Source organism: Talpa europaea (genome assembly GCF_964194135.1).
Source record: "Talpa europaea genome assembly, chromosome: 12".
NCBI classification, from domain to species: Eukaryota; Metazoa; Chordata; class Mammalia; order Eulipotyphla; family Talpidae; genus Talpa; species Talpa europaea.
This window is the reverse complement of record NC_140079.1, coordinates 81,029,501-81,153,939: the sequence shown is the minus strand read 5'-3', so window position 1 is coordinate 81,153,939 and position 124,439 is coordinate 81,029,501. Positions and strand designations below refer to the sequence as shown.

The window sequence follows — 124,439 nt, the reverse complement described above, 5'->3', positions numbered from 1 at the left end:
TGGAATTTTCCTAGTTGGCTCACGTCATCAGACATAGGTCACCTTGTCCAGTTTCTTGCTCACTAATAAAATCTGGATGAGCTAAGAATCATGTACATGACAAACTTTCATGTCCTTTATGCTATTATCCCAGACTCAAAAGAGTGGGTTCTTTGTCCTCTAGGGAGAGAATTCACCAGAGACTACTAGGGGTAACTGAACCAAGTGAGGCTTTATTAGAGAGACTTATGCATGGGGAAGCCAGTACAGGAAAGGGGAATTTGGCCTGGCTCCTTGAAAGGAGTTAGGATGAGAAATTTAAAGTGCAAGTCCATGAGGTGGGAAGGAGGAGAGAAGCATCGCAGCTTGCTCTGGGTTGGGCTATGAGCAAGCATGTGCAGAAGGGTTACATTCCAGCTGTGCATAGTGTTCTTAGCCTTATCAAGCATTTGCATCTCCATGATTCTTTCAGAATTAGGGAATTAGGGAAGTGACTAAGCTCCACCATTTACCTTCTTCTACATAGATGACCTCAATGTATCTTTACATTTTTAATGTCAGTAACTCACTGTTCCTACCTATACAAACTAAATTCAGACTTGTGTTTGTTGGAACAGTCCTCACAGAATAAAATCTGTTTTTTTTTTTTTTATTTCACAGAATAAAATCTGTTGGATCACTTCCTGGGTTCAAATCCCCACTCTTAATTTTTGAATAAACTCACTTAACTTTGCTTGCCCCAATTTATTTAAGTCAACATTCTTCATCTCTGACCCTCATCCTCACTCTCAGGAGAGAACCACAACGGTTTCTGCTCTGCAGAATAAAAGAAAACCCTATTTGTATGTAGTTGAATTTATCAATATTTTTGTTAATGGCTTTGGTTTTTATGTTATATGTAGGAAGCTTATCTCCAATCCGTGGTTATAAAATACTCTCACATGCTTTCTTTAAGCATTAGGGCTATATTTTCCCTCATTTAAATCTTTGATCTCTGTGGAATTTATTTTGGTGCAAATTATAAGAAGAGAGATAACATTTTTTCTCAGATGATTATTCAATTGTTCCATCACTGTGTATCAGATTACTCATCTTTCCATATTGATTAAAAATACTACCTTTTAACCTATTAAATTCTGATATATATTTGGGGCTGCTTTCATCCTGCCTATATTTGGGGTTTTCTCTTTTTCCATTGGTTTACCTATTGCATGTTGTATGTTTATCTACATGCCAGTATTGTATCATTTTAACTATTGAAGTTTAATAATCATAGGTGTTAATGCTCATAGTGTTTACTCTGTGTCAGGATCTATTAAGTCATCATGAAAACTCCTGGGTAAGTGTTACTCCCATTTTACTGATGAGAAAATTGAAGCCCAGAGTAATAATATTATTGTACTAACTAACCTAAGTAGGTTGTGAAGCCAAAAGGAACCACTGTTTTCTGCAAAATGTGGTCTTTGACCTCTCATGTTCCTCAATCCAATCACAGTCTTCCAGGTTTCCCCTCTGAAACTCAAGAGCTAGGAACTGGAAATATTCAAATTTATGGAGAGGGATTGGTGTACAGCAGTATTTCTCAAGCTTGATGAGGCACAATTATCGCTTGAGGAGACTTAGAAATGGAGATTCACAAGCCTAGACCTCAAGTCCAGCAGAATCTGTGTTTTTGTAAGGTAATAGAAATACTGAGTACCTGGTCACAGATGGCAACAAAGTTGTTAGCACTGAACAGGGGCTTGAACCCTTGGGTCATAAAAGTCTGATGCTTTACTGACTGCACACCCAGTCTCTATAGGATCTATGTTCTTAAGGGGACACCTGTGGTTGTTCGGATTCTGGTGAGTGTGAGAAATACCCAGTTGGGAAGGCTGGGGAGAGGGTGAGGAATCTGGACCACTTACCTTTGCTTTTCTTCCACCAGAGGTAGACAATCAGTCCCAAAATTGCAATTTTGAGCACAGAACCCACCAGTGCCACTTTAAATACAGCTTCTGAATGCAGGGACCCAGACGCACTGAGGTCAACTGTGGTAGTTGTGTTGTTGGCTGAGAAGACAAAAAAGAAGCAAATTCTCTCCTGAAGGAGTGCAGATTTCTGGGTAAAACACATACTTTTCTCTAGTTTGGGATTATTGGGAATAAGGGAAATCTCTGACACTCTTACAGAGGGAGGGAAAGAATAGGTAAGACACTGAAGACTTAGAATCCACATCACTCAGTTTAAATCCCAACTCTACAACTGGTGAATGGCGTGTCTTTGAATACCATTTCATCACCTACAAACAGAGGTAACTAAATCACAGAATTACAAATAATTTTTATTGTGGTAAAATATATAAGACGTAAAATTTACCGTTTTAACTACACTTAAGTGTACAGTTCAAGTGGCATTAAGTATATTAACATTGTTGTAGAACCATCACCACTTCCATCTCCAGAACTTTCTCATCTTCCCAAACAGAAATTCTGTCCCTATTCAACAATAAATCCCCTTCCCCCATGACCAGTCTACTTTCTGTCTGTGAATTTGACTACCGTAAATACCTCATGTTTAAGGAGAATCATGTTTTTTTACAGGATTGTTGCAATAAGTGAGAAACATTTGCAAAGCACCTAGTGTATGCTGGAATGTGGGGTTTTTTAAAAAAGATTTATTTATTCATGCATACAAGAACCAGGGTACAGGTCAGATGTGCACAAGGGTGAGAGGATTCACCAGAGACAGAGTGGGGAACAGAACAGGCAGACTGACTGAAATAGACTGCTGAGGGGAGCAGCGGGTGTGACAGGAGAGGTCTGTCGCGCCTGGAATGTGGTTTTTTTTTTTTTAATGTTTGTTTGGTTTTTTTTAAAGATTTATTTATTTATACAAGCACTGGGTACAGTCAGAAGAGCGGGAGGGTGAGAAAGAATTCATCAGAGCCAGAGCGGGGAGCAGAGCAGGCAGAAGGACCGAAGCACACTGCTGAGGGGAGCAGCGGGCGGCAGAAGAGGTCTGCGTGCCATGTGGGACCCTCCTCTGGTGGCCGGGGAGCAGCCGGGGATCGAACCGGCACTGCAGAGGCTGCAGGCAGCTTTGCAACCCAGCGCTCAACTGCTGCACCACTAGGGAGGCCCCTGGAATGTGTTTTTAAGGCTAAATTAATATACATTGATCTTTAGATTCTATTAATTGCATCTTCTTTAAATGTATCATTAAAATTTTGACCAAAATATTCAGTCAAAGAAAAGAAAGATCCAATTGCAGTAAGATCTTTAGGTTGGTATGAACCAAATTTACTGTCTACTTTTATGAGAAATTAATAATAAAAGTAAAAAATACTATCCTTGAAAGACAATTTAAAATATTTTTTAAAGATTTATTTACTTATGCATACAAGAGCTGGAGTGTAGGCCAGAGTGGGTAGGGTGTGTGTGTGGGAGGTTAGGATTCATCAGAGACAGAGTGAGGAGCAGGATGGGTGAGCTACTGAAATACACTATTGAGGGGAGCAGTGGGGGAGACAGGAGAGGTCTGATGTGCCATGTGGGTCAGCTCCCTGCTGGGGAGGGAACTCATGGTGCAGTGGCTTGTGATAGCTTGATAGCACTGAGACTATTTTTTAACAAGATTTATCTATTTATGCATACAAGAAGTGGGGTATAGGCCAGAGGTACGTGAGGGTGAGAGGATTCACCAGAGACAGAGTAGGGAACAGAACAGGTAGATTGACTGAAAACACTGCTGAGGGTTGCAGTGGACAAGACAGGAGAGGTCTGCTACACCGTGTAGGTATCTCCCATGGCTGGGGATCGAACTGGTGTTGCAGAGGCTGCGGATAGCTTCATAGTGCCGTGCTTAACCCCCTGTGAACCAGGGAGGCCCTTTATGAGTGATATTCACTGCAAATAGTCCTTTAGTGTGATGTTTGCATGGTGGCACATCACTGGACTGAAAACATTTCTTATATGGCTTTTCTATGTTCCATGTGTTTTTTAAATAATGAGCATCACTATCCAGTTAATTTCTTTAATTGAAAATATTAATTAATTCGTGACAAAACTCACAGTAAATGTATCTGAAATGGAGAAATGAGAAAAGCAAGGAAGAATTAAGGAAGGAGGAAGAGGGATTTAAGGACAGTGAAAATCTCCCCCAAAAGGCCATCTTAGGAAATTTGGAAGACTGTAGGGAATATTAATACAAGGCTGTCTTGCTTAATTCAGGTGTGAGCCACATTCTTTGCTCTGAACCCAGGATGATGGTCAAGATAAGGCAGTGGGGCCTCCCTGGTGGTGCAAGGGGTTGAGCACCACACTATGAAGCAATCCGCAGCCTCTGCAGCACGAGTTTGATCCCCGGCCAGCCAGGGAGAAACCCACATGGCATGGCAGACCTCTCCTGACTCTCCCGCTTCTCCCCTCAGCAGTGTATTTCAGTCAGTCTGCCTGTTCTGTTCCCCACTCTGTCTCTGGTGGATCCTCTCACCCCCCACATCTCTGACCTGTACCCCAGCTCTTGTATGCATAAGTAAATAAATACTTTAAAAAAACAAAAAGATAGGGCAGTGGTTTACCCAGGGGAGGCAGGGAGAGTGTCCCTCCTGGCCCCAGAGCAGAAATTCACCACCGCCATTGTTCAGAGCCACCAGCTCAAGTGATTATAAAGAGACAGACTTAGTTTTCTAAATGATTGTCTGCAGACATTGTACCTCCTTTACCGCCTGCACCACGGTGAGAAAGATAAACCAGGTTCAAGTTCTGACTTCCTACGGAGTCACATGGGAAGATCTATAAACGCAACACATCCCATCATCAGGTTAAAAACAAGTCAGCAGCATGGGCCTCCCTGGTGGCACAGCAGGTTGAACGCAGCACTGTGAAGCTGTCCGCAGCCTTCACAGTGCAGGTTCAATTCCTGGCTGGCCAGGGAGATTCCCACATGGCGTGGCAGACCTCTCCTGTCACGCCCGCTGCTCCCCTCAGCAGTGCATTCCAGTCATCTGCCTGTTCTGCTCCCCACTCTGTTGCTGGTGAATCCTCTCACTCTCCTGTACCCCAGCTCTTGTATAAAAATAAATAAATCTTAAAAAAAAAAAAACAAACAGGTCAGCAGCCTCGGCGGTGGGTGCCCAATCTGCAGGGCAGCTGGAACTCACCCATGGTGATGTTGAGTCTGGTCCCGCGGATGGACTGCCAGATACTCTTGCCATGGTTCCGTGTGTTCAACTGGACCCTGCAGAAGTACGTAGATTGATCCTCACTCCGCAGGTTCAAGATCTGGAGGGAGCCATTACTACAACCCTCTGCCCAGTGTAGGACCAGCCGGTTCTTGAAATCCTCATGGATGAAAAGTGGGGTTGTGTTATAGATGAACGCTCCGTGGAATTCTTTCCATCTCCAGAAAATCCTCACATCGGGAACCTTGGCCAGCTCCCAGGGGTGATGGAAGGAGAAGGGGATGTGAATGGAGCCACCCTCAGGGGCTGAGAGGTGCTCAGGTTGCTGGACCCAAAGGCTTTGCATTGAGTTGGAACCTGCTGAGCTACCTAGAGGAGGGAGGGGGAGAGACTTTGAAGCCCCCAGCAGAGACAAAAACAATAACCCCAGTGAGGTACCCTCCCCCATGGCAGTGCTGTGACATGTGGTAGGAGTGGCCCTCTGGCTGGGGGTCCCTCTCCAGGCTGGAGGCAGAGGGAAGTGAGGGGTGGCTGGGCCAGGCACCATGGTCCTGCCCTCTGCCACTGGAGATGGGCAGCAGACTCCTTGTCCAGTCTCCCACCAGAGCCCCTTCAGGATCTGTCCCATGGCCCTGGGGTCGGGGAGGGGGCAGAGCCAGGAAGCCTGACCACTCACCAGCCTGCAGGGGTGCTGGCAGCAGCAGAAGCAGGGGCAGCAGCAGGGGCAGGCCCATGCCTTGCTCTGCTCCCAGGGGATGAGAAAACACTCAGCGCTGCCCAGGCCTCTGGCATCAGAGGGTGAGGCTAAGGCTCCTTTGAGAACAGTGGGAGCAGAAGCTCCACCAGACTCACCCTGAAAATCACCAGCACTTTCCTGTTAATCTGGCTTCTTCTTTTCCTATATTGCAAAAGGGCTTCCTTTGTGGTCAGTGTAGAGAGAGCTTCATGTAGGCCCAGCCCCACCCCTACACTGAGAGCTGAAGTTCTGACCTTGACCAGCTAGGCCCTCTCCCCTACCTCCCTGCCTCTGCCAGGCCTCTGGGCATCACATTCAGCCCCCTGGACCTAGTGAGATGCCCAGGAAGCTGAGAGTTGTGAGGCATGATTTCTACTAGGAGATGTCTTGGCATGTGTCCCCTGATTTTGTCATCCTCCCTTCCCCCAACTGGAATGAGAGGGTTGGGAATCAACTGCAATCACAGAGGGGCCTTCTGGGAGGAGAAGGGCCTGAGGTTGTGTGATTCAAAGCTGGGCAGAGCCTAAATGCCACCCTTTTGCCCAGTGGCTTGCGAGGGGCCAGGGGACAGAAGCATTGTGATCAGGAGTAGAGCAGAGAGAGGTGATGACCTAAAGACAGATTTCCAGAACAACCGCCTTAGACTTTTCTCAAGTTCTCCCGAGCTTCCATTCTCCCTTCCTTATTGTCTAGGCCCACCGCTGCTCCAGTCCCTTGCCCTTCAATGGCACCTCACCCTGCTCCAGCTTTTCCCCCAAGATCAGGAGTAAGACAGACTTCAGTCTCTCTACCTCTGGCCATTGTGCTGGAGATTCTAGTCCATGCCGTGAGGCAAGACAAAGAAATGAAAGCGTTCTAACTGTATTTTTCTCGGTTTCTGTGTTCTTGGTTCTCTGGCATCAAGAGAACATCAGGAGAGATGGCCAGCCAATTCTTAGAGTCAGCTAGCTGGCTCTCCTGGGAGGTTGCCTTTCACATGTAAACTAATCAATCCCAAGTCTGCACCACCACTCCTTTACTAACAGGACTGTCAATATTCCACAGCCCTAAGTGAACCAGGGCCTGGTACCAGTCAACCAGGGGCAGCACCTGTAGCCCAGAGCCCACTAAATTATTCAAGCCAGTCAATTTTAAATGGTTTCTCCTGTTTTGCCTTATCTTGACGAAAATAAAAGTTGTAGCATATGTTATCACCCTTGTGTCTTGTGTTTCACCAAACCTGACTAAAACAAATCCAGGGCATATTTTGAAATAGTTCTTCCCTCTATTTTATGCAAACTTACTGAGAAGTTTGCATAAAGGGGAAGGGGTCAATATTGTCCTCATTCCCTGGGCTTACACCCAGAGAGAAGACTAAAAACCTCCTTGAGGGAGAGACTGAAAAATCCCACCAGAATTGGCTCCAGATAACAATTTTTTTTTAAAGATTTATTTATTTATTTATACAAGCACTGGGTACAGTCGGAAGCACAGGAGGGTGAGAGAATTCACCAGAGCCAGAGAAGGGAACAGAACAGGTAGACTGATGAAACACACTGATGAGGGGAGCAGCGGGCACGCAGGAGAGGTCTGCGCGCCATGTGGGACCCTTGCTGGCAGCTCGGGATCGAACCGGCGCTGCAGAGGCTGCAGGCAGCCTCGCAGCCCAGCTCTCAACCGCTGCGCCATCAGGGGAGGACCTCCACATAACAATTTGAGTTAATTTCAGTGAAAAGTTTGAGTAGTTTAGTCCAGGACTCATGGGAAGGAGCTCTGGAATGACTTCCGGTGTGGCTGGATGAGCTGGTGTTTCATCCTGGGTTGTGCTTTGGGTTTTCATTGTTCTTGTTCCCTCCTATCCCTTCCAAGTGAACTTCCCTTCAAAGAACCTTTAACTCTTTCTCAGCAGAATTGAGAGGAAAGGGAAATCACCACCACATATAGGCCAAGGTGAAGAGCAGAGCAGGTCTGTAGAGATAGTGTAGTGGAGGAAGTGTCCTTTTCAAGTCTTAGGACTAGAAAGTTGTTGCTTGGGCTACAGTAGAAAGATCAGGCTTTGGGGGGAAAATAGACAAAATGACTCAGCCAAAGCTGTTTACATCTCCTTTGTGGTCTAGTTCTTGTGGGTACAAAAAAAGACATGTTACAAAACCTCCAACCAATTACAAGTTCATATCCCCAGCCACCTCCATTATCTCATTCTCACACACTAAGTCAATATTTCCCCTGCCCTAAGATGATCCCAGGCCCAGGTACCAGATAAGGACAGCCCTTGTGCCCCAAAGTCTGCTGGAGTTATTCAAATTAACCAGTCCTAAACTGCTTACCATGCCTTGCTTTCTTCACTGCAACTTCAGCACAGACTATCTTTCCCCTTGAGACTGCTCCTGTCTCCTGATCAGATCTGGTGCTTCCCCCTGTGTCCCTGCAGTTCTCTCGTGAACTGCAATAAATTCTTTATCACTGGCATTAGCTTCTGCAAACTTTGTATATCAAGATCTGTGCACAAATCACTTGCAACCACAAATGAAGAAACAGAACTTTTGTATCCCCCACCTCCATCTCATGAGCCTTCATGGGCCCAGATCAATCACCTAAACTGGTAAATTAACTATGCACACATCCCTTTTAACCTACATCCAGATCAAGCTATAGAGCATCTCCATCCTCTCAGACTGTTCTGGACTGTTCCTTTGTCCTCTTTCCCTTTCAATGCCCACCTGCCTGAGGTTATTACCTTCCTGACTTGTATTGGCATGTATTAATTTTGTCTGTTCTTTTTTTTAAAAAAAAGATTTATTTATTAATTTATACATACAAGAGCTGAGGTGTAGACCAGAGGTGCGGGAAGCTGAGAGGATTCACCAGAGACAGAGTAGAACAGAAAATAGAATAGGAAGTAGAACAGGAAGATCTCCTGAAAATACACTGCTGAGAGGAGTAGCAGGAGAGACAGGAGAGGTCTGCCACACCATGTAGGTCAGCTCCCTGACCAAGGATTGAACTGGTGCCACAGATAGCTTCATAGTGCTGAGACTTAACCCCTTGTGCCACCAGGGAAGCCCTAATTTTGTCTGTTCTTGAACTTCATATAAATGGAACCATGCAAATTGCACTCTTTTGTCCCAATTTAATGGGAGAATCATTGTACTTCCTCTTAGAAAAATTCTTCCCAGAAGTGTCCCTCCTTTGCACGGTAAGACCGCTAAACCTGAGAGCTTAGAATTACAGAGATGGGAAGCCAACATTTTACAGATGGATCATTTATTTAGGTGCCATCATGAATGGTGTCACTACCACTTCTATCCCTTAGTTTTCAGGACCCCTGTTTTCCTCCATAGGATTCATTTTGTCTCAGTAGACACACAGACACCCCCAAATTAAATGTTCATTAATTTTATAGATTTTTGTTTTCTAAGATTCATTTTCTCTACTTTATCTTTTTAAAAACAAGTTTAGTGAGGTATAATTAATATGCCATAAATACTATTTTAAGTTGCAGTTCAGTTTCTGTAAAGTTACAGAATCATGGAAGCACTGTTATCATCCAATTTTAAGACATTTCCATGGCCCCAAGAAGGTTAGTCCCTTGTACCCACTTGTAGTCGCTCATTTTATTTTAGTTAATTTCTTCTTTTTGTATTCCTTAGGTTTCATTTTGTTGTTCCGTATCTACCTATGTATTTCATGCTTAATTATGTTCATTCTTATTTATTAAAATAAGTATTTTAGGCTATGATAATCCCTTCAATCTCTACTTCATACATGCAGCACAGCTGGTACATGTACTATGTCCCATTTGGCAAGCCATGTAATTTTGTCTTTGAATTTCTCTTGGAGCCAAAACTCAGTTTTAAAATGTCTGTGACAATTGTAATTTTTCTAGTTTGTAATTAATTCCTAATTTTATTGTATTATAATCAGAGGATGTTGTTTGTATTTTTTCTTTTTATTGGCTGAATTGTGGTCTAATGAATGCATTTTATGATCACTCGGTAGGCATTTGCAAAGAGAGTTATTTTGTCTCAGTATAATTTCTCTGAAAAGAAGCATGTATTCCTTTTTACAACTGGGAGAAATATGTTATTTTACAAGTTAGTCCATGAAAGCCTGTACATAGTTGGGTTCTCCATGGGGGAGAGAGAGGGGTCTGATCGTCTGAAACAGAACCCCTCTGTTATAACTTCCAAGGCTTGTTGAGCCTCTACATGGAGACGCCAGCACGTAAAATGACAATCATCACATGCATGGACGTTATAGAAGTGTCCCTGCCCTCATGCCCTAGCACCGCTTTTTCAGTGGGAACTCAGTCTCTCAAGATGTCCTGCACCACTCCCAGGCTTCTGTCCCGTCACCACCCACATCCCAATTCTTGCTGGTTGACCTGTGCACTCGAGAGAGGTAAGAAAAGGGTCAACTGAGAGAAAGCATTTCCAGGCCTGAGCATCACACCAGTTTCTCCACCCACAGGACCCCAGGACCCGCAGGGGCGCTCAGCGGGGCAGAGGAAGGAGAGCAGGAAGTTCACCTGTTGCTGACAATGAGTCTCCCTGGGTGGATGTTGTTGGGCAGGGCCAGACTGGAGGTCATTTCCCAGGCGTCCACAAAGGCCACTCGGAGGTCAGCAAAGGCAGCTCGGAGGAGGCGGTTCAGCTGCAGGGTGAACCAGTCACTGCCGTACACAGACTTGTAGCCGGTGTTGGCCAGCTTGATGACCACGAGCGTGAGGGGCTCCCGGGCCAGCAGGGCGGCCACGGCCGCCCGGATCCCGGCCAGTCGTCGCGCAAAGATGGACGGAGGGAAGGTGGTGAAGTGGGCGCCCAGGCCCAGCACCACCACGGTGTGGGGACCCCCGGCCAGGCCCCCCAGCTCCCGGACCACGGAGTGCAGGGAGGCCACGGGCTTGCGGAGGCAGCGCAGGGGCCAGCCGTGCGCGCGCCAGTGCAGCACTATGTTGCGCGTGGGCTCCACGGCCATCAGGGGCCCTGTCTGATAGGTGACGTGCAGGTCCACTGGCTTCAGGGCTGGGGGGGAGGACGAGAGAGGAGGCTTAGGGGTCAGTGCAGGACTGTACTTCCTCCTTTAAAAAATACAGAAGATCGGGCCTCCCCGGTGGCGCAGCGGTTGAGCACTGGGTTGCGAAGCTGCCTGCGGCCTCTGCAGCGCCGGTTCGATTCCCGGCTGCTCCCCGGCCACCGGAGGAGGGTCCCACATGGCGCGCAGACCTCTCTTGCCGCCCGCTGCTCCCCTCAGCAGTGTACTTCGGTCCTTCTGCCTGCTCTGCTCCCTGCTCTGGCTCTGGTGAATTCTCTCACCCTCCTGGGCTTCTGACTGTACCCAGTGCTTGTATAAACAAACAAACAAACAAAAAAAAAACCCACAAATAAATAAATAAACATGCCTCTATTTAAATAAAATAAAATAAAAATACAGAAGATCTAACATCACTTTTCTCTAAGGACAGGAGTATCCCGTGACCCAATCACCTGATTTTGCTTTCCCTCACCTATGTTATTACCAGCGACCTCCTGCTGGCCAAATATGAAGGTCTATTTTGTTTACAGCCTTTCTGGGCCCTGTAGTATTTTGTCTTTTTGATTCACCTTTGGAAATCTGCTTTCTGAGGAGTGTGTCCTCTCTCTCTTTTAGGAGTTGGCGCCTTAACTCCGACGGAGGTTCCCAAAAACCACACGAAGCCAGAGATGCAAAAGCAAAAAGGCTTTATTGCTAGCTTAATCTAGGGCCCAACTCTGCCTGGGGTACTGACACAGCAGTCTCACCAGGTTGAGAGAGGGACCCCCTCCCAGAGCAACCAGCTGTTTTTGTACTTTGCTGACAGGATGCGGGGAATTTTCACACCTGGGGCAGGGTCCACCCTGACTGGATAGCTCTCATGGTGCCAGCTAGGTTTCGTTTACCCTTGTTTTGTGGTTTCTGCCCCCAAACAAAACTAGGGCACAACTGTGCCCTTCAAAAATGTGTATTCCTTAAAATGGCTGCTGTCTTGCCATGCCTAGTTCTTTAATATCTTACATCTCTAGTCTCCTTTCTGGCAGAGCGCTCCAACTATGATTCACCCATTGGCTCCCAACCTGGATGAAAACTCACCCCAAGTGAGAGCTTCCGGGTGATTCAGTTTATGTCCTGGCACCCCTATGGACCAGTGGCACCTGAAATCCAGTCTTGCTCGGTGTGCGCTAGTAGAAAACTAATGCACTTGCAGGAAAAGGCCCTTCCTTCCTTTGCAGAGTGCCCAGTTGCCTGCTGTGCTGTGTGCTGCAGGGCCATGTGGGTGCAGAGAGCGTCTGTTTCTATTTCATGGAAAGGCATCAGAGCAGCTAACAGAGCTCTAATTTTCCTGACCTTCTGTCATGAGTTTCTACCCATCTTAAGAAACAACCCTTGCTCAGGAAACTCACCAGGTCACCTTCCCATGAGCATAATTGCCCGCATGGGACTCTGAGAGGTCACATGAGGTTGCCTAAATAGAGAATGAGCTGGAATAGTGAATGAGCGCCTCCTTTTCCCAGTCCCACTGCACGCAGACTAACTCTCCTGAGACATTCAGGGCTTTGATTTCTCAAGTAGGAGGGTAGACAACATCCCACAGACCTCAAGGTCTGCAGGTGGCAGAAGCTAGTGTGTCTGATAATTTCTGTAAACAAATGGCAGCCACACAGAGGCAGTTTGTGCAAAGGCACAAAGCACTTCTCTCATAGCTAGGTAAGAAGGGGGAGTTGTGGGCTGGGGTGCTCCCCTCCATGAGAGCACAGAGCTACCCACTAAGTCCCACACACCTCTCCATGGGGTGCTGATGTTCATTTCCTTCCACATCCTTGGCTCTCCTGCTGCCCCTTTCCACACTAAAGCATATTCCTTAATCCATGTACCAGATGTTGTGGGCTCTGTATGCAAGATGGAGACTCAGGTGGGATTCACCCTGCATGATGTGCTCACCTCTTTTAACTTTTCACCTTGGACGAATAAATATCAAAACTGTCTGAAACTCTGACATCACAGTCCAAACTCATGTCTTCAAGTGCCTCATCCCTGGAAACCCCTTCTTCACCCCTTTAGCCCTGTATCAAGTGGTATAAAATAAAAATCTATCATCTTCTCCCACTCCTGTCCCTTGCTCCTGTATCCAGCCAGGCCCCCCAGTGACTTCCATTTTGAGTTCATTTCCTGGTTCCCACAGTTACAAAATTGTCAGTTTCCCCAATCTAATAGTTTCTTTATTTTTTTTAAAGATTTATTTTTTATTTATACAATAGCTAGGGTACAGGCCAGAGGTACGGAATGTGAGAGGATTCACCAGAGACAGAGTGGGGAGCAGAACAGGCAGACTGACCGAAGGCACTGCTGGTGGAGAAGGAGCGGCTGGAGCAGATCAGTGAGTGCCACACATCTTGGTGGTAGAAGCCAGAGGGCTTTGGGGCCAGGAGCCCAGGGCGACAAGGGTGTTGAGGGGATAGAACTGTAAGCAATTGTTTATAAGAGAAACAATCAGTGGGTACAGAAGAGGCTAAGACTGTGGGCAGGGAATAAGTGCTCCTTGTCTGCATTGTCACTTACCCAGATTCCTGTTGCTCTTCTTGGCCACCCAGATTGGAGCAATACCCTGAGGGAGGATCTTGTCTGTCACATTCCTCAAAAGAAACCATTCACAAGATAGGAGCCCATGCAGTGGGTGAGATAGAAAGGAATCCTGGGCAGAAGAGAAATGGGGATTTTTAGAAGAAAAGAAGTTCTCCAAGTCAAGAGCTTCCGTCTGAGGTCAGACCCCCTAAGACACCAGGCTGGAAGCTGGAGTTCAGGGATCCAAGTTCTTCAAAAAAATTTTTTTTTGACTTGTGGATTTCATCAGCGCAAAAAGCAGAATTGTTTTTAAGATGTACCTAGGATTTTGGTATAATTGAGGTATGGTAAGGCCAACAGATCAGATGACTGCTGTTGGAATGACAGCATGGAACTCACAGTTGCAAAGAGGTAGGGGCCTGGCACAGGGGCCAGAAGGGGGACCCTGGGCTTGGTCAGGAGACACAGAGAACCAGGGAAAAGTGTGGGAGGGAGACCTTTTTGTGACTTTTGCAGGAAGGCATGGAGGGCTCAGCAGCAGCAAACACCCGAGACGAGGTGAGAGCTGCATAGCCAGCTATGTGCCGCCCTGCCCTAAGCACTTTCCATACATATACTTATTTGTTTCTCACCACAAGTTATGAGGGAGGTACTTGACAACTGAGAAAAAGGAGGTGCAGAGAGGTTGCCAAAGATCACAGAAATCAAAGGTAACAAATAGTACCAGGTGGAGTGGGGATTTGAACGCAGGCAGTCTCACTCCTGAGACTGCTGAACTGTACCCCCCCACAGCATCGTGGGGTGGCTCCTGGTTGAACCTTAGATGTATTTCCAATCAACCAATGCAAGAAGGATATAAGGGTCTCCTTTTCTGACCAAAGGTAGCATAAAAATTGGTCTGGGAAGACCAGAGTTTCCTGATGCTAAATTCTGAAGTAGGACAGTGGGAACTCCTCCTCAGATAAAGAGCTGCTTAGAAACTCTGGGGAGCTGACATGTGGGTGGCGAGTCCAACTGTGGCATATGCTTGGCTCAGGTCTTCAGGCCGGTCTGCTCCCTCCTGTGCCCCTTGTGGATGGACCTGGAAGCAATTCTGCTAAGCGGAATAAAAAAAAAATAATCCATATTACTGAGACTTATAAAATGTTATAGGGCCTCCCCAGTGGCGCAGCGGTTGAGCGCTGGGTTGCGAGGCTGCCCGCAGCCTCTGCAGCACCGGTTCGATCCCCGGCTACTCCCCGGCCACTGGGCGAGGGTCCCACATGGCGCGCAGACCTCTCCTGCCGCCCACTGCTCCCCTCAGCAGTGTACCTCGGTCCTTCTGCCTGCTCTGCTCCCCGCACTGGCTCTGGTGAATTCTCTCACCCTCCCGTGCTTCTGACTGTACCCAGTGCTTGTATAAATAAATAAATCTTTAAAAAAAAGTTATAAACCAAATTTACTTTTAAAAAGTTAAAATCAAAAGATAAATAAAAATTAAAAAGTGATAATATTTGTGCTGTTTGGGTCCCCTTTGGCAGGACCCTCTTTGACAGGACCCTAGAGCAGCAGCCACTTCAACTGCCAGCCCTTAAGCCTAAGTGCCTCTCCCCCTCCCCATGGTTCCTTCTCACCTCCTTAGAGTGGATGTCACTTCACCTATACTCTGCCCCCTACTCAGTTGCCTTCTGGGAACCTGTTTTTTGCCTCCACCCACTACTTCCTTCCTACTGGAGACCAGATGCCCACATCTTAAACAGTGCCTCCCTCGCCCTTGGGGTATCTCCTGCCTCAGCCCAGCCCTGATCTCAGGGACAGGGCGGGGGGCTCACCTGAGCCAGTCTGTTCTCACTGTCTCTGCTGCCTCAACCTATCCTCTGTCCACTGCGGGAAGACTTGCTCCCCGGAGACGATGGGCAATTCTTGGTCTTTATTTTGCTTGGTTTCTGGACTGCAGTTTCTGCTCCCTCTCACTCACTGGGTTGTATCTATTCTCTAATTGTCACATCTCTTTGCAGGGGCCTCAAAAGAGTGGACGCCTATGTTTTGCCAGAGGTCCTGAGTTCACCTTCAGGCTCCAACTGAAGTGTCACCTGCCATGACCATCACAGGCCAGATGGGGCGCCCTTTCTCTGTGTCCTTGAAGCACTGAGTGCAGACTGCAGTTAAATACATATCACACGCCTACCTGTTTAAAAAAATCACATGCCTCTTCACTGAAAATTTGTAGAGGGCAGGGATGCCAATTTATGCGTCATTAGTCAGCATTAGTAGGAGAACTGGCAGCTTGAGGTACTCAGGAAACGTATTTAATGAACTAAGAGATGAATGAGTCATTCAGGGGTCAGGATTCAGAGGTTGGGGTAGACATCCCAGATGATGCTGGGCCTCTTACCTTGCCAGCAGGGCCTCATCCTGCTGTGTGGTCACATTCCAGAAACATCCACTTGAACGTCTGACCAGGGAGTTGCAGGGCAGGGTGGGGAGTCGAGCACAGAACCAGAGCTCACCTGAATCTTCATCTCTGTAATGACGGGTGGACGCTTCCTCCCCAGTTAACATGGGAGTCACATTGCAAGTCACAATTTCTTCATATCCTGAGGGTCTCCTGAAATAGCCCATAAAATCAACTGTGGCCCATTGGTCTCTCCAGATCCCCTGCAGAACCGCAACTGCCTCGCTGGAGTGGATCAGCCGCACTTGCACCTGGGCCTTCCCAGCCCTGAGCAGGGGGGAAGGACAGCAGGTAGGTGCCATTCTCCAGATCCCGAACGTTCCCAGCAACCCCTGCCTTCAAGTCTGGACCCAGAAGCTGTGTCCGAAACAGATGCCCGCTGTGGGTCTTGGGTCGGCCCCGGTGGTCTCTGGCCACCAGGATGGCCTCCAGGGAGTCTCCCAGGGCATAGCTGGCCTGGGCAGGACCCTTCAGGTGGTAGGTGGAGGTCAGGGGGCTGGTGGGGGCCAAAAGGTCTCTCCGGTCTCTAGGGTTTGGAGGCCAGTACAGAGGATCAGCCACATCCGAGAGCTTCTGGGAGAGAGAACTGGAGGACTTGTAGTCAGGGCGGGGCTCTGGGAGAGGAGTGACAGCATCAGGCCAGAAAACCCTGATGTACAAGATCTGTGGGCAGAGAAAGAAGAACCTATCAGTGGTTTGTGTCTTTTCATCTTTCTCAAGGGAAGGGATTTTCAATTTACCATAGTCCTCCTGGGCCTGGTGGGTCTCGGGCAGGAATCCTCCCTGCCCTGTCTCATGCTGCTTCTGACACAGCTGCTGTCTGGCCACCACCACGCACAACTGCATACTCCATCTCTGGTTTAAAACCATAAGCCTGTGAGAGTTGCTAAATCCCACAGAGCATAAATAGTATCTCCGACTCCTGGTCCCACTGGTTTCCAAGCCACTACCTTCTGACTGTATTCCTGCTGCCGCCACCAGAGGGACCCTCCTGAGTTCCTCTGAGCCAGTCCACTCCCAGTCTCTGGCTCTCCACACCCTACAAGTGAAGGAGGAAGTTTGAGAAACAATGGGTTGGAACTAGGAGGGGTCCCCTTAAGCCCAGGTGTCCTGAATTCATTTATCAGCATGATCAAGAAACAACTGATTAGAAGCGGGAATTCACCCCCCACCCTCACCCCCCAGCCCTAGGTCCATTTATCAGTCTGAGTGGAGAATAATTGTGGACCAGGAAGGTGCTCCCCAACTCAATTAAAAATGAAATATTTAGAATACCAACATAATAGCATAATAGTAATGAACTACAGCTGGTTCCAGAAGGGAGGTCAGGTAACTTTTGTTAGGGGGAAAAGGGTGTCCTAAAGCTAATTCCATACAGGCTTTGTGGACTCCACCCCCACCCCAGGCCAAAGCCAAAGACACTGGGAACTCTAAATCCCATCACCACCAAAGGGAAGGTAGCTGGGACCTGAGGGTGGGGTTAAGCAGCCAGGTGGATATAAAAGGCAGACACGTGAGCTTTGGGGGGGGTCCCCCATTTTGGCTCTCCACCAGCTAACAGCGTCTGGCCAGCTCTGAGAGTGACTTTGGGTTTCCGGGTCGTCGGATCGGGTAGGACGCATTAAAGACTTTATTTCCCTATTTTCTCCCTGAGTTGTACATTTTCCTTATTTCCTTTTCCCTTGTAAATAAACCTTTTATTAACCTTTTGTGTGTGCCTGTAGTGGAGTATTCATAAGTCCCTTTTAAGCGTGCGGGTGAGGACCCACAGCCAGGAGCCCGTTCAATATCGGGGCTGCTCTATATCACTTTGGAGTCAGTGGACCTTGGTAACGCAGCCAATCACCGAGAGAGATACAATGTGGTGACACCCAATGGCCGAACCCCCTCTCTTTGCCCACTATACCCATATAAACACCTACTTTTTGCCCCCTCAGAGGCTACCCATTCGGGACCCCTCTCTGCTTAGAGAGTTTTCCTGTCCTTCCTCTTGCCTATCAATAAATCTCTTGCTTTTCTGTCACTTTGATCTCGGCATTGAATTATTTCCTTGCCAAAGACAAGGACCGAGAAAGAGCCAGTCTGGGGTCCTTGGACTCTGGACTTGCTCTCTAAACCCCAATTCACAAGTCCTCTCTCTGGACACCAAAACCTATCCTCCTATTTCCTTTCTCCCCAGTTTCTACCATCTCTGTCTTGAATTTAGGAAGATTTCCTTTACACAAGAAGAAGGAGCTAGAGGCCCACTTCAGGGAGCAGTCCATGGGACTGGACACATGGGGTCCAGGAGTTTCTTTCCATAAGAGGCAAAAGAGGCAAACAGGAAAGAGATGCAAAAGAGAATGATAAGGAAGAGGCTGCATAACTGCAGGTAGAAGGGGGTGTTGAGGAGGAAGTGAACCGGGACTCCAAATATCTTTAACGTCCCACAAAAGATCCAAGTCTTGCCTTAACACTAACCTTAGCAGTCTTATCTCATGGGAAACATATCCTTAAGGTTTAAAATCATGGCACAAATGCCCAGCAATTCCCCCCAAAGAAATTGATCCAGTTTAGTGACTCCTCAGGATTTGACGTTCTCTAGCATTTGTCTATCCTGCATCTGACTTGCTCTTGGATCACACCTTGGAGACTCCCTCACTCAACCTTTCCTCATGACACACATTAGGTGCGGGACACACTCTCCCAGCCATGCATGAGGAGAACACCAGTCCAGGGCAGGGTGGCCTAAGGGGTTATGACTCCAGTCGTATCAGCAAATGCCACCTCGGGCTCCTGAGCAGGATCGTGCTCCTAAGACTGATGCCCTATTCTGAACTAGCGCTTCTGATGCAATTCCTCGCTCCTGTTTCAGATGGAGAACTAGAATTAAGAAAGGATGCTTAAGGAAATATTGCCAGTCTCACCAGACTAGTCACAACAATGCCACAAACCTATTCTAGGTTAAATGGTGAAGAGTTTGAACTAATGGCAGGGAAAAAGGAGCTATAAAGGCAACTCAATTTGAAGAGATTTGTTATTTAGCTTAATGTAAATGATTCGTCTTTTGCAAAGACATCTATTTATGTCTTTGACTTGAAAATAGATTGTTGTAATATTTCCTGTTGCCCTCCCTCACCCGCAGTCTAGCAGACAAGGGAGCAAAGCCACCTTCATAGACTTAAAATGTGAATGGAAACCAGCCTGCGGCTTAAGCAGGAATTTGCTGCCCGAAGGTCAAGCCAGTCCTTTCACACCCACTGATGGCCATGGAGCCAGGTAATTAACAATGGGTACCTAGCCTTTGTATCTCCGCAGTGCCCACTTTAGAAAGGAAGAAGTTGGGCCTCCCCGGTGGCGCAGCGGTTGAGCGCTGGGTTGCGAAGCTGCCCATGGCCTCTGCAGCGCCGGTTCAATCCCCGGCTGCTCCCCAGCCACAGGGGGAGGGTCCCACATGGCGCGCAGACCTCTCCTGCTGCCCACTACTCCCCTCAGCAGTGTACTTCGGTCCTTCTGCCTGCTCTGCTCCCCGCTCTGGCTCTGGTGAATTCTCTCACCCTCCCGCGCTTCTGACTGTACCCAGTGCATGTATAAACAAAACAAACAAACAAATAAATAAATAAAAACATGCAAAAAAAAATTAAAAAAAAAATAGAAAGGAAGAAGTTAAATCCTGCATTGCGTTTCTTTAACATCAGCCTACTTTTAGCTTGGGTCAACTGAGGGCTAGAGCCCCTCCTAGTAAACTATATAAACTAAATTCAAACTTGTCTTTAATGGAACTGTAACAGGGTGGTCCCCAGGAAAGGGGGAGGTTCCAGGTTTCCTGCCCCACCCAAATGGAGGATGGAGCTGAGCAGGGAGAGAAGAAGCTGCAGAGGAGACTGGGGAAGGAAGGAAGCAGGATGGAGCCAGAAGGAGACCTGCAGGAGGCACATGGAGCCGAGAGACACATGAAGAAACTGCGCTTGCCTTTTGGTCGTGGACTGGGTGACACAGATGTGGGCGAGGAGAAAAATCTGTCAGGCTGTTTCCTAGGTTCAAGTTTTCACTTTGGGTTATCTAATAAACTCTTTAACTATCTTAAGATTTATTTTTGGTTAACAAAGTTTTCATTTGCTTTTTCCCCTATTTATTTTTGGGGAAACATCTTATTGAAGGATTCAACTTTTTCTCAACGGAACCGAGGAGAAAAGGAGACTTCTACATATGGAAGGGGGAGTAAGGGGCCCTTAGAGACAAGTGGCCCCCATTTTAAGAACTTGAAGGAGCAGGTGAGTTGGAACAGAAATAGAACAGAGAGATAAGCACAGACAACTTAGGCTTCCATCTTGCCTTCAGTCTTGGGGCAATGTTTGGATTCCCTTGCAGCTACCCTGACCAGATATAATGTGCTCACAATGTACGCTGAGGACTTGTCTCACCACATCAGTTTCTGGATTAGAAAAAGGGAAATGGAATGGCGAAATGAAGAGCTTCCCTCAGCCTCCCTCTCCTAGATGAAAGTGACTGGTTCGAGCTCAGTGGTGCATATGTTAGGGGGAAAGGATGTTAACACACACACAAAAGTGGAGATAGGAATACTTAACACAGATTGCAATGGCTGCTCCCAGAACCACAGTCTTGTGCCCTTTGAACTGTCTGATGAGCAGGTCTGTGGAGGCCTGGAGTTGTTTACTAGACATCTGGTATGTGATCAAGACTCTGGGTAGATGAAAGAGTAAAATTAGAGTGATAGCATGAACACAGTGAACCAAGAGTTTTCTAACATTTCCTTCTCTCCTCCCCCCGACCCCTCCAGTAGCACCAATTTGGACAATTACCAGTGATGAGAGGAATTTTGTAGATGTTTGGGCATCCAGTGAAGAAGTTCCAGCACACCCTTGGAGCAATTATGGTTCATCAGTCCTATTCATGTTCACAAAAAGACAAAACTTGTCTGAGAATATTTATAACAGCTTTATTCATAATATTTCCAAGTTGAAAAAAAGACAAATATCTACCAATGGAAGATGGTATGGTCATTGAAAGGTTCGGAGCGGTAAAGAAAAGGAGAGCCAGGCTAAATTTCTCAAAGGAAGGGAAAATTTATTGTGCCTTGGGCGGACCTCACAGACCCCAGACCTCACGGACCCAAGATGGGGGTCTGTGAGGCCGCGCCCATTGTGGAGAGAGACGTCCCCTTCATAGGATGAGGAGAGGTTAGGCAGGAAAACTGGGTTGGGTGGCAGGGATGGGGGGTGGGGGGAACAGGTTTAGGCGGAACAAAGTTGTTTTTCATGGAGCTGAGTTAGTTTTTTTCTCCTGTTTATGACTTCTGTTTCAGTTTGATGGTATCAGTGGTCCTGGTGTCAGGGTAATCTTGTATTTCTATGTGGGCTTCCTCATTCCTGGCCCCCGCATCAACCTTTCAGTCATACGATTGAAACAGTTAGGCCATAACAAGGAAACAACTATCTTAAATCCAACAACACGAATGAATTTCAAAACATCAGGTTGTAGGAAGAAAACTAAACACAAAAGTCACATATTAGATGATTCTATGAATAAGAATTTCTAGAAGGAACAAACTAACTTACGGTGATAGTAGTCAGAATAGCACTTGGCTCTGGAGGGAGGGTTTGATTGGAAGGGAGCATAGGGAAAGGGTTTAAAAAATGTTAAGGTGTTCCAAAAATGTCCTTTAACTTGAATTGGGTTATGGTTATATGGGTATAGACATTTGTCCAAATTAATTATACACCTAAGAGCTTTGCACTTGGCTATATGTGATATCTCAATAAAAAAGGAAAAATAAAGACTAGAGAAAAGAAAAATATGCATATTCTTATAATTTATAACTAAGTTCTAGAAAATATCAACATGGTAGTGGTGCATGGGGTAAGAAAAAGGGATATGAAAATATACTAAAGTACTTGCATTGTTCAGGGTAAATATAAAAGAGAGCCTCAAATCCTTCTTCAGGCACAGATATATGTCCCTGCTTCCTTGCAGGGTATTTCAACAAATCTGCCTTGTCAGTTCTCCAAAACAAACACACACACACACACACACACACACACACACGCGCGCGCGCTAAGAAAGTGTTTCAAAGTCTTCCTTGAACTTTCTGCACTAAGAGGAGGAAAGAGGTTCAAACTGGGAGTTGAGAGGGTCCCAAATGCCATGACTGGAGGAGGAAACTGGTGAAAGGCTGAAGAGGAAGAGGAACTTTGAGATCCAGAGTTTACATAGGAAAGTGTTATTTCTATTCCATTTCCAAAATCTATCCACATTTTCTGATTAGATAAGAAAGATCATTTACAAAAACTCCAAAAACACATTAGTGTTTCAGCCAGAGTCCAACAGGAGGACAGAAATCACACATGTTAACAGAGGGAATTTAACATAAAGAATGGCTAACTGGATTTAAAAAAAAAAAAAAGCTGTTTCTAGAACCTGAAAAGACAGAATAAGAACACAAAATGTCAAGTAGGTGTTGGGAGCCAGGAGCTTGCACTCCTGGGGCAGCGGCCCTGAGGCATGCCACCCCCGCCCAGTGACCTGAGGTGGCCTCGGTCACTCCCTCAGGAGGCATAGAGAGAGGATGTCTCCCCACTGTGACCTTCAAGCTGGAACATTGAACATAATCTGGCCACAGGCGTGGAGTTTCCTGACATTGTTACAATGGCTGGCAACTCCTAATACCAAGAAGCTGTTACCAACCCATCAGCCTTACCCTGCCCTCCCCTGAGCTAGAGAGTGTATAAATAAATGTCCTGCACCAGAACTGGGTGGGGTCATGTCCGCTCTGCCACAGCACTCCCCCACCCCCACCCCACAGCCCCCTCCCTCCTAGCTTTCACTAACATGTCTGATTCCTGTCTTTCCTTAATCTCCTACCGTCCTCCCTCAGATTCTGCTTGACTAGGCAGGTCCCTGGTATATGGCATGCAGGTAGCAAGTGCAGGAAGCAGCTACCAACCTGGCCTGAGGGAGCCAGTGGGAGCAAGTGAAGATGTTATCGTCCTGGGCAGCACTAATGTTCTACACGAGTGTGTCTTTCCACGATGTCAATCTAACTGCAGTTTCTGCAACTAACAAACAAATGGGAGGTGACACATGACCAATGAAAACTCACCAGCCTGACCATCAGAGTGAGCTGGGGATTTCACACAAGGAGCTCTATCCGTGAACAGTCACACTTAACGCCACTGCAAGGCTAACATTCTCAGACACTGTCAAAATTAACTGTTAATGAACAAAAGTCCAGGCAGATGAGAGTGCTGGTCCAGTCGGGACTGCGGTATTTTCAGGAGTTTGTTATGTTGCGACTGTGGGCTTCACCCCTGCAGCAGTCAACAAAGTAATGTCTTCCTCTGTCTCACCAGATAAGCTTTCCATTTTCTTTCTTTTTCCTTCTAGGTTTAGCAAACCCTGTCTTTTTTTTTTTTAAGATTTATTTATTTATGCATATAAGAACTGGGGTGTAGGTCAGAGGTGGGGGGGGGATGTAAGACAGGATTCACCAGAGACAGAGTGGAGCAGAACAGGCAGACTGACTGAAATACACTGCTGAGGGGAGCAGCGGGTGAGACAGGAGAGGCCTGTCGTTCCATGTAGGTCAGCTCCCTGAAGGGGTATCAAACTAGTACCAAAATGGCTGCCGGCAGCTTCTTAGTGCTGAGACTTAACTCCTTGCACCACCAGGGAGGCCCTGACTTTTCACATTCCAAGGGCAAAGAGCCTCACTATAAAGGCAACATCAGAATCTCTGACCACCAGATCCTGGCGAAGGCAAGCTGGCATCAATCAGAATACAAGACGGACATGCTGACCCTTGCCCACGTCCCCTCTGCTCCCTTGTTACTCTGGATAAACACCCCTGCCCTCTACCATAGAGCAGGACAGTGGCCTTTCTAACACGAGACTGCTTCCCGCCTCAATTTGTTAACAAGTTAAATTACTTTCCTCTTCCTCAAACTCTGTTTCCTTTTATTGGCCAAGGGATCCCAGACAGACCGGCATGCCGGTATCTAGGGAGCGGTCAGAGCAGCAGACTGCTTCCCGGCCTGCCCCTGGATTGAGGGACAGCGCCTCAAGGAATGGATTTGTGTAGAGATGTGTTGGGGTTTGAATGGTGTCCAGCTGCCAATTTGATACTTTTTTTAAAGAAGCTTTCTGGGTCAATGTTTCTGGTTGTTCTGATGAGGTTCTAATAGTCCATTTGGGTGCTGACTTACTGCCCCTAAGTGGGTTTATACTTTGACATTGGTGACTCCATTTTATAACTGACCTAAGTTACTTTGATCATAGCTTATTAAATAGTATTAACTATTTGAACAATAAAATGTTTTTATCAGATAGAATGATGAAAAGTTACAAACTTAGAGGAAGGATCCTGTGAAAATAAAATTCAGAAGTCTGGGGAGGGACTTAGGTGCTTTTGCAAGTACTGGTAAAACCTCAAACTGAATTCAGCTTCTGTTCTTGGAAAGAATGTAAGCGAAACATTGCCTGTGTTCAGTCTTGCTAAGACCCATCTATCTGGCTGCACCACTCCACCCTTAGTTCTCAGCAGTCCCCATTCAGGGAGTTGAGGTCGGGGGGAATCCAGAAAACTCCACCTTTTACCATTGAGTTAGCTATGGGCATCACCCATAGTTGGTTATGAACATTTCTAATTGATAGGCCTATTATCAATAGGCTAAGATTGACACAAAGCACTTAGAGTCACAAGAAAAGCACTCTATTTTCAAGAATATTTCACTCAGCTGCACAGGCATGGAGTTCAAGTCCAGTCTTTCTCTAGAAAGACATACACAGGGCCCTCTCCCCAGCACAATGCTTTGTCTCTGGACATCAGTAGAAAAGGCTTTCCGGTGAGTAGGAAGAGGAAGTTATTACTCTTTGGGGGTTAGGACCGTACTGTTCAATCCACTGGCTTGGAAGTTGCATCTCAATGTTCCTTTTACAGGAACAGATGCTACCAGTGTGCAGAAGGCTGCGGAATCTTGGAAGAACAGGACACAAACAGGAAATCCCGTAAGAAGCAGACAGGGACAGCAAGTCTATCTCTTTCAGCCAACTAAAGATTTCCTTGAGATTTATATCATCCCTGGACATCCCTGTTTCTCAGCTTAGAGTGCCCTAGAATGGTCTATGCTTGTCTAATCCACAATCCTCTTTGAGAACTCAGCTCAGGTATAGCCCTTCATGGAATTCATCCCCAACTCCCAAAGACTGCCTTTCTGGTATAGTCACAAAGCTCACCTCTATTATAGTACTTACCATATGAAACTGTAATTACCACTTACCAGGGGCAGCTTAATCACAGTTTTTACTTTCAAGAAACAGAAGCTAATTCTGGTTGATTAAAGGGAAAGAGGTATTAATAAAAGGATTCCAAACAATTGCTAAGAGATGGGAGAAGCAGGCCTGAATGATGTTTCCTGAAACTACACCCTTATACCATGCTCAAAAATGCCTGATGAGATGCCTCCCGCCCCACCACCACCTGGCTGAGCAGTAGGATAAGTTCCTGCTATTACTTACACCAAGATAACATTTCTGTGCCAACAGCTTGGCTTTACAAGCCCCACCACTACTGAAAGCGAGGTGTCTCTGACACCACCCTCACCAGCAAAATGGATTCTTTCTGGACCTCTTTTTTCAAGTTACTCATGTCTGAATTGAAGGGTGTGATATTATGGAGGTCAGAAGAATAGAGGGTTTCAGAAGGAGTGGTCCATGCTGTCAAATGATGATGGGAAAAAAAATCCAAAGATAAGGATTGAAAATTGTTCATTGGAGGGCCTCCCTGGTGGCACAGCGGGTTGAGCGCAGAGCTGTAAAGCTGTCCACAGCCTCTGACGCGTGGGCTTGATTCCTGGCCGGCCAGGGATATACCCACATGGCACGGCAGACCTCTCCTGTCTCGCCCACTGCTCCCCTCAGCAGTGCTTTTGGTCCATCTGCCTGTTCTGTTCCCTGCTCTGTCTCTGGTGAATCCTCTCACCCCCACACCTCTGACCTGTATCCCAGCTCTTGTATAAATAAGTAAATCTTTTAAAAAAAATCATTCATTGAATTTACCTTCAAGAGGGTCCTCAGTTACCTTCCTGAGAACAGTTTTGGTTGATTGAGGGGAAGTACGTTGAGAGGTGAAAAGGAGGAAAAGAAACTGAGGAGGCAGCTTTTAATAATAGTAATATTATAGCTTAAAGTGGTTCTCACTGGCCAAATCTGGGGTAGCTTGAGAATAAAAATAAATGATGATAATTGATTGCAGACAATAGAATGATGAGGCCATACTGATATAAGTAAATGAAACATCAAACTAAGAAACAAACAAATGGGGAGTGGGGAGGAGCTCTGCCAACTCATAAATACCTGTAGAAGGAATGGTGGATTGAGAAGAATCACTTTTGCAGTTGCCAAAGTCATAATGATTTGAGGTAAAACATACCAATGTATGCTAAATGAAGCTTAGCCTATAGATGAAAGATGAGGAACATGGTGTTTACATACCCTCAAATATCTCCCCTTACTAATTGCAAAGGAAAAACAGTAACCTCACCATGAAAAAGTCTAGTGGACACCCCTTTAGCTAAGTTATTAAATGAAAATCACCAACATTGGGACTAACTAGCATTGTGTGCTATCTGATAAGATGAACTGATAAAACACTATACTACTCCTTCAGTGTTGATGCCAAAAAATGCATAACCTGAAATTAATCATTAGGGATCGCAGACAAACCCAAATTACAGACATTCTACAAATGGCTTATACACATCAAAAATTTCAGAGTCAGGAGGAAAAAAGAAAGGCTGAGGATAAATGGAAACTAGAGACATGTGACAAGTAAAAGCAATGCATGACCTTCATTTGGATCCTTAACCAGAAAAAATAATATCTATACAGGATGTTATAAGGATAATTTCTTTATTTTTTTAAACGTTGGTTTTATTTATTTATTTATTTATTTATTTATTTATTTATTTATTTATTTATTTATTTATTTATTTATATAAGCACTGGGTACAGTCAGAAGTGTGGGAGAGTGAGAGAATTCACCAGAGCCAGAGCAGGGAGCAGAACGGGTAGACAGACAAAATACACTGCTAAAGGGAGCAGCGGGTGGCAGGAGAGGTCTGTGCGCCATGTGGGACCCTCGCCCGGTGGCCGGGGATCAAACCGGCGCTGCAGAGGCTGCGGGCAGCTTCGCAACCCAGGGCTCAACCGCTGCACCACCAGGGAGGCCCCTATATGGACAATTTCTTAAATTTTAATGTGGATGGTAGGCAAGGTTTACCAATATTAAATTTCCTGATTTTGAAAATTATACTCTGGCTACATAAGAGAATACTTTTGTCCTTAAGAAATTCATACCAGGGCCTCCCCGGTGGCGCAGCGGTTGAGCGCTGGGTTGCGAAACTGCGCGCGGCCTCTGCGGCGCCGGTTCGATCCCCGGCTGCTCCCCGGCCACCAGAGGAGGGTCCCACATGGCGTGCAGACCTCTCCTGCCGCCCGCTGCTCCCCTCAGCAGTGTACTTCGGTCCTTCTGCCTGCTCTGCTCCCCGCTCTGGCTCTGGTGAATTCTCTCACCCTCCCGCGCTTCTTACTGTACCCAGTGCATGTATAAACAAAACAAACAAACAAACCAGCAAACAAATAAATAAAGCATGCCTCTATAAAAAAAAAAAAAAAAAAAAAAAAAAAAAAAAGAAATTCATACCAAAGTGTTATGGGGAAAAGACACATGGCATATGCAGCTTCTTCTCAAATAATTCATAAGAAAAGAAAATGCTAAAAAAAAGTGAAAGTTCTGGGTGTAAGGGCAAACATTTTTAAAATAATTTATTTATATATATATTTTTTACATCAATTTTTTTAAAGAAGTGGGGTACAGGCCAGAGTCGTGGAGGGTGAGAAGATTCGCTAGAGACAAAGTGGGGAGCAGAACAGGCAGATCTATTGAAATACGCTGCTGAGGGGAGCAGCAGGCAAGTCAGGAGAGGTCTGCTGTGCCATGCGGGTTGCTCCCCAGGAGCCCTGGGATAGAACTTGACCCGCAAATGCCTGGGACAGCCTCACAGCGACATGCTCAAGCCCATGCGCCACCCGCGAGGCCCCTCATTGTTTATTTTTGCACAGTGTTTGCTTTCTCCTCTCAGTTCCCGTAAAATAGGTGGTAAGTCCTGGGATAATACTCTCCTGTGAATCACTGTTGTTCACAGTGCCATTTGTGCTGCGCTCCTCTACACAATTCCTGCCGCCTTCCATGCAGCAGCCTCAGGACCCGCAGGGGCGCTCAGCGGGGCAGAGGAAGGAGAGCAGGAAGTTCACCTCGTTGCTGACAATGAGTCTCCCTGGGTGGATGTCGTCGGGCAGGGCCAGACTGGAGGTCATTTCCCAGGCGTCCACAAAGGCCACTCGGAGGTCAGCAAAGGCAGCTCGGAGGAGGCGGTTCAGCTGCAGGGTGAACCAGTCACTGCCGTACACAGACTTGTAGCCGGTGTTGGCCAGCTTGATGACCACGAGCGTGAGGGGCTCCCGGGCCAGCAGGGCGGCCACGGCCGCCCGGATCCCGGCCAGTCGTCGCGCAAAGATGGACGGAGGGAAGGTGGTGAAGTGGGCGCCCAGGCCCAGCACCACCACGGTGTGGGGACCCCCGGCCAGGCCCCCCAGCTCCCGGACCACGGAGTGCAGGGAGGCCACGGGCGTGCGGAGGCAGCGCAGGGGCCAGCCGTGCGCGCGCCAGTGCAGCACTATGTTGCGCGTGGGCTCCACGGCCATCAGGGGCCCTGTCTGATAGGTGACGTGCAGGTCCACTGGCTTCAGGGCTGGGGGGGAGGACGAGAGAGGAGGCTTAAGAGAATTAATACAGGACATGCACCATCCTCTTGTGCAAATAAAAATCTTAGTTCCAACTTTGCAGGACATCAGCATTCTGTCCCTAAACCCTAAAGCTGCCTCCCTTCACCAAGCTTTCAAGGTTGTCAAGAATCTCACCAGTATCCATTCAGTTTGTTTTAGTTCTCTTTGGCATTTGACTTCTCTGTGCCTGTTGACCTTTTTCTAAAAACCTTCATTTCTTGCCTTTTGTTTCTCATTTTTCTACCTTTCTGGTTATTTTTTGCTCAGTTGTTTGTGTCCTGTTTTCCTTGCACTCTGTAAATGGAGGCATCCTTAACTTCTATCACTAACATCCACTTTTCTTTATCAGTTACCTGAGGAATTCATTCACTTGTATATCTTCAATTTTTGTTTAAGGTCTGATGGCTTCCTGAATTTTGATTCCACATTTTCAATGGCTTTATTAACATTTTCCCTCCAATGGTTCCCCATTGCCTGAACATTTTATACATTGCCTTGATAAATGAATCTAGCATTTCTGCACATATCTTTCTCTCTGCTTCCTGAACTTCCCTCTGTTTTCCCACATCAGTCAGCTATAGTTTTTTGGTGACATTACAGTGTTTTATGTTTTTTTTAACCTCTCCATGAGGAAACTTTCAGTCACATCTGATGCCTCTCTCTGTGAAATATGCTGGAGGGGAGGGGGCGTCCTGTGGGAATAGGACAGAGCTCTCAGACTTCAAAAGACATCAGTCACCTGGAGGACGTGTTAAAACACAGACTGCAAAGCTCCTTTCCAGAAGTTCTGATTCATAGGGTGGGGCCTGAGGCATTGCATTCTTTTTTTCTTTCTTCTTTTTTTAAAGATTTTCCATCTATGCATACCAGAACTGGAGTACAGGCCAGAGGTATGGGGGGTGAGAGGATTCACCAGAGACAGAGTGGGAAACAGAACAGGCAGACTGACTGAAATATACTGCTGAAGGGAGCAACAGGCAAGTCAGGAGAGGTCTGCTGCGCCATGTGGGTAGCTCCCTGGCTGGGAATCCAACTTGCGCCAACAGGAAGGCCCAGAAGTCGCATTCTTAACATGCTTCCAGGTAATATGGATGCTTCCAGTCTGGGCAGCACATTTTAAAGACCAATGTGATTACTGTAGAGCAGTAGGGTCCCCTTGAGGGTTGTCGTCATACATTTACATAATTTTTGACATGTCAGTGAACTGTGTTTATAGTTTCATAATTATGTAAACATTCTTCTTTTCATAGTTAAAACTAGCATCATGATTTTTTTTTTTTTTTGTACAGTAATTTCTCTCTTTCTCTTTCTCTTCCATTGGTGATATCATAAATCAGTGATAAAGATGTCTTTGGAGACTCAATCTCTATGGCAAGGGAAATACCAGCAAAAATAAACACTTGTGACTAACTCAAATCAAAACATTTACACAGTGAAAGGAAATATAAGTAGATTAAAAATACACCACTTAATGGAAGAAACGATCCACAACCAACAAGGACTAATATTCAGGATACACAAGACATGTTTTCAATTTAACAATATAAAAATCAATTTCAATTGGTAAATAGGCAGCAGATTTGAATAAGCAATTCTCCAAAGAGGATATGCACAAAGGAAGGAGATTTATGGGGAAATGTTCAATATCACTTTAAATAAGGGAGATGTATGTCATAATGATGTCATCTCACACTCATGAGAATGGCACATGTTAAGAAGACCTCCACCAACAAATGCTGGAGAGAATGTGGAGAAAGAGGAACCCTACTGTACTGTTGGTGGAAATATAAACTGGTGCAACCATTATGGAAAGCAGTCTGGATTTACCTTAAACATCTAAATGGAAATACCGTGCATCTAAATGGAAATACTGTAGCTAGAAATACCTAGCTATCCCATTCTTGGGCATCTATCCAAAGAATATGAAGCACAAAACCCCATGTGTTCCCCAATGTTCACAGAAACACTGTTTACAATAGCTAAGGCATACAAGCAGCAAAATGTTCCATTATTTGATGATTGGATCAAAAAGATGTGGGCTATCCACACCATAGAGTACTATAGGGTGAAATGCGTCATTTCAACAAAATGGAGGGGGTTTCAGAGAATTATGTGTAGTAAAGCAAGTCAGAATGACAAAAGCAAATTCTGGATTCATAGCAGACAATAGAAACAAAACATCCTGAGGGCTCTGAGGTTAAGAAGGAGGGGGAGGGGAGGGGAACTGGGGATACCAAGGATGGTGACAAGGGAAAGAAACAGAGCATTTGATTCTCCTCCCCCCAAAATAAATACATTAAAAATCAAACACACGTCAGTCATAATGACAGATTGAAAATAATAATAATAATAGCAATGAGAACAGTCAATGTTTTTCTCCAGGTGTGTTCAGTTGCACAGGTAGAGCTGCAAAGAGGCAGAGGGTAGAATGAGCCAGACTATCACCAATATTACCACATAGTCGATTCCTTCTAATCATTCTGGATTCAGCTCAAATGAAATTGCCTCAGATGCACCTTCCCTGACCACTTTATCTTCTGCCTCCTTATCATCTTTCACTTTCATATTCTTTTTTTCTCAGAGGACTTTACTCTATGTGGAATTTTTCATGTATTTATTTTTTGACTTGTTGCTAAGTCTTTTCACTAGAACTTATGCACAACAACATAGGAATCTTAACTATTGTTTTGTTTTGTTCGCTACATATTCCTAGAACCCAGAGTAGTGCCAGGACATCAGAGGTCCTCCATAAATGTTTATTGAAAGGGAGGGAGGGAACTGGAGGTGGGGGGGAGGAGGGAGGGACGGAAGGAAGGGAAGAGAGGGGTGGAGAGGAAAGGAGAGGTGGAAGGAAGAGAGGGAGGGAGAAGGAAGGGCTGAGGTGGGTGGGGGAACAAATTTGAACTTTATGTCCTTTGCATTTTAATTTTAAGAGAGTAAATGGGGATTTTATTTAGAAACTAAATGGAGACTCTTTTTGTGTTAACTGAAATTATATGAAAGTGTTTTCAAAACTGTCATTTGAGTTCATTATGTAGCTAGGTCTCCTCCATTTTGCAAGGGGGGAAAAGCTCTCGTAGACTAAAAATTAGGTATAAGTGGAATTAAACTCTAAGCACCTTTGTTTTCTCTTCCCCCTACTCTCCTCCATGTGATTAATCCTTAACTGACTCCAACTGCATTCCCGGAAACTTGGAAAATTGATTGTTTTTTAAAAAAATAAAATTCTCTGTGCCCCTTCAAGGTATGATAGTGGCATCAGAAACAAACACCTGTTGATTTTATTGAGATTACACACTGCTGGGAAAGTCAAACATCTTGGCTCATGTTGCTTAGACTACCCAGCACCTCCTTGGACCTGGAAATGCAAAGCCCCACACTTCCCTCACATTCCTCCCCACCTTTATAATCACAGCACTCCCAACAGCCAGGAAGCCAGCCTCATTAGGGTGCTAATACAGTTTCCCTTGGTGGCCATCTCATATAATAAATTCCTCTGTGTAAAGGCACCAGCAAAAGACCCTTTGGTTGTTTACAATTACATAACCTCTGGTAAACTAACCTGGGAAGGAAGTTCAAGGGTAATTACTTCACCTTCCCAATAATTGCTCCACTGCTTTTGGAGAAGTCCTAAAAGAGGTAGCTGACCTTCCTCTTCATCACAAACTTAGAGGTCTTATCCCTTAAAGTCCACCCCATTCTCTTTTTCCGTAAGGCTACAAATGTCCTACCCCTCCCCTCATGGCCACTCACAGGGCACAGTGTCATGCAGGTACTCCCACCACTGCCGAAGAGTGGAGTCCCCCATCATATGGACCACACGGCCAGCCAGACAACCCAGGATGCTGTCGCTTGTGGAGAAGGAGCGGCTGGAGCAGGTCAGTGAGTGCCACACATCTTGGTGGTAGAAGCCAGAGGGCTTTGGGTCCGGGAGCCCAGGGCAACAAGGGTGTGGTGGGGACAGAGCTATAGGAAAGGGAAAAACAGAACAGAACAATTATTTATAATTTACACTATGCCAGGTACTCTTCTGCATGCTTTTACCTGTATTTTTTTCATTTAGTCTTTTTTTTTTTCCCAGTTACTTCTTTTCTTTTCTTTCTTTTTTAAAAATTAATATTTTATTATATATAATTCTTACATCATTTTTCATTTTTGCACAATGTATGCATTTTCATTTTGGTTATATTCCCCATACAATTGCACCCCCCCCCTTATTTTGACCCTAATCCTTTCTTTCCCCACCCCTCTTCCCCGTCCCCACCCCAGTGTGTCTCTGGTTTATAGTTGCTTGTTGATGTTGATTTTTACTTTGTATTAATTGGTCTTTTTAGACCAATTGGTCCCTTAATTGGTCCCTTACTTAGGTTTTCTAAATTCCTGCTATGAGTGAGACCATCCAGTATTTTTCTTTTTCTTCATTTAGTCTTTTTATTTTTTTTAAGATTTATTTATTTATTTATTTATACAAGCACTGGGCACAGTCAGAAGCACGGGAGGGTGAGAGAATTCACCAGAGCCGCTGAGGGGAGCAGCGGGCGGCAGGAGAGGTCTGCGCGCCATGCGGGACCCTCCTCCGGTGGCCGGGGAGCAGCCGGGGATGGAACCGGCGCTGCAGAGGCTTCAGGCAGCTTCGCGACCCAGCGCTCAACTGCGCCACGGGGAGGCCCTCATTTAGTCTTTTATAAGTGAGGGCATGATCAATGATAGTGACTGACAGAGAAAACTGCTTTCTTATAATTCCTGGCAGGGGCTCAGGAATTAACCATTGACTTAAATTCATGATAAAACCCCTCTAAGTCTGTTGAATCATCTCCTTACCTGCACCCCCAACCCCAAGATATGCCAGCCCTACTCACCTAGGCTGTTGTTCCTTGTGGCTGCTATTCTGATCTGGATTGGGGAAATACCCTGAGGGAGCACCTTGTCTGTCACATTCCTGGAGAAACATCAAGAGTAAGCACTGAAGAAAGATGACCAGGTGAAAGCTTGAGTCCCATATAGGCAGTGAATATTGACTTGTAATTCTACCCTGCCTAAGTCCAAGGAGGGTTTAATGTCATTTCAATACAAATAACATATTTACACCTATAGGCAGTTATAATAAAGGAATCTGGTGTACTTTCTGCAATCAAACAGTCCAGGTAATAAAGCCACAACCAGACTGGATCATGCAGTTCTCCATGAGTATGCTAGATAGAAGAGACAAACTTTGTCTAGCACTACATTCTGGGAGGAACATGGAGCAGAGTTATTTTTTGCTATATAAAAACTCAGACAATAGGAACATAACCCCAGGTCCTTGAATGTGGGCTATGCATAGTGATGTCCAAAGAGCACCATGTGAAAGGACAGAGCACATAGCTTTACAGTAGGGAAACCTGACAAACAGCACCTCAGCCAGCAGATCCAGTTGACATCAACAGTCACAAATACTGTAGAGAGTATGCTGCCTTGATATAACCTGATGAAAATATAACTTTACCTCTGTATAAACTTTACCATCCCCCAAACTAAAACCCTAGTCTAATCATAAGAAAAACACGAAGTTCCAATAGACAGGGATACTATAATTAACCAAATACTCCTCAAAATGGTCAAGGTCATCAAAAACAAGGAAAAGGATGAGAAACTGTCACAGCCAAGAAGAACTTAAAAAAAACAGGACAACTACAAATAACATGGTATTTTCTGGAACAGAAAAAGATATTAGTTTAAAACTAAAGAAATATAAAGCCCAGAAGTAAACCCACACATATATGAACAGTTAATTAATGACAAAGGAGCTAACAAACTGCAACGGAGAAAGAAAAGTCTATTCAATAAGTGGTGCTGAGAAAACTAGGCAGTCATAAGCAAAACAATGAAACTACTACTGTCTCACAACATACACAAAAAATTAACTCTACATGGATTAAAGATTTGGATGTAAGACCTGAAAACATAAAATACATAAAAGAAGACATAGGCAAAATACCTGATGACATTGGCTTTAGGGATTTAAATTCACTGGAAAGAGAAACTGAAGCAAAAATAAACAAATGGGACTTTGTTTTCATAAGACTAAAAAGCTTCTGCACAGTTAAAGACACTATCAGTAAAGCAATATTGAATAGGAGAAAATACTTGCACATCATACATATAACAAGGGGTTAATATCCAAGCTCTATAGAGACTACATGCAACTCAACAAGAAGACAAATAATCCGATTTAAAAAATGGGCAGAAGATCTAAACAGATACTTCTTGAAAGAACACATACAGATGGCCAACCGGCACATGAAGAAATATTTATCATCATATATCATGAAGGAAATGCAAAACCACAATGAGATACCATCTTACACCCATAAGAATGGTCCAAATCAAAAGACCAGGAATAATAAGTATTGGTGAGGATGTGGAGAAAAAGGAACCCTCATATATTGTTGGTAGACCGGGTTAGCCACTAGGAAAACAGTATGGAGGTTTCTCAAAATATTAAAAATAAATTGCCATATGATTCAACAATTCTGCTCAAGGGTTTCTATCTGAAGAAAACAGTTCAAAGGGATCTATGCATGCCTATGTTCATTGCAGGGCTATTTATGATAGCCAAGTTATAGACACAACCCAGTGCCCATGACAGTAGACACAACCCAGTGCCCATGACAGTAGCTATAGAAGATGTGGCATATACACATGATGAGATACTACTCAGCTTTTAAGAAGATGAAATTTTGCCTTTTGTGATAAATGAACAGAACTGGAGGGGATTATGCTAAATAAAGAGAATATAAAAAAATAAAGAAAGAGAAAGAGAATATAAAAAAATAAAACAAAGGAACAACAAACCTAAACCAAACCTAAACCCATGCTAGGCAGAGTGCAGAGAAACCGGATCCCTCTCACATTGCTCCTAGGAATGTAGGTGGTACAACCACTCTGGGAAACAATCTGGAAGTTTCTTATAAAATGAAACATCCAGGGCCTCCCTGGTGGTTGAGCGCCGCACTGAGAAGCTGTCCACAGCCTCTGCAGCACAGATTTGATCCCGGCTGGCCGGCGAGAATCCCACATTGCGAAGCAGACCTCTCCTGTCTCTCTTGCTGCTCCCCTCAGCGGTATATTTCAGTCAGTCCGCCTGTTCTGTTCCCCGCTCTGTCTCTGGTGAATCCTCTCACCTTCCCGAGCATCTAGCCTGTACCCTGGTTCTTGTATAAATAAATAAATAAATAAATCTTTAAAAAAAAATTGAATAGTACCTGAAGTCTAGTGAACAGAATTGTACCATTGACAATTTTCCTGTTTTGATATTGTGTTACAGATATATGAGATGTTGTCATTGGGAGAAGTCAGCTGAAGGATTTATAAGACTCTATGGACTGTTTTCACAACTAGCTAACTGTAAATCTATAATTACTTCAAAATTATAAAGCTAAAAAAATTTTAAATAGTAAATAGATCCTTACAGTTACCACAAACCCCTATACTTTTCTCTCTTCCCATTCTGCTCCCTGCAAGAATGTGGTCACCATCATAAAAGTGTTTATGATCCTTATCCACATTTATAATTCAATATATATTTGTATATTTAAAATATTAAATAACATTGTTTGTAGGTTTTAAAACTTTGGATAAATATTGTAACAGATGGTCCCTAGGGAATGGGGAGGTTCCAGGTTCCCTGCTCCACCCAAGGAAGGGTGGAGCTAAGCAAGGAGGAGAAGCTGGAGAGGAGAGCAGGGGGGCTGGGAGGAAGAGGAATGGAGAGAAAGGGACCTGGAGGAGCACATGGAGCAGAGAGACATGTGAAGAAGCTGCACTGGCTTCTTGGCCTTGGACTTGTACCAGGAACTTGGGGGACATGAAAGAAGACAGCTCAAACACACATGGGTGAGACTGGTGGGGAGGGTAACAATGGCAGCATTTTTCTTGATTTTGGTTTTGCTCTTTTCCTTCCAGACTTACTTGGCCCCTTTCCATGTGTCTCCACCAGAAGGTACCTTAGACTTGTGGCAAGCTTTTGAGCTTCAGCGGCCCTGCTTTGGGTCAACCCTGTTGGGCTGGGCATTTACCCATGAGGGGCTGGGTAACTCTGGGTGCTTGATTGGAAACTATATTTTTTCTTCTCTTTATTACACACAAATTGTATTAAAGGTCTTACGCTCTTGAGTATGTTTTGTCTTAATGGGCAGATGGCAGTACCCATTTATTTTTTTATTTTTTTTTTTAAGATTTTATTTTATTTATTTATACAAGCACTGGGTACAGTCAGAAGCGCGGGAGGGTGAGAGAATTCACCAGAGCCAGAGCGGGGAGCAGAGCAGGCAGAAGGACCGAAGTACACTGCTGAGGGGAGCAGCGGGCGGCAGGAGAGGTCTGCGCGCCATGTGGGACCCTCCTCCGGTGGCCGGGGAGCAGCCGGGAATTGAACCGGCGCTGCAGAGGCTGCGGGCAGCTTCGCAACCCAGCGCTCAACCGCTGTGCCACTGGGGAGGCCCGGCAGTACCCATTTAGAGCAGGCAGGTTTGGGGGTTCTGGAGTGCCCCCCACCCTGCCTGGTAATAATATCACTTGTTTGTGTCATTATTTGCTCATGTTTTCAAAATTTACAATAAAAATGCTATAAAATAGAGCTATTCCGCATTCAGTTTAACTTCTCCATGATTCCATTGTTTCAATATATTGTCATTCATTTACCCATCGCCAATCTGTTGTCATTTAGAGTTTCTATTATTTTGCTATTACAATGTTTGCAATAAACATTCTTGTACATATTCCCTGGTCTCATGTGAGAATGTTTCTGTATAATTTGTATCTAGAAGGCAAAGTACAGTAGAATTTACAAAACATGTAAAACTGAATGAAAATGTACACAGAAATTTGGAGAATACAGCCAAAACTATATGTACAGGGAAACTGATAGCTTTAAGTATTTTTATTTCATGTGGGGAAGACTGAAATAGATTGGCTAATTGTTTTAAATCATGAAAGTAGAAAAAGGAAAGAAATCATAAAAGAAATAAAAGGAACAAATATCAAAGATACTAGGGGTCTCGTTTGTGGTGCAGAAGGTTGAGTGCAGCACTGTGAGGCTCTCTGCAGCCTCTGCAGTGCCGGTTCGATCCCTGCTGGCCGCAGAGCAACCCCCGTGGTGCAGCAGACCTCTCCTATCTCGCCCGCTGCTCCCCTCAGCAGTGTATTTCGTTTGTTCTGCCTGTTCTGTTCCCCACTCTGTCTCTGGCGGATCCTCTCACCCTCCCGGGCATCTGTTGTACCCTGGTTCTTGTATAAATAAAATAAATCTTTTTTTTTTTTTTAAAGATATCAGCAGAAACAACTGAAATAGAGCAGAGACTTCCTGGTCCTGGTAATATGACAGATCCAGGATTCACTAAGAACAACTTAAAATTCTGGATAAAATACATATCTATGTAAATGATTGGAGAGATAACAAAAGAATGAGTTCTCAGAAGACAATCTAAGAGATTTTAGTTAACAAAGCATATAAGCCATTTTTACCCCAAGTCTTTGCTCTGCCCGAAATGTCTCATCTCTTATTTTCATTGGAGAATGCCTACTTTTTTTTTTTTTAAGATTTATTTATTTATACAAGCACTGGGTACAGTCAGAAGTGCGGGAGGGTGAGAGAATTCACCAGAGCCAGAGGGGAGAGCAGAGCAGAGCAGGCAGACTGACAAAGTACACTGCTGAGGGGAGCAGCAGGCGCGGCAGGAGAGGTCTGTGCGCCATGTGGGACCCTCGCCCGGTGGCTGGGGCGTGCAGCTTCACAACCCAGCGCTCAACTGCTATGCCACCGGGGAGGCCCAGAATGCCTACTTTTTCTTTAAACCTCAGATCAATTATGACTTTCCCTAAATGGATAGCCTAACCAGTTTACTGTGCTCTATGCCTGTTAAGACATGTCTATCATATAACAGGTGCTCAGCAAAACTGTGTTCAATGAGAGCATAAATAAATGAGCATCTACAGTGGGGGAGATAATTGGGTCATTGAGACAATGTTTAGGAGGAGGTGTGTGTTAGGATGGGGGCAGGCATCCCAGACACTGAGTTTCTTACCATGCCAACAGGGCATCGTCGTGTTGCGTAGTCACCTTCAGGTAACGCCCACTTGAGTGACCAACTAGAGACTCGCATGGCAAGGTAGGGGGTTGAGCACAGAACCAGAGCTCACCAGAATCCGCATCTCTGTACTGGCACGTACGCCCTTTTGCTTCAGTTGACTGGGGATCAACATTGCAAATCACAGTCTCTTCAGCTCCTGTGGGTCCCCGGAAATATCCTTTGAAATCAACTGTGGCCTTTTTCTCTCTCCAGATTCTTCGCAGAACCGCAACTGCCTCGCTGGAGTGGATCAGCCGCACTTGCACCTGGGCCTTCCCAGCCCAGAGCAGGGGGAAGGACAGCAGGTAGGTGCCATTCTCCAGATCCTGAATGTCCCCAGCAACCCCTGCCTTCAAGTCCGGACCCAGAAGTTGTGCCCGAAACAGATCTCCGCCATGGATCTTGGGTCTGCCCTTGTGGTCTCTGGCCACCAGGATGGCCTCCAGGGACTCTCCCAGGGTATAGCTGGCCTGGGCAGGACCCCTCAGGTGATAGGTGGATGTCAGGGGGCTAGTGGAAGCCAAAAAGTCCACCTGATCTCCAGGAGTTGGAGGCCAGTACAAAAGATGAGTCAGGTTGGTGAGTTCCGGGGGGAGAGAGTATAGGAGGGGGGCAAATTCCACAGAGGTGGAGGGAGGTTTAGAGGCAGGGTAGGGTGCTGGGTACCGAAAGCTGCTGCTATCAGGCCAGGATATGATGAAATACACCATCTGTGGGCAGAGAAAAACAAAGTTCTTAGTAGCTTATGTTTCCCCCACTTTCTTCAGGGAAGGAGATTTTCATTCACCAAAGCTAGTACTCTCTGCCAGGTAGGACCCAGAAGTCCTGTCCAGCCTATACCAGGTTGTCTATTACTCCTCTGGCTGGTGTCTGAGTCGTCCTATTTATTTGAAAGAAGCATCTTGTGTGAAGGTGAAGTTATGTCTCTGGTTTAGCTGCTGTTTCCTTATCACAGCCTTATTCTTCTACTTCCACCCTCCTCCCCTCCCACAGACATACACGCAGGCCTGTATCCTGTTCTCACATTGCTAGCTTTCCTCACCTCAGAAGTCTGCTTCCCTCCCAGAAGCTGTCCTCTTTTATCTTCCTCTTCCCTCTCTCCACAACTTCACCTCCATCATTTCTACCCAAGAGTTCCAACAGAGTCAAGTGTGGGTGAGCCATTTACTCAAAGCTGTTTAAAGTTACAGAAGAAGGAATGGAGACCACCCCATAGGGAACTCCCTCTCTTAATTGGGCTCAGCGGATAACAGAAGGGATTCGACCACAGAAACCATTGGAAACGTGAGATCCCATAGAAAGGCACAGACACAAGTGTGAATTACAAAAGGACTGAGATATGGCAGATTCTCTTCTAGGAAGAGATGCTGTTTGATATGATAAGGACTCTCCTCCAGGGGCCCAGAGCTCTCTGGGAGAAACAGGGTCACAAATACAGATCAAAGAAGTGTGAGGATCCAAACAGGAAAAACAGTAGAAAGAGACCATGTTTTGTATGATGGAGGTGGGTGGGGGTGGAAGGGAATCTAGGCACCTGGTCTATCAGATTTTCATCTACTCCCATCTGTAATCCTTTTTATTTATTTATTATCAGATTTTCATCTACTCCCATCTGTAATCCTTTTTATTTATTTATTTATGTATTTGTGCGAGTCACTTTTTTTTTTTTTAAAGATTTATTTATTTATTTATACAAGTCAGAAGCACGGGAGGGTAAGAGAATTCACCAGAGCCAGAGCAGGGAACAGAACAGGCAGACTGACAAAACACACTGCTGAGGGGAGCAGCAGGTGGCAGGAGAGGTCTGCGCCATGTGGGACCCTCGCCTGCGGCCAGGGATAGAACCAGCACTGCAGAGGCTGCGGGCAGCTTTGCAGCCCCGTGCTCAACCACTGTGCCACTGGGGAGGCCCTGTAATCCTTTTTATTCAGGCAAGTGTGATTCAGAAAAAAGAAACACACTGGCACATCTCAAATTCCAGTCTGTAAGAGGATCACCAATGATTAAAATGCACAATAAAATAGATATGCAGAACACCCTAAAGCCTCAAAATAGCTATCAGAACTAATAAACAAATTTGGTAAAGTTGCAGGATACAAAATCAGCACACAAAAACCCAGTGGGCATTTCTAGATACAAACACTGAAACTTAGAAAAGGAAATTAAGAAAAAAAAATCTGATTGATAAAATAGCAACAACAAAATGCCGCAGACCAGCACAGCAGTAGACGATGAGGCCACCTCAGGGTTGAGAGAAGCGTGCAGGGTGGTCAGGGCGGTCAGGGCTCGGCGAAAGAAATGACAAACAGACACACTTCAAGAGTGAAAATCTGAGTGTAATTTTCTTTAAGTTTGTGACTAGTATATATATGTTTTCTAAAAGCACAGGAATGAATATCAAAGAAATTAGCTTGCTCACTGGCTCAGTCTATCACTATCAGGGAGGTGATCTACATAACAAGCAATGACCATTATAGAAGAAAGGAGGAAGTTTAGAAAGACAGATAAGGGATTAAAGTTTGTAGTTCTAGGAAGACGATAGGATTTTTAGCATTCTTGTAGTGGTTCTTGGTGGTCGTTATCTATTGATAAGCTTCTGCCTTTTCAGGGAACTTCCGCTGCACTTCCTCTGCTTCAGGCTGTTCTCTCCCCGCGCGCTGGTTGCCCAGCCGGATCTAGGGACCGTGGCGAAAGCCATTCCTAAAGATCACTGCGGGGAGAGGTGCAGCAGGTAGGGTTTTGCTGTTCTCCCCCTGCGCGCTGGTTGCCCAGCCGGACCTAGGGACGGTTAGCCCTAAAGGTCACTGCAGGGGGAGGTGCAGCAACAAAATACTTAGGAATAAACTTAACCAAAGCATAAAAGACTTGAACACTGAAAGTTATAAAATATTGGTTTGCCATAAAAACACACATATGGACCAATGGAACAGAACAGACAGCCCCCAAATAAATCCACACATTTATATGTATACTTGCAGCAAAAGTGCCAAGAACACCTAACAGGGAAAGCACAATCTCCTCAAGAAATGGTTAGAAAATCTGCATCTTCACATGCAGAAGAATAAATTTGGACAATATACAAAATCAAATCAAAATGGATTAAAGACTTAAATGTAAGATCTAAAATCATAAGACTGTTAGCAGAAAATGTAGGGATAGAGCTTCTTGACATTGTTCTGGGTAATGACATATATATATGAGACACTAAAAGCACAGGCAACAATAGACAAGTGGGATTGTATCAAACTAAATAGCTTCAGTATAGCAAAGGAAACAGTCAACTGAGTCAAAAGGCAACCGATAGAATGTGAGAAAATATTTGCAAACCGTATATCTGATAAGGGTCTCAATCTCCAAAACTCCTGCAACTCAACAACAAACAAATGAACGACACACAAAAAAAAAAAAATTTGAATAGACACTTCTCCAAAGAGGACATACAAACGGCCAACAGGAATATGAAAATATGCTCAATGTCATCAAGAAAACGGAAATCAAAACCACAGTATTACCTCACACTCGTCATGATGACTATTATAAAACATATACGAAAGTAAACCCAAAAGACAACAAGGATTGGCAAGCATGTAGGGAAACTAGAACCCCTGCACACAGTCAGTGGGAATGAAAAATGGTACAGTCACTATGGAAAACAGTATGGATGGTGCTAAAAGGTTAAAAATAGGCCTACTTTGTGATTTAGCAATCCCCCTTCAGGATATTTATCCAAAAGAATTGAAATCAAGATCTCAAAGGGATATTGCTATTCCCAGGATTCCTGCAACACTGTTCACAAAAACCAAGATGTGGAAATATCCATCAATAAATGAATAGATAAGGAAAATGTGGCATGTACATATAATTAAATATCATTCAGTCCCATAAAAAGAAGAAATTCTATAATATGTGATGACATTGATGAACCTTGAGTTCATTAGTAAGCTAAGTGAATGAAGTCAGTCATAGAAAGACAAACTAATCAAACTAATAGAATTAAATTGTGGGATGGTGTTTGCCAAGTCCTCAAGAGAGGAGAAACTGGAAGTTACTAATCAATCGGTGTAAAGTTTCAGTTAAGCAAGATGAATAAATTTGAGAGATCTGTTGTACAACATTGTACCTATAATACTGTGCAGTATACTTTAAAAAAAATGTTAAGCAGGTAGATCTCATGTTAAGTGTTCTTATCACAATAAAACAAAATTTAAAAATAAAAAATAGTTTATTTTCATTAAAGTGCATATTAGAGTTAAAAGCAGACATGACACAGAATTGGGAAAGCTATTTGCAAGAAACACAACAAGTGAAGGTGACTGCATCCAGAATCTATAAAAAAATTCCTACCAAAAAATGAGAAAAAAGCAGATACACTAATTAAAAATGGACAGAAGATGCTTTAACAGACATTTCACAATGAATAACTAATACCAATCAGTGAGGATGGAAAGCATCTGAATCTTTCATACTGTGCTGGCGAAAGCATACTTTGGGAAAACCACTTGAAAATTAGTGGATTGTCCAAACATTTAACATATGCATATCTTAGGATAAAGCAATTTAGCTCATTGGTGTAAACCCAACAGAAGGGTGGTTGCTCACCAAGAGACATGGACAAAGCGGCTTATACTAGCAATCTTTAAAATAGCCCCAAATTGGAAACAACCCGAATATCCACCAGTAGTGGGAGGGATAAATTGTCATGTCTCCCGACACTGAGTACTATCATGAAATAAAAGATAATCAAATAACAGCTTTACACTATCAACATGGATAAATCTCTTACAAATGCTGAATAAAAGAAGATACACATAAAATCATAATGTATAATTACATTTCCCAAATGCATAATCAGACCAAAAAACCTATATAGTGATAGTTGGAAAGAAGACAGGGTGGTGGTGACAGGGCAGGAGGCCTCTGGTGTACTGGTAATTTTTATTTATTGAGTCGAGGGATGACTCACTCTTCTGTTATCTTTTATTTCACTGAACACCTATGAGTTACAAATTTTTATGTATGAGTTCAACTGTTTCAAGAGGTCGGAAGTTTTAACTGCTACACAAAGAAGTCTCAGTCTTTTCGCTGAGAAAGTTTACTTTGGAAATGAAAACACTTTTGGACCTTCTTATGAAGGAATTAGCCAAATTCCTCATGCTATTAAATGCCTTCATGCTCCTAAAATAAAGACCAATTTGTGAATCCATCTTGCCAGATGAACCTCTTGAGAAATTAGAAATCAAAATTTTCATGTGAAATCTCCAATTGTTTAAATGCCAATAATCCATTCAAGAGTTTGAAACATGAGTTTCAATAAGCCAATCAAAATGCATCTATGGGGGCATCCCCTGGTGGCGCAGCAGTTGAGCGCTGGGCTGCGAAGCTGCCCACAGCTTCTGCAGCGCCGGTTCAATTCCCGGCCACCGGCGAGGGTCCCACATGGCGCGTAGACCTCTCCTGCCGCCCGCTGCTCCCCTCAGCAGTGTACTTTGGTTCTTCTCCCTGCTCTGGCTCTGGTGAATTCTTTCGCCCTCCCGCGCTTCTGACTGTACCCAGTGCTTGTATGAATAAATAAATCTTTAAAAAAAGAAATGCATCTATAGGGGCCTCCCTGGTGGCACAAGGGGCTAAATCTCAGCACTATGAAGCTATCCATATCAACTGCAACATGAGTTTGATCCCCTGCCAGGGAACTAATCCACATGGCACAGCTGACCTCTCCTGTCTTGCCCACTGGTCCCCTCAGCAGTATATTTCAGTCTCAATTGGCTTGTTTTGCTCCTCTCACCATCCCGCACCTCTGGCCTACACCCCAGCTCTTATATGTATAAATAAATAAAAATAAAATCTAAAAAATAAACACACATCAAAATGCATCTAACCAATAAGGCTCACAGCACCAGTTATATAACCGATTGACAAGGGGGAAATGCTTCTTCCTGGAGATATTCTTGACCTTTTGCTATATCCAAGTTTCCCAAAGAAATGATAAAGGTTACTTCAGACAATTGCCTGCTGTCCTTCCAGACAGGACCTTTTTTTTTTTTTTTTTTTTTTAACCTGAATACCTGCCTCTTTTTCTCTCCACTAAAAAGCATAACTGGACACCACAGGTTTCTGTTTCTCTTACATCGTAGCTGAACAAAACACCTTTGAAGTGTGAGAGTTTCAGCAATTGCTTCTTTCTCCATTGGGATTTCTCTAGAATAATCTCTTCTGGATTTTGTTTTGGATTTCCCCATGTGGGCCCTAGCACCCCAACACTCATGCTCAGGTAAGGAGACTGAGAACCTCCCAGATTAAGACTGAAAGTTCCCTCTCCCAGCTGAAGGCAGTCATCAGTCCAAACCTAAGTTTGCACAAAGAGAAAATTAAAGAGGGCCTCCCCTGGTGGTGCAGCCTCTGCAGCGCTGGTTCAATACCGCATGGCACGCAGACCTCTCCTGCCCGCGGGCTGCTCCCCTCAGTAGTGTATTTTGTCAGTCTGCCCGCTCTGTTCCCCACTCTGTCTCTGGTGAATTCTTTCAACCTCCCCCACTTCTGTCTGTGCCCAGTGCTTGTATAAATAAATAAATAAATCTTTAAAAAAGAAAAGAAAAAAAAAAAGAAAAGAAAACTAAAGAGCCAGCAGCGAGGGGGGCAAAGGCACTGGCAATACTCACCCAAAGCAGGACGAACAACCCCACAGGCACAACCTTGTACTTCTTGAATTGCTCCACCAAAGAACCCATGGCGGCCTGGGCTTTTCTCTGAAATATCCACTATGAAGCATGGACCTCAGCGAGGTATAAAACAAAAACAATAACTTTTAGATAGGCCCTCCCACATTAAAGTTTAACTCTGGTGACTTTCCCAGAGATGTGGAAATTGTTACGTGGCTTATGTACACATTCTGCTTGGTAGGCAAACTCTTCCAGGCCCTGTGTCTTTCAGATTCTACCTATCTAAGTCCTATTCCCTGCCCTCCCCACCTCCCAACCCCAGTGCTATTTTTTGGCCTTTGAAACCATTATAGCTTCCTGTAAGCAGGCCGATTCCATTCTGGGATGCCAAGGAACACCCTCTTCTGCACTAAGCCTGGCTTACACATCCAAGCAATTCTCTCTTTTACAACTGTAAAACTTTTATTATTAGATAATAATATCCAGACACTATTAGTGGGAGAATTAGATTTGATCATTCATTGTAGATTTTCATAAAATATGTCTGATATTCATTGTAGTTGCTTTGTTATACACTGTGACTGGGAGGTCTTTGGAGTGACAAACTCCTAATGTAAGGAGAGGGTAATTACCTGCCAGCGCTGTCAGTGAGGATTATTCCAGAAGACGGTGGAGAGGTGAGTGAGGTTTGAGGGAGGATGGGGTTCAGCACGTGATGGTGCCCACTGCCCTGAAGTACATATGATGAAATAATAAGGTAGAACAGAGAACTGGAATATCAAATCTAGAGAAAAAGATTACAAATATGGCAAGAAACGATCAACATTGCTATTTTTGATTGGACTTCAAATTTGGTGTTGAGACTGAATCAGCTGGAGTAAAAAGGTCAGTGCAAACTACATCAGTATTTCCCATCTTTCTGTCGTGAGCTAGGAATTTCACAGGATTTTGTCATATCCATCTCCTGTCTACACTACTTTTTACATAATACTTTTCCCTTAAACTTACTGACAAAATGCAAAGACATTCATTTTGAAAGGAAAAGAAATAATATCTACAAGAGTAAGGGTACAGGTATCCATCATATTTATGGAAATTTCAAACTTACAGAGAAGAATAAGAAAACAACTAAATCTCAGTGTGTCCACCACATGCTCTTTTGAATTGCAATCATTTGCTATACACAGAATTGTACAAAGCGAGTCTATATATTTCCTCAATTACTTCCCCTTCAGTTTCTCCCAAGGAATCACTGCTTGATGATATCTATGATTTCCATATTTTATATCATCCATAAAATATACACATAAACATACATTATATTGATATACATTATAAATACCTATAAAAATCCATCTATAAATAGCTATTATATTTGCCTGATTTTAACATGTAAAAAAAGTAGTTGTATCTCCTGCAACTTGCTTGTTTTCCAATGTGTCATTAAGATTTACTGCTGTTGGTATATGTAGCTCTGGTTTATTCATTTAACAAACCAAATCAAATTGCATTGTATGAATATGTCAAAATTTATTTATATGTTCTCTTGTCCATAGACATTTAGAGTGTCTCCAATTTTTCATTCTTAGATACAAAACTGCAGCTTCTCTCCTCACACTAGCCTGCATGAGGGCAGTTGTGGTGACTTCTCTAGAGAAAGCACTGCACAAACGCTCTGTGCTGATTTGTTCCCAATCTGCCATGAACTGGTGCTTTTGTAAATTATAATAAAAAACTAATTGCCAGAAAAAAAAAACTTAGACAGAAAGTGGAAGCCCTGATTTTGTTTATTAGTAGATTCAACAGACTTAAATTATATTTCAATAAATGTAATTAGAACAAACATACGAAAAGAGAAAAGACAAATTTTACACATTGTTTACTGAATATTCTTGCATAGATAATAGGGTGAAAGGCTGTCACATTCAAGAACTTATGTTTTCAGCTTTTGGCTGGAACCACCATCTTCCAATAAAAGGCCATCACCAAGACACAGGGAAAGAGAGGCACCCATTGTGTGTTCTCTCAGAACACATGGGGCTGTTCACTTGACCACATACATTCAGACTACAAGAAAGATGACACTGTAAACATCGAGGGGATGAGTTCTGCCCCTCACATGTTACCATGACAAATCTGGAAGCATCTATGGTGTTATTACTGAGCACGCAGTTGGCATCGTAAACAGGCTAAGGGGAAGATTCTTGCCAAGAGAATCCATGTTCTCATTGAGCATATTAAGCACTCTAAGACCAAAGAGTATCCTGAAATGTGGGAAAGAAAATGATGAATGGAAAAAAAAGAAACCAAAGAGAACATTACTTGGGTTTGAAGGAAGTGCCTGCCTGCTACCCCCACAGCAGCACTTTGTGAGAACCCCACATTCATGGCATGGGAAGTGTGGGAAAAAATAAAGATCACTAGACTATAAAAAATATTTCTCTTAATTGAATAGAAGTGTAGTGTCCCTTCCTACAAAATATATTTTTTAAAAAAGAACTTTTCTTTTCCAAAAAAAAAAAAAAGTTTAGTGAAATAGGACCTCTCCAGTGGCGCAGCGGTTGAGTGCTGAGCTGCGAAGCTGCCCGCAGCCCCTGCAGCATCGGTTTGATCCCCGATCCCCAGCCCTGAGGTGAGGGTCCCATATGGTGCGCAGACCTCTCCTGCCGCCCGCTGCTCCCCTCAGCAGTGTACTTCGGTCCTTCTGCCTGCTCTGCCTCCCCCACTCTGGCTCTGGTGAATTCTCTCACCCTCCTGCACTTCAGACTGTACCCAGTGCGTGTATAAATAAATAAATCTTTAAAAAAAAAAAAGTTTAATGAAATAACAACTGCTCGTATTAAATGTCTAAGTTACACTTTGAATAAATGCCAGGTACATAAATATTTAAATGTTTACTGTGACAAATAAGCTTGTTTCTTACTGAAATTATCTAATTAGGTTGGACTGAAGGCAATACCACTCATGGGGATAAGGAATTCAAATTGTTTTTATGCCTTACTTAGACAAACCAGGTCCACAAAGCTATGTTGATGGCAATGAAGGAAGATAAAGCTTTTCAGCAAACTCAAGATACTCATTTTTTTTTTTTTTTTGGGCTTCCCCAGTGGCGCAGCGGTAGAGCGCTGGGTTGCGAAGCTGCCCACGGCCTCTGAGGCACGTGCTCACCGGCCACCAGAGGAGGGCCCCACATGGCGCGCAGACCTCTCCTGCCGCCCGCTGCTCCCCTCAGCAGTGTACTTCGGTCCTTCTGCCTGCTCTGCTCCCCGCTCTGGCTCTGGTGAATTCTCTCACCCTCCCGCGCTTCTGACTGTACCCAGTGCTTGTATAAAACAAAAAACAAACAAACAAATAAATAAATAAAAACATGCCTCTAAAAAAAAAAAAGATACTCATTTTTTAAAACATTCATATAAAATGAAGTATGTTTTCAATTCCAACCAACTATATAACCTGCAAGTTGTAGTTAAATTTAAATTAAGTATTGATGAAAGGAGTGGAATTGGAGTTTCCTGTGATTTTTTGATGCAAAATAAAATTCAAAATGTTTTGTCAAATAATAAAATGTTTGATGACAACTTTTTTGCGTATCTTCAATGTAAAGATCACCCTCTATTTCACTGGTAACTCTTGTTAAGCTAGGATATATGACTTCTTCTGTAGAAACTTAATACCTCATTGGAGAAAGCAATCAGAAGAACGTGCCTACTTGTGCTATAGGATCTGGACAGAATTTTTTGCTCAATACTGTCAATAATGTTTTGCTTTATTTGTGGAGTTGTTTGTAATGAGAAAATATTTAAATAATACAAATGCCAATAATTTCAGAATTTTATGAAATAATAGTGCAATCTTTTTTTTAAAGATGTATTTATTTTTATACAAAAGCTGGGGTACAGGCCAGAGACGCAGGAGGGTGAGAGTATTCACCAGAGACAGAGAAGAGAGCAGAACAGGCAGACGGACTGAAATATGCTAGAGGGGCTGCGCCACCGGGGAGGCCCAATAGTGCAATCATTTTATGGAACATATATTTCAGTAGAAGCATAGGAAAGGTTTTTTTTTTTTTAACTGATATGGAAAGATAGTCGAGATAAAATGGTCAATTTAAAAAAGAGGCTTGTTCAGACCAATCCTCTGGAATGATTCTGTAAGGACCCAGGCACCAGGGAAAATCGAAAACTAAGGCAGAGGCATTTCTCAGAAAAACCCCCAGCAACAGCGAGGGACCCGAATAACTAACCAAATAAGTACGTGGGGCAGGAAGCTTCCGATAATCAGCAAGGGCCGCGCAAAGAACTCTTGGAACTGGACTCCCCGCCTAAAAAAGAAAATTTTCCACTTCCGCGGACAAGCATAAAAACCACATGGTTCTACTTTGGGGCGCGACTTGTTGGACTTCCCTCTCTGAGTCCCTGAGCCTCATCAGAAAGCGCAGATAAACTTCCTTCCCTTTACTCTATTATCCCTTCCTTGTTCCTCACTCTATTATCCCTTCCTTGTTCCTCATTCCGTGTGCCGTAAACCTTTCAGATTCCATTTGTGTAAAAAATCGTTAAGGTACATGTAGTGCCGTTGTTTTGTTGCCCTAATTGCATTCCCCATTATTCTGGTGAGTCTTAAAATTTTGGGAGTGGGGGGAAGGGGTGTGGAGGGAGGGGGTGTGGGGGGAGGGGGTACTGTCCTCCACTACTGTAGAGTTCTGGTGAACAGTCAGTCAAGGTGCTCTGTCTTTTCCTGATTAAGTCCCAAACCACTCCGTTTAAACTCTTGTCTCTCAGATTTTAATGTGATGCAGAGTGAGCAAGAATTGAACATAGTCCGAGGCAATTCCTGCCAGCACTGGCGCCCTTGAAATGATGCCTTTATTCTGGCCACCGGGGTCATCTAGGCTTTTTCTTTTTAATTCTATTTAAAAATCATCCCATTGATGATTTTTGTATGTATTCTTTTAATTATGAAATTAAAAGATATTCCACATTTTTCAAAAATTTTCCTTTTTTAAAGAAAAGTAGGTAACTCCAAGTTCATGTCTACAAGTTACTATCAAAAAAACTATCTGATACATAAATTGGTATCAGGAGCTGGGTTCAGGTATCATACTCTAAGAATGAAAGTGTTATACTGAACCAAGATAGGGAGAAACAGAACAAATGTAGTGAGAACTTTTGTATTCCAAGCCTAAGACTAATAACACATGGCATATGGTGGACACGTTGGCTGCCCCATTTGCATAAAATCATATCTCCACTTACCTTAACATTTCGAGGCAATGAAAAGCTACCCACATAGATCAATAGACTTCTCTGGGCCGTTTTGCCATTCATGACATCAGACAGACAGTTGTGGGTGTCATCAAAGAGTGGACAAGAAGTTCCACGGAATGCCGGTCACCACCAGGGCCTGAGTTTCATCCCTGGCCAGGGAGCTGATCCACATGCTCTTCTGTCTTGTGAGCTGCTCCCCTCAGCAGTGTATTTCATACGCTCCCCACTCTGCCTCTGGTGAATCCGCTCAACTCCTGCACCTCTGGCCTACACCCCAGTTCTTCTATGAATAAATAGTAAATCTTAAAAAAAAAAAAAAAAAAAGAAAGGACTGTAGGAAAACAGTTTGTTAAGCGTAGAGGGTAAATAAAGGAGAGCTTATCTGGTGGAACAGAAAGAGAAACAATTTATGTTTCAGCTGTTCATCAACCAAGTCTGCCGAGGAAAGCACAGAAGGAAAAGTCACTGGATACTCACTAACTGCCACTGCCAACCTAAACAGTGATGGTAAAAAGAGTCTCAGAACTGTTTATTTCAACTGGCCATTTAACTTTAAAAAAGACTGGTTGATGATAACAGTGTATCATAAAACCTTCAGAAGGAAAAGAGACTGTTTTGTGGACCCCCCTTGGTTTTCGGGTGTGTGCGGCAGTTTTAATATATCAGTTTTTTAAATGAGTGCTTTTTATTTTCATTTTTATTTTTTTAAAGATTTATTTATTTATTTATACAAGCACTGGGTACAGTCAGAAGCGCAGGAGGGTGAGAGAATTCACCAGAGCCAGAGAAGGGAACAGAACAGGCCGACTGACAAAGAAATATACTGCTGAGGTGAGCAGCAGGCGCGGCGGAGAGGTCTGTACGCCATGTGGGACCCTCACCCAGCGGCTGGGGATCGAACAAGCGCTGCAGAGGCTGTGGACAGCTTCACAACCCAGCGCTCAACTGCTGTGCCACCAGGGGAGGCCCTGTACCCCAGTTCTTGTATGCATAAATTAAAAAAAAAAATGAACAGTGTTCCAAAAAAACTTAAAAAAGAAAAAGAATGTTAAGCATGGCTTCTTACTTGGCAGGTTTCCCATGTAACATAACATGTCAAATAAGTCTAATGTATTCTCTGACTCTTCTTCCCCAAGGAGAGAAGACCATCTTATGAGCTACTGTTCAGGGATCTTCTGGAAAATCATCTCATAGTAACTAAGTCAAAATGACTTTATTTTTTTTTTCAATTTTAATGCTATAATTTATTCATCTGGTAAATCCAAATCATCTCATTTTATTTTTTTAGGATGTTTTCTATTAATTCTTTAAAAAAATTTTTAATATTAATTTTTTCATGTTTTACATCATTGTTCATTTTTAAACAAATTTGCTGCCCCCCACCCCCTCAGGTGTAGTCCCCACAGAGTTTCCTTCACCAATGCATCCGTGTACCATCACCTCAATCCCCTGTGCTCCTCCCTCCCTCCCTCTGATCCCTCTCCTGCCTCCTTCCCTGCAGTATGTCTCTGACTTATAATTGTCCGTTTTTGCTTTGTTGTGTTTTATACTGTTATTATTTTTTTACATTGATGTCTTATTTGGTTCCCCTATATTCCTGCTATAAGTGAAACCATCCAATATTTTTTTTTCCTTCTGGCTTATTTCACTAAGCATAATTCCTTCTAGTTCCATCCACGTTGCTGCGAATGGCATGAGTTTATCTTTTTTGATTGCTGAATAATATTCCATTGTGTATATAAGCCACATCTTCTTGATCCAATCATCTATTTTTGGGCATTTGGGTTGTTTCCAGGTTTTACCTATTGTAAATAGTGCTGCAATAAACATAGGTATACAGGTGTTCTTTTAAATCAAAGAGGAAATACAAATGGCCAATAGGCATATGAAAAAATGTTCAACAACCCTTACAGTCAGGGAAATGCAAATTAAAACCACACTGAGATACCACCCTACACCAGTAAGAATGGCACATATCAAAAAAACAAGCAACAACAAATGTTGGAGAGGGTGTGGTGAAAAAGGAACTCTCCTACATTGCTGGTGGGAGTGCACACTGGTCCAACAGTTGTGGGTGTCATCAAAGAGTGGACAAGAAGAAAACCACTATGGAAAGCTGTCTGGAGATTCCTCAGTCTACTAAAAATGGAGCTACCATACGACCCAGCAATTCTCTACTAGGGATCTACCCAAAGGACACAAAATGACTTTATTTAGAACTTGTTTCTAAAAAGTCTGCCTCCCTGGTGGCTCAAGGGGTTAAGATGTAACCTATGAAGCTATCTACAGCTTCTACAGCACAATTTTGATCCCCAGCCAGGGAGCTACCCACATGGCACAGCAGACCTCTCCTGACTTGCCTGCTGTACCCTCAGCAGTGTATTTCAGTCAGTCTGCCTTTCTGTTCCCCACTGTCTCTGGTGAATCCTCTCACCCCCCCACACCTCTGGCCTGTACCCCAGTTCTTGTATGCATAAATAAATAAATCTTTAAATTCTTAAAAAATAAAATCTGTCAAAAGCATGAACGGGTTTAAACACTTAAATAAGATCATAGCTTATGAAACAGTAATTAGTCATTTAACCAAAATGACAGTTACTAAAGATTACAATGGCATATATGGAAGTTTTACATAGTTCTTAGTAAAACTTTGCTTTTAAAACTGGCAAGACTAGATTGTTTAGTAAATTAAAAACTCAGTGGTAAAGATGACATAAAGTACAAAATTTTGTTTTCTAAGTAGAATTTGAAAGATAAAGAAAAATCTCTCATAACCCTTTATTAGGATTAGAAGTAGATTAATAGCATAAAAATGTTCTTTTAATAGCAAACCAAGTTAAAGAAATCTAATTTTACTCAGTTTGACCACACAAAATTCTTTTCACAAGATTCCTTTTCCATCCTTTTGCCATTTTCTATATTCATTAAGCTTTTGTCTTATTTTTTATTGATATGAAACAATTACTTTGCTTGAAGATAAAATTACCTTTCCTTCCTTTCCTCTATCAAAAGAAAACCCATGTCCTTTATCAGAAAACACGTTTTTTTTTCCTTCTATTCTTACCTGCTTTCCATATACATTTACTTCCTTATAACCATAATAAAAATACATCTCTAGTTTTTCAATGTTCTCTTCTAGAAAAACATGCATTTATTTTCTTTGCATATGGAAATAGTTTCTTTATTATTTTCATTAGCTTTAATTATATACGTTAATTAGAATTTTTAATTCTTAGAATTTTAATTTCTAGTGAAAATAAAATAATTGTATATTATCTGTTATATTCATATCCTTTGAATTGGCAGAATTATAAGTATATTTTATTATTTTTTAAGAAGTATAGTCTTCCTAAATTTTGCAATTTGTCTATATGTTGTTTTTGGTAATAAATCAAAAGTAGGTAAACAGTAATTAATGTTTCAACATTTTATCTTGTTTGGAAATAATTTAGACTTCTAATGACTTTCTATTATTTAACTTAGTAAAGCTCTAAAGTTTCAAGTTACAAAAAATATTTGAGAGACTAATAAGGCTAGAATGTTCATTTACAAATTCTTGTCCTATTTATTTACTTAAACCATTTATTTCCATTGATTAGTTTTAATTACCCATAAAAACTTATGAAATACTAGGGAAAGTCAGTCATTATTTTAAGCTATTTTTCTTGTTAGATATCATGAACTTATTTTGAGTAATAAGCCAAGGTAGACTAAAAATATCATGCTTTAGCATCCTAGGAACAATTTTTTGTTTCATTACTACGGAAGCAGTGTGCAATAGATTTTATGTCATATTAAAATTAAGAACTAAATAGTTCCATAGGATTACATTTTTTTTTAATAAAGATTTATTTATTTATGCACACAAGAACTGGGGTACAGGCCAGAAGTGTGGATGGTGAGAGGATTCACGAGAGACAGAGTGGGGAGCAGAATAGGCAGACCGACTGAAATACACTGCTGAAGGGAGCAGCAGGCGAGTCAGGAGAGGTCCTCTGCGCCATGTGGGCTGCTCCCCTGCCCGGTCAGCGTTTGTAATGTAAAAATTAAATTCCCATCAGTTTATAAAGGGGCAGTTAAAACTGGGAGAAAGGGATGCAAAAGGCGGTAGGGATGAAGCAGAAGGAGGCCTTGGAAAATGGTCTCAAGCTAAGACAGGCGGGAATATAGTTTAGCTTTTTTTACCTGGAGGGAGGCGATTTTCTCAGCGCTGCACTTGGAAACTTCCAGACACACATTACAATGGGCTTCCTGTTCAATTTATTTCATTTTGTATCCTTTTTACTTTAATTTCCCGTGTCGGTCAACTAATTTAGGAATTTCAAATTCATCCCAATTTTGATCAGCAGAGCTTTAAATCATCCTGAGTAAGATGGAACCCTCTAAGTAAAAATTTGCAGGAGTCCCACGAGGAATTGTCTGGCAGCAGTTCCTTCAGAGAGGATGTCCCATTTTGACAGTCTCATGGAATGTCAGGGACCTGAAAGCATTATAGAACCTCATCAGAAAACAGAATAGGTGGGCCTCCCAGGTGGCACAGAGGTTGAGCGCTGGGTTGCGAAGCTGCCCGCAGCCTCTGCAGCGCCGGCAATTCGGTCCTTCTGCCTGTTCTTCTCCTCGCTCTGGCTCTGGTGAATTCTTTCACCCTCCCACGCTTCTGACTGTACCCAGTGCTTGTATAAATAAAATAAATAAATAAATAAATCTTAAAAAAAAAAAAAATATATATATATGCAAAACAGCCCGTGGAAAATACCAAACTGGCAAGAGCCCACCTGGCACAGAAAGACAAAAAGTAAGCTTTTTGTTTTATTTCCTTCCTTTTAGGGTGGGGACCTGTGAGAACTGCATCTCCTTAGTGGCTCCCCGGCTGTTAAAACCCATTGTCCACGTGGGTAACTTTTCCTTTTCCTTTCAGTTAGAGATAGTTCCTCATTCTTCTTCAATGCTTTGTAGTTTGTTTAGTTTTAAAATGTTAATTTCCTTCAACAAACCCACTCCCAACTCTTTGCCCTCAGAATGTATTTACTCTAGACACTTGTACTTAAAACTCAAACCCTCTCATTTTCTTTGCCTCCCTATTTTTGTACTTTTTGGATTTCAGTCGGCACAATCCCAAACTGTGTCTAATGCAGATGACAAAATAATTACACATCACTATTTTCTTGAACCCCCAAAGCTTAGTTTGTTTCTCACCCCCCTGTCCAGCCCCCAGGCCCAGCACCTCCTTAGCTATTATTTCCTAAAGCAGATAACATCAAATCTAGGGTTGATGGTTGAGGAGTCCAAATGGTAACTAGTAACTTAAGAGAAAAGAATAGAAATAGACCTATTGACCCTCTCCCAAGTATTTTTCTCTGTTTCCTTGGGGGAGGGAAGGAGGAGGGGTATGATCAGGGTCTTGTCCTTTCACTTAATCTCTCTCTCTCTCTCTTTTTTTTTTTTTTTTTTGATATTTAAAGAGCAGGTTTATTAGAAAAGGGATAGGATAGTAAAAGACACTTGCATAGACACAAGTGGGCAGGAAGTGCTGCCCTAAGAGAGACAGGTTTGCTAAGAGAGGCCTGCATGGTTGCTGGGCGGGCAGCCTTGAGGAGAGCTGCCTCTGCTGAGGGAGGTCAGTGAAGAGAAGCCCCTGCATAGTACAGGTCACAGGCAGGCAGGAGGCTGCTGCCCTGTGGAGGGAGAGAGTTGGTGAAAAGTAGCACCTGCAAGAAGTGCTGCCCACTTAATCTCTTTTTTCTCCTGAAAAGAAATACATAATGTACTACCTCCACTCCCCTCACCCTCAAATCCTGGATTTGGGTGATGTTAAGCTCTAGCTGCTTACTGTATATCTCGCCTAATCTGTTTCTTCTGCTACTAGGTTAGTCATTGCTATCTTGCTCCATTATTGCAAATGCTCTGAAGATAGAAAATGCACTTTACAAATGGTGTTATTTTTTCCTAACTTATTCTTTTGCTCTCTCTCTTTTTATTTCTTCCCTTCTTTGACTGCTTTTTAATGTTTTCTTCCTTTTCTGTTCTTTCTCTTTTCCATTTTATCCCTCCTCATCTATCTTTTCATTTTTCACTCTGCAAATGCAGTTCAACAAATGGGTGAGGCACAATGACCTCCTAGCCATGCTTTGAAGTAGTCCAGTTAAAGTGGGGAACCCAGGCCTCTCTGGTAGCCTGGGGTGAAGTCTCAGTGCTATCACCACCATGGCCTGAGTTAGATCCCCCATCCCTATCCAAGGAGCTGACCCACAAATGATGCAACAGACTTCTCCTGTCTCATCCACCACTCCCCTTATTTCAGTAAATTCGCCTTCTCTGCTCCCCACTCTGTGTCTGGTGAATCCTCTCACCCTTCCCACCTCCAGCCTATACCACAATTCTGCTATGCACAAATAAATAAATAAACAAACAAATAAATAAATAATCTTTTTAAAATAATGAAGTGGGGACCCCCAGTTCACGGACTAGTAGTAGTGGTTTGAGATGAGATAGGACAGCACAGAAAATCCTGCAATTAAAGCAGAAACCAGAATGTCTTCATAGAGGAAGGGTTGGTTTGAAGAAGTTCAGACTGTCAGTAACTGACACACCTGCTCAACAATGGTCACAAAGGGAGGGAGGCAGCTTAGTTCTCACCATGGGGTCTGTGTATTTAAACTACCTGGTAGAAATGAATGTTAGGTATAGTCAATATGCATTGGACATGGCAAGTAAATGAAAGTTTTTTTTTGTAGGTAAATATATATTTTTAAATTTTTAAATTTTTTTTTATTTTATATATTTTTTACATCATTTTTCATTTTTTGCACCATATGTGCATTTTCATCTTGGTTATAGTTCTCATACAATTCCCACCCCCCTTATTTTGCTCCTACTCCCTTCCCCCCCCGCCAACCCCGTTTAATTAAAGCGGAAACCAGAATGTCTTCATAGAGGAAGGGTTGGTTTGAAGAAGTTCAGACTGTCAGTAACTGACACACCTGCTCAACAATGGTCACAAAGGGAGGGAGGCAGCTTAGTTCTCACCATGGGGTCTGTGTATTTAAACTACCTGGTAGAAATGAATGTTAGGTATAGTCAATATGCATTGGACATGGCAAGTAAATGAAAGTTTTTTTTTGTAGGTAAATATATATTTTTAAATTTTTTTTTATTTTATATATTTTTTACATCATTTTTCATTTTTTGCACCATATGTGCATTTTCATCTTGGTTATAGTTCTCATACAATTCCCACCCCCCTTATTTTGCTCCTACTCCCTTCCCCCCCGCCAACCCCGTGTGTCTCTGGTTTATAGTTGCTTGTTGATTTTTATTTTTACTTTTATTATAATCAGTCTTTTCCCTGGTCCCTTATTTAGGTTTTCTAAATTCTTGCTATGAGTGAGACCATCTGGTATTTTTCTCTTTCTTTCTGGCTTATTTTGCTGAGCATGATTCCTTCCAGGTCCATCCATGTTGCTGCAAATTGCATGAGTTTATCTTTTTGATAGCTGAGTAATATTCCATTGTATATGTAAATGAAAGATTTAACCCTCAAAAAAAAAGTAGGAAAACTGCCAGCAAGGCCCAGTTCTGGTGAGGGAACTCTTTGACATTTGTGAACTTTCAACATCTCCTGTTCTCACAGGCAGAGAGCAGGGTCAGCAAGATGTTGAAAGTCCACAAATGTCAAAGAGTTTCCTCACCAGAACTGGGCCCTGCTGGCAGTTTTCCTACTTTTTCTTTTTAAGGGTTAAATCTTTCTGTGTATTCTTCTAAGGGCACCAATCCCACAGCTCACTTTCCTGATACTTCAGGGATTGTTCCTTCTCAGAATCCTTTGCTGGTTCTTCCTTTTCTTCCAACTTCTTAAGCTGGCATGCCCCAGAGATCAGTCCCTGTTTTCATCTCTATTTATACTCACCCCCTCGGTGTACTCGTTCTGTTTCATGGCTTTAAAGACTATCTGTCTACCAGCATTTCCCAATTTTATGTCTGTAGTTCAGAACTCTACATAGAGAGTGAGAGAGCCAGAGTGTGTGCAAGTGTGAGAGAGAAAGAGAGAGAGAGAGAGAGAGTGCGAGAGCGCACACAGATTTCTCAATGCCTGGGAAACTAAATCTCTGACTCTATGACCACCTGCCCTCCAAATAAACCACTCCACCCTGGGCCTTTCCCATCTAAGTTGATAAGAATGGCATCCTTCCAGTAGCTCAGGTCAAAAACCTTAAAATCATTCTTATCTCTTTTTTCTCACATCCCACATTCAACCTATCAGGCAATCCTACTGGTTTTACTTTCAACATATATTCATAAGATAACTATTTCTCAACACCTCCATGGTGCCCACGGTGTCCTACCATGATCTCTGACTAACTGATCTCCTTGCTTCCACACTTGCATTTCTACAATCTTTTCTCAATAAAACAGCCATAGTGAGCCTTTTAAAGTGAGGTCAGGGGCCTCCCCTGGTGGCGCAGGCGGCTGAGCGCTGCGCTGTGAAGCTGTCGCAGCCTCTGCAGCGCCGGTTCAATCCCGGCCAACCAGTGAGGGTCCCACATGGCACAGCAGACCTCTCCTGTCGCGCCCGCTACTCCCCTCAGCAGAGTATTTCGTCAGTCTGCCTGTTCTCTTCCTCGCTCTGTCTCTGGTGAATTCTTTTACCTTCCTGTGCATTTATTTATTAAAATAAATAAACAAACAAACAAATAAATAAAGTGAGGTCAGGCCATCCTCTGTTTAAACACCCCAGTGACTCTCTACTTCAGTCAGAGCATGCTCAATAGGAGCAATATAATCTCCAAGGGAATGAAACTTGTTTCATAGGGGGCAGGAATTAAAAACATCTTGGATATTACAGTGGTTTGTGGTCTTCCAAAGGTCCAAGGTGTGTGTGTGTGTATGTAAACAACAGAAATCTTGTTCTGCAGGTTGCAAATCTGAGATCAGATTTGCATATATATATATATGATTTATCTATGATATTGAAATATTTTGGGAGAGTGGAAATAAAATTATCTAAAGGGCACCATAATGGCAAGGGGTTGGTGGGGAGGGAAGTTGACAACCACTAACTGGCCAAATACCAAACCCCATAATGTCGGGCCCCTGTTACCTCCTGAGCTTGTCTCCTACTCTTCCCCTGGTCATTCAGCTCCAACCAGAGGTAAAAGAGAGAGAGGCAGTGGAATGAGTTACTTAGGAGAGCAGGCCCAGGCATGAATGCTGTCACAGAGACCATCACAGCAAAGGGCACTCTTACCTTCTTGGTGATTTGTGATTGAGATGTTTCATTTTTACATCAACGTGGCTGGGCTGTGATCCAGTTGTTGTCCACACACCAGTCTAGATGTTGCTTTTGGAAAGAAAGAAAAATATGTCACCAAAATATGCCACTTTGATCCCCCCCAAATTATTTTGAGTTGAAGTTATTTTATTTGCATTTTAAAAGGACAGGTTTATTAGAAAAAGAGAGAGAAGACACACAGACACAAACAGGGAGAAAGAGCTGCTGCTGCTTTGTGAAGGGAAAAGGTTATAGTCACAGGCAAGCAGGAGAGCTTGAGCTAAAGTTATTTTTGAAAACAATAGTGTAAGAAGGGCACTCTAATCTTCCCTTTTCCTTCCCAACAACAGGAAATAAACCCTCATATGGAAGATGTCCTCTTTATACTTCATACCAGATAGCAAGAAGCATTCTTCAAGGATGGGAAGTTGAGACCTAGAGAATCCATAAATTAGACCTTATTGTTATAGGGCAGCCCCGATATAGAACAGGTTGCCTGGCTGTGGGTCCTCACCCGCACGCTTAAAAGGGACTTATTAATACTCCACTACAGGCACACAAAAAAGGTTAACAAAAGGTTTACTTACAAGGGAAGAGGAAATGTACAACTCAGGGAGAAAACAGGGAAATAAAACCTTAAATGCGTCCTACCCGATCTGCCAACCTGGAAACCCAATGGCACTCTGAGAGCTGGCTGAGAGCCGCAAGCTGGTGGAGAGACAAAGGGCGTCCCTTAAGGTCCACGTGTCTGGTTTTATACCAAACCTGGCTGCTTAACTCCACTGTCAGGTCCCAGCCACGTTCCCTTTGGTGGTGACTGGATTTGTCTTTCCCAATGTCCTGATGGCTTTGGTCTGGAGTGGGGGTGGGGTCCACAAAGCCTGTATGGAATTAGCTCAAGACATCCTTTTTCCCTAATATTATGAAAAATAATTCTTGTCTGCAGTTAGCCTCCCCATGCACTTTTCCACATATTTCTTTCTTTGTTTAATCTACTATAAAGTAAATGAGGTTTTACCACTTCTTTGGGTCTTTGTTTACTTCTGAGTGCTCCCATATCACCCAATACTTGTATTACATAAATTTGTATGCTTTTCTCCTGTTAATCTGATTTCCGTCAAGTTAGTCCACAAATCCAGCCAAAAATCTTAAGAAGGCAGAGGTAAACTTTTGTCTTCCTTATACTGTGAAGATATTTTTTAGGTATGATGAAAAATTTAAACCAACAGACTTTGAAAACAACAAATTAGCTTCCAAAATGTGGGTGAGCCTCATCCAGGCAGTTCAAGAAAAGAATGAGATTTCCTGGAGAAGGAGGAACTTTCTTTAAGACCATAATAACATAGAAAAGCAGTCCGCACTCCTGGCCCTGCCTTCATGTGGGCTAGGGGTGGGGCAGGATGGGCCTCTGCCTGCTATCTTAGGCCGGGTTGGGAGCCACAAGGCTCCACCTCCACATGGTTGGGCCTGGTTTCAGTCCAGTCAAAGATAGGAGGCCCTACATGGCCTGGGTCCTGGGTGGGGTGCCCCTAAGCCTCAGGTCCCTAGGGGCCAGGGGCTGGGGCTTCGGCCAAGGTCGGGTTTCCCCTCTGGACTGACCCCCCCACTTCATTCAGATCAGTGCAAGTCATCAATAACTCAGGCACCCCCCCCCACACACACACACTGTCTTGTTACAATGTGTGGCAGTGGGATGAAAATGGATTAATCAGAGTCCTAGTCCAGAACAATGAGAAACCTAGAGGGACTGCACCAAGAAAGTGCAGCCCAGCTCCAAGGGCAGTCTCATTTTTATTTAGAATCAGACAGAAAATAAAAAGATCAAAGAAGCAAGCAGGCAAACGGGGACTGCACAAGTGTATGGGGGATGCGTAACCAGCTGGCCCCAACCAAGGTTGAGAAGTAAGGAGAAAGTCAAGAAAAGCCTCGGTGTTTATGCTACTCTAGCCATAATACCTATTGCTGTATCTGTACATGCTGATTTCAGCATGTATAGATCCTCATACCAGGACTTTTGCCCTTAGAGGTTCCTTATCAACTTTCCCTGTTTCTGCACACTGAGAGGCACAGAATAGTCAAAGCAAAGAATAATCAAGGCAAAGACACAGAATAGTTGAGGCACACAATAATACAAGCTCCCACAGCAGACCTCCAGATGCTGAGAAGGACAAACTTAAGCCTCGGATACAGTTGTCATCTGTACAGACCCAAACAGAGCATGGTCGGAACCACATGAGATAGGACCGTGGGACGAGCTGGTATAGTGACCTCTCTCAAGAGCTCCATCTACAATATCTTCTGGGGCTGGGGAACCAAAACCCTGGTCCAGAGATGTGCAACATGAATGAGGCTTCTTTCTCTTCTAACTGGGGGAGGAAAACATCAGAGTGTGACTGGGGACCCAGGGCAGGACTGGAAACCATGAAAGGAAAAGAGAGGAGCTGGACCGACCATGTGCTAGAGTCTTTCCCCACCGGGGAGCTTCCCCACCAACACTGGCTGGGAGTTGGGTTCCCAACACCAAAATTATGACTCTGAAGCAGCATCATGTGCTAGTCATTGGAAAGGATGGGACAATCAGTGTGAATGAGGGGGCTTGGAACCCAGAGATCATATCAGTGTGGAGAAAATGGGGCAGTGTCCTGTACCATAGGAAGTTCCAAAAACAAGAAGTCTAGAAAATCATTCCATACACATGCCCTGCCCTACAAGAGGTTTCTGAAGTGCTCTGCCTTGCTACCTGCCTCCCAGTTGCTCCAGGTACACTGCAGTCCAGGAGCACAGGTCCTTGCCCAGGAAAAGGACAAGCTTCCAGGAAAAGGACAAAGCTTGTGGGCCAACCATCATTCTAGGGCACCCAGCAGGGAGGAGTAGGACTGATCCGAGTGGGAGTGGGGGAGGGAGATGCAGGGGAGTGGGATGGTGGTTGGGTAGAATATTGGCCGGAGGGCAACATCTCAGGGGCACAATAACTATACAATGGTGATAGACTATGTAGGAAAAAAAAGAAAAAGAAACCTCGCCAGCATTCCAGATGCTGCCCTGTGGAATTTGGACTCAAGTGAGCAGCCATCAGTTCTTCCCTCAATTTCCAGCTTGTCTGCCAGCCCCACAGCTTCCAGATTTGCCAGCAACCACAATCACGTGAGCTAATTCCTTAAAATAAACCTCTCCTCTCTCTGCGAACAAGTTCTAGAAGGAGAGAACAAAGGGAAGAGAGAAATTGATTTATTTTAAAGAATAAAATAAGGACCTCCCTGTTGGCGTAGTGCTTGAAAGCAGCGCTGTGAAGCTGTCCGCAGCCTCTGCAGTGCGGGTTCGATTCCCGGCTGGCCGAGGAGATACCCACATGGCGCAGCAGACCTCTCCTGTCTCACCCGCTGCTCCCCTCAGCAGTGCTTTTGGTCTGTCTGCCTGTTCTGCGCCCCACTCTGTCTCTGGTGAATCCTCTCACCCTCCCGTGCCTTTGGCCTGTACTCTAGATCTTGTATAAATAAATCAATCTTAAAAAAAAAGAATAAAATAACATGTATGTGCATGTGTGCATATATATATATATATATATATATATATATATACATGTACAGATGTATAGATGTTGTGGTGTTGCTTTCATACATCAATGCCCACACACCAGCATTCAGATCAAGAAACAACATCACTAGTCACAGAAGCACACTTCTTGCCGTCTCCCCTCCCCCCATGGATAACCATAGATACATTTATCTCCCTTTTACCTTCCAGAACTCTGACTAAAACAGTGGTTAGCTTACAATTTGTTTCCATTGGCTTTGTGTCTTTGTCACTTTTCCTAGCAGTCTTCTTTTCAGTTCAGATTTTTAAAGATTTTACTGTTTGCTGTGAAGCTAGACCTCCATCCTCTTGCATGCAACCTCCTTTTCTCTTATCTTTTCTAGTACCAATTATTACCTGATCAAACAGCCATCAAAAGACTTCCCAATCCCAACTCTGCCTTTCCTGCTTCTCTTGACTCTAACATCCATTCAACCAGCATTTAATGAAGACTAGAGAGTAATAGTTATGTGTTTGGGGAGTAATTTGTGGAAAACATCACAAGTCTGACCTCATCCTCACCTCCACCCCCATGCTGCTCAGCTAGTAAGTGAGGTAGGCAGGTAAACAAAGAGTTTGCAGGAAGTGAGGTAAGTGCTACAGTAGGGCATGGGCCTCTTAGATCTTGGGGAGACAGGGTGTGTGTGTTGGGAGAGGTAAAGTAGGAGGCTAGTCCTGTCACTGGGATGGATAAAACCACATTATTTCAATCTCAGGGTTTGTGTCTTCCTTTTCCAAAGAAGAATGTGCCATGCAAGAGCAGTTAGGGACCATGAGACCAAAGCAAAAGTCTGGAACCAGAAGGAAGTTCTGGGAGCAACAGGGACAAAATAGAAAAGAAAAAAAAAGAAGATTCAACTTGTAGGTTAGCACTGTGTTAGGTACTGAGTTAGACACTGGAATCTCAAAATGGATCAAGTCCTTAACTTCAGGGAACTCATAGTTTAACACAAGATGAACAGCTCTCACCAGAATATTCTTTCCCAGGTAGATACCCTTACAGCTCACTCCCTCAAGTCTTTGTTCAGCTGTCACCTCATCTATAGGCTGACCTCACCCACTGATATATCACACCTACCAACACCCCTCTTTGTCCTCTCACTCCATTTTTTAAAAACTCTTTATTCAAGTATAATATACATGCAGGGAAATTTCATGTATTATAAGTGTGCAGCCCTCTACATTTTTACAAACTGACACATAGACAACACCAGCATCCAGGCGAACAAACAACATTACCAGGCCCAGAAACACCTCTATTTAGCCCAGTCTCCTCCCATACCCCTAATTTCTAACAGCATAGTTTTGCCTGCTTTTATACTTTACAGAAATGTATTCATATGTAATACACTTATGATTTACATCTTTCACTCAATATCAAGTTTGTGTGAGTCATTCCTGTCGCTGTGTGTAGTTTTAGTCCATTCTCATTGTCATATAGTGTTCCATTTTGTGAAAGTGACACAATTTATTTATCCATTTAGCCATAATGGGCAGTGGGTAGTTTCCAGTTTTGAGTTATTAGACAGGAGGCTGGCCATCCACTTCTTTGTGGAGAGAACCGGCCTGTTCGAGCCTCCCAAGTAACTCCCCATGCTTTGGGAAAGAGGCAGGAAAGGATGACCAAACTAACCATCAACCTCTATGTGGAGGGGTGGTCCGTATACTGTCCAATGCCGGTGAAGTGCCACATGAGTTCAGGGCTGCTTTAATGTGCTAGCTTGAGAAATTGTGCGAAGCACTCTGCAGCAAACAAGAGAAAGGAATGCTTGCTGCAGTCTGCTGGCCTCTGCTAGGGCCTGTTTGGCTGACTCCTGACCTGGGGGTAGGGAGTGGGTGGGAGTTTCAGGTTACACCTGGGTTGTAACTCAACATAAGTTCTTTCCACATTGGGGCTCTTATGAATAATACTGCTATAATCATTTGTGTTGAGTTTTTGTGTGAACCTAAATCAGAGTAACTGTTTAATTTTTCCAGGAACCACCAAACTGTGTTCCACAGCAGCTGCCCATTTTACATTCCTACCAGCAATATGTGAGGAAGCCAACTTCTCCATATCCTTGCCAAGTACTTATTGCTTTAGTTCCAGAATCATCCTTTTCACCTCATCAACACTACTCAAGTCACATTAGTATTGCAGCAGGTCTAGAAACGAACTTATTTTTTCTATGTGACATTCATTTGTAGTTAAGAATTTCTGAATTTCCAATTTTTCCTGACAGAATATTTAGTATCGCAGCTACGCGGTTGGGGGGCAACGGAGGCTCACTTTATCATCACTCCTTTCCTCCTTGATTCCGGACTAACCACTTCGGGAATAAATCCCCCATCTTAAACAGAAAGCAACCTGAAAGTAGGTATAAAGGTAGTATTTGGATAGTTCTTCATATGCATTTCGCGTTGTTTCATTTTATTCTTTCGTTTCGGGTAGTCATCTGAAGTACAGCAAGTAACCAGACTGTGCAGCCCCTAGTGAGCAGTTTAACCCCAGCACCCTCTGCACCCCGCACCCTAACGCGCGGAGGGACACAGACTCAGCCCACGCCCCTCCCCCAGCCCCGCCCACACTTCGCCCCAGCCCCGCCCACACCCCTTCCCCAGCCCCGCCCACACTCCTTCCCCAGCCCCGCCCACACTCCTCCCATAGCCCTTCCCCTCTTCCGACGTCCCTACGCTGAGGGGCGGGGAAGATTGGTCTTTGAGTGACCACTCGGCGCGCGTTTCCCGGAAGCGACGCTCCGCACTGGCAGATGAAGTCTAATGACGTAGACGTGCTCCAATCCGAATCCTGAGGGCGGGGCTAAATCCTACGGCGTAAGACCGGAGAGCGCCCGCTGGAAGCACGTGACCTGGATTTGGAGCCGGAAGCCACCTCTCTCGTAAGGAGCACCCCCCAGCACCTACGGCTGCGATGGTAAGTGAGGACGCATGCGCGGGGCTATGGTCGGGGGTTCAGCATCCCTGTTCCCCAATTTCTTTGGCCGCCCTGTCTTAGACCTGCTTCCCACCCTCATGCCCAATCCGTCCTGGGGTAGAAGGGGAATGGAGCTGAAAGGGTTGCAGCGTAGAAGGCTGAGGAGTGATCTGTGGGCGGGTGTACCGGTTTTTTTGGGGGGCGGAGTCTGCGGGGGCGGGGCTGGCCACTAGGTGAATTGGAGACGGAGCTGGCGGGGAGGGGCCGGTGGTGTAGCGAAGGTGGGAGGTAGGCTTGGGAACCCAGAGAAAGATAAATGTTGAAGGCCACGTAGAGGGATTAGAGTCTGGAAGGACCCTGGTTGGGGAAAAAGTCTTGGGAATCCAAACATTTGAAGTTGCAAGTGTAGGGTACTGAGAACCATCTTCCCAGCTTGCTTCTCACTCTGCATCTTTATCCACTAGACTTCTGCACTGACGCAGGGGCTGGAGCGAATCCCAGACCAGCTGGGCTACCTGGTGCTGAGTGAAGGCGCAGTGCTAGCGGTGCGTTCTGGGAAAGGGAGGGGGGCCCACGTACTCAAGGCCCGGTGACCCCTTCTAATAGGGCCCAGTTTACCTAATTTGTCTCTATTCTTAGTCTTTACCTGATATCATGCATAGCATACAGTAAACTTTTGGGAATTAAACCTAACTTATGAGGTAAGAGGTTTGCTAACTTTACCAAAGTTACACAATTAACTATAGGTCTTTTGGTAGCTGAGGTTACCCAAGTTATGCTTGGTATTTATGGAAGAGGTTTTGTATTTTGTTCCGTAGAACAGTATAGTGTTAGGTCTCTATATAAGTTTTCCATCTACAGAGACAAGGCATAAGGTTAAAGGTGGGAAGCAATGAACATAGTAAAGAAAACTGAGAGACCAGAAAATGAAGGACTCAGCCTTTCCTTTCTTTTCATGTTTTAACTTTTGTTCTGATAAGGAAACTTTTTTGGAGGTGAAAATTCAGCTTGGCTTAAGGGATAGACGGTTGTAAACAGGCCGAAAAGGAGAGTATTCAGGGCTGAGAGGTGATATTTGCAGGAGTGCCACACCAGCCTGTCTGAATTGGTGGTGGGATTATGTTGACATGATTTAGAAAGGTTTGGGAGGAGACTGGAGACAAATATATGGCAACGAAAGCTCTGACTGTGGAGGACTTTAAAAGCCCAGTTACATATTTGGATTAATGCTGAGGAAATAGGAGCTTTGGAGATTTTTTGAACAGAAGCATGAGCTGATGAAGCAGTTGAGAGGTTGATCTAATAGGTGTGAGAATGGGCCAGAGGAGCAGGATTCAGGAGGCTGCTGCCAAAATCTAGACAGGGCTGGAGGCAGTGAAAAGGAGCAAGGAGAGAAATGATTTTAAAGGAAGAATCAATATGTCTTGGTAATGACTGGAGATTGAAAATAGAGATATTCTTCATCAAGACTTTGAACTCAAGCCTAGATTGATGGTGCCTCAGCAGGAAATTAAGAACTTGAATAGGGAGAGAGATAAGGGGAAATGTGATGTGACTTTAGACAATGAGTTCGATATAGAATAGCAGTTGCTAGGAGCTGTTCTAAGGATCCCACCAGTGTTATCTAAACTGTCCATAAGATACTGTTGTCACTAATTTACGAATGAGAAAACTGAGTTACAGAATATCTTAGGAAAAAGGGCGCTGAACTCAGTGGGAGGCCCATACTGAGGAGGCAGGAAGAGGAAATTGAGATAGTCACAGAAAAGAGGAAGGCCCAGGCAAAGTGACATTATTACCCAAGGACCATGTAATAGAGGGGCTAAAAGGAAAGTGATGTTTGTTTCAGATTCTGCAAGACAAGTGGGAAAACTGAGAAAAAGATGCAACCCTGAACAAGTCAGTGGTGGGTGGGCATTGATGTGTGAGAATGTGTTTTCATCAGATAGGTGGAAGATGGGGAGAAAGCAACCTGCAAAGGATTAGGGGGAAAAGGTTGGTAAAGAAATGGATGAACCATTGCATATGGGGGAAGGCTAGTGTTACAAAGACAAGAAACCTGATGGTGAGTTTCAGGTTTTCCCAAAACAGGGGTGACCTGGACATACTGGAAAGTAGAGAGGGGGAGATTACAAATGCTAGATCCAATGACTGTTCCTGGAATTTTTCCCCAATTCTGTGCCCTTATTTCGACCATTTTCCCTTCCCCGTCTGCATGCAGTCATCTGGTGATCTAGAGAATGACGAGCAGGCGGCCAGCGCCATCTCTGAGCTGGTCAGCACGGCCTGTGGTTTCCGTCTGCACCACGGCATGAACATACCCTTCAAGCGTCTATCTGGTGAGCCCCAGCCCTTGCCTCTATGGCGGTGACAGGAGGGGTGCTTCCAGAGGCATCCCTTAGGGAAGAAACACTTGTGTCCTACCAGCCTCCCATCTCCTGGGGTCCCCGGTTCTGGCCACTATCTTCCCTTTGGGATTCACTCCTGCATCAGAATTAATGAGAAAGCAAGAGAAGGGGATTTTACAGAGGACCCCGCACTCCAATCTTCAAATCTCTGAGCCTTGAACTATAAAATTTCTTTGGTTATTGATCCCAGCCAGCTTGTGTGACACCCGCTAACTTTTTGCTCCCTTCCCTCTCCTGGGGTGGGGGAAGGTGTGTCTCCCCCACAGTGGTCTTTGGAGAACACACATTGCTGGTGACCGTGTCAGGACAGAGGGTGTTTGTGGTGAAGAGGCAGAACCGAGGTCGGGAGCCAATTGACGTCTGAGCCTGCCAGAGGGTCAGGGCAGAAGTGGAGCCAGGTCCGCAAGCTTTTGAGGAGGAAGACACATGCCTCCTCCACCTTTCTTGGCTTGCTGCTCCAACTAAGGCTTTTGCTCACCCACTTCTCCACCCCATTTCCCTGCCAGGAAGAGGCCTGGGACTCTCTGCTATGTTAAGGAGAATGAGTTCAAGAAAACCTTTCTCTTCTCTCCCTCCCTCCTAATAAACATGAATCTTATGTTCCCAAGCCCAGGGATGTGTCTAATTTGGAAGGTGGGAGAGTGACACCCCATGTCTGTGTTCACCCTCTAGAAAGTTGTGTACTTGGGCCCAGAGGGGCAGGGCAAGGCCACTCTGGGCATATAAAACTGAGACTCAAAAAAAAAGTGTGTCAAGGGAGCTAGTTGTGGGATTCTGAAACTTCTGGGTCTCCGCTCCTGCCAACAGCACACAGACAACTGTCATTCTTCTCCCTCCTGAACAGGCATTTAATCGTCTTATTTCAGTTGGAAGCAGTAGATGGAGAATAAGTTACAAGAACAAACAGACACACACACACACAAAAAAAAAAATCCACACAACTTAAAGTGCTTCAGGCTGCAAACGTAAACATGAGGGGCAGGAGGAGGCCACCTAGCTATCTCCCCTGACCCCTGAGACAGGAGGATCATTGTCGGGGTCCCTTTACCAGCACCACCCTCTAATCTCAGCCCTGCGGGTGGGTGGGAGGGAGGGAATGTCAGAGGCTGGAAAGGCAACTTAATAGGAATGAGGAAAACACTTTGTAAACAGAACCAGGGTAAAAGGCGGGGGGCAAGATAGCTCTTAGAGCCCTTGCCCTGGCCGAGGGGTGGGACCAGCCCCCCCAGGACATTGGGGAAATACTGTTGGCTTAGTGCTGTAGCCATACCCGCCCATTTCACAGCTTCTTCCCTTGTCCCTCATCAGCAGACACGGACAGGCGGCCCTATTGGACCTCCTCACCCATGGTGGGAGGCATCTAGGGGAGGCACAGCCTGGAGGGAGGACCCCCCTGGGGGGTTTTCAATTTCTGGAAGTGCAAGAGGGAGGCGCTCCAGCACGGGGCTACTTGACGGGCTCCACCACCAGGACCTTGCACTCGCGCTTGGCAATCTTGTCCAGAGACAGCACAGCCTTGTCTGGAGGCAGGTAGAGGGGGCGCCCAACAGGAGAGGCCACAGGGGGCGTGATGGCCCTGCGCTCCATCACACTGCCTGACCTGGAAAGGCAGAGGCTGTGGGCTCCAGTCCTACCCCAGAGTCCCCTCCAGCTCCCTCTCCAGTTCTGGCATCTATGAGGTCCACGGGCATCCCTCCCGAGGCTCCCTACCTCATGAGGTGGCTGCGGGAGGGCTGTTGGTGGGAGAAGGACTGAGAGCGGCCCAGGCTAGCCTGGTGCCTCTCCACCAAGTCCCGGACAGCAGGGCTGCTAGGGCTGCTCTTTCGAGAGAGGGGCCGGGCCTCAGGTGGAGGGTGGGACACGCTGGCGGTGAACTGCAGTTTCAGTTTCATGTGCTGGCTCAGCTGAGGTGGGAGACACAGATTAGCACTCCAGCTCGGTTTCCAGGCTTCAGGCCTCCTTTCACAAAATCCTTCCCACTTGACGGGCCATGTCAGATCTAAAGCCTACCTTCCCTCAGCTCAGCATTTTAATAGAAGTTGCAGCCCTGTGCCGCCCACCACACAGCCCAGCCCTCCTACCACCTCTCTCCCCAGCCCACCTCGAAAAGCCCTGTCCTTAGAGCCTGGAAGGCCACACTGAAGGTGAGTGCGCTGCCCTTCCGGGAGAAGCCAAGGTTGTTGAGGGGCGTGTGGCAGACAACAGAGTCCAGGGCTGCCTGCATGGCCCGACGTTCCTCCTCACACAGCTGCTTTCCTGGGGGTGGGGGTGGGCAGAAACAGCGACCAGTAAACATCACTGCTGTGTTCCTCAGTTCACAGAGGGCTTTCAGGAACAATCTCATCTGATCCTCAGAGCCACTCTGGAGTAAACTGAGTATGTTATCTTTTGCTGAATTTCATAAATAACAGCTAATATGTACTGTGGCTGAAGCTTATTCTAACCACTTCACATCTATTAACTCATTAAGTGGCCAGAACAATCCCATGAGGATTTCAGCGCTAAGAAACCTGAGGCTCAGAGAGCTTAAGTCATTTCCAAGGTCACACAGCTACTAAATAGGAAAAGTAATAAAGTCAAACATGCCAGGGAGCCTATTCTCTAGGGCTGGTGTTCTCAAAATTGCCCACTGCCTCTCTAAGTCTTCCCCTGTGATGCTGCAGAACTACCCAGGGACAGCGCCTGCAGTCACCCATTTCTCTAATGTCATCCATTCCTGTCCCCTTCAGGACAAGGGCCCAAGGGTAGCTGCCAACCTACCAGCCTGTGCGTGTTCCGGGGTCCACACAAGCCTCACAGCGAGGAAGTCTTGGAGATTGTTGAGCAGCGTGTAGGTGACAGTGAAACGCTCATAGGTCCGAACAGGGGATTCGCAAGAAGCAGTCATCACAAAGCAGGGGCGATCCAGGCGGATGCTGGGCAGGCTAGTAGTGAGAGGGAGGGAAGCGGGATATGTGTCTCTCGCAACAAAGATGAGTATCGTGGTGTCCAGTGGGGATCCACACACTTACCGGTAATGGGTGTAGATGCTCTGGGTGAAGGGCAATTTCGGGGTGGACCACTGAACCACAGCAATCAGGGGTACTTCTAGGCCCTGCGGGAGGGACAAAGGGAAGCATGTATGAGAGGAATCCTCTAGCTCATCTCTAGTCAACCCCCTGACCTTTCTCTCCCACTTTTCTTATCCTTTTTCTTAGAATATAACTACCCCTTATACTCACCTCCTTAGCCCCTGGAGGGGGCTGCTCACCCCCTCTCAGCTGAAACAGGAAGTTGTGTTCCTCCAGGGCACTAAGCGGGCAGGGGAAGCAGCCAGAGGTACTGGGGAGCCGGCAGAAGGACCCCATGGAGACTTCCCCAGATTGGTGACTAGTTCAGAAGAAGGGGGACAGAGCTTAATCTTGCCCTGCCCGGCCCCCATCCCCACCACTTGCACCCCTGTCCCTCCCCAGGACCTCACCAAACATTGTCCACCAGCAGCACAGAGCCATCGGGCATGACAGGTAGATAACTGGCATTGAAGTTTGGGAGAATGCGGATATCCCAGATGGAAATTTCCTCCTGGGAGGAGCTGTTCAGCACTGTTGGAGGTAATCAGCTCAGATTATCTGGATGCTTCAGTCCCCAACTTTAACCCACAAAACACCTCTCCTCCCCAGCCTGCCTAATAAACTGCCACTCAGTCAGTGCCCTTGCTGCTACCCCAGGCCTGAGCTGATGCACTGGCTCACCCTTGAGAACGGTCAAGTGTTTTCCAGCCACAGTGAACTGGCGGCATTTCAGAACCGGAGGGGGCAGCAGAGTCAGCAGGGTGCTCACTGCAGGAGAGGATGGCAGAGGCAAGAAATGAAGGGCTGGGTGCAGGCCTCACCTCCAACCCAGTTCTAATCTTCCTCTTCTCCCCCAAATCGACACTTGCCAGTACCATCCCTCATTCTGTCCCCCACATTCCACAACCCAACATCTCCGTGCATTCTCCTCCCCACCTTGAGCCTTGAAAGCACTCTGCTCCCCACGGAAGGTCTCCCCAGGTGATCGGGTCTGCAGCAAACGAAGGTAGCCTTGATCTCTGACTTCTGGTGCCTCAACCTCCCGCTTCCAGACCGTCACTACAATCTGAGCACAGGGGACACAGGAGTACATTCAAGAGTTGGCCAGAGCTAGCCAAGTCTTAGAAAGGGAGTATGAATTAGGGTGACAGCTCCCTGGCCAATCTTACCTTGGCTTTAGGTGTCCCTGGGGGAAGTCTATCCAGTGAAACGGTGAGTGGGAAGATGACCTCATCTGTGGACACAATTGGTTCCTCCACAGGCAGCTAGGGTTGTGAAAGGGGTGAAGAGGTCAGGAGAAAGGCAAAAAGACGCCCGTGGCATTCTCTTTAAGACCTGCAGGGCATGATTCTCTTGTTCTGTCCTGAGCCCTCACCTGCCTCCTGCTTCAGGCCCCCATGACCAATCCCCTCACGTCTTTGGAGCCCGGCAACCCCCCGTCCCCTCCCCCCTGTGTCATGTCACCCCAGGTTCCTCACCGTGGTCGCTCCCCCTGAGGTAGCAGGGCCGGGGCCGTGAGTAAGGAGAGGGCTGCAGCCTCGGAACAAACTCCCACCACCAGGATCCCCGCCCCCTGGGGGTTCGGGATCCTGGTCGCTGGAGCCACCGCCCCCAGGAGCCCCGCCTCCGGCGCTGACCGAGGCCAGAGCAGCCAGGGCGGTTGCCAGTTCTGTCCAGGCCCCTCGGGAACCCAAGCCAGAGCCGCCCCCGCCCCCGGACCCCGCGCCGCCCCTGCAGCGCAGCACCAACAGGAAGCGGACAGTCTCCCCCAGATAGAGATGGTTGCGCCGGGGCAGCGCCCGGTACCGGCCCGGGTCCCCTGCGAGTTCCGCGCGCGGCGGCAGCGGCACGGCCGGGAAGTACATCGAGTAGTCGCACTGGGACTCCATGGGGCGGCAAGGGCGGTGCGGGCCGGGGGCAGGGCGGGCCGGCGAGGGCGAGGGCGCCCGCTGGCCGGGATCCGGGGAGCCCCAACCCCCGACGGTGCTACGCGCGTCCGGGCCGGCCCCAGAGACCAACCGGGTCGGGGAACCGGGGCAACGAACCCGGAACCGAGACCCCGCGGGCCGGAACCCGGGTGCGGGCCGAATGACTGGCGAGAAGCCGGAAGCGGAAGGGAAGGGGCGTGGCCTCTGAGGCCCCGGAATTTGTGGGTGACCGGACCGCGGAGGAGAGGGGCGGGGTCCGCTCTGCAGCAAGAAGGATTGAGGAGCGACTGCGAAAGGCTTGGAGGAGAACTGTTAAAAGAACTTCGTTCCACTCTGCTTCTTCCAGGAAGATGCCCCACCCCCAACCTGTCCCCCCCACAAAAAGCAAGTGGACGTTTCGAAGTATTTATTTATTCATTCATTCAACAAACATTTCATAGTGAAATGAGCATAGCCCAGTAATAAATATTTCATAGAGGAATGGTCGCTTCGTTCCAGTCCTCCGCACCCAGATTTTCACTGGCTTACCCCAGGGTTTGCTCCTCTAGGGGGGTTTGAGTGCGCTGCCCTGAGCCTGGACTAGGGAATGGGCAAAATGGGTGGGGGACGGAAGAATTGGGACTTCTAGGAGCTGAAGGATTTGGACTCCTTAGCTCAGGTTGGAGAATTTGCGCCCACGGCCATGCAAAGTCCATTTGTCATCTAAGGTGCAGGCGTTCTCTCTGAGGGAAGCAGAAAGGCATCTGACTTCCCCCTGCTTATCACATGTACCCTTCTAGTCTAACTGCTCTTCAGCCTAAGACTTAGTCTGATGTCTATGGAGAGAGTAGTCTTACAGTCTTGAGTGGCACAGACACTGTTGGGGGGAACTGCTTGGCATCTAGCTTGTCCTTGTACTGTAATTCAGGGGTAGCCAGGCGTTCACACTCCTCCTGGTCTTGGAGGCTCAGTCCACTTCGAAGTACATAGCCCAAAACCTTCCCTGACCCAAACTGGAAAGGGCGGAACCGTCGGTCAGTGATGTATTCAGGGTCTAACGCCTCACCTCCCACCAGACAATGTTTAGCCAGGGCCTCCCTTCGAGCTCGGAGTTCCGCCACAGCGCTCTCTAGTCGGCTCTGGCCATATCGCTTTATCCGTGCCCACAGACTATGGTTGAAATGAACATAGAGAGCCCAGTCCAGGTTGTTCCAGGCCCGGGCTCGAGCCGTCAACTGCCTGTCCTCAGTAGCCAGTCCACCATCCCTGACAGTGCTGAGGCCCTGCTCGCTTCCAGCCTGGGCATTGTGCATGAAGCCCACCACATCATCTAGACCCCAGCACAGGGCATCTGCCAGCAGAACCAATGATTCATCAAAATACTCAGCCACCAAGACCAGGTCAAAGACAGAGTCCAGCCAGGCTAGACTCCACTGGATGAAGGAGGAGGACCCCAAACCCAAAGAGGCAGGGCTGGACATCGGGCTGTGACCATCAGCAACAGTGGGAGCAGGGTGGAAGAGAGCATTGGGATGTGGGGTATGAACTTGGGAGCCAGGGCCAGGAGACAAGACATGCAGCTGTGGGGAGTTGGGGTCTCTTGGGGGATGAGGATTCCCTCTCGTTGTCCTCATCTCTGGGGGGAAGGGAAGGCCAAAGTCAAACCATAGCAAGTTGCGCGCGTAGTGGTCTCCACGGGCCCCAGGCCGATAGAAGGCTCGAGGATTGGCCAGGAAGGCAGCCAAGGAAGGTGCCTTGCGAAAGGCTGACGAGGTGGATTTATAATAGGAGAAGGCAGAGTGAGCCAGAGCTGCTGGGTCTCGGACGATGGAAAAGAAGAAGCTGTCAGAAGGCATGACCCGAAGTACCTGCAGAGGTGAGAAAACAGACATAGGGAGAAAGAACTGGGCCGGGGAGAAACTAAGAGCAAGGCAAATGCTTGCTGATACCCCAGATTCCTCAATCCCATCAGCTCTGCTGGGAACCCTCCACGTCCTTTTCTAGATGTATAGTTATTGGCCAAGTAACTTGCACCTTTCAATTTGCTTCTCTGCAAAATGGGGAGAATCACTCTTTCCCAGGTGATTATGGAGGTTACACAAGATGAAGAATATGAAGGAAACGTGCATGTTTCAGTAAAGGCAGAGAACAGCGCAGAGAAAAGTCTGTGGCATCAGGCGAGCTTGGAATCAATTTCCTCAGGCCTTTCTGACTGCCTTGGTCAGTAAAACCTCTAGCAACTAAACTTTGGGTTCACGTCAACTAAAGCTTACTAAGTGCCTATCCTGGGACTTTTAGTCACAGCTTCAAGAAAGGAACTGGCCTCAGGACTCCTCAGGGGAGTCACTGGCAGCCAAGAGGGAGGAGAGGGGACATTATAGGTGTCAGGTGGGCAGGCTAAGCCCGGGATGGCTGAAGGCACTTTGGGGACTCCCACGCATCTTGGAAAGCAAAAGGCACCTCTGAACTGGACCCTGGGAGCCCTGGCTACTTGGTAGGGTGCTATCCTACAACCTGGGGCCTGTAATCCCTCTTCTCAGCAAGAGGGAAGGTGGGATTTGGGCTCCGCCACATCTTAATGCGGTCCTGTAGGCAGATCCAGTCCAAACCCAGCTTCTGGGCACCCTGAGTAGTTTCTGCCTCTGAATCATGACTTCTGTGATTAAATCTAACTCCCCAACATGATGACTTCAGATCTGTTCTGCTAAGATGTGCATGCCTGCACGGTAGAACCTGTGACTTGCATGTTTCAGTGAAGGCAGAGACCAGTGCAGAGAAAAGTCTGTGGCATCAGGTGGGCTTGGAATCAAAGTCAAATCCATTTTTCCAGTTGTGTAACTTTGAGCAGGTTATGGACTTCTCAGTGTTCCTCCATCTACAGCTCCAGGGTCACACTTACCTTGAAGAAGGTAGATGTGTAAGGAACATGGTGGGTAGTCAGTCAGTGAATGATGGTGACGAGGGTCATTATCTGAACCTCTGGAGAAACATGCCTCAAAGAGTGTTGTCACTGCCTCACTCCCAGCTGTGCCCCTCACTGCCATTAGACCACACCGAGTTCCTAGGCTGCCTTCTTTGGCTCCAGCATCAAAAGGGGTGCCTTGGCCATCCCCACTGAAGTACTACCACCCACACACACACACTACCCCACCACCACCCTATCTTTGCTGTTTTACTCCCCCTAAGAGAGCTTGTTCTTAACTATAAAGCCATGTTCCCCCTTTCCTTTAAAAGCCAGTTCTCCAGAAAGCCCCATCCCCACATGTTCCAAATACACACACACACGTAGGCGCACCTGCCACGAAAGATGCTTTAACTTTGGAGCAGATGGAGTTCAAAGCCTAGCTCTCTTGCTTTCAGTTAGTAGAGGCCACTTAGCCTCTCTGAGACTTGGTCTCCTCATCTGTGTAATGGAGACACTGTTGGTGTAATGTCTCCCTGGCAAGGTGATGCTAAGATCGGTACCCAACAGTCAGTAAGTATTCAATAAAAGTCCCTTCCTCCCCATATACTTTTATTTGTACATTGATTTTCTCCCGCCAAGAGCTCTCGGGCGCCTGTGTGTGTGTGCAGATGAGTGTGTGTGTGCACTCCTCTCCCCTCTAGAACTGAGGCTGGGGTAGTCGTCAGGACTGAGCTAGACTTTGTCATGGAGCCGATCCTCAAAATCTAGCAGACATGGTAAGAGGAGTGAGAGGTCAGAAGGCAGGGGCCCCGGGAGCATCAGTGGAAAAGGTCAAGCAAGGCAAGGGACAACTGGAAACTTTGTGGGGGAGGGACAGGGGACTGACCCAGGTGGGGGAAATTGGTCAAGGAAAGAGCCCAAGTAAGCTCAGATAGGGGAGGGTAGGAATGTGGCTCTCAAAAACTGAGAAAGGGATAGCTGAGGAGAGGAGAACAGGAAATCTCACCTTGGTCCCCATATTTGGGGTGAAGTGACGCTGGGAGTCCCCAGGCCTGATGCCCCCTCCCCTGGTGGTATTGACCACAGGCCTGAGCCCATCTCTCTCCAGTCCCTTCTGTCCCCTCTACCCTCCTCACCTCTTTCAGGTTGAACCTCATGTGATGACAAAGGATGTGGAAGGGGGGCTGTGTGCCTCTTCCCTGGGGATGATAGCCTTTGACTCGAGAGGCTTGGAAAAACCTTGGGTAGCCAAACTGGTAGCGGGTGGGAAGGGCGAAGCGCAGCCCATGCTGGTCCCCATAGCGATGAAGCAAGTTCAGCACAGAGCTGCTTCCAGATTTATGCGTCTTCAGGAACACGAGGTGCTGTCGGGGTGAGCAGGACAGAGCAGCTGGTCCTGGGGGTGGGGCCCAAGGTTGAAGGAGCTGCAGCCCAGGCAGCCTGGAGAGAGACGGGAGAGGACATGTCTGGTCCTCACCAGCAGGTGGCTGTATATCTTGTGGTGCAAGGAGAGAGCTTGCGCCTCCTCTGAGTCCCCAAGAGTCACAGCCCGGGATGGAATGGGGACAAGCAAGTAGGGGGACATCAATTGGGTGTTGGAAGAAGATGGTCCTGGGATTGGGGCCCAAGGTTGAAGGAGCTGCAGCCCAGGCAGCCTGGAAAGAGACGGGAGAGGACATGTCTGGTCCTCACCAGCAGGTGGCTGTATATCTTGTGGCGCAAGGAGAGAGCTTGTGCCTCCTCTGAGTTCCCAAGAGTCACAGCCCAGGATGGAATGGGGACAAGCAAGTAGGGGGACATCAATTGGGTGTTGGAAGATGGGAACTCACCTCTTTTGGAACGGACCCCCCCAGAGCTGGAGAGCAAATCCAATGGTCATGAAGACTCCCAGAGCCACCCCCAGGCTCCGAGGTCCCCAGAGGCGAAAGGTCCTGGTAGGAGACCAAGAGCCCATGTGGCACCAGGAAGGGTGGCTCTGAAAGGGGACAGGGCCAGGAACAGAGGCAGAGACAGCTTGAGATAGCCGTGCAGCTGCTGAAGGCGGCGATTGCAGATCGGGGGGTCATTCCCCAAGCCTGCTCACAGCCCTGGTAGAGTCTGCCCCCTGAGTTAGCAGATTTTTGCCTCTGTCAGCGTCTAGAAGGGAAATGAGAGGGGGAGGAAAGCGGCTAAGGAGAGGGGTAGAGCCTTCTCTCCCGCTGTTGCCGCTGAGACCTAATTCAGGGAGGGAGAGCAGGCTGCAACAGGGTATGCTCCTGGCATGCACTCAGTGGTGGCCCCACAACTAGTATTCCATTATCAGCCTCCAGTTCCGCCAACCTCCCACCTACAGTTTCTCCTTGAGCCTTGGGGACTTTGAGGGAAGGGGAAAAAGACAAAGACCCAGTGAGAAAGATCGGCCTGATCCACTCCTTTAACAGTGAGGTGAAAATCACCAAGCCCAGGGCTAACTCCTGTGGCAAATTGGGGTGAAGAGCCCCGTTCTGAGGCTGAGAGGAAAAGCCAAAAGGAAGGAATGAGACAAGGCACAAACTGATAAGCCCGGAGAAGTTAGTTAGACCACTTGGTAATGAGAGAGTCAGCGTGTAGGGGGTGTGTAAGGGGGTGCTGAGGAAGATGTGGCATTTCTTATAGAGCCCAGATCTCCAGACACACACACACCCCCACACACAACCTCTTTCCTGCTTTTCATACCTATCAATGCACCTGGAAGAGATGGAGAGGCTGGGGGTGGGTGGAGGGGTGGTCGTTGGGGGGAAGGGGAGAGAGAGAGAGAGAGAGAGAGAGAGAGAACACGCTTGAAGGAGCAAGCGAGCTATCGAGGGAGGGAGAGAGAGAGACCTAGCTTCAGAGTTCCTTTTCAGGCCCCAGCTTCCTAATCAACTGAGAGTCCGAGACCCACCCCTTTCAGATTACAACCCACGACTCTGGGCTGCAGTTGCTTGACAAGTCCTGACAGCCCCCTTCCAGAACAAGCCTGGAGTGACCCTCCGGCAGAAAAGAACCCACACTTGTTACCCAGACACCCGCCCACTCTGGCATCACCCCCTACCTCCAGCTCCCTCCCCCAACACAGGCCCGAAGATCCAGCCCCTCACCAAAGTCCAGGGGCCAGATTTCTCATCCATCTCTATCTCCTGTCCATCACCTCCATTCCAGCCTTCCGTCCCCTCCAGTTTAGTGACTGTTCAGTCTATCGCCAGCCCTTTGTTGGCTCTCTCCGGGGTTCTCTCTAGGGACCCCCTAAGTCTCCGCCCATAAATTCTAGGGTCCCTGGCCTCAGCTTTACTTGCCTACTCACTCAGTCACCTGGGGAGCAGCAGGTAAATCCGGGTCTGGCCCTCCCGCCAGCTGCAGCCACCGCCCAGCTCCTAGCTCGGCCCAACTTTCCCCGTAAACTTTCCCAACGCCCAGGCTCCTCCCCTCTCCCTCCCTTTGTCCCGCCAGTCCCTGCAGCTGCTCGGCTTTGATCACATCTCTGGGTCGCTCCCTCCCTGAATCTCTCCCTCCATCAGAGCAGCCTGCCTGCCCTTGGAAGACACTACTTGAACCCACCTTTTACACTTAGGAATCAATTATACCTTTTTCTCTAAGCTTTCTCCAGAACAAAGGATTCATTCAGGGACACAAAGAAAGAAAAAGGGAAGAAGAAAATAACAGAAATAAGTTGAAAGCAGACATTGTCAAGGACCTGACAAGGCAGCCAGAGGCTGACACACAGAGAACAAGGGCCCCCACCTGCAGGCAGGGGTAGTCTTACTAATAATGCCTTATGATCAAAAAGAATTTTGCCAGGGACAAGGAGCTTCCTTACATCATTACTATTCATTCCCCACAATTCTCCCCTCTTTTATAGAGGAAGGTGCTCAGACCCAGAGAATGGACAGTTTGCCCAAACTCAATCCCCAGGGACAGCTTCCAAGAGAGGGGAGAGTCAGACAGAAAATCAGCCAGTCACCGAGGCTCTGGAGCCTCTGCTAGGAGGGGGGAATGTTGAAGGTATAGGAAGTCACACAGATCTGATACATTGGCCATTTATTTGTAGGAAAAAACACTAAAACATGAAGCGAAGAAGCTTGTGAAGGATGTGGATGGCAGAGGTCATGAGTCAGCCTTTTCTTCTTTCTTTTTGATATTTTAGTTTAAGAAATTGATACTGAAAAACTCAATGAAACCCAGGCCCATAGATCCTGACATCCTATTCCCCTCAGTTCACCTAGTTCCCTGCTCAGCTCCCTGTCAACACCCACCCAGCTTTATTCACTTCTGAGACTGGTGCTCCCACCCTTCCCCACTTCCAACTTCCTTCAGACCCCACCCCCCAACTGCAGCTATATTCCTCCCTTGCTGGGACTGACCACCAGCCCAACCTAAGAAACTTAGCTGGAGACCACACCTCCTCCCTAAATAAATACCCCCCAGCCCCCACACCCACCCTCCCCAGTTACAAATGAAAAAATAAATATTGTAAACACCCACCCCTCCCCGATCTGCCAATGGGAATCTCCTGGATCTGGGGCCCCAGCCATTCATCCAAAAAGTCCTTTCTCTACCCTCTCTGCAGCCCCCTTCAACTCCTCCCCAGACCCAGCTGGGGGGGAGGGGAAGGCTAGGAACCCTTGTAATGCTAGGGCACCCCTCCCCTGTTATCGAGGTCCAAGCAGGGCCAGGGCTGAGAGGAAGAGAATGAGAATGGGCTGGGTATGAAAACCAACAGATGCCCCCCCAGTTCTGCTCCTGCCCTGGTTGTGGCGGATAATGACACCTCCTCCTTTGCCCCCAGAACTATCTTTTCTAGAAGGTCGAGGAGGCCGGCCTGGGGGTGCAACAGCTGCTGTCCCAGCCTTCCAGTCATCCGCATAGTGCTGTCCCTCTCCAGAGCCGCTGGTGTCCTCATCTGCAGGAAGGGAGACCATCAGAGACAGGAACGGCAGCGGTGGGGTGGGGGGGATGGACAACAAGAAGGAGGGGAGATTGACATAAAAAGAGAGGCAAGAGAGATAGATGGAGGCTGGGAGGAAGAGTGAGTGATGGGAAAGCAGGGAGAGAGGTCATAGAGTGGGGGAAGGTGATGAGAGAAGGGAAAAGAGAAAATGAGACAAAACAGAATATATATAGATCTATAGAGAGAGAGACAGAGACAGAGACAGAGAGAGACACAGAGAGCGAGAGATGGGGAGAGAAGATAAACAGGACAAGAGAGCAAAAACAGAAGCAACAAGGTGGGTGGGAGAGAAGAAACAAAGAAAGAGACAGACAATGGGGGAGAGGGCAAAAATGAATGCCCAAGTGCCCTTTGCTTCTCTGGCAAACTCTGTCTGGGGGAGCCAGTCCAACATAGCCTCTCCAAGCTGCCCCCTCCCGTCTCCCACAGCCTCTGCCAACACTGAAAAGCTTCTCACTGTTCTGCAAGAATGTTTTGGTGTCTCCCCCACTACACTGTGAACTCACTGCTCATCTGCCCTTCACCTTTGAGCCAAGCGCCCAGCAGATGTGTGCTAAGCAAGCGAGTGAATGAATGAATGGCAGCTGAGTAGAGATGCAAGGAGAAAGGGTTTAGAAGGCAGTGGGCGAGGTTTGGGGCCTAGGAAGGCACAACCGCAGAAACTCGGGAGGAGCGAGGCCTTGAGGAGCTTCCGGTCTCACCCCAGTCTTCCTGTTCCAGGTCTCGTCCCAAGGCCGCAGCCTTCATCCTGGTCGTAGCCGCCCGGAGCTGCAGCCTCCGCCTCCTCGTCTGGAGGTCGGGACCCAGGTCTTCCCCATTCAGCTCGGGGTTGTCTTGCTGCTCGGTTGGGGAGGCCCCGACCACGGGCGACAAGTACCTGCGAACAGAGCAGCCCCGAAGGCTCCCGCCCCGCCCGCCCCCCCCCCCCCCCGAGCCACACCTTGCCCAGCCGCCCACTGAGGCCGGCCCGGTGCTCACCGGCCCCGCCCGCTTCCGGTCCAGCAGGGCGCCGACTCCTGCGAGACGTCCGCCGCCATGCGCGCGTCCCCGCACACCGTCAAGGGCAGCCTGGCCCAGAAGCCCCGGATCCGGCCCACCCGCTGGCGGAGCTCCCACACCTGGGGTGCAGAGAGAGCAGGGCACAGCTGGAGCACTCACCCCACCTGGCGCGGGGCGCCTCACTCCTGCTGCCCGCACTCACCAGCCCGTGTAGACCTGAGCCCATAGCTGAGGATGTGGGCTGCTCCTCCTCTGGCCCTGAGTTCCAGATCCGGCCTGCCTCTTCCCGTGGGGCTGGGGCTCTGCGAGTGCGGGTCAGCGTGGGTAAGGGGGCACCGCATTCCTGAAACACCTGTGGCACAGGGAAGACACCCATACACATGCAGTCATCCGGTGGTGAAAGCCACAGGGTCCTCATTCCAATCCCCAACCTCCCTTACACTCCTTGCTAATAATACCCTATACTGTTCTTCCTTCTCTCTTCTGAACTTGAGCTAACACCCCACAATGTCCCCCTTCCACCCGCCAGGCTGACACTCCCACCTTCTCAGGGTGCCAGTACCTGGGCTGACACCCTTGCACTGTTTTCCTGCAGATACATCAAACCCTCTGAGATCTTCACCCCAATAGACTGGGCTGCCAGCTCAAAGGAAAAGGGGCCTTGGAGCTTCTCAGCTAGGAGCAGGAGACCATCTGGAAGGGGGAAAAGTAAAGGGGGACAGTTAGGGAGATATTCCCTGAACTAGGAAGTTCCCACTAATCCTGGCCTCACTTTGGAGGGAAGCAGCAAGGTAAAGCATGGGGGAAGCCCATGAGCAGACCACCCAGGCTCCCCCATTTAATTAGCTTAAAATTCCCTCCTGGTCCACCACCATCAGCCCCCACACAGACAGCCCTCCCAGGCTTTTTCTGAATCCTGCTCACCCAGATAGCTCCCCCAGTCAGGATCCAATCCCTGGGCGCTGAGACAGCCATGGGCCACGTTGAGGCAGAAGTCTCGGCAGGGTGGCAATGAGGGAAACCCTTGACAGAAAGGGCAGCCCGTCAGACGCATCACTGCCCGCCTGCAGCCTTCAGACATGGGCATCTGGGGGCAGAGAGCAGGTCTGTGTTATCCACAAACACTGTGGCTGCCCTCAGTCAAGCTTGGTGCTGGTGCTGGGCACAGAGAGAAATCAAATACCCCATCCCACCTGGCCCAGGCTCTATGTAGAAAGCTGGACAAGAACATCTAGGCTTGGTGACCCCAAGTGGCAGCAGGTGAGACCCCAAGACTGCCACAGACTGATAAGGGAGGTTATTAGGAGTCAGTTTGCATATACTGCTTCTTGGGGGATATGAAACTAGAGAGGTGGTGTGGGGTCTGAGAAAACATTCCAGGACAAGAGTGAGCACATCGTGGTTGGGGAGGAGGAGAGAGGATGCAGGAGGTAAGACCAGGAGATGAGGGAGAGAGGGTCTTGCCCACTTGAAGGTCAAGCTAGGAATCTGGCATTCAGTTGCAGGGAAGAGGGAGCCATGGAGGGACCCTGGAGGAAACAAGAGGGGCAGGACTCCAATCTCCAGCTGCTATGGTGATGAGCAGGCCCCCAGAGGCTAACAGAGGATATGAGTCATCAGAGGGCAGGAGGAGGTCAGAGGTGGGAGGAGGTCGTGGATCATGACACATGGAAGACTTCTGGCCCCCCTCCTTCCTGATTAACCCGGGGATGCCAGGGTCTTAAGGCTGATATTGGAAGATCTCAAACCTCTCCTGACAGCTTAGTGCCCGATTCTTCTTCATAGGCTTCTCCTACTCTGACTCTCCCTCCCTGTGCCCTGCCCACATGCACCCCCCTAACCTTAAGCACTTCGCTGACCACATCTCTTCCAGTCTGTAGACCCTGGATAAAGGCCCGGGCAGCCACCAGGGCCCGGGATACCTGGGGAAGAGAAAAGAAGGTGAGGGTTGCTGTGGATTGGTCAAGACTGCACAAGGGAATGAGCAGTGGGTTTATCTTGGGTTAGTCAGTAGTGTCAGGTGATACAGGGAGGCAGCCCAAGAGGTCCAAAGGAATTCTATAGTCTAGAAGGAGCATGGGGAACTGCAATTGAGAAGAGATGGAAGAATTGAGTTTTACAGGCTTGGAAATAGAAAGACTATATCAGAACACTGAACTTGAAGCCAGATGACTTGGGTGTGGGACATAGCTGTAAGGTTGTGACCTTGACCTCTGGGAGGCTCAGTTTTCTCATCTATAAAACAGAAATACTACTACCTACCTCTCAGAGCTATAACAATTAAATGACATTCTATAAATGAAAATTTCCCTGAAATATCAGGTGTCTAATTCATGTTTAGTTGAACCAGAGGAAGTCAAGATATTATGATTAGAGAGGAGTCAGCAGAACAGGTGAGTAGGTCAGGGATTTGTGTGAAACTAAGCACAGAATGGGGGGTGGGAGGGGGAGAAATGACCCAAACTTGGGGGGAGCAATTAAAGGAGACCAAGGAGCATTGAGTCTAGCAGAGATGACTGGGCTTAAGATAGAGGTCAACTGGTCAGAGATGGCTGCCATGCAGGATTCACGGATCATCTGGTCAGGGGTGACAGAGGCACAAAAGGAGGGTTATCAGGTTGGAAGTGAGTGGTGCACAGTTCAGAGGAAACTGAAGCTCAGGCCTTGGGACCCTCACCTGCAGGCGGAGGCGGCGGGGTGAGTCCCCAAAGGGCTTCAGAAGGTCTTCGGCAGAGGACGCTAGGCGCGTGAGGCAGAACAGATATTCAGGGGAGAAGGTGTATTGTGGATGCAGCAGGGGGAACACTCTCTCCAGGAGCTGCCCCCAGAAGTCCACCAAGGCATCATCTAGCCCTTCACCGGACCTCTCATAGTAGTCCCGCAGTCGAGAAAACAGGCCACTGAATGATGGGGTGTACTGAGCATACATGTGGCGGCCATAAGAGCGTTGGAAGAGCAGGGCCAAGGAGTGTTCAGATGATGAGAGCATCTCCCGAAAAACCTCTGTGGCAAATGCAGAGAAAGAGGTGTGTGGCAGCATGAGGCCAGAGAAGGACAGAAAACTGAAAGGGCAGAGGCGGGAAGAGATGGGCATGGGGGAGACTAGAGAAAAGACAGTGAGTTGGAAACAGAGCAAGTCTCAGAGACCAGACCAGACTCTGAATTGAGGGGTGGGGGGCTGGGCCATAGAGGCAGGGCAGGACCTTGGTGAGAGCCTGGGGTGAGGCTAGGTGGGGGGCAATAAGTCAAGACTGGGCTGGGGTGTCTTAAGAGTGGAGTAGGGAGTGAGGACAGCATACCTACTGGAGAATGAACAGAAAGAGGAAGAATGAGGCCAGATTTGGGGACCCCCAAGTCCTCACCATCAAATTTTCTGTGTCGGGCAGCCAGTGTGTGAACCAAGAAGGAGCCACTCTCCTCCACCAAGCCTCGTAAGGTGGCCTCAGAGTCCCAGGTCAGCCTCTGCTCTATCTCACTGGTACAGCAGGTGTACTGCTGGGGACAGATCCGGAGGTGCTCACCTGAATGGAAGAGATATGGAAGAATGGTGATAAGTTATATCATGTAATTTTTTCCTTCTCCCTCCTATCTCTGGGAGTCATCCCTACTCTTTACCTGTCTGGTCTCTTTTCTATTGTCTGACCCCCTCATCCCCACCTGACCCTTTCACCTCTTTATTGTCCCCTCCTCTAACCAAGTCCACTGCTATTAGTCATGTGATCAGTAGTGATGGGCCAAATTAGTGTGGGGGGGGGGGGTCTTCAGGTGACCTTCCCTAACATCAGATACCCCAGGTCTCTAAGGATTTACACGATGGCATCTACGGGAAGGATGGGGTCTGGAAGGGGTGGGGTTACTTGGTTAGAAAGAAAGTATTATAGATGGGCTCAGAAATCTCGAAGGGAACAAATTGGGATGCGAAGAAAGAAACAGCTCCTTCTAATCACCAGAAAGGGATTCCTGGGGTGGGGGTGGAGTAAGAGAGCTATTATGTGAACAGGAGGGGTTGCTGTGATCCTAGTAAAGAAGTTCAGGAGAAGGAGAGAGATTATCCTATGAGATGAAAAAATTATTATATATAACGGTCTCTCTGAAAAGGAAGAGAGTTATTGTGAGAGGGTGGACCCGCCCCCGTCCCCCTCCCACGCCCTCAATTCTCTTGTCTTCTTTCTCCTCACCTGAGATCAGGGTGGGAGGGAGTAGGTTTAAGCTATAGCCCCGGCCCCCCAGCACCTGCCGGGTCTCAGCGCAACTCCCGGTGACCTTTGCCTCGCTCCCGGGTCCAGGACCAGGACCGGGACACAGTGGAAGCAGCAGAAGCAGAAGAGATCGCAGCGCGGACATAGCTGCTGCCGCCCTGTGACTGTAAAGTGGGTCCTAAGGAAGAAAGAAGAGTCGCCCGAACTCGGGAAGTCAGTTTCCGGCCGTGGGGCTGCCCCACCAGCCAGAGAAAGAGCGCGACCTCCGAAAACCGAACACCCAGCCCGATAGCTGGACCAGGCGGCATCTGCCGAGACAATGGGAGCGGGGAGTCGAAGGGGGCGGGGCAGGAGGCGGGGCTCAGCCAATGGTGGTAAGGAACTGGTCTAAGGGGCGGGGTCAAAGCAGAAATTAAGCCAATGTTACGGAGAAACTCAGCAGGGGGCGGGACTCGGCCGAACTAAAGAGGTTGGGGGGGCGTGTTCTTTCTCGGGGGCGTGGCTATCCACTTCGAAAGGCGGGGCCTCAGTGGAACTCAGCCTATGGCAGTTGATAATCCAGATTGAAGGGGTTACTACTACTCTAGTGCGTAGATCCTCCAATGGAGAGGGCAATTGGGAGCAAAGGGGGCGGGGCCGGGGTGGAGCCGGGTTAAAACCGGCAGCATCTTGCCCGAGTCCACGTGATTGGGCTGCGCACCGACGACCTCGTGGCAGCACGAGGCTGCCGGCGCGGCGTGACTAACGTGGCGAGCGCCAGCAACCACACGCCCAGGACCCGCGGCAATTCCCTGCCCTGGACCGAGCCGTTGGGTTTGCGCCTGCGCACAACGTGCCTCGTGCCTTCCCGCTTTTTTCTGGATTCTTCCGCGGCGGGAAAGGAAAGCGGAGGGCGTCTGTGACGGAGGTGGGCTGATCCTAGAAGCCTGTGGGACGAGCGGCCGCCACTTTTCTTCAACCCTGCTCACCCAGAAGTCGCTCAGACAGTGAGGCACCTCTTTGACCTATAAAAACTCCGTCTCCTCACCCCTATTCCCGACCCTGAGGAAGGAGCCGCCCTCCTCTCCTCAGAGGCCGCTAACCCCACTCCCAGTGCCCAAGAGACGGCTCGCCTCCCCTCCCCCCACAGCGGTTAGACGTCTCCTCAGCGCAAAGAAACCTCCCCTAAGGTCCATCAGGGATAGCGCCTTATGGGAAGAAGAGAGAAAGCAAGTTTTTTCCCTTCAATTTTTTAAACTCCTTCAGCATTTAAACGGTCCCGTTTTCAAGGGCCCTCCATCCCCAACTCATGAAGAGCTTCCCATTGCATTCCGTGTGGAATCCGTTCTCAGCCTTGTCGAAACGGAAGCCTGGGCGCTTTTACGTTTTATGTCTGTAATGTGTGCGCTGTTTCCCCGCACCAGCCAGTGCACACCAGAAACCTCCGGAGAGGCCCTGCTCCGTGCCTGGAGAGCGATTCCTACCCCTGGTCGGTGCGGCGAATGGGGTCTTTACTACCCCACGCCTTAGGTCAAGACTGGCTCATTTTTCGTGGGGTGTCCCCCTTCCAAAGCAGCTCCCTTGGAGAGAAAGAGGGTGGGGCAGATGGAGAAGTGGGGTGGCGCATGGAAGCCCTTTTCTCTCTTTCTCCCCAAGCTGGACGACCATGCCCACCCTGCGGTCCTCCTCCCGGCTGCATAGCTCCTCCTCGCCGAGCAGTGTGTCCTCGCCGCTGCGGCGGGGGGCGGCGGGCGGGCCGCGGCTCTTGTCTGCGTCTTCTGGTTCCTCTCTCGGTGTGCTCTGTGATGACAGGGACTCGGACCAGACTTTGGACGGGTGAGTGGGGTTGGCGAGAAATTAGGCAACTTTCTCCAGTCTGGGGGTGAAGATGAGAGAACGTAAGAGATGCTCTAGTGGTTTAGGACACTGACCCCCCCTCCAGCTTTGCCATGCGTGGTGGAGGCATCCAGAATAACACATCCTGTTCTAAATCATCCAAGTTGTCTAAATCTTTCTGGAACATCTTCATGTGCTCAGTGTGTATACCCTCTGGTGGGAGCTGGGAAGCAAGGGAAGAAGAGTTCTTCTTGATAGTTACCTGACAAATAGTACATGCACTTTTAGTTGGATTCCTGGCCTTCGCTTATTTGGGACTCAGATTCCTCTGTTCTTCTCTGTTGGGTTTATGAGTTCATTCTGTGAGGAAAAAAATAGTGTATCTTTTTTAATCTTTACAGATCACAGTGTCATACAAGATCTCATTTCACCCCCTAGTGATTTTGACTGCCCTTCTGAACTATTCCTGCTTTTGTCAGTGCTGCTGTTGGGAACCGTAGTTTATCTGTGTTAGACACTTAGCTCTCATAAGTGACGGGTGATTGTTTCATGGGGTGAAATTTAACTGCAGGTGCATGTTAATCTGTCTTTTTTTTTTTTTGAGCCACATGATTTTTTCTCCACAGCAGAGAGCCCTCTGCCAGCTTAAGTGAATATTACTTGATTCTTTTAGTCATAGAAAATATTAAGAAAGAGTTGACCTTCACCCACCTCAGTGCCTCATTTTTCTTCTCCATTGCTTCAATCAAGTGAAAGTTTTCCTTTGTTTCTATTTCCCTGGTAACAGTAAGCTCATCTCTTAAAGAAAATGTAAATATATTTTTCTCACAGAGAGGGGCCATGGTTAGAGACAAAGAGAAATTATAATGCAACTGCCCTTTTCCATAAAGGGACTAGGTATTGTATCTAAGAAGAACCATCTCCCTCACAGGGATAGTGAGTCTTTGTCAGCTGATGAAGGTAGTGACTTTGAAGATAGCTGGAGACGCAATGTGAAGAAGAGAGCAGCAAAACGACCGCTCAAGACAACCCCAGTGAGTCAGTTTTGTTTTGTTTTGTTTTTGAACCTGGTCTGGGAAATGGCAAAAAACAAAACAAAAACAACTCAACTCAAAGAAGCATAGGCAATGTTAAATGAAGGATAAAACTTAAAAAATGCGAAGGGATGAAAGAAGAAAGAGGGCAAATTTTGAAGAAAAAAGAATAGGAGGAGAGGATAGCTGGACATAGAGGAACAAGAATGGAGTTAAGGAATTTTTAATTGTAAAATAAATTGTAAAATAAAAAAATACAATTATTTCAGATTGGAGTCAGAAACACTGCTATGGTATTGGCAGTTTAAGTAAGCCTACTTGTGTGATAAAACCAAGTATTTACTTTGCTTTCACCTGTAAGAAACGTTTCAGATCTGTGCATCCTTACTAGGTGGCAAAACAACCAAAGAAGGGGTCCCGAGTGGCACGTGGTCATGGTCAGAAAGAGGCAGAGCCACCAGCCAGTGATCTCTTTGATGCTGTGAAAGCTGCCAAAAGCGACATGCAGGTAAATGAGAGTCTCACTTGTTTCTGGATACCACCTCACCCTTTGTAGGGGGGAAATATTAGGACAACTGTCTACAAATTTGATGTAATGTGGATATTTTATAATATACTGTAGTGAACATAAGTGAACATGATGTGTATCAGGAAAGATAGTAAGACCTTTGGGTGATACAAGGTGAGCTTGGATGAGAGAAAATGTTCCTAAAATTATCACAGAACAAGATCCATTTTGCCTTTGTTGATTAGTGGCGGAGGCAAGGAGACACACTGGATGATCTAGGGAGGAAACTTTGATATGGGTGGCAGCTTGTTCAGCCCTGTCACTTTTTTACTCCACTTTGACAATTATACCTACTTCTTCCCTCTCCCTACATTTCTTTTACTATAATTTTACAATTCTCATGCCATCTCTAAGTGTATAAGGTTTATATGGTAGTTTAAATTTTAGTGATCATTTAGATTTCTCTGGCTCAAGAAATGAAATGTTAATAATGCTGTAGTGGCCCTTAATATATAATCTTCCTTTCACTCTACCCTTACAACCCCCTCACCACTCAGAGGTAACCACTAGACTGAACTATCTATTAATCATCCCATGTCTTTCATTGTAATTTTATCACCAATGAATGTGTCCTTAATTTCTATAAGTAAATGGTTCTTTATATAGTATTTTATAGTTTTTACAAGTGTTTTAAAAGTTTCAGCCATGTGGTATTTTTCTATTTGTATTTTTATTTATTTCTAATTTTATTGCATTGTAGTCAGACGATGTAGACTTTTGAAAACTATGGAGACCAGGGCCTCCCCGGTGGCGCAGCGGTTGAGCGCTGGGTTGCGAAGCTGCCCACGGCCTCTGCGGCGCCGGTTCGATCCCCAGCTGCTCCCCGGCCACCGGAGGAGGGTCCCACATGGCGCGCAGACCTCTCCTGCCGCCTGCTGCTCCCCTCAGCAGTGTACTTCGGTCCTTCTGCCTGCTCTGCTCCCCGCTCTGGCTCTGGTGAATTCTCTCACCCTCCCGCGCTTCTGACTGTACCCAGTGCATGTATAAACAAAAAACAAACAAATAAATAAATAAATAAACATGCCTCTATTAAAAAAAAAAGAAAGAAAACTATGGAGACCAGATTTATGACTTAGAATTTAGCATCAGTTACCAAAATATTTTACACATGCTAAAGAGGATATATGTTCTCCAGTTGCTAGGTACAGTGTTGCCTTGGGTGAGATCAAAAGTGTTAATAATATGTTAGTATTTCTACTAGTTTTATTGGTCTTTGTATTTTTGTCTGCAATCAATTACAGAGCGAAATGACTTTTTTCGATTACTGTTTTTGTATTAAAGCCCATCTTTACCTTAAATATTGTTTTGTTTCCTGGTAGCCTGTACTGTAGATGTACTAAATTTTACTGTTAAATACTCATGATGCTTTATGGTTTAAGACAAATTGTTTTATATTTAACATACCTACAATAGCTTCATTTTTGGTTAGAAATTGCCTAGTGTCTTTTTCTGTCCTTTTACTTTCAACCTTTCTGTGTATGTTGGGAGTCTGTCTTTTATATACAGTATTTCTGGATTATGTTCTTGAATTAGGTTGCCAATCTGTCATTTAACCACAGAGTTTGATTCTTCTTTATTGATTGTCACTGCTGATATATTTGAATGTTTCTACCATTTTATGTGCTTCACTTTACCTTACCTTTTCTGTTTCTTTTTCTCCTTTGTTTTCTTACTTTTGCATCTCTAGTGTCTACAGAGGCCTACCCACATTTTAATTCCAGTTTACATGTACTTTGCATATTCAGTATTTTAGTCCTGTCCACTCCCCCTTCCCAACAACTTAGACATTACTGTTTTATAGTGTTTGTTTATACTTACCTACATATTTATCATTTTCTTTGTTCATCATTCCTTTGTCCTCAAATCACAAAACTTCCATACAGAATTTTTTCTTGCTGTCAAAAGTTTCTCCTTTAAATTTTTCTTTAGTGTTCATTAACATGCTCATCTTTTCTTTGTATAAAATTTTTTATCCTTGTTCTTAAAGATTGCTAGGTATAAAATTCTAAGATGACCTTTTTTAATGTGCTGAAAGAAAAGAGATTATTCCATGCCTTCTATTGCTATTCTTTATTGCTGCTGAAAGTCACTTAGCTCATATTAGCTAGTACAACAATTTGTAGTGATGGAAATAGTCTGTATCACTACTGCCTAGAACATTATCTTCTAGCCATATGTGGCTATTGAAATACTGAAATTTGACTGGTATAAGTGAAGAGCAGAATTTTTATTTGATTTCTTTTTAATAGCTGCATGTGATAGTGGGCTAATGTATTAATGCAGAGATAAGTTGTAAATGTTTTCCTTTGTAACTTAAATGCAAATCCCTGTGAGTAATCTCCTTGTGCTATGACTGTTTTATCTGGTTTGCCTTTTTTGCTTTTATGTTCTGATATTGTATGGGGTGTTTTTAACCTGTAAAACTTCTTTTTATTTGTCATGCTTGTGATCTGTTAGCTTCCAGGCTTCAAAGACTGGTATCTTTCAACAACTACAGAAAATCCTTCTCAAATAATTGCCTCTTCCTCGTTCTTTACCTTCTTCTGGAATTCCATTAGGCATCATTAGAACTTTTCTATTCTTTGCATCTTTTATTTTTTTTTAAAGATTTATTTATTTATTTATTTATACAAGCACTGGATATAGTTAGAAGCGCGGGGAGCATGAGAGAATTCACCAGAGCCAGAGCAGGGAGCAGAGCAGGCAGAAGGACGGAAGTACACTGCTGAGGGGAGCAGCAAGCTGGCGGCAGGAGAGGTCTGCGCGCCATGTGGGACCCTCCTCCGGTGGCCAGGGATCAGCTGGGGATTGAAATGGCGCTGCAGAGGCTGCGAGCAGCTTCACAACCCAGTGCTCAACCGCTGTGCCACCGGGGAGGCCCTCTTTGCATCTTTTGTGTTGATGAGACCTCCTCTATGATCGTTTCTCTATGGAAATTATTTCTCTTTGTCTTTCTTACCAACATTTGGATATTTCTTTGGTTTCTTTTGCTCTATTGTTTTCTTATGCATTCATTGAAGTTATAAATATTATTATATGTTCTGTATCTGTAAATTTTGTTTGGTTCTTTTTCAAAGTCATTCTATGTTCTAGCTTCTCTTTAATCAAAACTTTATAATCTGTGATAACCTTAATGTCTAAAATCTGTTACTATAATTCTCCTGATAATTACTATGAGCGGCTCATTTCCCATGGAGCTCAATGTGTTGGAATTCTTTGGGGCGTGAATGAAGGTGGGTTTTTCAGAGAAGAACTTGTATTTGATTCTGTGAGTTGCATGGGAACACTCTGCAATTATTTTTAATTGAATTTTCTACTTGAGATTATTCTGATGATGTAGGTAGTATAGATGTTGACTCAGGTCCAGATCTGAGAGATGCCTTATGGTTCTAAATTCTCAAGGGAGAATTCTTTTTTTTCCTCCAACCCACACTAAGAGCATAACTAGCTAGTTATCTTACTGTCCTCTTCTGACCTACAAGTTTATTTCTCATTCTTGGCTTCCTGAGGGTGACTCTTTACAGGATCCAGCTTTATTCAGGAGCCTCCTTTGGACTATTTGTCTTGAAAAGACCGCGAAAAGACCGCTGGTTCTGTCCCCTTTGCTTTTCATCCCTTGCAGCAATCTGGACAGAAAGGCAGGGTTTGAAGGGTTAATGTAAACCCTAGGTTCAAAAAGTCAGCTCACTTACATTCCAAGATTGCTACCTTCACTTAATTTCTTGCCTATATGAAATTTCTGTCTTTTTTTTTCCCCATGTTCAGTAGTGTATTTTAAAAGTTGTTTTTAATATTTTAATCAGACGTTTACATGCTTCTGTTAGATTTTCATATGTAATTTCTAGTCTGTCATATTGTCAAAAACAGCAATCATCTGCATTGTTTTCCTAGTCTCTGGTAGATGAGTGGCTCGATAGCTACAAGCAAGACCAGGATGCAGGATTCTTGGACCTCATTAACTTTTTCATTCGCTCTTGTGGATGTAAAGGTGAGGAAAACTGCAACCTCTTTTGGATCCCCATACTTTTGCTCCTATGTTATGAAACTTTTTTTCACTTAAATGAGTAGGTAGGGCCTCCCTGGTGGCACAGGCAGTTGAGCGCTGCACTGTGAAGCTGTTCACAGCCTCTGCAGTGCGGATTCGATCCCAGGACCGCCTGGTGAGAATCCCACATGGCGAAGCAGACCTCTCCTGTCGTGCCTGCTGCTCCCCTCAGCAGTGTATTTCATCAGTTTGCCTGTTCTGTTCCCTGCTCTGTCTCTGGTGAATCCTCTCACCCTCCGCTATATCTGGCCTGTACCCCAACTCTTGTATAAATAAAACAAATCTTTAAACATAAATGAGGGGGCTTCCCCTGGTGGCTCAGCAGTTGAGCGCTGGGCTGCATAGCTGCCCCCAGCCTCTGCAGCGCCAGTTAGATCCCTGGCCGCCAGGGAGGGTCCCACATGGCACGGCAGACCTCTCCTGCCACGCCAGCTGCTCCCCTTAGCAGTGTACTTCGTTAGTCTGCCTGTTCTGCTCTCCGCTCTGGCTCTGGTGAATTCTCTCGCCCTCCCGCGCTCTGACTGTACCCAGTGCTTGTATAAATAAATAAATAATTTTTTAAAAAATTAAAAAAATTAAAAAAAATAAGTAGGCAAATGCATTTTCAAAATAAAAGGTGAAGGGAAGGGATAAGAAAAGTTGCACTTATTTAACTAAATTTTTGATTGGTAAATAGGGAATTGATCCAGGAGGGAATTATGTTGGGGCAGTCATGCTAATGTGAAAATGGGCCCTCACACACACTTTAGTCTTCATTTCTCTAGGTGAAATTATCCTTTATTTTCTTATTTTTTCTCAGCCACTTTGTCACATTTTTCACTGAAGTTTCAGGTTCCCAAAGAGCATGACCTAATTTATTGGGGCAGCTAGTCTCAGGCAGGTTTTATTATAAGAATCCAGAATCTGTGTGATTTTACTGCCTTTTCTATTTGTTTTTAACCATAGTTTTTCACTATTTGATTCCTTCAGGTGTTCTAGGGAGGTTTCTTCTAGCAGATACACAGTTAGCTGGTGGCAGATTAAGGCTAGGGTTTAGGTTTTCTAATTCCTCACATAGGCTCTTTTTAGAAGGTTCCCTGTTCATCTTAAGTTGTATATGTAAATGGTCATGGTGTGCTGTTATTTTTCTTATACATGTTTCATCTTTTCCATTCCTCAGGCACTGTGACCTCTGAAATGTTCAAGAAGATGTCCAACTCAGAAATCATCCAGCACCTAACAGAACAGTTTAATGAGGTGGAAGAAGAAAATCAGGAGCCTCTTGCCCCTCATATTTCAAAATACAAAGTCCACTATTCCCTCTATGATTCTGGGAAGTAGAATAGCTTTTAGAAGGAGGAGCTGAATATCTTGGAGGACAAAGAGGACTGATATATCTAAACATGCTTCTAGAGTTGAAAATACCTGGAAATGAGGAATAACAAAAATATATTTTTACTGTATTAGTGGGTTTTGACATCCAAAGTACCTATGGTTTTGCAGACCTGGTAATATCTAACTTTTTTTTCTTTAAACCTGGTAATAACTTTCTCATCCTTTTCATAAATCCTTTCTAGGACTCAGGAGACTATCCTCTGACAGCTTCAGGTCCATCCTGGAAGAAGTTCCAAGGCAGCTTCTGTGAATTTGTTAAGACATTGGTCTATCAGTGTCAGTATAGCTTCCTTTATGATGGCTTCCCTATGGACAACCTCATCTCCCTGCTCACTGGCCTCTCAGACTCCCAAGTCCGTGCCTTCCGTCACACTAGCACCCTGGCTGGTGAGCACTTATTTTCATTTGTAAATGCTCTATTGGGAATTGATTAAATTTTCTTTTTTTCTCCAGTCCTGGGTCTTCTCTCCTACCTGGGATCATAGCTGTGTTTCAGGGTCATGCTGCTTTTATACCTAATCTCAAAACAGTTTCTCACTAGTGGAACTGTTAAAAGGAGTGGGTCATGATAGAAATTTCCAGAATTAATATCTTTCTCATAGCTCATCACTGGGAATATGCTAAGAGTTAAAAGGAGCCCAAAAAGTTTGGGAGATTTTAGGATTTTAGGGTCGCCTGGCTCTACTCATTTTTATTGGACTTTGTTTCCTTCTTTTCTGAACTTGTCCTCCCTTCTCTGACTTAAGCAATGATTCCTTTATCTTGTTTTTCCTGACTCAAAGCCATGAAGCTAATGACCTCCCTAGTAAGGGTTGCCCTCCAACTGAGTCTACACAAAGATAACAATCAGCGTCAGTATGAGGCTGAGAGAAACAAGGCACCAGAGCAGAGAGCACCAGAGCGGCTGGAGAGCTTGCTAGAGAAACGCAAAGAGGTGAGTTGTTCCCTGCCTCTTCCCTCCTCCCTCCCCCAGCTTCCAGCCACTGTTGCTGCAGCCCTGTCAGTTGCCAAATGCTTCTCTGTAGTAAGGCACCAGCCCCCCAGCAATCTTTCAGATCATAAATAATAGAGCCCAGGAATGGTTTAATAGATCCATCCTGTCAGAGGTCATGCTCACTTGTTTCTGGCATGTGGGCCAAATAAAGCATTTCTAATTTAGAGTAAATTTTAGTGTTCTCTGTAATTCTTTGCTCAGTTTCCATTGTCTGCATTCATTATCAGAAGTGTTTGAGTGCTATAACTGCATCTCCTGCGAGGAGTTAAGTTTTGACTTTCTTGTATAGTATTCAGGTCACTGCTGCATGCTGTATAACTGAAGACTAACCAGTAACAAAGGAGGCCAAGTTTTCAATGAATGGAAGGGGCACAGACCATTCAGCCACTTAAATCCTGTTTCAGTTAGTTACTACCTTTATGATCTTATATAATTTTTCTAAGCTTCAGTTTTCTTTCCTTTGAAAAGGGGATAATTCTACCTTTTTGTTAAGATTAAATGAGATGATAAATGAATTGACTAGCCTGTTATATAGTAGGTGTTTGCTTTGTTTTCTTTTGAACTTACAGAACCCCAGAGGACATAAACTCTAACAAAATCTTTTATTACACTGATTAAACCTTCAAACAGCCATGCCCATTATGAGACTTAATGTTAATTTCCCTACTCTCCCTTAGTATCTGAGGGGTCCTTCATCGTGCATAACTATATAAAGGGCTTTAACCAGCCCTCACCAAAGATTTCTTTCATGCTAAATCATTGTTTCTCTCACTCTCTTTCGTTGTTTTCACTGTCAGTGTGATCCTAAAGCTTCATGTCTGAGATCTTAAATTACATACACAAGAGTGAGTCTGTTTTTGGTTTCTCTAGACTCTTGCCTCATCAATTATCATTTCTCCTTTTGTCTTTTATCTCTCCTTCCCCGCTGTTTTCTTCTCTCCACTTAGACATGTATATAGACCTTTGAATTGTTCTTTTACTCCTGTCCTCTACATGCTAAACAATTTCTATCCATGCTTTTAGGGTAGTGTTTTATTACTACCATAATATCCAGCTGAATCTTTTTTATTACCTAACATCTAATCCCATTTTTATTTGAAATTAATCTCTCCAAACCAGTGTGACTTTCTAATCCCTGTTAGAGATTTCTCAATCTTCCTTTTCCAAATTTATATAGAATTTCATACTGATAAAACTTTTATCCCCTATACTTTCTCCTTTGTTTTCTTTTAAAATGAAATTTTTAAGCATTCAAAACATAGAAACAGAGCCTGGTAGAATGAACACCACATACAAATTATGTAGATTTGGCAACTAATATTTCACTATTTTGCTTCATCTTTTTTCTCTCTTTTGCTATTTTATAGTGTTTAGACATAATGTTATTTCAAACTAAAAATTTAAATGTGACTTCTAAAAAATGGCGTGTTCCTACATAATCCCAACATCATTTTCAAATGCCAAAACATTCATGATTCCCTGATATTTTTGTAATCCCAGTTCATATTTCAGGGTTTACACAATGCCCTTTATAGCTGGTTAATTCCAGCCAGGATTTAATTGGGTATTATGCATTGCATTTGGTTGCTATGTTTAAATCTCTTAATATTACACGAAACTTCTGTCTCCATTTTCCCCCAATATATTTATCTATTGAAGAAGGTCAGTTGTCTTACAAATATTTCTTTATAATTCTGCTTTCTTGGTATCTGTTACTTATCAAATCCAGAGTTTCTCAGTAGTATTGACAATGAGGGACTATCCTGGTATTACAGGATATTAGCATTCCTGGCCTTTACCCACTAGGTGACAGTAGAGCCCACCCAGATATGACAAAAATATCTACAGATATTGTTGTTTTGTAGCCAATTATGCTCCCAGGTGAGAGCCACTTCATTCTTTTTTTCACTAGTTCCATTTTTATCAAACAAACTGCATTGGTTAAAAATTCATTTTCCCAATTATAGCAAAAACATATGTAACTGCCAACTAGAGCCTCTGAGTAGCCAGAGGGCCAAATAACGAGACAAAAGGAGGTTATTTTTTCCAAAGAGAAATCCCTGAGGCATTAGTTGACTGTACACCTTCTTCCAAAATTTGGTTTAAAAGGGAACATATAGGACACTAGAGGTTCAGACTGTGTTCTTTTATGAATAGAAATTGTGCAAAGTCCTATTATTGGGGTCTGTGAGAGAGTGACCTGTTTCTTCCTGTCCTCCAGCTCCAAGAGCATCAAGAGGAGATTGAAGGGATGATGAATGCCCTCTTCAGGGGTGTCTTTGTGCATCGGTACAGGTGAGTTAACAGATTTCCCTTGTTGGAACAGCTGGTCCTTGTTTATGGTGTCTGTGGAAGTAACAGGGTTCCTTCCTCACCCTTATTTATTTGGTTAGTCCCAGAGCTGGAGCACAAACTCTAACAGCAAATGTTTGAAGTTAGTAAGGCTTAGTTTATCCCCACCTACAAAAGGATCTTGTAAACACCTCTGGGAGAGAACATAAGAGGATAAGGCATTGCTGAATAGTAGTCTGTTCCACCTTTGCCCAGGACTTCCCCTCCCCAACCCTTTGGGTGGAGACTTGAGAGGACTAGCGCAGAGAGCCAAAGGCAGGGCTTTCTGAGGGATGTGTGCAGCATGGAAAGCCTTTTCCTAGCCTAACCTGTTATTTCACTGTGCTGAAGGCAAGGCACTTTTATACTGTTTACTGAACTGATAGAATTAAGTTAAAAAGAATATCTGTATTTGTTTCTCACTCTTACTTAGAGTTCAACCTCTGCCTTTCCAGAACCTTCCAGCTGGTTTAATATTCATTTGGAGTAAAATTAAAACACACACACATCCACACACAGTTTGGTAAACAGTTAAGTTACCTTTCAAAATCAGTTTTTAAAGGGATGCAGAGGGTAAATTTGTCCAGTACATGGCTGGTTCGACTAGTTTATGGGCCGGTTACAGAATGAAATCAGTTGCTTTATATACATACATACACAGGTATATAATATATTTTCTTCAAAAATGGAAAAGACATGGAGATATCTGGAGGATGGAAAATGAGTTTGGAGAGAAGATGAAAAGAGTCCATTTATCTCTCTGCCTAGGGATGTCCTTCCTGAGATCCGTGCTATCTGCATTGTGGAAATTGGGTCTTGGATGCAGAGCTACAGTACCTCTTTCCTCACTGACAGCTATTTAAAATATATTGGCTGGACCCTGCATGATAAGGTGAGGGGGAGTAAGTCTTCTTTCACTTTATGCTCTCATCCTCTTCCCTATCCTAGGATTCTTCAGCTTTTCCTGCTACTTTATATGTTCAATTAGTTTAATCAGTGATCAGGGTATTGAATCTCAGAACTTCCCCCAAACATTGGGGGAGGTAGCATAAAGTAGAAGAGAGAAAGACATATTCAGGAAATAGAATGCCCCAAAACCAGAGGAGAGAGAAGAAAGACTTTCCCATCAAAAAGACAAAATTTTTGATGGATTGGTAAAAGAAGTGTGGGGTTGGTAGCCAAAAAATCCATTTCATCATGATTGCTGAATTCTACTGTAGTTCAAAAATGGTTTCTTAAAAAACAAAAGATTGTCAGAGTTCCTGGACTAGAGGACATAGGCTTAGAATGAGTGACTTGAAAGGGGAGGGTAGAAGCCCAGAGATGAGTAGAGGAGCAGTCAGTCATATCTTCATTCTCTTCAACAGCATCGAGAAGTCCGTTTGAAGTGCCTGAAGGCTCTGAAAGGATTGTACAGCAACAGGGATCTGACCGCACGCCTGGAGCTCTTTACCAACCGCTTCAAGGTAAAATTGAGACAGTGTTGCTGGGTTGGGCACTTTGTTTGGATCCTTTGTCCCCCCTTATGTCTTCATTTTTATTGCTCTCATCTGCCTATAACTATCCTTCTACATCATCTTTAACATCCCCTTTTTAGGAATCTCTAAAATTCTTTTTTTTTTTTTTTTTTAAGATTTATTTATTTATTTATACAAACACTGGGTACAGTCAGAAGCGCGGGAGGGTGAGAGAATTCACCAGAGCCAGAGTGGGGAGCAGAGCAGACAGAAGGACCGAAGTACACTGCTGAGGGGAGCAGTGGACGGCAGGAGAGGTCTGCGCGCCATGTGGGACCCTCCTCCGGTGGCCGGGGAGCAGCTGGGGATCGAACCGGCGCTGCGGAGGCTGCGGGCAGCTTCGCAACCCAGCGCTCAACCGCTGCGCCACTGGGGAGGCCCTCATTTTTTTTTTTTTAAGATTTATTTGTGCATGCATACAAGAGCTGGGGTACAGGCCAGCGATGCAGGGGTTGGGGGTGGTGAGAGAATTCACCAGAGACAGAGTGGGGAACAGAACAGGCAGACTGACTGAAATACACCGCTGAGGGGAGCAGCGGGTGAGACAGGAGAGGTCTGCCACGCCATGTGGGTATCTCCCTGGCCCGCCGGGAATCAAACTCAGGATCAAATTCATGCTGCAGAAGCTGCACATTGCTTCATATTGCGGTGCTTAACCCCTTGTGCCACCAGGGATGCCCCGGAACCTCTAAAATTATAAAGGAACATGATGTTTGGGGATGGTTACTATGAGGTTTCTCTTTGCAGGACCGAATGGTTTCCATGGTCATGGACAAAGAGTATGATGTGGCAGTGGAGGCTGTCAGATTACTAATACTTATCCTTAGGTGAGTTCTGGGAAGTGGGGAGGCAACCATCTCAGATTTTTCCTTCCAGTTTTACACAGGTCCTTCCAGAGTCCTGTCTTTTCACCTATCCAGGTGATGTACAGTTTGAAAGATAGAGGCCATCTCTGACTTGCAAGATCTCTGAGAGGAAAATTTTCTCTCTTCTCTAACTTTCCATCTTTCCCTGTCTTCCATTCTTTATTTAAAAGCTACTTGTGAGTTAATCCTTGTTTTTACTTTGTTTTAGGCCTCAGCTGTTCTAGAAGAAGATATCCATCCCCACCTACTCTTTCTCCTTTTCTCTTGGCAGGAACATGGAAGGAGTGCTGACAGACGCAGATTGTGAGAGCATCTACCCTGTGGTCTATGCCTCCAACCGAGCCCTGGCCTCTGCTGCAGGGGAGTTTCTGTACTGGAAGTAAGTGGGGCTCATTCCTTCTTTTAATACAGCCTAGGTGGTTTCCTCTCCCTCATGTGCTGCTGCTCTTCCTAATGACTCCCCTTACCTATTAAGTGTCTTTTGGTGTCTCCTTTCCCCTTCCACTTTTTCATACTTTCTTTAGCTCTACTTCTCTTTTCCATTTATACCTTTCCTTGAGCTGTTCCTTCCCTCCATGGTGACTGTTATTCTTATTTCCGCCCCTGCTTTATTTTACCAGGCTCTTCTACCCTGAGTGTGAGACAAAAACCATAGATGAAAGAGAGCGACGCCGCAGCCCACGTGCCCAGAGGACTTTCTTTCACCTTCTGCTGTCCTTCTTTGTGGAGAGTGAGGTAATGTATGGAAAGGAGCTGTCTGGCTTTTGTGCATAAACCCTGTGGGTAGTGAAGTCTGGGATCTGGCACTCCAGGAAGAAGAAAAGCCATTCATCAGTAACCACTTACCAGAGTTTTTCATATGGTTTCAGTATCTTACTGTGCCCCTTCCTCCATAGCTCCATGACCATGCTGCTTACTTAGTAGACAGCCTGTGGGACTGTGCAGGGTCTCAGCTGAAGGACTGGGAGTGTCTGACAAGCCTGTTGCTAGAGAAGGACCAGAGTGAGTGTGACATGGTCGGAGTAGGGGGGATAAGGGAAGGAAAAGAAACCAGCAGATTTCTTTCCTGACTTGTAAAAATTGTAGGTGTTGTGGGCAGTCGGGAAGACTTGGAGGTAGAGGGTGGCTAATTTTTCATTCTGTTTTTCATCCTGCCACCCAGACTTAGGCGATGTGCAAGAGAGCACACTGGTAGAAATTCTTGTGTCCAGTGTCCGGCAAGCTTCAGAGGCTCACCCTCCTGTGGGTCGAGTCACCGGGAGGAAGGTATGATTTGAGTGGGTTAGGTTGGTTAGCAATGTTAAAACCAGACAGTTCATCCTTAAATTCAGTTATCCTTAAGTTGGGTTAAGGTGCTCCTCCTTCTGTCCCTCAATCTATTTCCAGAATAAAGGAAATCTGTAGGGACCTGCTGAATTTTCTCTTCCTTCCTAGGCAATAAGATTGTAAAAAGATAGGACACACACACACACTCCCTCTAAACTCAGTGTTTTTCCACTCCTTTCCCCCAACTCCCAAATGACTCTAATTCTAGGGCTTAACCCCTAAAGAGCGTAAGATCCAAACAGATGACAAGGTGAAGCTGACGGAGCACCTCATCCCTCTGCTCCCCCAGCTTTTAGCCAAGGTACGACTACCCTACCATTTAGCATCTGGAAAGGAAATGGTCTCGATGAGGAATAGGAATAAGAATTTGCAGTATATTAGTTGATAAACAGGTCTCCCTCTCAATCGCCACAGTTCTCAGCCGATGCAGAGAAGGTTGCTCCCTTGCTGCAGCTTCTCAACTACTTTGACTTGAACATCTACTGTACCAGGCGCTTGGAGAAGGTGAGGAAGAAGTAAGGTATGTTTCCTATATGTCGCTGCTCCCCGGATAGGGCCCAAGGTTATACTGCCAGTTTCTGGTTCTTCTCAAGCCCCGGGGTTCCAGAAAAATTTGTAAGCCTTCCCTTTCTCAGACTAGCTTATCCTAGAAGTCTCATACTTTCAACCCTGCTTATTATCTCCCCATTCTGCTCCACTCCAGAAGTGTCCTCCCCACTGCTTCCCCAAAGCACTTCTCCCACTTTGTTTCCACTCAGCATCTGGAGCTGCTCTTGCAGCAACTCCAGGAGGTGGTGGTGAAGCATGCTGATCCAGCAGTGCTGGAGGCTGGAGCTCATGCCCTCTATCTGCTCTGTAATCCTGAGTTCACCTTCTTCAGCCGGGTAGACTTTGCCCGCAGCCAACTGGTAGATCTGCTGACTGACCGCTTCCAGCAAGAACTTGAAGAGCTGCTGCAGGTAGAAGTAGGGATGAATGATGAGACGCTCCAAACTGGAGTCACAAAATGGGGAGCATGGAAAATCCCATTGTGGCCTTTCTTTCTTCCTCAGTCATCCTTCCTAGATGAGGATGAGGTATATAGTCTGGCAGCCACTCTGAAGCGCCTCTCTGCCTTCTACAAGTGAGCAGCTACCTCCTCCCCACTTTCCTGTTTCTCTTATTACCTGTAAGATTGATTCTTTTTGTTCTGTTCCAATGTAATGTTTCTTTCTCTTCTTCCCAAGTGCTCATGACCTAACTCGCTGGGAACTCTATGAGCCTTGCTGTCAACTTCTCCAGAAGGCTGTGGACACAGGAGAGGTTCCTCACCAGGTAAGTCAACAAGTTAGAGACATGGAGGCAGGAAAGGAGTCTGTATGGGTCCTGGGTCCTGTCCTAGGTGAGCAGTTCTTCCTGGCAAATCCAGTCCCTGAGGTGCAAACACAAGAGAGGAAGATCACATGTTGTTCCTTCCTTTCTGCTCTTAGAAGGTGCACTATACTTTCCAGTGCCTGAAAACAGCATCTTCTTTAGTTTCCTGAGAGTCAAGGATAATATTGAAGGATTCTAGATTTCAAATAAGTGTGAAGTATAGTCTTCTCTGAAGATTGTCTGAAATCAGTTCTAGCAGAAAAGGAATTGGATTTCCACAATCTCACTTTTTCTTTACTGTTTTTGTGTGCGGCCTGCACGTGCACACCTGTTTCTCCCTCTCCCTCCCTATTTCCCCCCCATTCTCCTGACCCACCCCTCATTTTTCTAACATTTGGTTGTTACAGGTGATACTGCCAGCCTTGACGCTTGTCTATTTTTCCATTCTCTGGTCACTAACCCACATTTCTGGATCGGATGCTTCCCAGGTAAGTGTGGATATGAGTGGGGGGATAAGAAAGGGGAAACCATTGGTTTCTTTCCTTCCCCTCAAGCCATTGTCTTCACAGAAGCAGCTGTTGAGTTTGAAGGGCAGAATGGTAGCCTTCTGTGAGTTGTGCCAGAGCTGCCTCTCAGATGTGAATCCTGAGATCCAGGAGCAGGTGTGTGTTACTCAAGGGAGACCTTGTAGTCAAGTCTTCCCCCATGGTCTGAGGAAACCCATTCTGTAGCTATGTGATTTCTATCTTGGTCAATATCTGTCCTTTTTAAGCGTCCTTTTTCTCCCCAACAGGCTTTTGTCTTATTAAGTGATCTACTTCTCATCTTCAGCCCTCAGATGATTGTAGGGGGACGTGATTTCCTTAGACCCCTTGTCTTTTTTCCTGAAGCCACTCTCCAGTCTGAGCTAGCCAGCTTCCTCATGGACCACGTCTTCATCCAGCCCGGCGAACTGGGCAGTGGTACAGGGACCATATCTGGGGCTCAGAATAGTTTGGGACTTGGGCAGGATATAGGTCAGGAGGCCTTAATCTGTGATTCTGATTTTTCCCATTCGGCCTTTGATACCTGGCAGGTGATTCCCAGGAGGATCATTTACAGATAGAGCAACTGCACCAGCGGCGCCGCCTCCTGGCTGGCTTTTGCAAACTGTTGCTTTATGGGGTGCTGGAGATGGACGCTGCCTCAGATGTTTTCAAACACTACAACAAGGTACAGCTGCACACAACCCTGACTTCATTTGCTATAATGCTACAGAAAGGAGAGTGGGGGAGATGAGGGTGAGATAAGGGCATCAAGCTTAAAGGAGGAAGAGGTGGGGACAGGATTTTAGAATAAAGGGACAAAGTGATTTAGTAGTAAATGGTTATAGGGGAGAAACTGTTAGGAGGAAGAAATTCTTTCTAGGGGAAATATCTTACTCTTCCTTTTGTACGTATACATAGCTGTATATGTACGTATGTATATTTTTCCTGTGGTGAAACCTAGTCTGTAGAACAGAGTAGTGTATCAAAGGAAAATAAAAAGAATGGAAATGGGTTCAGGACTCACAAGATACCTAGGTATGTACCTTAGTTTCCTCAACCTGCCATTAGTTAATTCTGTTTACTGAGTACCTGTTACATACCAAGCACTGATGCAGGCACTACAGACACCAAGAACAAAGACAAATGTTCCTGCTTCATGGAGCCTCCATTCTAGTTGGGGAGAGACAAATGGCGGTGGCCTCAGTGCCGGAGGAGCGTGGGGGCACTGGCAGTCTGTCTCTAAGAAATGGGCTGAGGATAGGATATCTGCCCTTTTATTTTCCTAAACCCATTTCTTCTGGGGTTTGCACAGATTGGCTAGTGATGAGATCTTTGTCTGAGTTGTTTTGTGCTTAGATTCCTGTTTTCCTACTGAAAACACTTTGGGAAGGAGACATGATTAGGGAAGGAAGAAACTAAACAGTCTTCTCCTATGGTCAGACATCTTAATTTCCTTTCCCTCAGTTCTACAATGACTATGGTGACATTATCAAGGAAACATTAACTAGGGCAAGGCAGATTGACCGAGGTCATTGTTCCCGAATCCTGCTGCTGAGCCTCAAGCAGGTATTCCCTTCTGCCTGGAGTTCCTGAAATCTATGACATACCCTCTCTATAGTCCACATTCTATCCACCACTAGCCATTTAGAAAGTGAAATCTGTAAGAGCAGGAACTTTATTATTTATGTTGACTCTTACTTTGTGTGGCAGTCTCTTTCATAATTAGTAGATCCATAGAAAGTCTTTTTTTAACCAACGGGGTAATTTCCACCTCAACCCCAGAGAAAGTCAGATATCAGGACATGGGAGCACCAACAATAAAATAATAAAGAATTCCTAGTTTTCCTCATCCTCCTTCAATTACTAAGGACTTTTTTGTCATTTTAAAGCAGGGTAAAGGTTCTTTCTGCTGCAGAGAGTCAGGGAGAAGGGGCAGTTTCTTGGGAAGAAAGAAGTAGCAGAGAATATCCCAAGTCCTTTAGAATTTCTGGGAAGACAAGGGAACACTATGCTTCTCTATTTTCACTTATTCCTCCCTTTCCCAAATGCACGGTGTCTCCTGGACAGTTATACACAGAACTGCTACAGGATCAGGGGCCCCAGGGCCTGAATGAGCTTCCAGCCTTCATCGAAATGAGGGACCTGGCCCGGAGATTTGCCTTGAGCTTTGGACCCCAGCAGCTACAGAACCGTGACTTTGTGGTCATGCTACACAAGTAAGGAAGCACTGGTTGCGTGTCAAGTTGCTTGAATCTTCCTAAGAGAGCTGCATGGGAGTGCTGGGTGTGAGCTCATTAAGGAAGATAAGCATGTTCAGATACAAAATTAGGTTGGTGGATGGATGTGCTCTGGGAGATACTTGGGGATGGGGGAGGGTGTGCTGGGACAGATGCCTCAACCCTGGAGGGAAGTGGAAAGGAACTAAGTTTCTAAATAGTTTTGCTCCACCAAGGGAAGGCATCAAGTTCTCCTTGTCTGAGCTGCCTCCAGCTGGCTCCTCTGACCAGCCCCCAAACCTGGCATTCCTGGAGCTCCTTTCAGAGTTTTCCCCACGCCTCTTCCGTAAGGACAAGCAGCTACTGTAAGTGAGTGGGTGACTAAAGATGTGGATTAAGGAAGAAGGGCATGGTAAATGCCCAGTGACCACCTCAGCCTCTTCATCCCACCCTTTTCTTAGACTCTCCTACCTAGAGAAGTGTCTAAAGCATGTCTCCCAGACACCTGGCCATCTCTGGGATCCAGTCACCACCTATTGCCATTCCCTCAGCCCTGTAGAGAGCACAGTAGAAGCCATCCCTCAGGGCCACCCCCGCTCCAAGAAGAGGCGTATTGAAGGTATTGAAGGTACAGTGCTCTGTGTGTGTGTGTGTGTGTGTGTGTGTGTGTTTGGGAGTTGGCGGGGGTGGGGGGTGTCGGTGTGTAGATGTCAGGGGGCTCAGCACTACCTCTTTTATCTGCTGCCAAGGTAAGCAGCATATGGTCTTTTGCCTCCTTCAAACTTTTGCCTTTGGTCTAAAAAAATTTTGAGTCCTTTGTGTCATTAAGTTTATCTAGGTAACAAAGTTTATCTTAAACTTAAATAGCAAACCTCTGTGAAAAATCAAGTAGAAAATAATTAAAAACCAAAGATTGATCTAAGAAGTCTGTACATTTAGAATACCTTTCTGAAACCTCATGGCTATTTTCCTAATTTAAAAGATTTCTATACAGCCTTCATGGTCTATCTTTAGATGACTACCTGTCTTTTAATATACCTAAGGTTTTTAAATTTCTATAGTGATATGTTCTGTACCCCAGTTTCCAATAGGGATGTGTGGAGGCCTCCCCATACCACCCCATACCACCCCATACACCAGGGTGTCCAAGAATGCCACTCAATTCTGATTCTATCCACCCAGAGATAGCCTCAGATTCCATAGCTAAATGATTCAGTCTCCCAAGATTGCCTTTCACTTCAGATGCTGGTTGCAAGCCCCAGGCTGCCACCTTGTTCCTGACCAACCAGCTGCAGACTAAGGTTACCACCACCCCTTTTCACATTCCTGCCGACACTTGTTATTGTCTGGCTTTTTAATTTTGTCCATCTCCCAGTGGCGATGAATTGGTATCTCATTGTGGTGTAAATTTGTGTTGGCCAATATGTAATGTTGTTGCATATCTTTGCATTGTTGACTATTTGTAATATCGTCTTTGGGGATATTTCTGTTATTCTTTTGCTCCTTTTTAAATTGGGTTGTCTTTTGTTGAATTACAAAAGGTGTTTTTATATTAGATATAAATACTTTATTAGCTATATGACATACAAAAGGTTTCCCCCTTCCTGTGGGTTATCTTTTCATTTTTTTGGTGGTGTCCTTTTTAACACAAAAGGTCTTCATTTTGGTGAAACCCACCTTACTTATTTCATGTTATTAGTGTTGTTGATGTTATAGCTTAAGAAATCTTTGCCTAGTCCAAGGTTTGCCTAAACAGAGGGTTTGCAAAGGTGCACTAAAAAAGATGGGTTCCATTATTCATTCACTAGATATTTATTATGTACCTTGTGCTCAGTCTACAGAATGGGGGGAAAGACTAATGTCTGTTTCTTTAGAGAGTGTCAGGTAGTGAGTGATACATGCTAGGGGGGAAAGCATGGAAGAGGACAAGAGAATACTGGTGAGGTGGGAATTGCAGCCTTATGTGGAGTGATCGGAGGGAAAGCTCACAGAAAACGTGAGTGTTGGGCAAAAAACTGGATGTGGATATAAGATAGGGGAACTGAGGATGACTCCAATGATTTTTGCCTAACAAGTGGAAGGATGGAGTTAACGTCAACTGAGATGAGGAAAGCTGTGAGTGAGATGGTCAGGGCTTTGGTGTCCCCCTGTTCATTTAGTTGGAGACATTGGACAGTGTCTAACTGGGGATGGGAATATGTGTTCATCTGTCACTCTATGTCTGTGAGTTATATGTTTACATTTCTTTCCATCTTGTTTTCTGATCTATAAAGCTTCTTGGATAAATTCTAGATATAATTCTATAAGTCTTATATTTTAATATATAGGGCTATCCATTTAATATTATAGGGTTATGCTCATTTTTTAGTCCTAACATAATAAGGCCATGTAAGTTTTCCATTCTCTTCATTTTTTTCCCTTACAAAATCTTGAACAGGTTATGAAAAAATAAAAACATCTGTGGCAGCACTTGGGCTACTGTTAATATGTGCATCTGCTTCTTTGCAGGCCCTTCCAGACAGCACAGAGAGGACATCTCTTCACCCCAGGAAGAAAGCGTCCAGCTGAACAGCATCCCAGCCACACCCACCCTCACCTCTACAGCTGTGAAGTGTCGGCAGCCCCTGGCAGAGCTAGAAGAGATGGAAGAAGGAGGCTCAGAATCAGAGCTTGCCCAGAGGTGAGGACCAAGGGCAGATTCTGAGGTCTGTTTCTCAGTCTGGAGTCTTGCACTCTCCTTGCTGTTTGTGTTCTGTTGTTCCCTCTTGACACACTCCCTCATCTTGGGTTCATCTCCAACTTTTTTCCCTTTTTTTTTTTAACTTTAAATTTCCCCTATACTAAGTTGTGTTTTCCCTTTAACGATGCCCATCGCCTCCCCTTTTTCACCCTTTACTTTTATCCTCTACTTTGTTCCCAATAGCCAGCGCCTTTCAGGCACCCAGAGGTCAAGTTTCTCAAGTCCACAGCGTGTCCAGACTCCACTCAACCCTTCAGGTCCTGGTCTTGGCAACCGACTGACCCGGTGAGCTTTCTTCTTCATCTGCTGTCTTCACATCAGACCTCCCACCCACTCTGAAGGGATTCTCCCCTTATCTCCTGCTTCTTGCCTGGTGCTTTGGGGCTTGTTTTAACGACAGAATACTTCCAGGGTAAGTGGACCCCTAGTGTGTAAAACTGATAGAACTAGAGCTGCTCTTACTAAAGCAAGAGTGGGAACCAAGAGCCCTGCTCTACCTCCTGCCTCCCTTGAAGCCTCTGAGAAACTCAGGGGTCCTTAAAGAACAATTTGGAAACCTCCACTACTAACCGCTCTACCAGACTCAGCCTTATGGAAGAGGATGAAGAAGAGGACATTCAGAGGTTGTCAAGTGACGGATGGCAAGTCGCACAGGTGAGTGACCCCAGCATTGCTGTTCCCTCAAGAATCAAGCAGATATGAGAAAGAAATGAGTGATTCTCCTCTGTCAGTCATGACGATGCCCTCATCTCTGAAAGCTGTTTAGGATTTCTTAAAAAACTAAAGTAGGGATATTTGCAAGTCGCTATGCATTTTGCTAAGACTTTTATTTAAAGGAATAAAAATAAGATGTTTAAAATACCAAAAAGGACTGGGATTACACTTCTCACAATGCCCAAGTAAGCTTTAATCTGAATCTCCTAGGAATTGAAAGAAAGCCTATATTTAGGGATGAAAGGACATTAAGTTCAACCTTGCAGCCTGTTCAGACTACCATCTCCCCTTTCTGCCCCAGCTGACCTGTTTCCCTGGAAGGAAACACTGCCGGTCAGGCAGGAAAGCATGACATTCAGTCCCACCATTGTCAAGTTAGCTCCTTAGCCCTTTCAGACTCCTCTTTTTAAAAAATTGTTTTTCTCTAACATTTTTGGGGGGATTGGCATTGGCTTACAATAATGCATATGACTTGGGGGTATAGGTTTACACCTCTTCAGATGATGTTACAGTACCACGTCCACCCATCATCACCCACCATAGACTGTTGCGCGCCCCACTTTGATCTCTTCCCCCCACCCTCCTCTTTAATAGCCTCAATTCTGCATCCTTTTTTTTTCATTTTTCTAGGATTTGTTTTGATTTAGTTTTGTCTCTTCCTGTGTTTTGCCTCTGGTATTTGTCTTTTCTTCTGAATTATTTCACTTATCCTGATCCCCTCCAGTTCCATCCATGTTGTCAAAAATGGCAAGATTTCATTTTCTGGCTGAGTATTTCCAGCTTTACATGTGGACATGTGCTGCATCTTATCCACTCATCTGTTGTGGAGTACTTAGTCAACCTTCTCTACTTTCAAAAGGAGTTTTTACATGAAATACAAATGAAAACACCTTATAAGCAGAAAAGGGATATGTCTGCTGCTGTCATTCTGGTTCCTTCTCTGCTCTGTGAGGAGGGAGAAAGTTCAGAATGTAGCAGGGGAATGGTGGTCTGGTGCTCAGAAGGCAAACCAGACAATGAAATCTTCAAACTAGAGACTAGAGAGCAACTCCTTAGAATGAGGGGAAAATCCAGTTCTTTGGTCCCAGACTGAAGAAATCTAGGGGGCTCAGTTGGCAGACCAGGAGAGGACGGAGTTCTCTGATGGCTTTAGGATGTCTAGGCCTAAACATCTGTCTACCCTGCCTTGGCTGACCTTCCTTCCTTACTGCTGCAGTACATAGGGCCCCGGCATTTGTCTCTGTGAGACTGGCAAGGGAACTTTGTTGCTTGTGATGTGCTGGGAGTGGGACAAGACCTTTCTGACTTTTGACCCCTCTCTCTAGCAACTGAGTGGCCACTCTTCCCCCAGTGAGCATGGCCTGGATCTCTTAGATTCTACAGAATTGAATATTGAGGTGAGTGTCCGCAATATTGACTGCGAAGGTAGTTTAGGAGGAGTTGATTATCTCTGGGAGATGCTGGCCATGTACCTGTCAAATACTGGGAAAGGAAGGCCCTGGCCCACCTCCCCAGCTGTCTCCAGAGCTTTAGGAGTAGTGCTCAGGGATGCAGGAGAAGTTAGAATTGGAAAACCTGCAGTCATTTGCCCTTTGGTCTGTCATTTTATCTCTGTTTTTTCTCTTCACTTTCTCATCACAGGATTTCTGACAGAACGTGCGCTGCTCCCCGTCTCCTCTCCCCACCTCTATGACAGGACTACTTAGAAAAGAAAAACAGGAGAACAGAGCAAAAGGAACCATTGCTTTCAAGCCTCACCCCTGGTCTCTGAAGGGAAGGAGAGGAGGTCTTGCCTTCCTAACCTATCTCTGATGATGTTGGGATTGAGAATGAGAAGCCTTAGTTTCCTCACCCCACCAATACCCCACCTTCATTTTTCCTGACAAACCATGGCTCTGTCCCTCTGTTTGAGCAGAGTGCCTATTTCCTGCTGTCTTTGGGGGTGGGGGGACATGACATGAGTACTGGAGGGGAGCACTGCCTCCCCGTGTTGAATGTAAAGAGCCTAGTCGTTTTCCTATATTTTTGGAACATTTTCCCAGCCTCTTTTGTGCCCTAATGTTTGGCTCATTAAACATGTTGAACATCAGCTGGTTCACAGGGTGTGACTTGAAATTGTTCACCTGATGGGAGTTGGGTTCTTTGCTGGTTTATTAAGCCGCTCTGCCTGGCCCAGTGGCTCAGTGCCACACAGCCACCCTAGATGCTATATCTACTGGCCCTCGCGGCTATATTGCTGAGTAACTGCAAGACTGGGTGGGGCAGAGGCATCAGGGAGACCAGGCTGCCTTTGAGAAGTGTATCTCCTGGAAACAGTTGGAGCTGAGGAGAGCAGGTATTACTCTGGTCAGCTGCTTATCCCACCTATTCTGACGCCGGCCCAGGGCCATGTGTCCTGGCAGTTCTGTCAAGGATGCTCTGCAGGGGTGATTTCATGCCTCTGTCTCTTCTCTCAGTGCCGTCACCATCTCTCACCTACACTGCCCCAGAACCACCTCTGGAAACTCTGACTTGTTTGTTCTTGTTCTGCCTCTGAGCACCACCCACACCTTTGCTCTTTCCTGCCGACAGCAGTCACACACATGGAGACAGCAATTGTCACTTTGCAGCTGCTTTGAAAAACAGCTGACTACTGTCGTTGCGCTCTTCTGTGGTCTAAGGAACCTTCAGCCTCTCCCGGGCATCTGCTGTCATTTTAGGTTCTCTCTGTAATCTTGGAGGCTGAACCCAGCCACCCAGCTCATGGTCTGTGGAAGGAACTACAACTTTTATGACCAGATCACTGAAGCAAATGCATTTCTTTCTCTTTATCTCCCTCCCAGGTGAAAACTAGAAGTTTTTGAGTCTTTTAGGAAAGGCAGCCCGCCTGTGTTCTGCACGGTGGCTGACAGGGGGAATGGCTCCAAGGACCAGCGCCTTCAGTGAGGTGAAATACACCCACTAACTAAGGATCCAGGAGTGTAGAGAGTCCTGAGTTGATTAAATGTCAACCAAGCTGAGGGTGCTTCCTAAGATTAAAAGAGAAACTTGATTGAAAGTTCTGTATAAATAAGGAGATCTTTATGCAGCCAACTTAGGCCAGTGACTTGGACTGATTCCCAAGCTGAGAATCTCTGCGTGGTTTATGCCATGCTTCCCAATTCTTTGACTCACTTTATTGAGAGGTTGGTCTAGGTTCTCTTCCCTTGACCATGGACTGGGATTGTTTGAATCATAAAATATGGGAGAAGGGAAGTGCTGTGCCAGTTTTCCAGCCTAGATTTTAAAAACTGGCAGTTTCCACATTTCTTGGTATTTAATTACTCTCGGGCTGAGTTACCATGCTGTGAGAAAGCGTCCAGAAGCTACATGGGAGGCTCCATGTAGGTGTCTGCCCGCAGCCCTCACTGGTCTGAGCCTGCTTCCAGCATCAGCTGCCACCTTGCTTCAGATGCAAGTCAGATGATTCCAACACCCAGCTTTCTGCCTTGTAGCTGAGGCTCCAGTGTCAGGGAGTGGACACGAGCCATCATTTCTCTGTCCTTCCCCAGTTCCTGACCCAGAGAGTCCACAAGCATTACAAGTAGCAAGTTCAGGGTACTTTGTAACAGAAACAGAACCTTAGACGTTTGTAAAACTCCAAAAGCGAGCCTCTGTGGTGGTGCAGGTCTTAAGTCAGCATTATCAAGCTATCGTTGGTTACTGCAGCATGAGTTCAATCCCCGGCCAAAGCTGACCCACATGGCACAGCAGACTTCGCCTGTCTTGCCTGCTGCTCCCCTCAGCAGTGTCTCTCAGTTGATCTGCCTGTTCTGCTCCCCACTCTGTCTGGTGAATCCTCTCATCCTCCTCCCCCGCACATCTGGGCTACACCCCAGTTCTTGTATGCATAAATATATAAATCTTTAAAAAGACTCCAAAAGTTTGAACATCATTTTCAGTTTGAAAAATTTATATATTACACAAACATTTATACACACTAAAAACATAATGGTTGAATTAGTGATGAAATACTTTAAAATATTTTTTTGGCTAACTACAAAATAGCTTTTTGCTCTAAAAGATAATTTTGTTGAGAGATGTCTTCAATCATGACTTGATATTTTCTTAAGATCTAGTTGAAAGTTGTTTATCTTGAGAGTTTTTTTGTGGGGGGTTTTTGTGTAGAAGAACTGGGGTGTAGACCAGAGGTGCAGGCCATGAGAGGATTTGCCAGAGACAGAGTGGGGAGCAGAACAGGCAGATCTACCGAAATACACTGCTAAGGGGAGAAGTGGGCAAGACGGGAGAGGTCTGCTGTGCCATGTGGGTTACCTCCCTGGCCAGAGATCAAACTCAGGCCTTAGTGGGACAGCACTGAGACCTAACCCATAGGCCACCAGGGAGGCCTCTGATAATTACTTTTAATGACCATCATAAAACTGGAAGGAGAGTTGCTGAGAACCATGTAAGTCCAAATGAAATAGGTGCTTTGGCTTCATTTACCACTTTTTTAATGTTGCAAAATCCACTGAAATTCATCATTTGGAAGTTATGTAAACAGGTCAAAAAATGATCCCCATGTGTAAAGGGCACTTATAGAGGAGATATGCACAGTTTAGACCACAAAACCACTACATCCTGTAGCATTTAAATTGCATTCTGTCATAACAAGCTATGGGTTTGCGCTCTTTAAGATGTTGATTTTATTAGAGGTAAACCATGACATTTACCATGTCACGTAGTAATAATTCTTTTTTTAAACTAGAAAGTTAGAAATATTCCTTGTCTTTCCTGCCTGCCACCAGTGGATATTTTGTGTTCCGCCAGAGATGCACACACTTCACCTTCACAACCACAGATTGGACAGTTCTGTGCCCTTGCCAGTAGAGTGAGGACGGTGGCCTGGTGAGCAGCTGCTCCCCTGGGCCAAGCCTAGGTCAGCTCAGGCAGAGAAGGTGGAGCCTCTGCGTGAGCAGAACTTCACCCCTTGACAAGTGACAGCAAGCAGTGCTCTCGGGCTGGCACTGCTGTGCGTAACCTTAGCTCACTCCTGAAAAGTTGCTTTTAAATCATCTTAAATAATTTTCTTTTTTTCTTTTTTTAAAGATTTATTTATCTATGCATACAAGAGCTGGAGTATAGGCCAGAAATGTGGGGGGTGAGAGAATTCACCAGAGACAGAGCAGGGAACAGAACAGGCAGACTGACTGAAATACACTGCTGAGGGAAGCAGCAGGCAAGACAGGAGAGGTCTGCTTCACCATGTGGGTAGCTCCCTGGCGGGCCGGGGATCAAACTCATGCTGCAGAGGCTGCAGATTCCTTCATGGTGCTGTGCTTAACCCCTTGCGCAACCAGGGAGGCCTTAAATAATTTTTAATAAACATTTACTTTTTTAACCCTTGTGATCATGAGCTCTGCTGGAAGAGAAGTTGTTTGGTATTTGGTCTTAAATTGTCAAGTACAGAGGTTTTGTCCCGATTGCTGAGAAAAGTCTTCAGTTATAGGCAAGTTACCCTGTCCTTTGAACCTTGACCTGTGGGTTATAGGATGAGAAGAATTTGTGCTTGGATGACAGAGGATGAGGTGGTGAGGTCACACACACACACACACACACACACACGCCGAATCTCCCTTGAGCTCCACAGTTCTTAGGGATCAGGTAGAACATCGCCATCCTAGAAGGGACCCACAAAACTGGTTCCTGTTAAGCACAAGTTCCCTGAAAACCTTGACTGTTTTCTCCAAGCCAGGTAACTGGAGAAATAGGATGTCCACAGAGACAGAGAGAAAGTGCAAATCGTCACTTTTTTTTTTTTTTCCATCTAAAATGATGACATACTGACAATGTTAACCTCACAAAAGTTCTCTGGGAACCTGGAGAAGACCTCTGGGGGTGGGGGAGCAGCAAATCCCAAGGAAACTTGAAGGAAAATATATTCAATTTGACTTAGTAGATTAGGGCCAGGGAAGGGACTGTGGTGCAGGTGGAAGATGAAGGCATCTGTGAGGCTGCCGCGCAGGGCGGGAGCAGGGTGGGCAGCTGGGCTGGGAGCTGAGCAGCTTCTCTGGGAAGGGCTGGAGCATGGCTGGTTTTAGACAAAACCCTTGTAATTCAATTTAAATTTGTTAACTGTGTGGGAGAGGCTGCTTTACGCTGTGGTTAATAGTGTGGGTTCTAGAGCTGAAGTTTTTATTGGAGTTCACATCCGATGAGGGAAGTGATTTCCCTCATAAAGAGATTTGTAAGTGTGGAGCTAAATACACGTGAGTTACTCAGAACAAATTTCACACATGGTCTACACTCAGAGGTTACTGCTTACTGTTTATATTATTTTGATGCAGGAGCACATGTGGCCTTTTTCACAGCATTTAAAATACACATAAATAAGCAGTAGTTACAAGCCTCTAAAAACTCAGATGAGGAAAGTTCTATAGAAGGATGGTCATCAACATTCACTGAGGGTTGAGCCAAGATGAGGGGAGGGCGCACCCACGCCACTTTCCCTCATCTCTACCAGCTGTGCAGCCGGCTATGACCCCTGTGGGGATGGAGTTGCCTGGGGAGGCCAGCAGCTTTGAGCCAGCAGAGAGTTGAGATTGTGGCCCCATTTCAAACCCTCATGGGCCTAAGACTGACTAGACGGGTTCTTCTCACAGCAGCAGGAGTTGGCTGTGGCTCCAGGGATTTATTTCACCAAGACCTGTCAGAGCAGGAGATGGCCGTTACCATACCTGCGTCATCTAAGCTGTACATCCAGGTCAAAAGGGAAGAGGCCACAAATACAGGCCTGATGATGCAAGATTCATCTTGCTCGGCTTAACAATCTCTTGGGAATCTGGGGCTCAAAATTCTGGAGACTGTTTAGGAAGAGCCAGGAAAGTCCTGAGAAAGGACCAGGGCCCTCACATAATCAATTCAAAGTACTCTACTAGGAGACACTGAACAGGAGTAAGAATATCAAGGGAGAGATCAGAAGAATCTGGAAGTAGACCCATTGGTAAGAGTCTGTGACCAAATCCATTTCGAAGCAGCAGGGAAGAGACTAGTCAGTAAATGGTTTGGGGACATCTGCTTCTCTCCACCTAAAATGTGACACCACCTCCTTCATAGTTAAGCACGGCAACAAAACTGTGACATGTTTGTAACTTGGTCCTCCTAAACACACAAAGTCCAGAAGTGATGAGAGATTGACAACTTTAACCTCACGGAAATTAAAATGGGTCGGGGGGAGGAGCGAGCAGGCTGCAAAAGGATGATGTGGATGTTTTCTGTTCGCGGTTGTCGACTCCTTTACAATGAGAATTTGCTAAGGATAAAGCATGGCTCCCAAGATTGGAAAAAAATGGGAAATATTGGTGAAGACTTAACTTTGTGCTATGGCTTTTGATCCGTGGGTCTCTGTACGTGGCGCCCCCCTGTGCACCTGGACTGCTGGGGTGAAGAAACGCCAGCCCTCGCTCCAGGGCCTGGCCTCAGCCTGCAGGACCAGCCGGCCGGCAGCCGCCACCCAGGGCAAGCCCTTGCTGCGGACAGCTTCCTGGGGTGCTGGGACCTTTACTGGGCCTGGCAAAGTGCGGAGGATTTCAGCGGGTGGGAGACAAGGGCCTTCCAGGCTAGGGAGACTGAGGCCAGCAGCCCCATGTGCCATGGGTGCTCCGGCCACCGGGTGACCCGCCTCGCCGGGAACTGTTGGAGCCCCCTAAGGAGCGAGGCGCTGAGACAGGGAGAATGTCGGGGTCGTGACTGGAAGACTGGTCAGCACGGGCTGGAAGACTGGCCCGTGTGCAGACCACGATGTCCTTCCCTGTGTCGTCAAGCTAAGCCTGGGAGACAGGCGAGGTGAGAAGGAGTAGCACATGCCTGGCAACGCAGAGCCTTGGCGGGGAACGTGTGCCTGGACCAGGCCAAACGCTGCGAGGACGCATTGTCTAGTAACGAGGAGGGGAGGGGGCGCTTTGTATCTATAAAAAGGAGTTGCGCCGGGCACCCCAGAATGAGCAGCTCTGCGGCCCCTGGGTCCCGCTTCTCTTAAACCCTATTTTGTGTCTGTCAGTTGTCTATTTCCAAGTTCTTCCGGTGCCTCTCCTCAGCCCTGGTCACCGGCAGGGCCAGCGGGGAGACTCACGAGAGCGGTGAGAGCGGGCCAGCCGGGCTTGCAGGTGGCACATCGGGCCTGGGAGGTCAGCGGGGTGAGAGGGTGCGAGCGGGCTGGCAGCCAGGAGGGACTGCCCTGCCCCACCTACCTGGGCTCAGGCATGAATGCAGTGCAGAGTCTGCCCAACAGACCCACAGGTTTACGGACACCACGACACTCAACAGGAGGCGGGGCAGCTCCGGCCTCAGGCGGGCCGTGGACAGCGGAGCATCTGCCCTTGGCTCTGACCCTGAGCTCGCCGAGATACTCGCCCCCGGCCCCCAGCTCGGCACTGGATAGGACAGGATGCAAAGCCTTCTGACCCCAGGAAGGGCCACATGTCACCTTCTGCAGTGGCATTCTGGTCACTTTACATCTGAAAAAACAAACAGCAAAGCGATTTGGGCAACAGTTTGTGGGAAGAGATGGCCTGATGGAGGGAGGGGCCGTAGGAATGGTGAGAAGTCCCAGATTTCCCCGTGGGCTGGAGGTGAAGGGTCATAGATGCTGACCTTGGCCCGAGCAGCTGGAGGCCAGCAGCCTTCCAATGTGCCAGGACAGAGTGCTTTGGGGCCATTTTCGTGGCGATAGCATGTTAAGTGCGCGGCTGGGTGGAGAGGCTGGCACTGGACCTGGGAAGGTGGAAGGTGGAAGGTGGCATCAGGCCACTCCAAGGTCCTCAGCAGGTAAATATAGAGCTGGGCTGGCTCTTAGGTAACCCCTGCTGGCAACACCCCCCAACCCCCCACCCCCATCCCCACCCCCTGCTTGCCCTGAAGCACAGTCTTGGGAACCAGCAAGACCTCGTCACTGTGGCTAAGTTCCACCCTCAGGGTGCTCTCCACAATGAGACAGAGGAGGAAGTGGGGTGGAGAGCCTGCTTCCTGGGCCTGCTCACACACAAAAAAAACTTCCTGTGATGACAGCAGAAACACAGGTGCTGTTCCCAGCACGGCTGCCCCCAGAGCCCGGGCTGGAGGGCGGCCATGCACAGGGCCCGGGCCCCGGTCCTGCTCGTGCTGCTGACACTCTGCGTCACTGCTGGTGAGTGGGGAGGCCAGAGCCACGCAGAGGTCAGCTGGAGGGCAGGGGGCAGCTCCCGCCTGGGCCCTTCCCACCTCTGACTTCCGCAGGGACCCCTGAGGTGTGGGTGCAAGTTCAGACGGAGGACGCCAACTTCACCATCCGCTGCGGATTCCGGGGATCTGGCTCCATCTCCCTGGCGACCGTGAGCGCCGGGGGCTCCGAGGATGCTGGGGGAACCCTGCTGGCTGTGTTGCACCCAGAACTGGGCACCGAGCTGTGGGTCCCTACCTGCCAGGCCCACTGGGAAGACAGAACCAGCATCCTTCTCACCCTGGAAGGGTTGGAGGGGAGAAGCCCTGGTCCCAACACCACCTTCTGCTGCAAGTTTACTTCCTACCCTGAGGGTTCCCAGGAGGCCTGTGGGAACCTCCTGCTCAGCATGGAAGAAGGTGGGGCTGCCGGGGACAGGGACCCAGGGAGGGCTGGGAGAGACTCGGTGGCACCGGCCACCCTTCTGGTACCTCTCTGCACACAGGGATGCGGGTCCCTACGGCAGCCTCCATACTGCGGGCAGACCTGGCTGGGATCATGGCGGCCTCAGGGGTCCTCATCTTCGGCTGCATCTGTCTCCTCTACCTCCTGCATCGGCAGAGGCGCTGGTGAGACCGAGCCCCTCCCAGGCCCAGTTAAAACCCCCTCCACGGGGCTAGCCCCGCTTTGCCTCTGATCCTCCTAACCCTCCAGGTCTATCGTGAAGCTTCAGCCGGCCCACAGCGGCGCCCAGACACAGAGGCAAGCAAGGGTGAGGCCCGGGGGACCTTGGCGGAGCAGGGAACGGAGTGGGCTGGAGCGGGGGCGGCCGTGAAGTGGAGCTCACTTGGGCCTCCTTCCCCATCACCCCTGCAGATGGTCAGCCGAGACCCCCTGGCATCTCTCCACACCCCCTACGCCACCGTCAGCAACAACTATGTTGACCCACCCACTATGGACACAGTCCCCCTGCCCCAACTGCTGTCCTGGGGGACAAGGACCCCCACCCAAACGGCACGCCAGCTGTGGTCCCCCGCCCCCAGGGCAGCCCTGCCGCCCTCCGCTCGCCACAACTTCATCTCCATGGAACATGGACTCCGTGGTCAGGCAGAAGAAAGGCATCTCCACACCAGGCCCACCCTTATGCCTTTCCAGAACCCGCTGGGGCCCAGAACCATTGAGAGGAGGGACATTTAGAAATGCAGTGAGAGACGCCCGGTCCACCGGGCCTCGCGCTCGTCCTGGGCCCGCAGACCCCTTCCCTTGGGTGTCTGCACACCTCGTGTCGTTCCTAGGCCTCCAGGAAGTGTCTTCACGCATGCTCGGCCAGGGCTTGTTCGCTGAGGGGTGGTCGGTCTGTGAGGCAACAAAACGCACCCCAGGCTGTTTCTCTTTGGAAGTCCCCAGCCCGCTCCGCCATGTCAAAAACGAAGTCAACAAAGTGGTTTCTCTGATTGGACATGTCTGGACCTTTTCTTCTTTGGGGAGGGGGCAGTGAAGACATTAGAGGCACCTCCAACCCCTGGGAGGCGGGGCCAGGTTAGCGCCACAGGGGACTGGCCTCGGCCTGGGGACAGGGCCTGGCCCAGGAGAGGGCAGTGCCCCAGCTCCGCCTCCAGGACGGGGTGTTCAGGGCCTTTGGTGGCAGCGGCAGGCAGAGGATTCCTGGCCCTGCAGACCTTGCGGGGGGACACCAGGTGGGAAGACAGGACGGGGGGCGCTGGTGGACCCCAGGCAGGAGGATCCATACTCAGATTGCACGGTGTCCTAGCATGGAAGAGTAAGTGGCAGCTTGCTGGGCGATTCAACCCCAGAAAAACGCCTGTGTTCTGACCTGGCATCTCTGCCCGGGGCTCCTTGGGATGGCGCGAGGTGGGGCCCCAATGCCTGCTTCCTCAGCGTGACATCCAGAGGTGGGGCGCCCACCTCAAATCTTCCCACAGTGGCTCCCTCCAGCTCCTCTCCCGTTACAAGGGCACCAGGACTGCTGCCCACTAACCACTCAGGGCAGGCAGAGAGGCCCAGAGACACAAACGGAACCCGCACTCTCCCCCTGCAGCCAGCCCTCCTGTAAGCAGCTCTCTGGGGTCTCTCGGGGCCTCTGTCAAGGAGACAATGTGGGGAGAAAGCTCCGAGAGCCGCAAGGTCCCACAGAAACGCAGCGTATTCTGGGTGGTGGGGTGGCAGGGTCCTGGGGCCAAGCGAAGGCTGCGCCCTGGACCAGGGTGATACTAGTGTGAGGGGGCACCTGCCACATGGCCCCTTCCTGGGTCCTGCCTATGGGAAATCCCAGGCAGGGCCACCTGCCAAGCCAGGAACCACCCCTGCTCTGCCTGTGCAGGCAAGGCCAGCCCAGCGGCGGTGTCCAACACAATCTTCCAGCAAGCTGCCACTTACTCTTCCGGGTATGCTCGGAGGGCGTTGTCCCAGGACTCGGTCCTATCCGACCACCAGCGCCACACAGAGCTGGAGAGGCTAGACCAGACAGGGTGAGGTTACGGGGTCTTTGGGCCTCTCCTCCTCAGCTGGCCCATCATCATCACCGTCCAAGAAGCCCTGGGCAACCGCCTAGTAGCTCAATGCAGCACGGGGCAGGTGGGAGGGTCTCAAGGGAAAGAGAAAGGGGTGCTATCGAGGTCCCCAAGGAAGGTCAGGGAGACGTCAATGAGGTCCCAATGGCTTTGGGACCATACCAGGAGCAGGACCAGGGGTCTGGGGGCAGTGGGCCTGCAGGATCTCAGGGAGGCCTTGGAGGAGCCTCAGGACCCTCACTTCTCTGGGAAGGGAATGTTCATGGTCTCAGCTTAGCTCCCAACCAGGACTCTTGCCCATCATGGAGCTGGGGAAGCCCCGCTGGCCTGAACCTGTCTTCCACAAGCTCAGGAGGTCACAGCCCAGCCTGGTGCCTGTGGCACATGAAGCCAAAACCCTCGGGAGGCAAGAACCTGGGTTGCCAGCCTGCTCCCTGCCCAGCTCCAAGTGCCAGAACCAGCAGCACCTGAAGAGAGAGCTGGGTGCGCTGTGAGTGTTGAGGGGTGACTATAACACAGACTCCAGATTAGCCGTCTGGAAACTCCTCTCAACAGCCAGTCTTGGAGATCAGGCTCTGATCTGTACCGTGGGAGAGAGAACTTGCCCAAGGGAACATAAATGAAGCAACCCCAGCAGCTCCAGGGGACACGCCCTCAGCCTTACTCAAGACGTGTACCTTGGATGTGGGACCCTCAAGGACTCTTAACATCTCTGGGACTCACTTTGCTCCCTCGGTAGTAATGAGTGGTAAGGCAAAGGGGAGTGTGAGATTGTAACCTGGCACCTTTGCAGAGTCACTCAAACCCCCCCCCCCAAAGGATCGGTAGTTTCGGGAAGCCCTGCCGGGGTGAAAGTGGGAAGGCAGACGTGCTCTTAGTGCGGAGGAACGGAGTCGCTGGTGGTGGCACCACCCGTCCCCGCTGGACATACTCTGCCCAGGAGCTGCCTGCCCGCTGGGGCAGGAGAAGAGCCGGCTGCGGGGGGCCAGAGCGCCTACAGGGCCCTCTGAGCCGGCCCGGGAAGGGCGCGCGTGCGCTGACCACTAGGTGGCGCTCCCCACGCCGCGCGCAAGGAACTCGAGCGCCACCTGGCGGCGCTGCGGACACAGCGCCGCGGTCCCGCCGGAGAAGCGCGTCCTCCCGGGCGCGGCGAGGTCGCGGTGGCGGTGGGCGCCGTGGTCAGCCCGCGCCCGCGCCCCCCACCCGCTCGGTACCGGGTTCCGCGGCCCCGCCTCGCCGACCGCAGCCGGTCCAGCAGCTCGCTCCGGAGCCGGGGCCCAGGTCGACCCTTCCCTGGCCGCCCCCTGGGCCCCCCGACTACCTCCGCCCCGGCAGCCCGCTCCTTGCGCCCCTGCTCCGTCCCGCGGCGGTCGGGCCGCGGGTCCCCGGAGCCGCCCGCCCCTCCCGGAGCCGCCCGCCCCCCGCCCCCCGCCCTCCTTCGGGCCGGCGCCTGCCCGACTCTGGGGGAGCGCCCGTGGGCCCAGCGCGCCCGCCGCCGCGCGCCCCGGAGTGGGGGCGGTGGACGCGGGGCTGCCGACGGCGGGGCTCTGGGCGCCCGGGCGGGGAAGGCGCCCGGAGGCCGCGCGGCTGCGGGGAGCTTGGCCGCGCCGGGCACGAGCCGTCGGCGAGCGCAGCAGAGTCGCCCGCCGTGAGGCGCGAGCAGTCGGCGCGGTCCACGGAAGGGATCGGGGCTTCCTGGTGGGGGAGCCGTCCCGCCCGGGGGGTGAGCAGAGAAGTAAATCGATCGGGCTTTGAGTGTGACTCGCCCCGGCGCCGCCAGAGAACCAGGCCCCGCTAGACTCGAGGCGGGCGGGACGCGCGCAGGGCCTTGGGGGGCTGCTGCAAAGGCCCGGTGGGGCGCTTGGGCGGAAAGGAGCGGGTGGTGGCGGCTGTTGGCGGCCGTGGAGCGAGGGAATGGGGTGACCCCCGACTTCCGGGCCAGAGCGGGGTGGGGGGGGGCGGCGAGCGCCATTCCCTGAGGTGCCTGAGACACGGAGGTGCCTGCGGCCGAGGCCTCCCTCGTCCGGGCAGTGTCTCCCGAAGGGGCAAGGTCGCTGTGTAGAATACTGAAGAGAGAAATCAAATAAACGGAGAACTGTAGTGTCGGGCCTCCCCAGTAGCGCAGCGGGTTGAGCGCAGCGCTGTGAAGCTGTCCGCAGCCTCTGAGTCATGGGTTCGATCCCGGCCGCCCAGCGAGATACCCACATGGCGCAGCAGACCTCTCCTGTGTCGCCCGCTGCTCCCCTCAGCAGGGTATTTCACCAGTCTGCCTGTTCTGTTCCCCACTCTGTCTCTGGTGAATCCTCTCACCCTCCCGCGCGTCTGGCCTGTACCCCGTTTCTTGTATAAATAAATAAGTCTTCAAAAAAAGAAAAAGCCAAACCAATTTGGAAAAAGAAGAACAAATTTGGAGACCCCATA

The 124,439-nt window shown here is 46.7% G+C and overlaps 8 protein-coding genes across 9 annotated transcripts; 2 read left to right on the top strand and 6 right to left on the bottom strand.

Annotated features, from left to right (window-relative positions):
* Positions 1 to 4,915: 4,915 nt before the first annotated feature.
* LOC311181732 (paired immunoglobulin-like type 2 receptor beta) lies at positions 4,916 to 5,877 on the bottom strand (the record flags this gene model as incomplete). Its single annotated transcript, XM_084250168.1, has 2 exons — positions 4,916 to 5,512; positions 5,820 to 5,877. 2 exons carry the CDS (start codon positions 5,875 to 5,877, stop codon positions 5,073 to 5,075), a joined length of 498 nt encoding a protein of 165 aa, XP_084106294.1. The 3' UTR covers positions 4,916 to 5,072.
* Positions 5,878 to 10,209: 4,332 nt separating this feature from the next.
* On the bottom strand, positions 10,210 to 27,935 carry LOC311181731 (NXPE family member 3-like; the record flags this gene model as incomplete). The annotated part of the gene is given in 7 exon segments (XM_084250167.1): positions 10,210 to 10,388; positions 10,391 to 10,882; positions 13,434 to 13,507; positions 15,811 to 16,148; positions 16,150 to 16,533; positions 20,439 to 20,553; positions 27,928 to 27,935. Coding segments are annotated over 7 exon segments (1,590 nt in total).
* A 190-nt stretch (positions 27,936 to 28,125) lies between these two features.
* Positions 28,126 to 45,547, bottom strand: LOC311181730 (NXPE family member 3-like; the record flags this gene model as incomplete). Its single annotated transcript, XM_084250166.1, has 5 exons — positions 28,126 to 28,676; positions 32,464 to 32,676; positions 33,570 to 33,649; positions 38,775 to 39,529; positions 45,479 to 45,547. The coding sequence occupies 5 exons, from the start codon at positions 45,545 to 45,547 to the stop codon at positions 28,126 to 28,128; spliced, it is 1,668 nt and encodes a 555-aa protein (XP_084106292.1).
* Positions 45,548 to 66,454: 20,907 nt separating this feature from the next.
* On the top strand, positions 66,455 to 69,420 carry LAMTOR4 (late endosomal/lysosomal adaptor, MAPK and MTOR activator 4). 2 transcript variants are annotated; one of them, XM_084250627.1, is made up of 4 exons: positions 66,455 to 66,500; positions 66,965 to 67,045; positions 68,722 to 68,839; positions 69,175 to 69,420. In XM_084250627.1, exons 1-4 carry the CDS (start codon positions 66,498 to 66,500, stop codon positions 69,270 to 69,272), a joined length of 300 nt encoding a protein of 99 aa, XP_084106753.1. In that variant the 5' UTR covers positions 66,455 to 66,497; the 3' UTR covers positions 69,273 to 69,420. The 2 variants fall into 2 exon arrangements, with proteins under 2 accessions (XP_084106753.1, XP_084106754.1); XM_084250628.1 differs by having other exon boundaries at positions 69,158 to 69,420.
* A 934-nt stretch (positions 69,421 to 70,354) lies between these two features.
* Positions 70,355 to 73,847, bottom strand: TRAPPC14 (trafficking protein particle complex subunit 14; the record flags this gene model as incomplete). Its single annotated transcript, XM_084249745.1, has 11 exons — positions 70,355 to 70,508; positions 70,619 to 70,812; positions 71,010 to 71,164; positions 71,669 to 71,832; positions 71,920 to 72,002; positions 72,130 to 72,277; positions 72,369 to 72,489; positions 72,640 to 72,726; positions 72,895 to 73,024; positions 73,128 to 73,223; positions 73,437 to 73,847. The coding sequence occupies 11 exons, from the start codon at positions 73,845 to 73,847 to the stop codon at positions 70,355 to 70,357; spliced, it is 1,743 nt and encodes a 580-aa protein (XP_084105871.1).
* Positions 73,848 to 74,701: 854 nt separating this feature from the next.
* Positions 74,702 to 78,724, bottom strand: GAL3ST4 (galactose-3-O-sulfotransferase 4; the record flags this gene model as incomplete). The annotated part of the gene is made up of 3 exons (XM_084249615.1): positions 74,702 to 75,733; positions 77,907 to 78,210; positions 78,600 to 78,724. 3 exons carry the CDS (start codon positions 78,722 to 78,724, stop codon positions 74,702 to 74,704), a joined length of 1,461 nt encoding a protein of 486 aa, XP_084105741.1.
* Positions 78,725 to 81,416: 2,692 nt separating this feature from the next.
* GPC2 (glypican 2) lies at positions 81,417 to 87,073 on the bottom strand (the record flags this gene model as incomplete). Its single annotated transcript, XM_084249493.1, has 10 exons — positions 86,893 to 87,073; positions 86,077 to 86,235; positions 85,392 to 85,717; positions 84,556 to 84,636; positions 83,639 to 83,801; positions 83,277 to 83,407; positions 82,917 to 83,066; positions 82,694 to 82,833; positions 82,417 to 82,592; positions 81,417 to 81,667 (listed from the first exon to the last, which is right to left on the bottom strand). The coding sequence occupies exons 1-10, from the start codon at positions 87,056 to 87,058 to the stop codon at positions 81,417 to 81,419; spliced, it is 1,743 nt and encodes a 580-aa protein (XP_084105619.1). The 5' UTR covers positions 87,059 to 87,073.
* A 1,485-nt stretch (positions 87,074 to 88,558) lies between these two features.
* STAG3 (STAG3 cohesin complex component) lies at positions 88,559 to 113,899 on the top strand (the record flags this gene model as incomplete). Its single annotated transcript, XM_084250165.1, has 33 exons — positions 88,559 to 88,728; positions 89,660 to 89,762; positions 90,154 to 90,270; positions 94,222 to 94,318; positions 95,535 to 95,611; positions 95,932 to 96,136; positions 96,532 to 96,683; positions 98,965 to 99,038; positions 99,843 to 99,966; positions 100,442 to 100,540; positions 101,339 to 101,418; positions 101,729 to 101,836; positions 102,078 to 102,192; positions 102,354 to 102,459; positions 102,620 to 102,723; positions 102,992 to 103,084; positions 103,198 to 103,287; positions 103,542 to 103,742; positions 103,836 to 103,906; positions 104,010 to 104,097; positions 104,544 to 104,624; positions 104,706 to 104,798; positions 104,930 to 105,098; positions 105,212 to 105,348; positions 106,128 to 106,229; positions 106,731 to 106,879; positions 107,116 to 107,244; positions 107,341 to 107,498; positions 109,388 to 109,559; positions 109,803 to 109,904; positions 110,201 to 110,273; positions 111,659 to 111,850; positions 113,864 to 113,899. The coding sequence occupies 33 exons, from the start codon at positions 88,559 to 88,561 to the stop codon at positions 113,897 to 113,899; spliced, it is 3,867 nt and encodes a 1,288-aa protein (XP_084106291.1).
* Between the last annotated feature and the right edge of the window lie 10,540 nt (positions 113,900 to 124,439).

Excerpts from the sequence above, each read along its gene's own strand:
- LAMTOR4 (XM_084250627.1), top strand. Across the intron at positions 67,046-68,721 it reads GTGAAGGCGCAGTGCTAGCG|TCATCTGGTGATCTAGAGAA; the intron begins GTGCGTTCTGGG and ends GTCTGCATGCAG. Across the intron at positions 68,840-69,174 it reads ACCCTTCAAGCGTCTATCTG|TGGTCTTTGGAGAACACACA; the intron begins GTGAGCCCCAGC and ends TCTCCCCCACAG.